Source organism: Nicotiana tabacum, chromosome 10 (genome assembly GCF_000715075.1).
Source record: "Nicotiana tabacum cultivar K326 chromosome 10, ASM71507v2, whole genome shotgun sequence".
In the NCBI taxonomy this organism is placed as follows: Eukaryota; Viridiplantae; Streptophyta; class Magnoliopsida; order Solanales; family Solanaceae; genus Nicotiana; species Nicotiana tabacum.
Window position 1 is genome coordinate 1,478,216 of NC_134089.1, and position 144,179 is coordinate 1,622,394.

Sequence of the window (144,179 nt, forward strand, 5' to 3'; positions counted from 1 at the left end):
CAGGGAGCGGGTTTCGGGTGCTACTTTTGATGAGGTTGTCGACATTGCTCGGCAGATTGAGATGGTTCGCGGTCAGGAGAGGGTTGAGAGGGAGGACAAGAGGCCTTGTGGTCAGGGTGGATTTAGTGGTGCTCCTGTTGGGGGTCAGTTCCAGCACGGTAGAGGTCATCATTTCAGGCAGGCTCAGTCAGCTCGGCCATTTCATCGGGATGCATCATCTGGCCATGGTTTTCACAGTTCTCATCAGGGACACTCATCATTTAGTGCCCTTCTAGTTCAGAGTTTGTCCCGTGCTCCACCTGTTCAGGGCTCTTCCATGCCAGGTTCTTCTACCAGTCATCCTGGTGCTAGGGGTTCCCTTCAGTTTTTGCCGCCAGCACCAGGGAGTTGTTTTGAGTGTGGGGAGCTTGGGCATATGTGGAGGAAGTGTCCTCGTCGTCATGGAAGTCTATCTCAGCAGAGGAGTCAGCCTCCGACTACATCACCAGTTACCTCACCACCCGCCTAGTCAGCTCGGGGTGGAGGTCAGTCAGCTAGGGGTCGCCCTAGAGAGGGAGGCAGATCAGGGGCTGGTCAGGCCCGTTTCTATGCTCTCCCTGCCAGACCAGACACTATTGCTTCAGATGTTGTGATTACAGGTATTGTATCGGTTTGTCACCGAGATGCCTCAGTTTATTTAACCCTGGTTCCACATATTCATATGTTTTCTCGTATTTCGCCCATTTTCTGGATATGCCCCGTGAGTCCTTAGTTTCATCTGTATATGTATCTACTCCTGTGGGCGATACTATTATTGTGGACCGCGTATATCGGTCATGCGTGGTGATTATTGGGGGTTTAGAAACCCGAGTGGATCTATTGTTGCTTAGTATGGTTGACTTTGATGTGATATTGGGTATGGATTGGTTATCTCCATGTCATGCTGTTCTAGATTGTCACGCTAAGACGGTGACATTGACTATTCTGAGAATTTCGAGGGTTGAGTGGAGCGGTTCTGTAGATTATGTACCAAGTAGGGTGATTTCATATTTGAAGGCTCCGCGCATGGTTGAGAAGGGTTGCCTATCTTATTTGGCTTTTGTGAGGGATGTTAGTGTAGAGACTCCTGTCATTGATTCTATTCTGGTGGTACATGATTTTCCGGATGTGTTTCCTGCAGACCTGCCGGGCATGCCGCCTGACAGGGATATTGACTTTGGTATTGATTTTGTGCCAGGCACTCAACCCATTTCTATTCTACCGTATCGTATGGCACCGGCAGAGTTGAAGGAATTGAAAGAACAATTTCAGGAACTCCTTGATAAAGGGTTTATTCGGCCTAGTGTGTCACCTTGGGGTGCACCGGTTCTATTTGTGAAAAAGAAGGATGGTTCAATAAGAATGTGTATTGATTACAGGCAGTTGAACAAGGTCACAGTCAAGAACAAGTATCCTTTGCCTCGTATTGATGATTTATTCGACCAGCTTCAGGGAGCGAGGGTGTTCTCTAAGATTGATTTGAGGTCCGGTTATCATCAGCTGAAGATTCGGGATTCAGATATTCTTAAGATAGCTTTCAGGACCCAATATGGCCATTATGAGTTCTTGGTGATGTCTTTTGGGCTGACCAATACCCCAACAACGTTCATGCATTTGATGAACAGTGTATTCCAGCCCTATTTGGACTCATTCATCGTTGTATTCATTGATGACATCCTGGTGTACTCTTGTAGCCAGGAGGAGCACGCTCAGCATTTGAGGATTGTATTACAGCGATTGAGGGAGGAGAATCTTTATGCAAAGTTCTCTAAGTGTGAGTTTTGGCTCAGTTCAGTAGCATTCTTGGGATATGTGATGCCCAGCGAGGGTATTCAGGTGGATCCGAAGAAGATAGAGGCGGTGCAGAGTTGGCCTAGACCGTCCTCAGCCACAGAGATCAGGAGCTTTCTTGGTTTGGCAGGTTACTACCGTCGTTTTGTGGAGGGATTTTCATCTATTGCATCCCATTGACCAAATTGACCCAAAAGGGTGCTCTATTCAAGTGGTCGGATGAGTGTGAGGAGAGCTTTTAGAAGCTCAAGACTTCTTTGACCACAGCTCCAGTGTTAGTTCTACCATCAGCTTTAGGTTCTTACACCATGTATTGTGATGCCTCGAGGATAGGCATTGGTTGTGTTTTGATGCAGGAGGGTAGGGTGATTGCCTATGCCTCGTGCCAGTTGAATACCCATGAGAAGAACTATCATGTCCATGATCTTGAGTTAGCAGCCATTGTTCACGCCTTGAAGATTTGGCGTCATTATTTGTATGGGGTTCATTGTGAGATCTATACAGATCACCGGAGTCTGCAGTATCTGTTAAAGCAGAAGGATCTTAATTTGTGTCAGCGGAGATGGTTGGAGCTTCTTAAGGACTATGATATCACTATTTTGTACCATTCGGGGAAGGCCAATGTGGTGGCCGATGCTTTGAGTTGCCGGGCAGAGAGTTTGGGGAGTTTAGCATATCTTCCAGCAGCAGAGAGACCTTTGGCATTAGATGTTCAGACCTTAGTGGGCCAACTTGTCAGATTGGATATTTCGGAGCCTAGTCGGGTATTGGCTCTTGTGGTCTTCAAGTCTTCTCTTTATGACCGTATCAGGGAGCATCAATATGATGACCCCCACTTGCTCGTTCTTTAAGACAGGGTTCGGAGAGGTGATGCTAGGGATGTGAATATTGGTGATGACGGCGTGCTGAGAATGCATGGCCGGATATGTGTGCCTAATGTAGATGGGCTTCGAGAGTTGATTCTTGAGGAGGCCCACAGCTCGCGGTATTCTATCCATCCGGGTGTCGCGAAGATGTACCAGGATTTGAGGCAGCGCTATTGGTGGAGGCGGATGAAGAAGGATATAGTTGGGTTTGTGGCTCGGTGTCTCAACTGTCAGCAGGTTAAGTATGAGCATCGGAGCTTGCTTCAGAGGTTAGAGATCCCAGAGTGAAAGTGGGAGTGGATCACCATGGACTTTGTAGTTGGGCTCCCACGAACTTCGAGGAAGTTCGACGCTATTTGGGTTATTGTGGATCGACTGACCAAGTCCGCGCACTTCATTCCAGTTGGTACTACTTACTCTTCAGAGCGGTTGGCTGAGATTTACATCTGAGAGATCGTTCGCCTGCATGGTGTCCCAGGTTCCATCATTTCAGATAGGGGTACTCAGTTCACATCGCAGTTTTGGAGGGCCGTGCAGCGAGAGTTGGGTACTCGGGTTGAGTTGAGCACAACTTTTCACCCTCAGACGGACGGGCAGTCCGAGCGCACTATTCAGATATTGGAGGACATGTTGCATGCTTGTGTCATTGACTTTGGGGGTTCATGGGACCAGTTTCTGCCACTCGTGGAGTTTGCATATAACAACAGTTATCAGTCGAGTATTCAGATGGCTTCGTACGAGGCTTTATATGGGAGGAGGTGTAGATCTACGGTTGGATGGTTTGAGCCGGGTGAGGCTAGGCTCTTAGGTATAGACTTGGTCTAGGACGCATTAGATAAGGAGAAATTGATTCAGGAGCGGCTTCGCACGGCGCAGTCTAGGCAGAAGAGCTATGCGGATAGGAAGGTCCGTGATGCGTCTTTTATGGTTGGGGAGAAGGTTTTGCTGAAGGTATCACCCATAAAGGGTGTTATGAGGTTTGGAAAGAGGGGCAAGTTGATCCCCCGGTTCATTGGGCCTTTTGAGGTGCTTCAGAGAATAGGGGAGGTGGCTTATAAGCTTGCCTTGCCACCCAGCTTGTCGAGTGTGCATCCAATGTTTCATGTTTCCATGCTCAGGAAGTATATTGGAAATCCGTCCCATGTTTTGGATTTCAGCACGGTTCAGTTGGAGGGTGATATGACTTATGATGTGGAGCCGGTGGTTATTTTGGATCGGCAGGTTCGAAGGTTGAGGTCAAAGGATATAACTTCAGTGAAGGTGAAATGGAGAGGTCAGCCTGTAAAGGAGGCCATCTGGGAGACCGAGCGGGAGATGCGGAGCAGATATCCACGCCTATTGGAGACTCCAGGTATGTTTCTAGACCCGTTCGAGGACGAACGGATGTTTAAGAGGGGGAGGATGTAACGACCCGACCGGTCGTTTCGAGAGTTATAGCCTCGTTTTCCCCATTTCTACTTCTTTTTGTGTTATTCAGCTATATTATGTTATGTCAGGTTAGTTGGTTAGGGACCGGAGTAGTTTCAGAGTGAATTGAGACACTTAGTCTCTTAAGTAGAAACTTAAGTTGGAAAAGTCAACCGGATATTGACCTATGTGTACACGATCTCGGATTTGAATTCTGATGGTTCTGTTAGCTCCGTTAGGTGATTTTGGACTTAAGAGTGCATCCGGAATGTGATTTGGAGGTCCGTGGTAGAATTAGGCTTGAATTAGCGAAATTGAAAATTTGGCAATTTCGGTCGGCAGTGGAAAATTTGATATCGGGGTCGGAATGGAATTCTGAAAGTTGGAGTAGGTTCGTAGTGTCATTTGTGATATGTGTGCAAAATTTGAGGTCATTTGGACATGGTTTGGTTGGTTTCGGCATCAGTTGCCGAATTTGAAAATTTAGAAGTTCTTAGACTTGAATCTAAGGGTAATTTGATGATTGGATGTTGTTTTGAGTGATTAGAAGGTTCGACTAAGTTTGTATGTTGATATATGACTTGTTGGTATTTTTGGTTGAGGTACCTAGGGCCTCGGGGTGATTCCAGATGGTTAACGGATTTGTCGAAGTTGGAATTTGCAGCTGGAGCTGCTGCTATTGCTATTTTCGCACATGCGGAAGAAAGCTTTGCAGGTGCGAGGCCGCTGGTGCGCGTGGGAAGTGCACAGGTGCGGGCAACGCTGGGCCAAGGCTGGGAACGCAGGTGCGAAGAATTGGCCGCATCTGCGAGCCCGCAGGTGCGAGGCCTTGAGCGCAGATGCGGAGATGAGAATTTTGGGCTGGTTTCGCAGATGCGCACCAGGGACCGCAGATGCGAGTCCGTAGGTGCGAGAAAGGTGTCTGAAGGTGCGGAAGCTGGGGGATTAAGTGATTTGCGCAGGTGCGGCTCCTTGGACCGCAGGTGTGAGAAAATGGCCGCAGGTGCGAAAAACCTGGGCAGGAACTATAAATAGAACCCTTCGCGATTTTGGTGCATTCTTCACCATTTCTATTCGGTTTTTGAAGCTTTTGAGAGAGATTTGAAGAGGGAATCAAGGGGGTTTCGTTGAGGCAAGTTACTTGAGCCCTAATACTTGTATATATGGTGAATTGTCGTTGTTTAATCATGGTAATTAGTGAAAATGAGGGGTTAGGGCTTGAAAGTTTTGGAAAGTAATTAAAGGATTTGAAGGACCAAACGATGTCGGATTTTGATGAATTTGGTATGGTTAGACTCATGAGTGAATGAGCTTTCTAGTTTTGTATATTTTGTCGGATTTCGAGACGTGGGCCCAGGGGCCGGGGTTGAGCCAATTTCGGATTTTGGTCTAATTTTGAAGCTTTTCTGGTAAAATTCATTTCATTAGTGTATATTGATGGTATTGTACTGATTGTGAATAGATTTGGAGCATTTGGAGCCGAGTCCAGAGGAAAGAGCATTGCGGGGTAGAGATTTGACCGGTTTGAGGTAAGTAACGATTGTAAATCTAGTCCTAAGGGTATGAACCCCCAGATTTTGTATCATTCTACTTTTTTTAGTGACGCACATGCTAGGTGACGGGTGTGTGGGCGTGCACTGTTGGGGATTTGTGACTTGGTCCATCCCGTAGCAACTTTAAAGTTGCATACTTTGTTGAAACCATATAATACTTATATGTTTTAGAAAGAATTTCTGTAAATTGGGCTGAATGCCATGTTTGGGCCTTGCGCCAATGCTGTTTGGACCCTTAGGGGCTGTTTCTTCCCATCCTCTCATTGTTTTCGATTGAAAATCTATACTCAGTCATGTTTATACTTGTTTACCGCATAACTCAGTTTTATGACTCTATTTTGATGCATATAAATATTTTAGGCCGAATGCTCTGTTTTACTGAAATGCCCGAGTGTCTTGAGAGGTTTATGACTGAGTGAGGCCGAGGGATTGATTTGTGAGGATGAGTGTGGATCGGGGCTGCCTGCCTGCAGCATACTTTATTATTATGGCACGTGAGTTGTACGTGCAGCACGTGAGTTGTCCGTGCAGTTTATAGCGCTTGGGCTGAAGGATCTCCTCCGGAGTCTGTACACACCCCCAGTGAGCGCATGTACCTGCTGAGTGCGAGTGCCGAGTGCTGAGTGACTGGGAGGCATGAGTGATTGTGAGGTATGCCCGAGTGGCAAGAGTGATTGTGAGGTATGCCCGAGTGGCACGAGTGACTGTGAGGTTTGCCCGATTGGCTGTTTATGAGTGATGTTTTGCCCGAGGGGCTGTTTATGATTTCATCATTTTTGCTCACCTTTGCACTTTTCCTCTGTTTGAAAACTGTTGAAAAATATCTTTAAATAATTTTTACTGGAACTGGGTTAAACGAGATGTTTTGATTCAAATCCTATTTTTTAAAAGCATATGGTATTTTACTGAGATTTCCCGATATGAATGTTATATGCTTTATTGCTCGTCACTACTGCTCAATCTTTATTTATTGTTGTTACTTACTGAGTTGACGTACTCACGTTACTCTCTGCACCTTGTGTGCATATTCAGGTGTAGCTGGTCACGGTAGCGGTTATTGAGTGTTCTGGTTGCAGATTTTCTTGGAGATAACAAGGTAGCTGTTTGGCGATCGTAGCCCCTGCTCTTCTCCCTCTTATCTTCCTCTAGTTGTATTTAGCTATTTTCCAGGCTGAGTTAGCCTTGATATTGTTAGACAGATTGTAGTAGATGCTCATGACTAGTGACACCCCGATATCGGGCTTTTCCTTCTGCACTTTTATTTTGATTAGAACTCCTTTACGAAGGTTTTTATGTTAAATAACCTTGAAATTATCTTTAAAATAAAAATATCGATTTGTTTTGGAAATGAGTCGGCTTGCCTAGTTCCACGATAGGCGCCATCACGAGAGAGGTTAGTTTTGGGTCGTGACATCTAGACATCAAATGCAATGCACAGAATAACACACAAAGCTCACACACACATGACACATAACTCACTCAGGATTGGACTCATCAAGACACTCTAGTCAAGGCAGTTAAGCAAAGTTAAGATCATATGATTTAAGATACTTATACAAGAGTCAACAACTGAGCCTAAGCGTCACAACCAAGTACTCACTATTCTCAAAGTATAACAAAGTTAAGAGATGTTTCTTCAATTCAATTCATAGCACAATGGCTCATACTCCTAAAAAAAAACTACCTACACTCGGTTCAAACAAAACTGTTGAAAAAGAACAGTGGTACAAAGAAAAACTAAGAGGGAATTACTACATTACCTACAAAAAAAATCTTTTTGTCCTTTTTCTTTAGACTCAAATCCCTCAAGAAAACTGTCTAGAAAATTCATCGTCGGGAGAAGTCCAATTTTTCAACTTTTGTTTTCCGATATGTTTTTCCCGATTTTTCTCAATTAAAATACTACACAACTACGAAATCAAAAATAAGAAGTTAATATTTTTTCTAACATCCTACTACTAATTATTTAGAGAATTCTTCCATCCCACACTTAAAAGAGTGCAGTGTCCCCAATGCACAAATAAAGCAAAACAATAATGAGGGTGGACAAGAAACTCCCTGAAAGGCCAAAGGACGAAGCAATAACGACTCACGGGGTACTCAGACTTCCCGCAGGCATGGTCCTTAGTGTGGGCACCTCACACTAGTTCCAACCATCTGACTCGCTTTTGCACTCTTCCAATGGCTTTGCTTCCTATGCTTATAATCCTACAAAACAAAAACAGATACTATAACAATAATAAGATAAAAATAAAAATTAAAGAAAGCAGTAAAGTTGGGTTGCCTCCCAACAAGCGCATGATTTAACGTCGCGACACGACTTGAACCATTTTTTCCTCCACCTAGAACTTATAAATTGTACCCCTAACATGGCATCCACTCTGCGGCTATGCTCCAGTAGTGGGACTATAAGTATAACCGGGCCAAGTAATAAATGTTTCATTCTACACTTCGTGGCCTTTAGATGAGGAATGTAATTTTTACTTTTTGGCACGATAAATTCCAGAATGTAAGCACTTTGTTCCTCGTCCTTTAACTCCTCCAAAGGCTCGAATGACTCAATTCCCATATCATCATCCAAACACAATGTTGAAAAATGGATGAAAAAGGACCAATGCGCCATAACTCTAGAATTGCTTCACTAGTTATATCCTCATATGTACACACATTAGAGTCTTCAAAAATAATACTATCTACTTCCTCACATGATTTTGGAGTGTTTTCCTCAACATGGACATCATCAATAAAAGTATGGTCTAATGCTTGGTATTCTCGTTTCCGCTCCTCAATTTGGTCCAGAAGATTTTTTTCAGTTTCACACAACTCATCATTAAATTGTTGGGCGTTGAACGCATTAACCTTTGCACTCAAATCTGCATCCAAGTTGTGCAAAGCCAAGCCAAACTTGTCAATTTCTTGTTCAAGATCAACTCTCTCTTTCGACCAATTATTCACCAATTTTGTTAGAAGATTACGTCGTTCCTCATATTCTCTTAATCGTGAATATTTGTCCCAATACCAACCCTTACTCCCATATTCAAATTCAGACCTCCCAGAGTTCAAGTCATGACAAGCCCAAAAAGACGGGCCATAAAAGTCTTCTGTCAACCAAGCGTTTTCATCAATAACCTTACCTCCGGATATTTCATCCCCAGATGTCATGTTGATAGAACTATGAACACATTAAGAGAAAAATTAAATTGTTAAAAATAAAAATATTTACAAAAAGAAAAAAATAAGCAAAACCTGTAAAGATAAAAGTAAAAGTCTAATAAGAAAAATAACTAAATAGGAAAATTAAAAACTTGAACAGAAATCAATTCAAAGCTAAACTTAGATAAACAATCAATAACTAAGTCCCCGAAAACGACGCCAAAAACTTGTTGGTTCCCCAAGTACACGCAAGTATACGTAGTCGTCAAGTAATAAAATGACTCGAAAGTCGGATGTCGAACCCATAAAGACTTAGATTGATCGTTAGCTAAGCAAACTAAAATCAATTAATTGTCCAAGCTATTTAAGAGTGATGTTTTTCTATTAATCTACTATTGCTGAAATTAAACAAGTAACAACTAATTTATCAAGAATGCAAATGCGTATGATGAGATTTTACTTCAGAGGAGATGAAAATTTCAGGGTTGTGGTCGGTTTATCAATCCTATTAAGTTCAATAATTACACTCGTTAATCCACATTATCTATGATTGCTAGTTGACCAGATCGTTTATATAAATAGCATGTTCCCACAATACTATCCGTCTATTCATAATATATCAACCCTATATTCCTATGATCTTGAATCTATTATGAACGAATATAATACGGTATTCAACTAAGCAAGACTGTTAGGTATATTCTTATCATAACCGCGAAATCTTCCTCCGAGCCACGGGTTCAGAAACAAGATTTCTCTAATTCTACTCTAATCTAAACACGGCTTTCCCAAGCATAGCATAGATAGTAGGGTGAATTAGTAGCTAGAATTAAAGAAACAACCACAAGATGATAATTCGAATTAACGAAGATGTAATTAATAAACGTTAATAATTATGTCAACCACAACCCTAGAACTTAGAGTGCTTAGCCACTCATATCCGTAGTAATAATTTTCCAAGTATTTTGCATAAATAAATTACAAAGAAAAGATAAAGGAATGAAGAACTTAGATGATTTTCTTCTCCAAAACTAATTCCACGTGATGTTCTTGCCTTCGGTCGCAAAACTGCTCTAAAAATGGTGTTTAATGACTATTTATAAGTGTAGGAAAAAGTCCCAAACGAAATAACCATGTCCAAAATCAAATAAGAGATGAAATAGGCTTTTAAAATCCAAAACCCCCTCACTACAAACTGTGCCTCGCGAACTTAATAGCGTGCTCCACTTTGCCCCAGGCCTTGCCTTGCAAGCTCAAATGCGCGCTATGAGTCTCGCGCCGCCTGTTCTATCACGAGCAGGGAACCTCGCGCCGCCTGGGATGCTGCTTCGCTTTTGAGTTGCTTCAGTTTTTGCATTGTTCTTTCTTCAGTTCTACATTCCAAATATCACTTTCCATTTCACGTTTTTTGTCTTCTTTTCCTTAGTTTTCAATTTTTTTGCATTGTTCTTTCTTTTTGTCGACAAGAGTGGGTTGCTCTAGCGATGAGCATCCTCCACTTTCAACCAAGAAGTTTTGAGTTCGAGTCACACCCCAAGAGCAAGGTGGGGAGTTCTTGAAGGGAGGGAGCCGAGGGTCTATCGGAAACAACCTCTCTACCCAGGGTAGGGGTAAGGTATGCGTATAAACTACCCTCCCTAGACCCCACTAGTGAGATTATACTGGGTTGTTGTTGTCTTTCTTTTTGTCTTCTTTTTGATTTGTCTCTTTTGTCTTCCTACACAAAGTTAAACCTTAATATATCCACTAATTAAATAATCATGACTCCATTCTTGTAGTGTATAAAATACACATATAATTTTTACTTTGCTCCCAATTTCGTCTTCAACGTACCTACACATAAAATAAACTCAATTAAGCACGAATATAGTATATTTTAGCATTAAAGCCCCAAAATGTAAGGTAAGTAATGTAATAAAAATATGGACTTATAACCAAACATCAAGCAGCATAAATAATTTCATCGACCCTGCTTTGGGCACAGACACTCTTAACTCCAGCTCTGGAAATGCAAGGTAGTGGTAATTGAAACACGGAATATTCCTGCAAAACAAACAAGCTAGCAGTTATCTAGCTTCATGGGATGTGCTCTTCCATTCCTAACATATTTTGCAATGTTGGAAAAAATCAATATAAAGTTCAATTTGCAGCTATTCGGTAAGAGACACATTCACAATGACATTAACCTGCAATGCTTGAGCATTGCAATCGTGAAAGTCGCTTCAAAATTTGCTCCTTCGATAAGGTTTTGTCTTATCTTCCTTGAAGTTTATAAAACCTGGGTTGGACACTATCAATAAGACAAGAAATCTGCTAGAAAATATATAAGACAATATAGCTCATAGGAAGTTCAGCCGAAATTCTTGTAGTGAAGGATCTAACTTTTAATTGACAGCAAAATCTCCTTAGCTTACAAAATGTTACAAGTATATCAAAGAAAACAACATTACTTGCGAATCTGTTAGACGCATACTTGTAATTATCGCGGGATGTAGTTGCACAAAGTTGATGGCTAGCAGCTGTAAGAGAAATAGGCAAGACCTTTAAATGTGTACAGTGAAGCTTTAATAACTGAAAAACAGAGCATAAGAGCACAAAATATTTGCAATGTTTTATTTATACATACATGTAAGACAACTAAGGTGTCAAACACATTCTACCAGTGAAAAATGAAAGACTACTTTATCAATATGTATGGTACAATGAGTACAACATTATAACCTTTTTCAAGAAGAGCATAAGATTCTCGTATGGTAAGAGCAGTTTGTTTTGGGAATCCTGCTTTGTATAAAGATGATGTTGCCTGCACTGGGACAACAACAATTGCATTTTCAGCAAGGTTAAGCCCTTCAGTGTCTTGTTTTCTCATACGCCGCGATTACAGTAACAAATCATATCTGTTGTTGATGAGAATGGCTAAAGACTCATTCAGCCAAAAAGGGAATTCGTAGACCAAAGCTGGGAATTATCTCATGGGTACAATTTTCAGAAATGGTTGTACCCAAAAAAATTGTCCCGGCCAAGAATCCTTGGTTATCCTATTTTTCCCTACCCAGTATTTGGTTGGAATATTCCATCTCTCGCGTGTTCAATTCAACACTAATTGCCAAATAAAAATAATGTTATTATCCAAAATAACTTTAGAGTTAGCAAATAGTTTCACCAACTACTTAGAGAAGTATTATTCGTGCTTAATCACTTGCTTATCCCCATCATTACCTCTGTATTCCGATCCGTAAATCCGCAAAATAAATAAAATATTTACCACCGCAGATCCCTTCAGGACGAAGTGGTTTTAAACAGAAGGGAAAAATGGAAATAACACAATATAAACTGAACTCACCCAAAAGTGGTCAGCTGGAAATTTGGCAACAACAAGAAAAACGAAGAGCGAAAGTATAAACAGAGAGGCGAAAGAAAGTGTAATCCGAACGAAGATTGTACATGAGAAATCTTGAAATCTTTTATTTGCCCAACGTTTACCCAAAAGCGAAAACATGACGTGCCCTTAGACTGGCAGACATGGGAAGCAGCACATAGAGCAATTTGGTAAAGTCGATGATAGTGTTGAATCCAGCGGTGGCTTTGACATGTTATTGTTAAAGAAAAATACAAAATAAAACTGAAAAGACGATTATACCCTCAAGTGCTTATTCCACTGTATCCAATACTAGTGGGGATAGCCCGTGAAGAGAACTACAATGTTGTAAGAAAAAAGTACAGTGACAATATCTCCGAGGGATGATCTTGTGTAGAGAAATGGCAGACTGCAGAGCTATTACTGAGTTGTACTCAAAAGAGAAATAAAAGACCACAAATATGTTACATAAATATCGTATGGGTTTGCAGTAACATATGCTGATACAAATATGTGTAAGATGGTAGAATTTAAAATTACTATCAAAGTATTGTTTACCCGAAAAATCGGATAACGTTGAATTTATGTATGGTTCTAAGGGTAAGTAGATTCCTTTGATCTGAAGATAACAATACACGTATTTATGATGTAAAATAGGAAATGATGAACAAAGATACTTAGTGAGCTTTAGAAAGATAAACACAATGAATTCTTAATCCCAGGGAAGATGTCTTCTATTACAATCTATCTTGCCTTTTTATAGCCAAGGATCACTACTTTATCTATAGCAACATAATAGAATAATATTACTAGTGGAGGACCCATGATGGTGTGTCTCCTCCTTAATTCCCGCCAAGATTCTCCCATTTGGTGCGGTTGTAACAGATTTTTGTCTGTGAGCTCGATACCGACTCGAGCTCGGTGTCGGATCGGAACCTCGGCCTTGGTTTCGAGCTTGGTGATCACTTTCGGGCATCGATGTTCGGGACCTGTATCGGTCGATGTTACCTCGGTCGATTCGGACGCCCCAAGCTCGACGCCCCCGTCTCGGAATTCGTTCGGGTTCTCCATGAAGATACCCCTTGACTGAGATGCCATTCTCGATCGATCTTCATGATCGAGGATCGGTTTTAACCGTATACAGATAGCCCCCTCGTTTCTTGGAAAGGAGATGACGAGAAACAATGTGATTTTCCTAAGGTTCGACCGAATCAACGATGACGTTTCTATCGACTTTGACTATGACGTGCGTGATAGCTGTCCCATCGATTTGGTTTTATCGAGGCATTTAATGTATGTCAGTCGGTGGTCGGCCACCGCTAGAAATGAATCGCCATGCCTTATAAATAGTTTTTCCATGTAATGTTTTCCACTTTTGTGCTTCCTCTTTTCCCAAATTCCCTTTGATTATTTTCTCTACTTCGTTGCTTTAGTGTCGCTTATACCAGAGTTTTGGTGTTGTCCCCTCTTTCACCTTCCTTTGCGACTTTTCTTCTCATATTGATGGCGAAAACTTCAAAAATCGTACCTCACAAGGAGAAAGCTTCCTCCTCACGGCCGTGTGACGATAAGGCACCGACGGAGCCGTCCGTTCAAGATTATATTCCCGGCCCGTGTATTTTAAAAACTGATTTTAGGGTGGAGAACCCTTCGTCCGTTCCGGGTCGTTGTGAGCACGTATTGATGTATACGTGCTCTATAGCGGAGGTTCACCTCGAGGCCGTCAGAAAAGACTGCGGCTGGGGTTCTGAGGTTGTGTTACAAATCCCATCCTCCGATGAGAGCGTCACTACCTACGTGGAGGGATTTTTAAGTGTTTACACATATCCCTTTACGTTGGGAGCTGTCGATCCCGTGATTTTTGATTTCTGCAGGAGATATCAGGTCACCCTCGGCCAAATTCATCCTTCCTTATGGCGTATAGTCATCTTATTGCGTTTCTTCTCTACCAAAGCCGGAGGGTTGGATTTTTCTCTGAACCACCTTATACGACTGTATCGGCCTCAGATTTATCGTGGACTAATTAGGCTACATCGTCGAGCATCGAAGGCTTTGATGTCGAGCATCGATGAAGATAAGGATCGAGGTTGGATGGGTCGATATATTCGAGTGAGGACTCGTGATCTTATCCCGGAGGAAAAAATGCCGTTTCCTGAAAAATGGAATTTCGACCGTAAATGATACTTGTTTGCTTTTTGTGTCTTTTTTCGTTTTTGTTAATATTATTTTATGATGTCCAGCTGCACCTTGGATGCCACAAGCTGTGCCTGATCTCGAGGATTGGGTTCGAAAGTTAGCCTCGACTTCATCCTATGCCGAGCGCGCTTGGCTTGATTTGGCTAAAGGTAGATGGGAGGCCAAGAATCATGGTGAGGTTTGGTTCTTGTTTCCCTCGAGGTTATTCTGCGTTCATTTCGTTATCGATTTTTCCTTTGTATATAGGTGTAACTAGGGATGCCGTTTTGAGGCCTTCGAGGGGTGATGAAGGAAACAAGTCCCCGATCCTGGAACAGGGAAATGAAAAGAAACGAAGGGCTTCCTCTCGGCCGGAGGACCCTAAGCCCAAAACTCGAAAGGTGAGGAGAAAAATCATTGCCCTTTCGATCGACTCGGTCCAATGACTGAGGGAGGAAGAAGAAAAGAAGATAGCTCCTCGACTTTGGTAGTTCGACCTACGGAGGCAGTTGAGGTTGCTAGAGCTGCTGAGCCGATGACGTCCATGCCCATCGAGGTTGGTTCCGAAGACCTAAGTCTCGATCGAAGTACTCCGAGTGATTTGCTTGGGGCAATGGCAATGGGTCATTCACCTTCTCTTCCGTCTTTTTCTGAGGAGGCGTTAAAGGAGGCTCGAGAGCTGAAGATTCCCGATATTGGTGCTGGCTCAGGTGCAGCGGATCCTTTTAAGGATTGTTTTACTGGTGTTGATGACAGTTCCGATATCGGTGATGCTTCTCTTTTGTTAGAGGAAGCTCAGCGTTTTATTACTCGGGTAATGATTCTTCCATACTTGGCTTCTTTGTTCTTTTCCATACTTGATGGTTCCGATATCGGTGATCCTTCTTTGTTTTATTGGTGTTGATGACAGTTTCTAACTATACAGGCCATTGGTAGGTTTCGAGTTGATCTTAGCCAGTGTGAGGCCGAACTCCAGAAGGTCCTAGGTGAAAGAGATGACCTTCGGCTTCTTTGTAGCAAAAAGGAGGAGGTTATAAAGGATCTTCAAGCGGATTTGGCTAAGGTTCGTGAAGAAAGGGTCGAGCTCGATCAGCAGGTGAGCCTCGTTTTGTTAAAGTATGGATTCGACTCGACTGTGGAAGTTAACCCTTCGTTGTCTCAGTTGCAGTAAAAGATCGAGAAGATCGGGCTACTTCGAGAGGAGGTCGATCAAATCCGGGCCGAATGCAACCAGTGGAAGGAGACTATTGACCGTCTGGCAGCGGAGAAAGAAACCATCTTAACAAAGTTATTATCATCCGACGTTCAGCTTCGAAACGTCAAGCAAAAGGTGTCGGTTCAGGCTAAGAAAATCGATGAGCTTGAGATACGACTTGCTGAGGCTAAGGTGGAGGTTGAGTCATCGAAAGTTTTGGCGGATAAGTCTATTGCTGTATATCGAACTGATGCTGAGGCCGCTCAGGTGGAGGCCCGGGAAGCAGCGAAGATTGCCGATGCTCGAGCTCATTGGGTTGCCGAACTTGTTAAGTGTAGATCTCGGAGGGAGACCCTCGAGGAGATACATGCTCGAGGTTTCGACCTTACCGAAGAGGTAAGAAAGGCAAAAGAGCTTGAAGCGGAAGCTGAAGCCTTGGCTTCTGATGATGATGACGATGATGGTAGCAAAAGCGGGTCCGAGGGTGGGGAAGACCCCGACCCAGAAGCTTAGAGTCTAACTCTCCATATCTGTAAATTAATTACGTAGGCAATTTTGTATATATATAACAAGGTCGATTTTGATCGATCAGATTTGGAGTGACGTTTTGCTTGTTGAGTTGATGATAATGTGGTGGTTAACGTAAACTCTGAGTAAACGTAGCTTTTTCAATGTTTCAAACTCGATTGGGTCCTCGTTCGAACTAGGCAGCCTGTAGGCTTTAACATTTGAGTGTTTATTTCGAACTCGATATAGAGCCCGTGGGCTTAATATTCGAGTGTTTATTTCGAACTCGAGATAATGTGGTAGCCCGTAGGCTTAATATTCAAGTGATTATTTCGAACTCGAGATAATGTGGAAGCCCGTAGGCTTAATATTCGAGTGATTATTTCGAACTCGATGTTGAAGTAGCCCGTAGGCTCAACGGTCGACTGAGTATTTCGAACTCGATATAGAAGTAGCCCGTAGGCTTAATATTCGAGTGTTTATTTCAAACTCGAGATAACTCGATATGCCCGCAGGCTGGTTGCATAATAAATCTCAAGTCATTGTACATATGTTTTGGGGCAATCTATATTAGCATGGTTCATTTTGACCATTTTGGCTTTTACAATTTTTCCTCTATTATTGTGAGAAGACTTTGTTGCATCTGAACTCGATGTATTTGAGGGCCTGGTGCCCCCCGGTATTCGAGGCCATTCGGGCTAAGGGTCGAAAACCTTGGATACTGTTTTAAAAGCGCAGCACGATCGATAGATGCCTCATTAAAAACCTTGCCGCAAAAACCCATTTGGAAAAAAACCGGTCTAAGGAAAAAAGAGTGCAACACGTGCTTTTGAGTAAAAGAATACTTCTGTTCTTTGTTCGAACTTCTGTGCTGGACAGTTGAATAAATATGGGAAAGGTCGGAATTTAGCAGTAGTACCATTTTAGATGTGATACATTCCAACTGCTTGATAGCTGTTTGTCGTTTATGATGCCGAGCCTGTACGATCCTTTCCCAAAGTTCTCGAGCACCTGGTACGGTCCTTCCCAATTTGGTCCTAGTTTTCCTTCGTTTGGATTCCGAGTATTGATGGTGACTTTCCTTAACACCAAGTCCCCTGGCTTGAAGTGGCGAAATTTAGTTCTTCGATTGTAATACCTTTCGATTCATTGCTTTTGTGCGGCCAACCGGATGAGGGAAGCTTCTCGTCCTTCGTCCGATAATTCAAGGCTGGTGTTCATAACCTCGTTATTTGATTCTTCCGTCGTGAATCGAAATCTGGGACTAGGCTCTCCGACTTCGACTGGTATCAATGCCTCGGAGCCATATACTAAGGAGAATGGGGTCGCCCCTGTACTGGATTTCGATGTTGTTCGGTATGCCCAAAGGACTTCGGGCAGGATTTCTCTCCATTTTCCCTTAGCGTCGTTCAATCTCTTCTTCAGGTTTTGAAGAATAGTTTTGTTTGTTGATTCGGCTTGTCCGTTTTTGCTTGGGTGGTACGGGGTTGCTAGTATCCTTCTTATTTTGTGGTCTTCGAAGAATTTTGTGATTTTGTTGCCAATGAATTGCTTCCCATTATCACATACTATTTCAGATGGTATCCCGAATCGGCATATGATATGATCCCACAAAAAGTCGATAACCTCTTTTTCTCTTACTTTCTCGAACGCCTGCGCTTCAACCCATTTAGAAAAATAGTCAGTCATAAACAAAATAAATCTGGCTTTACCTGGGGTCGATGGTAGGGGGCCGATGATGTCCATTCCCCATTTCATGAATGGCCATGGGGATAGGACCGAGTGAAGTTGTTCTCCGGGCTGATGGATCATTGGAGCAAACCTTTGACATTTATTGCATTTTCGAACAAATTCTTTTGCGTCTTTTCCCATATCGATCCAATAATACCCTGCTCTGATCACTTTTTGAACTAATATGTCGGCACCGGAGTGATAGCCACAAGTGCCCTCGTGTACTTCCCGGAGGATGTAATTGGTATCTCCCGGACCTATGCATACCGCCATCGGTCCATCGAATGTTCTTCGATATAACATTCCGTCCGCAGTCAAAGTAAATCGAGCAGCTTTAGTTCGAAGGGTCCTGGACTCTTTGTGGTCTGAAGGGAGCTTTTCGTTTTTTAAGTATTCAATATACTTGTTTCTCCAATCCCAGGTTAAGCTAGTAGAATTTATTTCGGCGTGCCCTTCTTCGATTACAGATCTTGAAAGTTGAACGACAGTTTCCGAGTTCAAATCATTCACCTCAACCGATGATCCCAAATTAGCAAGCGCATCGGCCTCGTTATTCTATTCTCGTGGAACATGTCGTAGACTCCATTGTTTGAAATGGTTTAAAGTGGTAAGCAGTTTGTCCAAATACCTTTGCATTCTGCCTTATCGGACTTCGAAGGTTTTGTTTACTTGACTCACCACCAGCAAAGAGTCGCAATTGGCCTCAACGACCTCCGCTCCCAAATTTCTAGCTAGCTCGAGACCTGCAATTATGGCTTCATACTCGGCCTCGTTGTTAGTTAACCTGATAGTTTTAATAGCTTGCCTAATAATGTTACCCGTGGGTGATTTTAAAACTATGCCTAGCCCAGACCCCTTTACGTTCGAAGCTCCGTCCGTAAAGAGGATCCATGCCCTTGTCGATAAATTTGATTTTAACAGTAGTTCTTTTTCGACTTCGGGTACGAGGGTCGGCGTGAAATCAGCCACGAAGTCTGCTAAAATTTGATACTTGATGGCCGTTCGAGGTCGATATTCGATATCATACCCGCTGAGTTCGATGGCCCATTTGGCCAATCGGCCCGATAGTTCAGGCCTATGTAAAATATTATGAAGTGGGCAGGTGGTTAATACGCTTATGGGGTGGCATTGGAAGTACGGTCGTAACTTCCTAGAGGCGCTAATCAGCGCAAGCGCCAATTTTTCCAAGTGCGGATATCTAGTTTTCGCTTCCCCTAAGGTCCGACTTACGTAGTAAACAGGAAATTGCGTACCTTCCTCTTCTCGAACCAGGACACTGCTTATGGCGACTTCTGATACTGCCAAGTACAGGTAAAGTTTTTCGTCGGTTTTTGGAGTGTGCAGCAGTGGTGGGTTCGATAGATATCATTTCAGTTCTTGTAACGCTAGTTGGCATTCCGGTGTCCAAGCGAAGTCGTTCTTCTTTTTGAGGAGAGAGAAAAATTTGTGGCTTCGATCTGATGATCTCGAAATGAATCGGCCTAAGACTGCTATTCTTCCTGTTAACCTTTGTACAGCTTTCACACTGTTCACGATGGTGATGTCTTCAATGGCCTTGATTTTGTCTGGGTTAATCTCGATTCCCCGATTTGACACCATGAAGCCGAGGAACTTACCCGAGCTGACTCCGAAAGCACATTTTTCGGGGTTGAGCCTCATGTTGTATTTCCTCAGAATATCGAATGTTTCCTGCAAATGGGTCAAATGGTCCTCTGCGCGCAGGGACTTGACTAGCATGTCATCAATATAGACTTCCATTGATTTACCTATTTGTTCTTCGAACATTCTATTTACTAGGCGTTGATAAGTAGCTCCTGCATTTTTTAGCCCGAAGGGCATTACGTTATAACAATATGTTCCATATCTGGTCACAAACGAAGTCTTTTCCTGGTCTTCCGGGTTCATCTGGATTTGATTATACCCGGAATTGGCATCGAGAAAAGTGAGGATCTCGTGGCCGGCCGTGGCATCGATCAAGTGATCGATGTTGGGCAGTGGATAAGAATCTTTGGGGCATGCTTTGTTCAAGTCCTTGTAGTTTATACATATTCTAAGTTTGTTTCCCTTTTTAGGCACTACGACCACATTGGACAACCATTCGGGGTATTTTACCTCTCTAATGGATCCTATTTTGAGCAGTTTAGTTACCTCATCTTTTATGAATGCGTGCTTCACCTCCGATTGGGGTCTTCTTTTTTGCTTCACCGGTCTGAATCCAGGGGACACACTTAGTCGATGTGTCGTTACGTCCGGCGGGATTCCTGTTATATCTAAATGGGACCAAGCAAAGCAATCGATGTTATCGATAAGAAATTGAATGATTTTCTTCCTGAGTTCGGGGCTCAAACCCCTTCCCAGGTATACCTTTTGTTCGGGCCAGTGTTCGATCAAAATGATTTGCTCCAATTCCTCAATAGTTGATTTAGTGGCATCGGAGTCATCGGGGGTCACGAAGGATCAAGGGATCCACTGATCATTATCTTCTTCGATGCCCTGCTTATCTGGCTGGGTCGAGGCCGATGTCTTTGGTTGCTATTTGGCATTCCTGTCTTCGACTGTGCCTCCTTTTGAACCCGATCCATTCACCGGCGAAGACGAAGATATTGGTTTTGCCTCCTCGACGGAGAACATTTCCTTTGCGGCTGGTTGTTCTCCGTACACTATTTTGACACCTGTCGGTGTTGGGAATTTGAGGACCTGGTGTAGGGTTGAAGGTACAGCTCTCATGTTATGGATCCACGGCCTTCCGAAAAGGGCGTTATATCTCATATCGCCTTCGATCACGTGAAACTTTGTTTCCTGAATTGTTCCGGCGACGTTTATCGGTAGGGTTATCTCACCTTTGGTGGTTTCGCATGCCATATTGAATCCGTTTAAAACCAAAGTTGCGGACACGACCCGGTTTTGTAGGCCGAGCTGTTTTACGACCTTCGATCTGATGATATTGGCCGAGCTACCTGGATCAATTAACACACGCTTAATTTTAATTTTATTCATGAGTACGGATATTACCAGTGCATCATTATGGGGTTGGATGATTCCCTCTGCATCTTCATCATTGAACGATAAAGTCCCTGAGGGAGTGTAATCTTGAATTCGAGATCGCTTTTCCCTCACAATCGACGTTTTAGTGCGTTTGAGCATAGGTCCCTGAGGGGTATCGACGCCGCCGATGATCATGTGAATAATGTGTTGTGGTTCTTCTTATTCGTTTTGCTTGCCGAAGTCCTTGTTTTTAAAATGGTTCTTCGCCCTATCACTCAAAAATTCCCTAAGGTGCCCTTTGTTGAACAAGCGGGCTACTTCCTCTCTTAATTGTCTGCATTCTTCCGTTTTGTGACCATGGGTTCCATGATACTCGCATATTTGATTAGTATTCCTTTGGGCCGGATCGGTGTGCATGGGTCGAGGCCATATGGTATCTTTGATGCGTCCGATAGCCGATACGATGATGGATGCATCCATGTTGAAGTTATATTCTGATAATCGAGGAACTTCTATAGGATCGGCATATTTATCAAAGCCTCTCTTGCTCATAAGTCCCCGAGAATTTTGCCCTCGATCATACCTGCGGTTATTCCTAACTGTCTCATGTGCCGAACCGTGATTCACCCGATCTGTGACGTACGGCTAGTATCGGTCTCTGTTTGACCTTTGTTCTCTGTTGGTTTCCTTCAGAATTTTAGTGGTTGCGCGGTTCTGACGCGTGGGTTCATACGGAAATCCCAATTGATCATCTTCGACCCTGATTTTTGATTGATACCGATTGTGTATATCCGCCCAAGTTATTGCAGGGTATTCGATCAAGCTTTGTTTCAGCCGACGTGACGCTGTCGAACTCAATCCGTTCAACCCTTGGGTGAAAGCTTGTACGGCCCAGTCGTCTGTGACTGGTAGCAAATCCATGCGTTCCATTTGAAACCGGGATACGAATCCCTCAGTATTTCGTCACCCCTTTGTTTTACTTTGAATAGATCCGATTTCCTCGTTGCGACCTTTATGGCACCAGCATGTGCTTTTACGAACGAATCTGCTAACATGGCAAAAGAATCGATAGAATTTGGTGGCAAGTTGTGATACCAGATCATTGCTCCTTTTGCGAGGGTCTCTCTGAACTTTTTCAATAATACGGACTCGATCTCATCGTCTTCCAAATCGTTGCCTTTGATGGCACATGTATAGGAGGTGAGATGTTCGTTAGGATTGGTCGTACCGTTATATTTGGGAATTACGGGCATACGAAACTTTTTTGGGATCGGTTTCGGGGGCGCGCTCGATGGAAAAGGCTTTTGTATGAACTTCTTCGAATCCAGCCCTTTCATCATGGGCGGAGCCCCCGGGATCTGATCGATCCTAGCATCATATGTTTCGAATTTTTTGTCGTTGGCTTCGACTCGTTTTGTGAGTTCCTCGAGCAGTTTAGCAATTTCAGGAGCGGTTCCTGATTCTCGCTCATTCGATTTCATTGTGTCGGGCTCCGTTCTGGGGGCTACTTCTCGAAGAAGTGGGTTAGAGTTTGGATTACTTTGCATATGAGTTTGGCTCTGCAACTGGGCTATCGCTACTTGTTGGGCTTGTAACATTTCGAAAATCATACGCAAGCTGACCCCGATTTCCCCCGTGCTGTGGGTGTCTCGGGCTGTGGGTCGAGCGCCACCCTAAACGCTTCTTTCCTGCTCGGAACGCTGATTCGCTTCTAGAGCCATTCGTGAATTGATATCTACTGGTACTTCGGCTTGAATTTCGGGTTCCTCGATTCGAGCCTCGTTGCCGTTGTTGGATAGCCTTTCGGCCACGGGCACCAAGTTGTTGGTTTCATCCTGAAGGCCGGCTTCGAGGTCGATTGGCAGAGCCATTGCTGGTATGAATTTGCAAGCTGAAGTGTACTGTATATTTGTATCAAATTATCACTTGTTATCCTTAGCCCCACGGTGGACGCCAAACTGTTTATCCGAAAAATTGGATAACGTTGAATTTATGTATGGTTCTAAGGGTAAGTAGATTCCTTTGATCTGAAGATAACAATACACGTATTTATGATGTAAAATAGGAAATGATGAACAAAGATACTTAGTGAGCTTTAGAAAGATAAACGTAATGAATTCTTAATCCCAGGGAAGATGTCTTCTATTACAATCTATCTTGCCTTTTATAGCCAAGGATCACTACTTTATCTATAGCAACATAATGGAATAATATTACTAGTGGAGGACCCATGATGGTGTGTCTCCTCCTTAATTCCCGCCAAGATTCTCTCCTTTGGTACGGTTGTAACAGCTTTTTATCTGTGAGCTCGATACCGACTCGAGTTCGGTGTCGGATCGAAACCTCGGCCTTGGTTTCGACCTTGGTGATCACTTTCGGGCATCAATGTTCGGGACCTGTATCGGTCGATGTTACCTCGGTCGATTCGGACGCCCCAAGCTCGACGCCCCCGTCTCGGAATTCGTTCGGGTTCTCCATGAAGATACCCCTTGACTGAGATGCCATCCTCGATCGATCTTCATGGTCGAGGATCGATTTTAACCGTATACAAGTATATAGTACTATCTTTCAACTGGTCCGAAAGAGTACCAGAAGAATCAACTTGTGCCTCACATAAGCATTTGAAGGAATTCGGGATATGTTCTCTTCTTCCACGTGTTGAACCCTTGGCTTTTTTCGGTAATTGAATACACTTGCAAAGGCAGTAGATTCTATAAGGAGCTCCTCAGGACTTTCTGGTCGGACTTTAGCCCCTTCATTTTCACTCGAATGTAGAGAGCATTTTGAATTACACTGAAAATGTTGTCCTGCGAGATGTCTTCATTTGGCAAATCAAATATTATGTGGTGCTTCAGCCATTCCTTATTCGTGACAGATTAGTCATATCCGTTTGAAAGTCCATCAGGAAGCTGCAAAATCAGGTATGCACAAATGATCAATGATAATGAAAGAGCTATGAAACAACAAAAAAGAGAAAACAAATTGGACATAAAGGGGAAGATTAAACTCAATGACTGCAAACTAAATCACAAAGGAAAGTGAATAAAGTAATGAAAGCACACTGAACATTCCATTTATACACTTAAACAAACACATGTAACCAGTATAAAATTTGAATATGCAGGAATATTTCAAACTGCCACTGGAATGTAAACTCCAAATGAGTAAGGGAAGAAGCTCCCAATCATCAACGGTGTGCCAAAATAGGATGGAATGAAATTCCTAACATCAATCGAGTAGGAGGAATACACCAATGACATGAATGTTCCTAGACAAATCATCAGCCAAGGCCTAAGGATCTTTAAGATCATGATTCGTACTCCATTATGAGTACGTGTTCTATGTGATTGTGAGTGTGCGCCTATATATTAATATTTATAGATCCATTTTTAAATGACATCATAAGTACAATTTAATGGGAGTGTTTTTAAGTAGCAACAATGTATGAATAAAAGCTTGCATGTAGGAAAATATGATAATTAGGTAAACTTATTTTGGTAAAATAGGTATAAAGTAATATCATTTATAAAATACTAGTTGTCCATTCAAAGATCCAATTCTCCTTCTTTGAATGATCAAGTCTTTAAGAGTCACGGTATTGAAAGAACTCTGCCAAGAAAAGGTAGATGATTAGTCACGAAGATGAACATCTCTTCAATAATTTTTCGCATTGTCCAACAGAATGGAAGATGTTACCTTTTGTCGAAGCTCGGATGACCGCAAAGCTGACTTTATTTTTATCTTTTCACTCAATCATTTTCAGGAGTTGATGTAGGTTCATGGCCCAGAGTGGATTCTAAAAAAAATTCAGCAAGGAAAGGATTAACTGCTGGTTCCTATTGTGAAAAAGACAGTGAGTGTAAACCATAAGAAATGCGGTTGGTAAAGCAGAAGATGCTATTCAGTTAAACAAATTGAATAAAGTGCAAGTCTCACAATCAGCTCTACATTATTTCCAATAAAGACATAACTGAACACTAAAATAATCATGCTGACAAAAGGTTATATAAAAGAATTCTACAGGGCTAGTATAATACCTCCAAATAGTCTTACCAAAATAACCTGTACGGCAGTTGTCATTCACTGAGTCAGTGGCATATGTATAGCAACAGACACATCTTGATACCGGCTGGTGTGCAAAATTGGAAACTCTATGATCAGTAAGAAGAATGATTGTTCCTTAAAGTTCTTCATAGTAAGAAAGAACATTTAAAAAAAATAATTTCTGTGCCAAATCTTTTTGTTAGTGAAAAATATAATTTTCCTTGGTGTCATTATCTCCCAGGCACAAGCTCGCGTGGAATTTCAAGAATAGTCCACCAAAGTGTAAAGTGCAAAATGCAAAGAAGAAAAGAAGAACTTTAAGAATGATAGAACTTTACAAAGTGTAGATTAGCAGGAGAATTATTTCCAATCTGTCAAAAGAATTCCACGTGTTCATTTCTTGATGCAACAACTTTATCATCGACAGTAAATAATACCAATGTAAACAGTCATTTTTTTTTTCCAGGAGGAGGAATCAATAAGAAAAGAAAAAAGGATTTAGTGGGTGCATGAGTCACTCAGTAAGATAATTTTTAACTAAAGAGAAGTAACATATTATCCATCTTTCTTGTGATAAAACAATAGCTTTTACTGCTTCCAAAAACTGTTCAGCAGACGGTGAAGGCATACACGTGCGTTCCGCACTCATCTTCAAGTGCATTGCATTTTCCTCAGGTAGAAACAACAATATATTTTCGTCATATTTTCGATATACCTTTAAACCTTCAAGCAATCCCTATTAATATTTCCAATAGCATTTTTGGTGACTCTGACGAATGAGCTGAATCAGTAACCATTCAAATGAATAATAAAGAAGAAATATATTTAAGAATAAGAAAGGTTTCATGAGATACAATCATAATACAAAAGTGTAAAAACTAACATGTCCATAATTTAATAATTTAGCAGATGGGCTCAACACAATGTTACTAAAACACTATAATTCACCCTTAGAAAAGTTTTCACCTTCAGAACATTTCATGACATACATACAATCAGTAGGCGTAAAGCCAAAGCCATGGTTGTCCCAATCAATGTCGGCTAATTCTATGTTGCTATTATAAAAATAAAATTCCTATCAGTTATGTGAAGAATAATAAACAAGTAATGCAAAGGATGTAGAGCTACTTCATAGATTGTGTGTAGATTAAATAATTGTATGACCTACAGGGAAACTGCATTTGACCAAGTCCGCAAGCTCTACCATGAAGTTATTTTTTTCTCTCTTTAATTGATGCATTCTGATGGTACTTGCATTGGAGGAAGTAATCACTTCCCTTTCGCACTGTAAATAGCATTCAAAAGGAATCATTGTCCTTCAGATAATTGATTAATATATTAAAACAAAAGTGCAGAAAGAGCAGAGCAAATTACCATATGATACTAACAACGATATACCTTCAGATCAGCTGATTGTTATCCTACCACATGTCTTGATTTTGCAAATCAAATGTTATGTGGTGCTTCAGCCATTCCTTTTTTGTGGCAGAAGTTTGATGTCCAAACATCTTCCTGAACACCTCGAGTAGTTTATCAGTTGAAATGTCATTAAATGGCATACAATTATGATTGTCTGATCGCAGAGCATCATAAACAGATTAGTTACTTGCATCAGACAACTTTAATATATTCACAATTTTTTCCATTTGAATCAGCAAGCTGGTTTTCCAATCAAATATTTTATCTAATGTCTGGAGTTCTGCTCCATTAAGATTTTTCATTTGCGTAATTCACATTTCATTTGCATTAACATATAGAAAGATGAAGCACATCCAAATAGACTAAAAAGAATCTCTATGTTGAACTTCTTTTTCTATATGCAGTTAAGGCTCTATACTAACTGCACTTGTTCTAACTTTTAGTAAATCAAAGAAATAACATTATTCTCCAAAACAACTTTCAATTTATCAAAACCACCATCCATGACGAATCGACCTGTGGCCACCCATAACTCTAACCCCCATCAACAACTATGACAAAAATTAATTTAGGCTGCACGTTGTAATCTCGAGAGTGACATTCATACTTTTTATAATCTCCTTCATAGTATTCCAGACTTTGTCACGGGCAGAAAGATGCAATGTAGTACAACACAACTTAAAATTGGGTGCTTTTGATTGCTTAGATGACGTTATTGATGCTCTATAAGTCCTACCAGTTACATTCTAGAGGCTTTCCCTATTTATTGTATAGTTAAAAATTGTCTAAGAAACTTATCGGGCGCGGATCTAATGTATCACTTATGGGTTAATTTAAACCCAGCAACTTTGGCTCGAACACTGTATTAGTATTTGTTTAAAAAGCCACTAAATAAATACAAATAATTAATCTTAAACATAGAAAATTAAATTATGAATCCCCAAATTGACCACTCAAGTAAGTCGGAATTATAAGCTATTTGGATGTCGGATAAGATTAATTTTCTATATTCAAATCCCATCTATCGAGGTGGACCCAATTTATTACAAACATTGGATTTAAAATGAAAATTAATCAATCATACTCTTCATTTTCTTTTTCAAAAAAATTAAAATGTATCCAACTGACATGGGATAATCATATATACCACAAAATTAGAGAAGGAACAAACGAAGATGTCTAAAGATTGAAAAGAGGGTAGAAGCCTTAGAAGGAGAACCTGACTTCAGGGTTGCTGCAGATATTACGAACCAATAGCATGCCATAAATCTAATCATAAATCAACAGTAAACCCAATAGCGAAAAACACCCCAAATGACCCATTAACAAAGTCGCCGATTTTCAAGGCAAATAGAAAAACAGAGAAGCAGAAGACACGCTAATTTTACAGAAGGCTATTTCGATGACGACCTACTATATACTAACTGGGTTTGTTCTAGTTTTTTAGTAAATTAAAGAAATAACTTTATTCTCCAAAATAATTTTCAATTTATCAAAACGACCGTCCATAGCGAATCAGGCCGTGGCCAGCCATAACTGTCACCTCCATCACAACTATGACAAAATCAGAAGAAGGAAACTCGAAATAATACAGTATGAACTGAACTCGCCAAGAGATAAAACGCAAATCAGCAACAGTGATAAATTCGAAGAACCACCATGAAAATAGAGAGAGATGAAAGAGAGCGTGAGTTGAATCAAGCTTTCAGTAGAAAAATCCTAAATCTTTTAATTTTCTACCGTTTACCCAAAATTCAAAGTAGCACGTGGTCGTCTCTCAGGCATCTCAGCCAAACGTAGGAAATCCTTTGATGTTAATCTTTTGCTCAAACACAATTAAACTCCTGGTAAGGCTAGACGTAATGACAATTATACCCTCAATAAGGTCACTTGGTGTGTGCTTATTCTCCCTTATTAATAGAGAGAACGAGAATTTGATCAAAGTCATAATGATGCATGTGCACCTGAGTTGGCGCATACTACCTTCGGAAACAACCTCTCTACCTTCACAAGGTAGGGTAAGACTGCGTACATACTACCTTCCCCATACTGCACTTGTAGGAATATACTGAGTATATTATTATTGTTGTTGTACTTGTTCTTGATCCGTGACCTATAAGTCACACGAAAATAACTTTACCTCAACTCCAAAATTCCTTAGACATCATGGAGCGACAATTAAAAACCTATCTCCTAATTGTAGAATACCAAATGCGCAATCTCCCGTTTAATTGATGCTAATTAGAATACAGGATTTGTAGTAAACTTAAAAATAATTGCATGCAGGGGCAGATCTAGCATTGAAATGTCGAGTTCATTTCAACGTAGTATTATTGACACGGAATATAAATTTGTATATAAAAATCCCGTAGAATTAGAACAAATAGTAAAGATGAAATTTTAACTTTAAGAAAATAATGGTTTAATGTAAAAAACTTAAAAAGTGAACTCATCAAATATAAATTCTGAATCCAGAAACCTCATTGTGCACTCAAGATCTCGTATTCACCGGCTCATCTTTCTCAAGAGAGAGAAGAAAAAATTAGTATTAATGTAGGGGAAAAAATAATCAAACAAATCACAAAAAGTAACTAAAAATACAGGTGAAATCTTAGATATAGTGTATCAGCTGCTTCAGAATCTTTCTATAAAATGGACAATATTTTTGCCCCTCTAATATACCCACAACCACTTATTCAAAATGTCAATGCTTTTCTCTAAAAATCTTTTTTCCCTTAACACTAGGGAACAAACTAAGTTGATTTCAAAAAATCCTCATTTTGCTAGCTTTGAATATAAATTTTCATCATTTGAGAGTGATAAAAAGTCAGTAAACAAAATTTGTTATCTAAATTGTCACTATGGCAAGTCTTCCTTTGTTTCTTCTCCTCAACAACACTCTTTACTCAAAACAGTTACTGAAACTACTGCCAAAGCAATGGAGGAACAACAAATTGTAGCTCCTAATAAAGCAAGTAATGGTATAGGAATTGTTGAGTTTTTTGAAGGGAAAACCCTTCTAGTCACCGGTGCCACAGGGTTTCTCGCAAAGGGTATTTCCTTATATGGTCTTACGCAATCATCAACTCTTAGCAAACTTTTGGGATGAGTTAGACTCAAAATCCAATTATTTATCATAGTATTAAAATCAGACCCATCTCTTTATTATTTCACCCGATGTTTGGCTCCCATCTTATATTATCAATGCTCTAGATTTTTGGGGTTGAGTTAGACCTAAAGTCTATTCTTTTGTCATGTTATCAGAAACAACCCATCCATTTATTATTTAACCGGATTTCTAGCTAGATGTCCAGTCCTAATAAAGGGTGTGGGGGGGGGGGGAGGGGGGAGGGGTTACTTGTATCCTTAAATGAACTTGGGCAATCCTCACCTCTTGAGTTTAGTCGGCCATGGTCCATTGGATGGTCGGTGCAAGGCCAGAAATTGGAACACAATGATTCCCCTCGTTCACGTCTTTCGCTTCAGGGCATGTCCCTCGGTGTGGTCAGTATTCCATACTGCCGGGCAGCGAAGCTTACACTTGTTCACTAATTATGTCAGTTTACCCGGGCCCTTTTCAAGTCGGGAATGCCACATCAGTCTGATATTCTAATACGTTGAATTTAGCTTTTGGGGTTGAGTTCGGCCAAAAGTCTATTTTTTGTCAATATTCACGACCCAAAAAAAAAAAGGAAGGAGGGGTAGCGTGATTTTTGCTGTTTAGTGCCTAAATTTGTTCGTCGCTAATTTTTTTTATTTAGTAATTTAATTAGCCTTTGATGAGAGACTACTTGCATTTATTTGCTTTCAAAAACATATACAAGTAAATTCTTTAGATTGAGTATACACATATCTTCAGTCCCTATAAATATTCAATTAGGATGTTTAGTTTCTAAAGCTTTTTAATATGATGAGTAAGAATGTTTGAAGATCTTATGAAAAATTAGCATCACTAATATCACCTATTTGACCTTGTACATGCCTTTCTAAAAAAAAAAAAAAAACCATATGCCTACTCACATCTTAGTTTTCATATGTTGTGGCCAAAGATCTCCAAATTATTTTTTCCATTTACAATATATAACTTAAAACATGTCTTCTTTGTTTCAGCTATTATATATTTCAAATAAAATAATAGTAATATATTTGCAGCTCTGATTGAAAAGTTGCTAAGAGCAACACCAAAAGTAAACAAGATCTACCTCCTCATCAGAGCAAAGGATAAGGGAGCTGCATTTGACAGATTAACAAGTGAAGTATGTTTATTAATGCTTTCTTTCTTCATACTTTCAAGGGAGTTTTACACAAATAGCTAGTTAAATTCACTGTTTACTTTTCGTATTCGACACACACAAATATATATATATATATATATATATATATATATCCACTTACTATATTTAGTTAAAGTGATGGGTAAGCGACTATTTAGGTTAATTCATCTACTTTTGTTTTTCTATTTTAAATTTACTGTTCGAACTAATTATACATTTTCTTTTTTTTCCATCAGATTATAGAGTCAAAATTGTTCAAATGCCTAGAAGAAATGCATGGTGAATCGTACAAGTCATTCATACTAGGCAAATTGATTCCTATTGCCGGAAATGTTCATGAAACAAACCTTGGTATGGGTATTGTTACTGCTCACCAAATTGCTGAAGAAATTGATTTGATCATCGACTCTGCAGCAAACACCACATTTGATGAGAGGTTTTTTATTTATTTATTAAATTTTTACAATAGTTATTCATTCTTGAGTCAAGAATCCATCGGAAACCGTCTCTTTATCTTTGTAGGGTAACGGTAAAGTCTGCGTATACACTACCCTCTACAGACCCCACTTTATCTGCGTATCTTTATCTTTCTTGAGTTTGTTGTTGTTGTTCAACTATAATTTAACAAATTACTCCCATTTATTAAGGACGTTTAACACATTTGACGGTTCGATAAAAATAATTTACAATCCCTAGCCAGTATATACATCTGCTGGCTATGTTTTTCGCGGGGCGGCTATTTAAGTCAATTTCTCATTTGTGCTAACTTACTGCCCATTTGATATGTCTAGGTATGACTTAGCTCTTGAAGCTAATGTGAATGGTCCTTGTCAACTCATGATGTTTGCCAAGAAATGCAAAAATCTTAAACTTCTTATGCATTATTCCACTGGTATAGGATATTCTTCAATATTAATATGCTTTAATTACAATAATTCATTCTACGTTTTCATTTTATTCTATTTTATTTAAAGCATATGCCAATGGAGAAAGAGAAGGCTTAGTCTATGAGAAGCCTTTTACTATGGGAGAAACCATAACAAGGGAAAAAAGCACTTCAATTTCTCCCTATACTAATTTTCCACCACTGCATGCTGCCAACGAGTTGGACTTGGTCTCCCAATTGAAGAACGCTATTCAAAACAATAATGGCTTGGAACAAATAATGAAGGATTTAGGTGTTGAGAGGTACGTTAATTATTTCTTCATTTGATATTGAAATGCGATACAGTCAAACTTTTCTATAATAGTATCATTTGTCTGGATATTTTTTGGCTGTTGTAGCAAAATATTGTTACAGAATATTGTTTGACCAAAAAGTATAAATCTTTGATTAAACTAATTAATTTTATATAAAAAGAGATTAGACCTAGTTAATAATAATATCCCCAGATTTATAACTAGTCAACTCAAATAAAACCGAACAGTATTGGTGGAGGATTAAATGTTGTGTACATTCAATGTTTCAAGATGATTAATGATGGAAGAATATCAAGCAATAAATAAGAATAAATGGCATTAACGTAAATAAGGAGAATGATTCACCAAATATTGAATGAGGTGGATGATGCCTCCTCCTGACAGTGATGAGTGATAGACAAATGTAATATTATTGGAACTATTCTCGGATCTGATAGAAAAATGTGAAATAATAGATAATCGAATCTTCTTAGAAATGTATTGCTTGTATCTTTTCTAGAGAGAAAGTCTTCTTCTCAAAAAGTGTTCTTATCAGGGAATCTTACATGCCCCTTTCCCTATCTCTTTTTTTATTTATATGGGACATACCCCAGTCAACCCTAAAAATACAAATACCAAGAATATTCAATGGAATATTCTCTTAAATATCCTATTACAAAAACTAGTTGTTTGCATTGCCCTTGATACTTGACCTAGGCCGATATTGACTGTTCGGCTACGAGCCTTGTTATCTACTAGTCGACCTCGACCACATCGCTTTCTATATTATCGTTCCATGCTAAATCCCACTGAGGCAGATTTTGACCTATATATTTAGTCCCTCCGCTTATTGATGTCGACCCTGGGTGACCTCGATAAGCGGACTCTGTTAGTTATGGTTGAGAATTTTTATGCGAGCAGGTCGAGTAGTAGAGCTTCGGACGAGATAGAAATGTGGCCTTCCGTGAACCGCAACCTAGGGTCGCATCATTTCAGAGTGACGTCATATCATCATGCGTCATTATTACACGTTTTTCCGATACCTTGTATCGTTTTTTGCGCCTCTCCTTTTTCGATTCTTGAGCTGGGTAATGACGGTTTGCTTTCTCGATATTGATGCCTAAACTCTTATAAATAGGGATACATATCCTTTGATTCACTCTTTGCATTCTAAAAATCGGACCTTCGTATCTTCTTCTTCCTTCCTCATTCAGAGTCCCTATTTTCTTGATCTTACTTCATATCCTTGCTTTCACTGATTTTGGTGGCTCCTGCTACTCTTGACCCTTCTGCGTTTATAACTCCTCTATTCACAAAAAAAAAATGATTAACGTGTCTTCCAGTTCTGGGGGGTACCTGACCCTGTTCCCTTGGCAGTGCGCATGCCTCCCCATGATGATGGGGCTGCCAATGTTGCAGAAGATGAAAGCTTTCCTACAGTGGAGGAAATAATTTCCCATAATGAGAAGGCTAGAACTGACTTCTCAAAGTTTCCCGACGACTACCCTGAGGCCGTAGAGTCTAAGATGGATGCGGCTGCCCTTGCTAATTTCAGGGCGAAGTTCAAAATTCCAGTCCACATCAATCTGGTCCTGGCTGGTCGTGATGTGGTGCAGATTCATCGCCCCAGATATTGCACATTCTATGCATATCCATTCTACGTAGGCTACTCTTTTCCCCTTCTCCCATAGGCGGAGGAATTCTGCCGCTACTACGGCGTCTGCCCGGCTCAACTTTCTCCTTATATATACAAGCTCATCTGCACGCCGACGAAGTACGTAGAATTAACTGGTCGCGGGGTCTCTCTTCGCCACTTGGTGTACCTTTTTGCACCCAATTTCTATAGGGGGACGATGTTGCACCTTCGTCACCGTGGAGGTAAGAGCTTGGTAGTGAAGATGGACGATAAAGCAAATCGTCGATTCTGGTATAATTACTTCTACGTCAAGACTGAGGACATGGTGGCAAATGCAAATGGATTTCCTGAGGCATGGAATTATGCCCGTAAGTATTTTACTAAGTGCTCATTTTGCTCGTTTTGATCGTAGCCTAATCGTTATGTCTTTTCCTCGTTCAGCCGAGACCGAGCCACCTCCTATGGTTACGGATATTCATGATTGGGTTAGCCAGGTCTTGCCTCACACAGTGGGGATTCGTGAGTGGCCGGCCTTTTTCAAGAAGTTCGGGACCAAGCTTTCAGCGACCGGTGAGTTTGTCTGTCCGTATTCATATATATAGTGACCTTTTACATATGCCGTGCTGACCTTGTGGTCGCATATTTGTTACGACTTTAAGACTTGAAGTTCTAATCTATTTTGCAGCCGAGGGTCTTCGAGGAGGCAAAAATCTCCTGCTCCGGCATTCCGTAAGAGGAAAGTCGTTTCTGTTCTTGCTGCTGCGGTGAGGCCTGCTCGTTTATCGACTACTGCAACAGGTGTTTCTACTTCCCATCTGCATCATCTAATTGACGAGGATGATGAGGATGAATCTTCACCGAATGATGATAATCTGCTTCACCGTAAGAGGCGATCTGTCGATATCGGTGAGGGAGCTGTCCGCGTGGGGAGTTCGGCTGTCACACCCCGAACTCGAGAGCGTGACCGACGGTCAACCGAGTAAACCCAGTAGAGCAAACCTAATTTATATTAACCTCTCATCATTAATCATGCATGATTTACCATAACATAATTAGATCTTACCTTTCATATTTAATACATTTGGATCAATGGCCTAAATTTCTCCTCACGATGGGTACATAGCTTTGTAAATACTGTAAATACTGTGAACATATATACATGAAAAAACTCAAAACTTTAAGTACATAACCCACAGTGTACATGGAGCTTTTATGACAATAGATACCTATATACATAAAATGAATTAGACCCAAACACCTACTTGAACTGTAGCGGGTTGACCATAAGCTGAGTAGTGAAGAAGATCCCTATCAAAGATCCATATCATCCTGTAGAAGTATACCTGTATCCATTCCACGTGAGTACATGTGGAATAGTACTCATATGTAAGGCAGTCAAAACAACATATGAAAATACGGTAACTCAAATAAGAGGCAAATAAAGTACATCAAGAAACTACGAAACATCCCATAGGATCACATTTCAAGTCTTATTATACTTGCATCATTCTAAACTTCTTTTAGGACCAACTAAGCCATATGAACTTTACGTGGAATACATAATATAGTGTAATTGTAACAACATGTAAAAACAAGGCCAATGAAAGTGGCACCTTCTTATCTTATTTTTCACATATACATTTCATAGACCGTCCTTAATGTTCACATATCATATTAAACACATATGCGTCTCATAGACCGTTCGCAGTATCATCTATACAGTATACCTATTCAAGGGCTTGGCAATACAACATGAATATGATGAATCATAGTAACAATAAAAGGGCTTAGATAGCCATCAACGGCGAGCCAATTTACTAAGAACTTCCATTAATCATTTATAGATATTAAGTCGGGGATCCTCTATAACCACATTCACACAAAGCGGCCCTGCCGCCTCACCCCAATATATGCGGGTGGAGGTGTATCACTGTCACGATTCAATTTCTCCTATAAGTCATGATGGCGCCTAATGCTACTGTCAGGCAAGCCAACGTCGATTATATCAATTATTTACTCATTTTTATTACTTTTAAAATCATAACTCCCATTCAATTAAATAATATAAAATAAAACCTACAGGGTGATAAAACATCTAGCAGAAATCCCTAGAACCCGGTGTCACCAATGCATGAGCATTAATTAGGAAATATGATAAAATACAACATCTCTCTCGAATACAAATTAGACAGAAAAATATAAATAACTCTGATGGAGACTCTGTGTATTGCAGACTCGTAACACGGGATGCAGCTCGTCTAAGACCCCGCGATAGCCGCGCCTCTGTGCCCACAAGATCACAAGACATATATGTACCTGTACAAAATGTGCAGCAAGTGTAACATGAGTACTTAAATCAACGCATACCCAGTAAATATCTAGTCTAACCTCGAAGAAGTAGTGACGAGAGGTCATTTTCGACACTTACTATGGCTAACAATAAAGTACCGAAATTTTAGTTAAGCATGGATCATATAAATACAGCCGAAAACTCAATAACAAGGAATAAATAAACAACTCTTCCACTAATAGTAAATCTAAAATTTAATTTTCATTATTTAACAAATTAATCTTTCAAGCCAATGAAACAATATCAATTATAATTGGACTTCAAGAATTTTTACGCACGAATTATGCTGAGGTCGTACGACCCGATCAAACATACAAATATATAAATTGTGCACTGCCGAGGGTCGAACGACATGAACCATAGATGCATCTATCTACTACCGAGGCGCTCGGCCCGCTCCACCAGAAGAGGAAATACTTTATAAACAACCGATTCAAGATTTATTAAGAGGCTAATATTCAATGAAACACTAATCCTCATTAACGGTAAAGTGACCCGTCCGAAACTCAAGTAAATGAAATTTAAGCTTTTACATTTCATTTATCAAGTTCCAATGTGATTTAAGCAATTAACTTAACAAGTAGGATACCACATCACAAGTATAACATGATTTAGTTCCTAGACTACCCGGACATAAGAATAATTAGTAGCTACGTACAGACTCTTGTCACCTCGTGTGTACGCAGCTACCCACCCTCAAATAGAAGCACACATAAATCAATTCACCTATGGGGTTAATTCCCTCTAACAAGGTTTGAAAAGAGACTTACCTCGCTCTGAAGTTCCATAACTAGCTCCCAAAGCTCTTCCAACACTCAAATCGATGCCTATCACTCCAAAACTAGTCAATCAATGAGCAATTCCATAAATATATATTCTAATATTCATTATAATCCAATTTATAACAGTTTTCAACTCCGCTTGAAAAGTCGATAAATTTATCCTCGGGCCCACGTGCCCGGATTCCGAAAATATTCGAAGGTAAACATTACCCGTAGAATCACAAACTCAAATATATAATTTATTCTCAATTCCATGCCCAAATTCGTAGTCAAAATCCAAAAATACCAGTTTCTAGGTTTTCTACCAAAATCCCAATTTCTATAAATTTTCATTCTTAAATCCTTATAGAGTCTATGTATTTAACATACAATAAGTGGTAATAACTTACCTATAGATGACAAAAACCTCCACTTGAAGCTCCTAAAAAATGCCCAACCAAGAAAGAATGAAAGAAAATGGGCTAAATCCCGTTCTTAAAGAAGCCTTCTGCCCAGCGACATCTCGCAACTGCGGTCACTTGACCTCTTCTGCGGTTCCGCAGGTGCGGCCCAAAATACCGCTTTTGCGGTCCTCCTTCAGGCCCCTCATTTCCCGCATCTGCGGCCCGACAACGCTTTTGCGGCTCTTCGTGCCCAGGTGCGGGCCCGCTTCTGCGGAACTTGACCGAATATGCAGTCCTAGCCTCCCCCAGCAAATTCTGCTTCTGCGCCCCTTCTTGGCCTCTTCTGCGGCTCCGCACCTGCAGCTCCGCACCTGCGACCAAAACCTCGCAGGTGCGGTTACACCAGATACCAGCTGCCTCAACATTTCCTTAGTCCAAAAATTGATCCGTTACCCATCCGGAATCTACCTGAGGCCCTCGGGACCTCAACCAAATATACCAACACGTCCCAAAATACAATACGAATTTAGTTGAAGCCTTAAACCACGTCAAACAACATTAAAATCATGAATCACATCCCAATTCGAGCTTAATGAACTTTAGAACTTCAAACTTCTACATTCGATGTCGAAACCTATCAAATCACGTCCGATTGACCTTAAATTTTGCACACAAGTCACACTTGACATTACAGACCTGCTCCAACTTCCAAAATCGGAATCCGAACCCAATATCAAAAAGTCCACCCACGGTCAAGCTTTCAAAAACCTCTAACTTCCAATTTTTGCCAAATGACCCCAAAATGACCTACGGACCTCCAAATCCACATCCGGACACGCTCCTAAGACCATAATAACCTTACGAAGCTATTCCCAGGTTCGAGATTTCCAAACGGACACCAATAGTATTAAAAATATACTTAAATCCAAATTTATGAAATCCTTCCGAAATGTCAACTTTCCACAATAGGCGTCGAAACGCTCCTGGGTCATCCAAAACCCGATCCGGACATACGTCCCAGTCCAACATCATCATAAAAACCTATTGGAACCTTCAAATCCTGATTCCGAGGTCGTTTACTCAAAATTCAAATCTTAGTCAATTCTCCTAATTTAAAGCTTCCGAAATGAGAATCTTCTTTCCAAATTAACTCTGAACTTTCCTCATGTCATGTGGCTATCCTACCGCCGAATCCATACGCTACTCTGTCACTCTTACATCAGCTAAACCATCTTCCTTAAGTAACTGCTTGACCTCTGCTCTTCATACTTGACCTGTTAGTAATTCAACCACCGCAAAACACTTCCCACATCTCCTTCCTCGTCCTTCGCTGCCCAATTGTTGCCTCAAAATCAAATCCATCTCTGTAACACTTTAGATAATAAATTTCCACCAACTCCAAGCCTCCTAGAAGATCATCCTTCTTGAGCCATCAATATTAGAAATTCCCATTTGATTCCGAAATCGCTACACCCCGCTATCTTTGACAACCGCTTCTCCGGCACTATTTCACTCTACCCTACCCCGAAGGCAAATTGATGAAGACCATAACACCGGCGAACCTTAACGTGTCCAGCAAGGACGATGACACCACATCACAATTGAAAATATCCCCCCCCCCCCACTCGAAAATACCAAGTCTCGTTACCCCATTATCCCAAACCTGAACATGCATAGTCCGATTGCCTTTCCTCCGCTGGAAATAAAATGATGAACCTCTGAATCATGCACTGAGAAAAACCTCCTTTCAAGCCATTCACTGCGACGGCACATAAACGAGCACCCCACTATTATATCAATACTGTGAGATAACAACTCATAAACATCATAGCAATCTGTGCGTAGCCTCGATCCCATCGAAAATACAGCTATTGAGCTGAAATGACAGAACATCCTTCCACAAAAAGACGATAATAACTTGCTCGAAAGATCAGGGAGAAACATCCTGCTCCACGTCTGTAGTACCACTGCAACTCCTCGATGTCCAATTGACACGAGTGCTCGACACCTTACAAGAATGAGTAGGAAGGAGATAAAGGCATAAGCCTCGAGGGAATCAAATCGCACGATGGGGAATCAAGAAGGGAAGTGCTCCTAACAGCCCTATAGCCTCTTGAAGATAAGTACAGAAGTATCCGTACAGATCCGCAAGACTCTACTAGACTTGCTCATGACTCGTGAGACCTAAATGAACCTAATGCTCTGATACCATGTTGTCACGACCCAATTTTTCCTATAATCCGTGATGGCTCCTAACGCTACCGTCATGCAAGCCAACGTCGATTATATCAATTATTTACTCATTTTTATTTCTTTTAAAATCATAAATCCCATTCAATTAAATAATATGAAATAAAACCTATAGGGTGATAAAAATAGTAAATATGTGAACCACCATACCAAACATCTAGCAGAAATCCCCAGAACCCGGTGTCACCAGTGCATGAGCATTAATTAGGAAATATGATAAAATACAATATATGTCTAGAATACAAATTAGACTGAAAAATATAAATAACTCTGATGGACACTCCGTGTGCTGCGTACTCATAACACGGGATGCATCTCGCCTAAATCCCCGCAATAGCCGTGCCTCTGTGCCCACAAGATCACAAGACATATATGTACATGTACAAAATATGCAGTAAGTATAGCATGGGTACGTAAATAAACGCGTACCCAGTAAGTATCTAGTCTAACCTCAAAGAAGTAGTGACGAGAGGTCGGATTCGACACTTACTATTTCTAACAATAAAGTACCAAAATTTTAGTTAAGCATGGATCATATAAATACGGCTGAAAACTCAATAACAAGGAATAAATAAACAACTCTTCCACTGATAGTAAATCCAAAATTTAGTTTTCCTTATTTAACAAATTAATCTTTCATGCCAACAAAACAATATCAATTATAATTAGACTTCAAGAATTTTTATGCACGAATTATGCCGAGGTCGTACGGCTCGATCCAACATACAAATATATAAATTGTGTACTGCCGAGGGTCGAACGACATGAAATATAGATGCATCTATCTGCTACTGAGGCGCTCGGCCCGTTCCACGAGAAGAGGAAATACTTCATAAACAACCGATTCAAGATTTATTAAGAGGCTAATATTCAAAGAAACACTAATCCTCATTAACGGTCAAGTGACCAGTCCGAAACTCAAGTAAATGAAATTTAACCTTTTACACTTCCTTTATCAAGTTCCAATGTGATTTAAGCAATTAAATTAACAAGTAGGGTACCACATCGCAAGTATAACATGATTTGGGTCTTAGACTACCCGGACATAAGCATAATTAGTAGCTGCGTACGTACTCTCATCACCTCGTGCATACGCAACCTCCCCCCCCCCACAAATAGAAGCACACATTAAATCAATTTACCTATGGGGTTAATTCCCTCTTACAAGGTTAAAAAAAGACTTACCTCTCTCTGAAGTTCCATAACCAGCTCCCAAAGCTCTTCCAACACTCAAATTGATGCCCATCGTTCAAAAACTAGTTAATTAATGTGCAATTCCATAAATATATACTCTAATATTCATTATAATCCAATTTATAATAATTTCCAACTCCATTCGAAAAGTCGATAAATTTACCCTCGGGCCCACGTGCCCGGATTTCGAAACCTTTTGAAGGTAAACATTACCCGTAGTATCACGAACTCAAATATATAATTTATTCTCAATTCCATGCCCAAATCCTTAGTCAAAATCCAAAAATACCAATTTATAGGTTTTGTACTAAAATCTCAATTTCTACAAATTCTCATGCTTAAATCCTTATAGAGTCTATGTATTTAACTTACAATAAGTGGGAATAACTTACCTTGCCATAAATGACGAAAACCTCCACTTGAAGCTCCTAAAAAATTGCCCAACCAAGAAAGAATGAAAGAAAATGGGCCAAATCCCGTTCTTAAAGAAGCCTTCTGCCCAACGACATCTCGCACCTGCAGTCACTTGAATGCTTCTCCGGTTCCACATGTGCGGTTCAAAATATCGCTTCTGCGGTCCTCCTTCAGGCCCCTCATTTCCTGCATATGTGGCCCGGTAGCGCTTCTGCGCCTTCGCTTCTGCGGCTCTTTGTGTGCAGTTGCGGTCCCGTATCTGCGGCCCGGTAGCGCTTCTGTGCCTTCGCTTCTGCGGCTCTTTGTGTGCAGCTGCGGTCCCGCTTCTGCTGAACTTGATCGCATCTGTGGTCCCAGTCTCCCCCAGAATATTCCTCTTCTGCGCCCCCTCTTAGCCGTTTTTGCGGCTCCGCACCTGCGGCCAAAACCTCACAGGTGCAGTTACACCAGATACCAGCTGCCTCAACATTTTTTTAGTCCGAAAATTAATCCGTTACCCATCCGGAATCCACCCGAGGACCTCGGGACCTCAACCAAATATACCAACACATCCCAAAATACAATACAAATTTAGTCGAATCCTTAAACCATGTCAACAACATCAAAATCATGAATCACACCCCAATTCGAGCTTAATGAACTTTAGAACTTCAAACTTCTACATTCGATGCCGAAACCTATCAAATCACGTACGATTGACCTCAAATTTTGCACACAAGCCACATTTGACATTACAGACCTAATCCAACTTCCGGAATCAGAATCCGAATCCGATATCAAAAAGTCCACTCCCGATCAAACTTTCAAAAACCTCTAACTTCCAATTTTCGCCGAATGACCCCAAAATGACCTACTGGCCTCCAAATCCACATCCGGATGCACTTCTATGACCAGAATCACCATACGGGGCTATTTCCAGGCTCGAGATTTCCAAACAGACACCGATTGTATTAAAAGTACACTTAAATCCAAATTTATGAAATCCTTCCAAAATGCCAACTTTCCACAATAGGCGCCGAAACGCTCCCGGGTCATCCAAAACCCGATCCGGACACACGTCCCACTCTAAAATCATCATACGAACTTGTTGGAACCTTCAAATCCCTGTTCCGATGTCGTTTACTCAAAATGCAAATCTTAGTTAATTCTCCCAATTTAAAGCTTCTGAAATGAGAATCTTCTTTCCAAATCAACTCCGAACTTTCCTCAAGTCATTTGGCTATCCTACCGCAGAATCCATACGCTACAGTGTCACTCCTACGTCAACTAAACCATCTTCCTTAAGTAACTCCTCGACCTCTACTCTTCATACTTGACCTGTTAGTAATTTAACCACCACAAAATACCTCCTACATCTCCTTCCTCGTCCTTCGCTGCCTAATTGTTGCCGCAAATTCGAATCCATCTCTGTAACACTTGAGATAATAAATTTCCACCAACTCCAAGCCTCCTAGAAGATCATCCTTCTGGGGCCATCAACATTAGAAATACCATTTTGATTCCAAAATAGCTACACCCTGTTATCTCTGACAACAGCTTCTTCGGCACCATTTCACTCTACCCTACCCCGAAGGCAAATTGATGAAGACCATAACACCAGCGAACCTTAACGTGTTCAGCAAGGATGATGATACCACATCACAATTGAAAATATCCCCCCACATTCGAAAATACCAAGTCTCGTTACCCCATTTTCCCAAACCCGAACATGCATAGTCCGATTGCCTTTCCTCCGCTGGAAATAAAATATTGAACCTCTGAATCATGCACTGAGAAAAACCTCCTTTCAAGTCATTCACTGCGTCGGCACATAAACAAGCACCCCACCATTATATCAATACTGTGAGATAACAACTCATGAACATCATAGCAATCTACACGTAGCCTCGATCCCATCAAAAATACAGCTACTGAGCTGAAATAACTGAACATCCTTCCGCAAGAAGACGATAATAACTTGCTCGAAAGCGTAGAGAGAAACATAATGCTCCACGTCTGTAGTACCACTGCAACTCCTCGATACCCAATTGACACGAGTGCTCAACACCATACAAGAATGAATAGGAATGAGATAAAGGCATAAGCCTCGAAGGATTCAAATCGCACGATGGGGCTCCTAACAAATCTTCTTGAAGATAAATACAGACATCTCCATACCGATCCGCAAGACTCTACTAGACTTTCTCATGCACTGGTGAAACCGGGTTTTGGGAATTTCTGCTAGATGTTTGGTATGGTGGTTCACATATTTACTATTTTTATCACCCTATAGGTTTTATTTCATATTATTTAATTGAATAGGTGTTATTATTTTAAAAGTAATAAAAATGAGTAAATAATTGATATAATCGACGTTGGCTTGCCTGATGGTAGCGTTAGGTGCCATCACGGCTTATAGGAGAAATTTGGTCGTGACAATCACAATATCACAATCCTTATACAAAGCGGCCCTGCCGCCTCACCCCAATATATGCGGGTGGAGGTGTATCACAATATCACAATCTCTACACAAAGCGGTCCTACCGCCTCACCCCAATATATGCTGGTGGAAGTGTATCGCAATACCATAATCCCTACACAAAGCGGTCCTGCCGCCTCACCCAATGTATACGGGTGGAGGTGTATCGCAATACCACAATCTCTACACAAAGTGGTCCTGCCGCCTCACCCCAATATATGCGGGTGGAGGTGTATCTCAATACCGTAATCTCTACACAAAGCGGCCCTGCCGCCTCACCCCAATATATGCGGGTGGAGGTGTATCACAATACCACAATCCCTATACAAAGCGGTCCTGCTGCCTCACCCCAATGTATGCGGGTGGAGGTGCAATCCCAATCACAATACCATATATAAACTCAAAATGGCATAGTTTGTCATTACATTTAAGGTCATAATTTCTCATATTATTAGAATACTTCATGTTCATGCTCATCATGGAGAAACACAATTCATTACATTAGCGCATGTATGGTAAATCAATAAGCCGATTTCAATGGCACATGAGCCCAATTTCTTTTCTTAAGGTTCACCATCATTTAGCATAGGACATCTCTATTTCATCTCGTTATTCACTCACTTGACATCTTGAGGCCATTATCTAAGTTGATAGATCTTGGGGACTTAACGTCGAAGTCATTTACATTAATTATTATAGTAGCATACATACTATGATTGAAACCATAGGGACATACAACACCTCATAATTCTCATTTTGGCAAACGGCCATATTTCATGTTCATACCATCACTTACTTGTACTTTCCATATGTGATCATAGGACATCAAGAACATTTAAAATATTTAGGAACACCATAGCCTCTCCTCATGAGGGCGTATGAGCTTATAACACATTGGAAACATAAGTACAAATACGTTCATCTCATAACCTTTCACACAATATATCACTTCATAATTACTTTCAACTACCTACAACATCATTATTTCATTGGCTCCCTTGGCCATACATTTTATTCTTCATTTATGGCACTGTGGCAGTATATCATATTCCGCACTTTCATTTCTTTACTTTAAAGGATTATAATCATAAACATCATCATATAGAATACTCTTTAAATGCCATTCCCCAAAAAGAGCAATACACAATTTCGACTTATGAATATGTGAGAACTCAAAACCTATTGGAAATACCTACCAAACATAGTATTAGTTAGAACAACCTCATTTGGACATGACTTGAGTACATAAACTTTTGGATAATTCTATTTTCGGAGTCAATTTGGAATAGTTGAATCAAGGCTCATTTCATAATATTTCACACATCATTTCATTTCATTGGTGCTATTGGCCACAAGTATAACTTTCATTCTTGGCACGGTGTCCACACTTTATATCCCCAACTCACTACTTTCACTTTCAAGCAACTTTATAGATTATCGACAACAATGAATCTCTAATCACAACTTTTAGTACACCTATGAGCAATTAAGAGTCTTAAGCACATTGAGACTTCTTACACAATTTTGCATAATAGCCTTCACTTGAAACACTACTTGGAGTCGTAATATTTTTATACCTAACTCATACTTTGAACACATTCCCGAAGGATAACATCATATGATAAGAGCATCCGGAACACATTTTGAACATATAGCCTTCAACACAAAGCTTATTCGGAATAGTTGATTTATAAAGAATAACTCGGGACTTACAAGAACATCATGGGATTCAATTCTAGGAAAGAAGTTTAGCCAACATACCTTGCTTTGAGCTTTTCTTAAATTACTACAATGTTCCAAAAATTTTAGCAATCCCAATCTATTTTGAGACATAACAAAATTGAACCATAATTAGGAAGATATTCATGGTATCATCTCATTTGAGCATTTATAAAATATTAGGTGTGCAAATTTAACTGCAAGGTTCTTCTACAAGATTTCTTTCACTGCTCAACCCAATCTTTACCCATTTGAGCTCAACAATCTTCCCACAAACCTTATTTGTACATGAATGTATAAATAATACTCTCATACCCAAGAATCATACTCCTAATCAACTATCTTCTACCCAAATTCGAAATTAAAAACTAGGGTATGGAACCTTACCTCTTAGATGAAGAACTTGCGAGATTTCCTTGTTGGATTTCAAAGCTTGGACAAGATCTTGAAGAACAAAGCACTTGAGCTTCTTCCTCTCTATAGAATACTCCCACTTCTCTCTAAAATCATCAAATAATAGCCCCAAAATAAGCCCCAAATGCTATTTATCAAAATGGGGTCAAGTTATAAAAATTGGAAAATGGACCCTCCGAACTCAGGTCTGCGGTCGCATAATGGGTATGCGGGTCGCACAATGGACCGCAAAACTAATGCCCAAAATTGGGCTGCACTGGTCAGGTCTGCGATCATTTTGTGGTCCGCAGACCACTTTTGCGGTTCGCATAATGATTTTGCGGTCGCACATCTGACTTCAGAATCACATTCTTCCAGCCTTTGGTAATTTGGTCATAACTTCTTGTAGTAGTGTCCACATGAAGAACGGTTTGAAGCGTTAGAAACTAGACTCGAAGACCTTTAATTTGATAGGTTGTTCACATAACTCTTTATATATATGTAGATATGCTCATCCAAAGTTTGGTTTTGTGCGTACTCATTTGGAACTTTAGTCTATCACGTAATTTCCAACTTGACATAGACTTAGGGCTCTCCTTAGACCCCACACCACTTATAATATTCCTCGTACACTTATTATCATATCCAATTGATATCCATCATATCAATAGTCCTTATCTGCACACAAAATAATATAATTAGCGCACATCAACTTTCTTAATAGCGCTTAAGTACTTCAAAACTTTTCGGGGTGTTACATTCTCCTCCACTTAAGAACATTCGTCCTCGAACGTTTTAAAAGTCACTTCTAATAATAGAGTTACCATCCTTTTAATTCTAACCATTTTGTATAGGCACTTATGACTCCATGGGTCTAATACTTCCATTCCAAAATCTCAACTTACTTATGGCCCTTAAAATTTGGCTATCTTTACAAATTCTTAAAAATTTTGGCAGAGTTTCCCTTGTAACTATACCTATCCACCTGTCAGAGAATCCCAAAAATCAATCCTAAACAACATATAGATAACACCACATTGAACCATATATATGAAAATAACAACTATGACTCCTGAGGCCAACTATATGACCTTGCTTACCTTGGTCGTATCCTTGACTTTTTATTCCTCTATTACGAGGACTATTGGGCACCTCACAAATTATGCCTGTTATGTGCGTCATTCCTTGAATCCTTAAGCCTTTCTCATTTCGTAGCACGATGTGCAACATTCCTTGGTATTAACAAGGTCAGTCCAAGACTAACTTGGAACCTTAACGTACGATCGAGGATAGAATAAGAGAAATATTTCCTAAATGTCGTTGTAGCCTCACTAATATAAGTGTGGCCGGCAACACACCGATAAGAGGGACTCTACTGACACAGCTCCATGACACCTTAGGACTCCTAAACCATGCTCTGATACCAAGTTTGTCACGCCCCAAACTCGAGGAGTGCGACCGGTGCTCAACCGAGTAAACCCAGTCGAGCAAGCCTAATTTATATTAACCTCTCATCATTAATCATGCATGATTTACCATAACATAATTAGATCTTAACTTTATATTGAATACATTTGGCTCAATGGCCTTAAATTCTCCTCACGATGGGTACATAGCTTTGTAAATACTGTAAATACTGTGAACATAGATACATGACAAAACTCAAAACTTTATGTACATAACCCATACTGTACATAGAGCTTCTATGACAATAGATACCTATATACATAAAATGAACTAGACCCAAATACCCACTAGAACTGTAGCGGGTTGACCATAAGCTGAGTAGTGAAGAAGATCCCTATCAAAGATCTATATCATCCTGTAGAAGTATACCTGCATCCATTAAAAAATGTAGCGCCCCCGGCAAAAGGGACGTGAGTACATGTGGAATAGTACTCGTATGTAAGGCAGTCAAAATAATATATGAAAATATTGTAACTTAAATAAGAGGCAAATAAAGTACATCAAGAAACTACGAAACATCCCATAGGATCACATTTAAAGTCTTATTATACTTGTATCATTCTAAACTTCTTTTAGGACCAACTAATCCGTATGAACTATACGTGGGATACATAATATAGTGTAATTGTAACAACATGTAAAAACAAGGTCAATGAAAGTGGCACCTTCCTCTCTTATTTTTCACATATACATTACATAGATCGTCCTTAGTGTTCACATATCATATTAAACACCTATGCGTCTCATAGACCGTTCACACTATAACCTATACAATACACCCATTAAAGGTCTTGGAAATACAATATGAATATGATGAATCATGATAACAATAAAAGGGCTTAGATAGCCATCAACGTCGAGCCAATTTGTCACGACCCAAAATCCGACTAGTCGTGATGGCATCTAACCCAATCCGCTAGGTAAGCCAATTAACCACTAATCAATTCCAATAACAATTAATAAAGCAGTTTAAGTAAAGAAATTTTTTGAATCTCATACATTCCCCAAGAATTGGTAGTACAAATCATGAGCTTCTAAGAATAGAGTTTACAAAGAAAAAATGAAATAAATACATAGTCTATTTGAATAGTACATAAACAGAGTTTTACAGATCTAAAGTTACCACGAACAAGAGTCAGCTATAGCCGGGACGCAGGTACATCTTCAATCCAGCTCGCATCGAACACAACAACATCAGTAGCCAACATCTGCACGCAAGGGGCAGAAGTGTAGTATGAGTACAACCGACCCCATGTACTCAATAATTAACAAACCTAACCTTAGGTTGAAAGTAATGACGAACTAACAGAAAGGTCAGATCCAACACCAATATTCCACAACAAATAATAACAGTATAGTACCAGAAAAATAGGCATTTCTTTTCATGTATCACAGTGAAAATCCAAATCTTTTACCGAAAGCCAATTTACGAGTAAGTTTTTAGAAACTGTGATTTTTCCCAAAACTCCTTTCAATAAATAGTAAGATGTTTCTGTCTTGACCCGGAATTTCCCACCGATGGGACCGTGATAGTGCCTAACATTTCACTTGCTAGGCAAGCCAACGTTAGAGAATCCTTAAATCAATTCCTTATTTCCATTCAGTAGATAATAATAATAATTAACTAGGATAAAATATAATAAGTGCGTAATATTATAAAACTGTATTAATTACTACCACCCAGATCTAGAATCACAATTCACGAGCATTCTAGAATTTACTACAAGTAATAGTCTGAAAGAAATACAACTGTCTGAATGAAAGAAACAATAGAACAGAAAAAATAGACGGGGACTTCAAGGTCTGTGAAAGCCGACAGATCTACCTTGAGTCTCCGGACAGCGGACCAATAGCAAAATCTCGATCAACCTGAGCCTGTACCAAAATCTGCACAGAAAGTGCAGAGTGCAGTATCAGTACAACTGACCCCATGTACTGGTAAGTGTTGAGCCTAACCTCGACGAAGTAGTGACGAGGCTAAGGAAAGGCACCTACAATCAACATGTATAATTTAACAGTGTATAGACAAATAACAGAAATGAAGAACTAAAAAGGAAATGTCGGGAGGGGAACATACTGAGGGGAATACAAGATAAAGAACTACAACAGAATGATCACCACAACAGTCAATATACCATGAATCAATAGGAATAGTGAATACAGTAAGGAAAAATGCACGGCATCACCCTTCGTATTTTTTACTCTCAATCTCACCATAAAATTAACAAAAATGGCACGGCATCACCCTTCGTGCATTAACTCTCATATCATGGCACGGCATCACCCTTCGTGCTTTTACACTCACAATATGGCACGGCATCACCCTTCGTGCATTAACACTCACAATATGGCACGGCATCACCCTTCGTGCATTAACACTCACAATATGGCACGGCATCACCCTTCGTGCATTAACATTCTCCCTTACCATAATGCAATGCATAAATAACAACAGGGAGATAGAATAACAAGTACAAACCTTACTCCAATATTTGCTTCCACAATATAAATCTCAACTTTTAAATAAATACTCGATTACCAACCGAAAATTCATAAACATGATAATGACGATCAATTTAACAACATTAGTGTAAACATGTAGCAATTAGGCATAGGAAAGAGACAATATAAGGAAAATAGAAGAAACATGGAAAACAGGTAAAATGGTGGCGCATAAGTACTCATCATCTCACCTATACGCTGCTCACATGACTTTCATCTAGCAAATAATCTAAGGTTCCTAATTTCCTCAAGTCAGGGTTGGACACAACATGTATCTCGCTCTGAAGGCCACTTAATTCTCAATCACAGCTTTTCCTTTGGAATTCACCTCCAAACCACTCGTATCTATTCGAAAATGACTCAATAATATCAAATATTCCTAAAGGAATCAATTATATTGCGTAAATTAAATTCCCCAAATTTTCCTCCAAAAAGTTGAAAACTCAACCCGGGGCCCGCTTGGTCAAAACCCGAGGTTCGGACCAAAATCCTTTTACCCATTCGCCCCCGAGTCCGGATATGTAATTAGTTTTGGAATCCGACCTCAAATTAAGGTCTAAATTCCCAAATTTTCGAAATCCCTAGTTTTTTACCCTAACCCCTAATTCTACCATGAAAACTCTAGATTTTAGGTTGATAATTCAAGAAATTTAATGGGTAATTGAAAGAAAATGGTTTAGAATCACTTACCAACACTTTGGGGAAGAAACGATTCTTGAAAAATCGCCTCACACTATTTGGTTTTTGAAAAAAATGAATTTTTTGGCTTAATCCCGTGTTTGGATTCTGTTAAGTGCTGGGCGACAGTGTTCAACGCGTTCGCGAAGAGTATAGGATGCCAAGCCTTCGGGAGACAGTGTTCGCGTTTGCGTAGGCTACCCCCCCTGGCCTTCACGTTTGCGAGACATTGCTCGCGTTCGCGATGAAGGAATGATCGACTCTCCCCCAAGTGTGCCTAACACTACGCGTTCGCGAGGAGCTGGTCGCGTTCGCGAAGGGTAACGCCCCCATCGCTTCGCGTTCGTGACCAAGCCTTAGCGTTCACGAAGAAGAAAACTTCAGTTGCCCAGTTTACTCTTCGCGTTCGCGAGAGTACCTTCGCGAACGCGAAGAAGGACATGCCAGAACACCTGCTGCAACAAAATACCAGATTTTCAAAGTCCAAAACATCCCGTGGCCTACCCGAAACTCACTCGAGCCCTCGGGGCTCCAAACCAAACATGCACACAAGTCTAAAAATATCATACGAACTTGTTCGCGTGATCAAATCACCAAAATAATACCTAGAACTACGAATTTAGCACCAAATGAAATGAAATTCTCAAGAACACTTTAAAATTTTTATTTTCTCAACTGAAAGTCCGAATCACGTCAAATCAATTTTGTTTCTCACCAAATTTCACAGACAACTGTTAAATAACATAGTGAACTTGTACCGGGCTCCGGAACCAAAATACGGACCCGGTACTCAAAATGCCAAACATCAATCAATTCTTAAAAACAATTAATTTTCAGACTTTTAATTTTCATCAAAAATTCATAATTCAAGTTAGGGACCTCCGAATTCGATTCCGGGCATACGCCCAGGTCCTATAATTTGATACGGACCCATTGGGACCGTCAAAATACGGATCCGGGCCTGTTTACCAAAAATATTGACCAAAGTCAACTAAGATCAACTTTTAAGGCTAAAATTCTTATTTTTATTAGTTTTCAATATAAAAGCTTTCCGGGAACATGCCTGGATTGCGCACATAAATCGAGGAGGGTAAAAATGAGATTTGTAAGGCTTAAGAGTGCAGATTCAAGGTCTAAAACATAAGATGACCCTTTTGGGTCATCACATTCTCCACCTCTAAAACAACCGTTCGTCCTCGAACGAACATAGAAAAGTACATGGGCTGGTGAAAAGGTGGGGATATTTACTCCGCATATCGGACTCGGACTCCCAAGTAGCTACCTCAATAGAATGACCTCTCCACTGCACTCAAACTGAAGGGTAACTCTTTGATATCAACTGGCGAACTTGCCGGGCTAGAATTGCCACCGGCTCCTCCTCGTAAGTCAAATCCTTGTCCAATTGGACAGAGCTGAATTCTAACACATGGGACGGATCACCTTGATACTTTCGAAGCATGGACACATGGAATACCGGATGAACAACTGCTAAACTAGGTGGTAACGCAAGCCTGTAAGCCACCTCTCCCACTCTCTCCAGAATCTCAAAAGGTTAGATATACCTAGGGCTCAATTTGCCCTTCTTTCCGAACCTCATTACACCCTTCATGGGTGATACCCAAAGTAACACTCTCTCTCCGACCATGAATGCAACATTACAAACTCTACGGTCGGCATAACTCTTCTACCTGGACTGAGCTGTACGACGTTGATCCTGAATAATCTTGACCTTATCCAAGGAATCCTATACTAAGTCTATGCCCAACAACTAAGCCTCTCCCGGCTCGAACCACCCAACTGGCGACCGACATCGCCTACTATATAATTCCTCATAGGGAGCCATCTGAATGCTTGACTGGTAACTATTATTGTAGGCGAACTCTGCAAGGGGTAAGAACTGATCCCAAGAACCTCCAAAGTCTATAACATAAGCACGGAGCATATCCTCCAAGATCTGAATAGTGCGCTCGGACTGCCCGTCCGTCTGAGGATGGAATGTTGTGCTCAACTCAACCCGCGTACCCAACTCACGATGTACTGCCCTCCAGAAGTGCGTGGTGAATTGCGTATCTCGGTCAGATATAATATAAACGGGCACAACACGAAGACGGACGATCTCCCGGATGTAAATCTCTACCAACCGCTCTGAGGAATAGGTAACTGCCACAGGAATGAAATGCCCTAACTTAGTCAGCATGTCCACAATGACCTAAACTGCATCAAACTTCCTCTGAGTCCGTGGAAGTCCAACAACAAAATCCATAGTGATACTCTCCCACTTCCACTTAGGAATCTCTAACCTCTGAAGTAAACCACCAAGTCTCTGATGCTCACACTTTACCTGCTGGCAATTTAGGCATCGAGCTACATATGCAACTATGTCTTTCTTCATTTGCCTCCATTAATAATGTTGCCTCAAGTCCTGATACATCTTGGCGACACCCGGATGAATAGAATATCGGGAACTGTGGGACTCCTCAAGAATCAACTCACGAAGTCCATCCACATTAGGCACACAAATATGACCATGCATCCTCAACACTCCGTCATCTCCAACAGTAACCTGCTTGGCACCTCCGTGCCACACTGTGTCTCTAAGGACAAGTAAATGAGGATCGCCATCCTGTCGATCTCTGATGCGCTCAAACAAAGAAGACCGAGCAACTGTACAAGCTAGAACATGGCTGAGCTCAGAAACATCTAACCTCACGAACTGGTTGGCCAGGGCCTGAACATCTAATGCTAGTGGTCTCTCACCAACTGGAATATAAGCATGGCTACCCATACTGGCTGACTTTCTACTCAAAGCATCAGCCACCACATTGGCCTTCCCGGGATGATACAATATGGTGATATCATAGTCTTTCAATAGCTCCAGCTACCTTCTCGTCCTCAAATTGAGTTCTTTCTGCTTGAACAAATATTGCAAGCTCCGATGATCAGTGAATACCTCACATGGCACGCCGTAAAAATAGTGCCTCCAAATCTTTAGCGCGTGAATAATGGCTGCCAGCTCTAGATCATGAACAGGGTAATGCTTCTCATGAACCTTCAGCTGCAGCGAAGCATATGCAATAACCTTGCCACCCTACATCAACACCGCACCCAGACCAATACGAGATGCGTCACAATATACTATATAAGATCCTGAACCTGTGGGTAACCCCAATACCGGTGTCGTAGTCAAAGTTGTCTTGAGCTTCTGAAAGCTCGCTTCACACTCGTCTGATCACCTGAACGGGGCACCCTTCTGGGTCAATTTGGTCAACAGTGCTGTTATGGATGAAAACCCCTCCATAAATTGACGATAAAAGCCCGCCAAGCCCAGAAAACTACGGATCTCTGTAGTTGATGTGGGTCTAGGCCAGTTCTGAACTGCCTCAATCTTCTTAGGATCCACTTGAATACCCTCTGCTGATACAACGTGACCCAAGAAAGCAACTGAACTCAACCAAAACTCGCATATAATTGGTTGTCTCTCAGAGTCTGAAGAACGATCCGGAGGTGCTGCTCATGCTCCTCTCGACTGTGGGAGTAGATCAAGATATCATCAATAAACACAACCACAAAGGAATCTAAGTAGGGATTGAACACCCAGTTCATAAAATCCATGAATGTTGTTGGGGCATTTGTCAGCCCAAATAACATCACTAGAAACTCGAAATGCCCGTACCGAGTCCGAAAAGCTGTCTTAGGGACATCGGATACCCTAATCCTCAATTTATGGTAGCCGGATCTCAGATCAATCTTCGAAAACACCTGGGCACCCTGAAGTTGATCAAATAAATCATCAATCCTCGGCAATTGATACTTGTTTTTGATAGTGACTTTGTTCAACTGCCGATAATCTATACACATCCTTATCGATCCATCTTTCTTCTTCACAAACAACACAAGTGTACCCCAGGGCGAGACACTAGGTCTAATAAAGCCCTCATCAAGCAAATCTTGCAACTGCTCCTTCAATTCTTTCAACTCTAGCGAGGCCATGCGGTATGGCGGAATAGAAATGGGCTGAGTGCCCAGAGCCAAATCAATGCAGAAATCAATATCCCTGTCGAGTAGCATCCCCGGCAGGTCTGCAAGAAACACCTCTGGAAACTCACGAACAATCGGCACTGAATCCATGGAAGGAACCTCCGCACTAGAATCACGGACATAAGCCAAATAAGCTAGACACCCCTTCTCGACCATATGCCGAGCCTTCATATAAGAGATAACCCTGCTGGCAGAATGTCCAAGATTCCCTCTCCACTCTAATTGAGGAAACCCCTACAAGGCTAAGGTCACCGTTTTGGTGTGACAATCTAATATTGCATGATAAGGTGACAGCCAATCCATACCCAGTATGACATCAAAATCAACCATGGACGAGTCTCAAGACTCCCAATGGTAACCACACACGAACGATAAACACGATCTACAATAATAGCATCTCCCACTGGTGTGGACACATACACAGGAGCACTCAAAGAATCACGGGGCACAACCAAATATGAAGCAAAATAGGATGACACATAGTAGTAAGTAGATCCGGAACAAATAGAACTGAAGCATCTCTACTGCAAACTGAAACAGTACTTGTGATAACAGTGTCAGATGACTCAGCCTCAGGCCTGGCTTGGAAAGCATAACACCGGGGCTGGGCTCCACCACCCTCAACTACGTCCCTGGGACGGCCTCTAACTGGCTGGTCTCCACCTCTAATGGCCTGACCTCCACCTCTAACAGTCTGGCCTCTACCTATGGCTGCCTGACCCCTGCCTCTGGCTAGCTGAGCAGGTGGTGCAACAACTGGTGCCGGAACCGTAGCATGAGAACTCTGATGTTGTGAGCTGCCTGTTGCCCGAGGGCAAAATCTAGCAATGTGCCTCGGATCACCACAAGTATAATATAACCTCGGCTGATATGACTGCTGACCCTGAAACTGACCCTGTTGACCTGAATAACCACCCTAATAACTCTGGAGTAGAGGTGCACTAATAGGAGCTGGTGGTGCACTGTAGCCTAGCTGGTCGGAATAATGCATCTGAGGGCCACGACCACCTCAGGCACCATGGGATGCCTGGAGCACTGAATGAAACGGCCTTGGAGGATGGCCTCTACCAAAAGTACTTATGCCTCTAGATGAGGCACTGCTGAACTCACCGTAATGACGAGGTCTCTTGTCAGACCCCTAACCTCCCTAAGTAAGAACCATTTCGACTCGTCTGGCGACATTAGCAGCCGCATGAAAAGAAATCTCACTCCCAGTCTTCTTAGCCATCTGCAATCTGATAGGCTGAGCAAGTCCATCAATAAACCTCCTCACCCTCTCTCTCTCTCTCTCTCTCTCTCTCTCTCTCTCTCTCTCTCTCTCTCTCTCTCTCTCAGTGGGAAGCAGAAGAATAGCATGACGGGCCAAATCCACAAAACAGGTCTCATACTGAGTAACAGTCATACTGCCCTGATGGAGACGTTCAAACTGACGGCGACGCTCCTCTATCAATGTGATAGGCAAAAACTTCTCTATGAAGAGCTGAGAGAACTGGTCCCAAGTAAGAGCAGGCGACCCAGCTGGTCTGGTCAACAAGTAATCTCTCCACCATTTCTTGACGGAACCAGTCATCTGAAATGTAGCAAAATTGATCCCATTGGTTTCCACTATACCCATGTTTCGTAGAGACAGCTGTCAAGATACTCCTGGGGATCATCTGAAGGAGCACCACTGAAGTGAATAGGAAAGAGCTTGGTAAACCTGTCCAACCTCTATAAAGCCTCAGAAGACATAGCCAGCACATTTCCGACCTGTGCCGTAATAACCAACTGAACTAATTCAACTGGATGAGCTGCTGGAGCCTGATACTGGGGAGCTATCTACTCCGGAGAGGGCGTAGTGGGAGTCTGGGCTCCTTCTCCAGCCTGAGACATTGCTGGTTCCATGGGAAATGCCCCAGTCTAGGCCACACTCTCCATAAGGTCCACAAAACGGACCAAAGCGTCCTAAAGTACTGAGGTGGCAATAAACCCCTCCGGAACCTGAGCTGGTCCGACATGAACAGTTTGGGCTGGAACCCCCTCGTCAAGCTCTATCAGAGGCTCCACTACTGGGGCTGCTGCTCGGGCCCTAGGTTGAGCCCTGCCCCTTCCTCGGCCTCTGCCCCGCGTAGGACCTTTCACTGGAAGCTCTGGCTGCTGCTCAGCTGAGGAAGAGGTACGTGTTCTTACCATCTGTGAGAGAATAAGAGTAGAAGAGTTCAATCAGTATTGAGAAAGCAAAATCGCACGATAGAGAAGAATTTAAGTGAAACTTGTTCCTAAACTTCATAGCCTCTGGAAGATAAGCACAGACGTCTCCGTAGCGATCCTCCAGACTCTACTAAGCTTGCTTGTGAATCATGAGACCTAGGCAACCTAGTGCTCTGATACCAACTGTAATGACCCAGAATTTCCCATCGACGGGACCGTGATGGCGCCTAATATTTCACTTGCTAGGCAAGTCAACGTTAGAGAATCATTAAACGAATTCCTTATTTCCATTCAGTAAATAACAATAATTAACTAGGATGAAATATAATAAGTGCGTAATATTATAAAACTGTATTAATTACTACTACCCGGATCTAGAGTCACAATTCACGAGTATTCTAGAATTTACTACAAGTAATAGTCTAAAAGAAATACAACTATCTGAATGAAAGAAACAGTAGAACAAAAAAGATAGACGGGGACTTCAAGGTCTGTGAACGCCGACAGATCTACCTTGAGTCTCCGGAAAGCGGATCAATAGCAAAATCTCAATCAACCCGAGACGGTACCAAAATCTGCACAGAAAGTGCAGAGTGTAGTATCAGTACAACCGACCCCATGTACTGGTAAGTGTCGAGCTTAACCTCAACGAAGCAGTGACGAGGCTAAGGCAAGGCACCTACAATCAACCTGTACAATTTAACAGTGTATAGACAAATAACAGAAATGAAGAACTAAACAGGAAATGTCGGGACGGGAACATACTGAGGGGAATACAAGATAAAGAACTACAACAGAATGATCATCGGAATATTTAATATACAATGAATTAACAGGAATAGTGAATATAGTAAGGAAAAATGCACGGCATCACCCTTCGTGTTTTTTACTCTCAAACTCACCATAAAATCAACAGAAACGGCACGGCATCACCCTTTGTGCATTAACTCTCATATCATGGCACGGCATCACCCTTCGTGCTTTTACACTCACAATATGGCACGGCATCACCCTTCGTGCATTAACACTCACAATATGGTACAACATCACTCTTCGTGCATTAACACTCACAATATGGCACGACATTACCCTTCGTGCATTAACATTCTCCCTTACCATAATGCAATGCATAAATAACAACAGGGAGATAGAATAACAAGTACAAACCTTACTCCAATATTTTCTTCTACAATATAAATATCAACTTTTAAATAAATACTCGATTACCAACCGAAAATCTGTAAACATGATAATGATGATCAATTTAACAACACTAGTGTAAACATGTAGCAATTAGGCATAGGAAAGAGACAATATAAGGAAAACGGAAGAAACATGGAAAATAGGTAAATTGGCGGCGCATAAGTACTCGTCACATCATATATACGCCGCTCACATGAATTTCACTTAGCAAATAATCTAAGGTTCCTAATTCCCTCAAGTCAGGGTTAGACACAACACTTACCTCGCTCCGAAGGCTACTTAATTCTCAATCACAGTTTTTCCTTTGGAATTCACCTCCAAACAAGTCGTATCTATTCAAAAATGACTAAATAATATCAAATAGTGCTAAAGGAATCAATTATATTGCATAAAGTAAATTTCCCAAATTTTCCTCCAAAAAGTCAAAAAATCGATCCCGGGCCCGCTTGGTCAAAACTCGAGGTTCAGACCAAAATCATTTTACCCATTCGCCCCCGAGCCTGAATATGTAATTAGTTTTGGAATCTGACCTCAAATTGAGGTCTAAATTCCCAAATTCCCGAAATCCCTAGTTTTCTACCCTAACCCCTAATTCTACCATGAAAACTCTAGATTTTAGGTTGATAATTCAAGAAATGTAATGGGTAATTGAAAGAAAATGGTTTAGAATCACTTACCAATACTTTGGGGAAGAAATAACTCTTGAAACATCTCCTCACACCGTTTAGTTTGAGAGAAAAATGAAATTTTTGGCTAAATCCCGTGTTTGGATTCTGTTAAGTGCCGGGCGACAGTGTTCATCGCGTTCGCGAGAGCACTGTCGCGTTTGCGAAGAGTATAGGCTGCCAAGCCTTCGCGCTCGCGAGACAGTGTTCGCGTAGGCTACCCCCCCCCTCCCCATGGCCTTCGCGTTCGCGAGACATTGCTCGCGTTCGCGATGAAGGAACGATTGACTCTCCCCCAGGTGTGCCTAACACTACGTGTTCGCGAGGAGCTGGTCGCATTCGCGAATGGTAACGCTCCCATCGCTTCGCGTTCGCAAAGAAGAAAACTTTCGCTGCCCAGTTTACTCTTCGCGTTCGCGAAGAAGGACATGCCAGAACAACTGCTGCAGCAAAATACCAGATTTTCAAAGTCCAAAACATCCTGTGGCCTACCCGAAACTCACCCGAGCCCTCGGGGCTCCAAACCAAACATGCACACAAGTCTAAAAACATCATACGAACTTGCTTGCGCGATCAAATTGCCAAAATAACACCTAGAACTATGAATTTAGCACCAAATCAAATGAAATTCTCAAGAACACTTTAAAATATCTATTTTGTCAACTGGACGTCCGAATCACGTCAAATCAATTCCGTTTCTCACTAAATTTCACAGACAATCAATTCCGGAACCAAAATACGGACCCGGTACTCAAAATGCCAAACATCAATCAATTCTTAAAAACAATTAATTTTTAGACTTTTAGTTTTCATCAAAAATTCATAACTCAAGTTAGGGACCTCCGAATTCAATTCCGGGCATACGCCCAGGTCCCATAATTCGATACGGACCCACCGGGGCCGTCCAAACACGGATCCGAGCTCGTTTACCAAATATGTTGACCAAAGTCAACTAAGATCAACTTTTAAGGCAAAACTTTTTATTTTCATTAGTTTTCAACATAAAAGCTTTCCGAAAATATGCCCGAACTACGCACATAAATCGAGGAGGGTAAAAATAAGTTTTTTAAGGCTTAAGAGCGCAGATTCAAGGTCTAAAACGTAAGATGACCCTTTTGGGTCATCACAGTTTCATTTTCAGATAGCATGAGGAAAGTACTTCTATATGCCTACGTGTCAAGATACAGGTAAAATCATAAATGTCCCCAAAACTGGGTAGCAGAAGGAAATGCACCTCTATGCATGTATCTCAAGTACGCATGTCAAATGCAATGCATCTCGATGATGAGCTCGTGTACTCACACTCTCAGAGTACTCAATCTCACTGTCTCGCATTCTCTTTCACTATGCTCAATACACTCAATCACTCAGCACTATACAATACCCGATGTGACGTGCAGCCCGATCCCTGTTTATAGTCGACTACGCTCACTAGGGTATGCAGACTCCTGGAGGGGATCCTTTCAGCCCAAGCACTATATCGCTGTGGCGTTCAGCCCGATCCCATAATATATAAATAGCCATAAGGCTCGTTGCGGCGTGCAACCCGCTTCATATACATATGCAACCCTAAGGCCCATTGCGGCATGCAACCCGATCCCATAAATGTAATCAATATATCAAGCTGCAGCATGCAGCCCGGTCCCAAAATATCACTCTCACTCAGGCCCTCGGCCTCACTCAGTCATCGATCTCTACAGTCTCACTCACGGGCTCACAATGTCATGAAACTAGCCCGACAACAATGATATGATGTATCAATAAATAATAACTGAGACTGAGATATGGCCTAAATGCATGGATATGACTAAGTATGAAATATCAATGAAATCAGTGAGATGATAGTAAGAAACGACCACTATTGGTCCAAACATTATCGGCATAATGCCTAAACATGATATCTAGCATGATTGACAACTTAACTACTTTATCACATGGTGAAAACACGGATATCAACAAAATAGGGCCACTATTCAGTGCCATGGAAATAACAGAGCCCCAATTCACATGGTGCACGCCAACACGCCCGTCACCTAGGATGTGCGTCACCTCAACACAAATCACATAACACGTATTTCGGGGTTTCATACCCTCAGCACTAAGATTAGAAGAGTTACTTACCTTGAACAAGATGTATCCAAAGTCGAGCAAGCCAAGTGATGCTCTAAAGATTCCATCACTCATGTAGCGACCTCCGAACGTCTTGAAACTAACCAAAAACAACTCAAATACATCAAACAATGCTAAAGGAGCTAATCCCGATCGAAAAAGGTCAAATCTTGAATCAAAAGCCCAAAATCGGCCAAAAGCCCAACCCGAGACCGCACCTCGGAACTCGACAAAATTTACAAAATTCAACAACCCATTTAATTAAGAGTCCAACAATACTAGTTTCACTCAAATCCGACCCCAATTCGATGTTCAAAACTTCATATTATGAAACTTTAGGCCAAAACCACCAATTTCCTCTTTAAAATTCACCAACCAAATGCTAAAATCGAAGATAGATTCATGGAATATAACCAAAACCGAGTAGAGAACACTTACCCCAATTTGTATGGTGAAAATTACCTCAAGAACTGCCTCAATCTGAGCTCCATAGCTCCCAAAATGAAGAAAGGACCAAAACCCTCGAACTTAAAACATTCTGCCCATCGACTCCGCATTTGCGGACAATTCGTCATATCTGCGACCACCGCTTCTGCGGTAAAAACTATACTTCTGCAAAATTAGCCTTCCCCAGCAACCCCCACACCTGCGGATATCAAATTCCGCTTCTGCAAAGACTCTCGCACCTGCGCTTCTACTCAACGCACCTGCGCATCCGCACATGCGCCCTTTTCTCCGCTTCTGCGGGCCTCTTCATCCAGCTCTCATCTCGCATATGCGATGCCTTTGTCGCTTCTGCGGCCATCGTACCTGCGCAAAACTAGCCGCATGTGCGATCACACCAGAACCAGCAGCCTTCAGCAATGCACTATGCAACGAAAATGATCTAAACCCCGTCCGAAACTCATCCGAGCCACTCGGGAGCCCGTTCGAATATACCAACAAGTCCAATAACATAACACGGACCTACTCGAGGCCTCAAATCACTCATAACAACATCAAAACGACAAATTGCACCTCAAATCAAAATCTATGAACTTTGAACTTCAACTTCCACAACCGATGCCGAAACCTAACAAATCTCGTCCGATTGACCTCAAATTTTGCACACAAGTCCCAAATGACATAACGAAGTCATTCCAATCCCCGGAATCACAATCCGAATCTGATATCAAAAAGTCCACTCCCGGTCAAACTTTCCAAAAATCCAACTTTTGCCATTTCAAGCCAAATTCCACTACGGACCTTCGAATCACAATCCGGACGCGCTCCTAAGTCCAAAATACCCAACGGAGCTAACGGAACCATCAAAACTCTATTTCGAGTTCAAATTCTCAAAAAGTCAAACTTGGTCAACTCTCCCAATTTAAAGCTTCAATCCTGAAATTCATTCTTCCAATTCGATTTTGAATAACCCGAAAAACCAAAAATCGACGACTCACATAAGTCATAATACATCATATGAAGGTACTCACACCTATAAACTATCGAGCGAAGTGCAAATGCTCAAAACGACCGATCGCGTCATTACATCTTCTCCCACTTAAACATACGTTCGTCCTCGAACATTCAAGGAGTTGTTTCCAAGCCACCACATCATTATTCCATCTAACCACGCACGTACTCGGGGGTGACCCCATGTCACCCTATCCCATATAGGTCTGATAACACCGCATAACTGAAATTTCTTAATTCAAACTAGCCCAAAAGCCTTAGAATCCAATTTCCAACATCCACAATTTCTATAAGATCAGAATCTCGCATCTACACACTGAATAAGTCTGAACAAGCTGTATCAAGTCATATCCATAACCCAAGATATAATCTCATGATGTACCATATAACTCAAATACTCATAGTGATAATTTTAAATCACAGTAGCTGCTCAAAACAACCCAATACCGATAATAGACCTCATATCAAACAAAGCCTCGTTCTAAAACCTTCATACACTACCGATGATGAAAGAAACACGCAGAAACTCGTAACCATTTATCAGATCAACCAGTCGTGGAGCTCCCTCTCTTACGACAAAAACCATAGCCATTCATTAGCCGACTTTCGATATTATCCTTCCAATTATACCACAATCAAATCTCATAGCACCCATCCTAGATCCGACGACTTCATCTTATCAAATACCGGCTACTCTACCGACATGCCACACCAATACTATCTAAAGTCACAACCCGTGCAATCCATGCACCAATAAGCAACATTCCAAATGTACTCAATAACGAAAAATGACTCAAACAAGAGAACTATCCCGCAAGCTCGATGGGTACCACCACAACGATATGCTAAGAACCCCATCACATACCGTAGAACCATAACACACGAATCTAACACAAAGGATCATATCTCAACATAACTCTGCCGCAATGCGCGACCCCATCTAAACATTGATCCATAGGAAATACCTCAGCCACCATGCTCCAAAATCAATAACCACGTGCAATTCGACATCAAGTACTCAAGGTGCATTACCGTAACCATGAAGAAGCAAATGACACAATGCCCCACAAAACCCGAAAGAACATAACCCATACGCCATCAACCATGTAATACCCAATTACGCATCTCGCTCATACTCCGCAATAAAGCCCAAATAGAACCGCACTAGGTGTGTTTATAACCAACGAATGACCACTCCTCGTAGCATAGAAGAGTAACTCACAGATCATTCCCGAACATGAATAAGCTCAACAACAACCGAATGGCACATCCCTCAATAATAGCAGTATGGAGCCAACCAATCCAGCTCGGTGTAGAATACACATCCTAATTAGGCCTACCAATAGACCCCCAAATCACCCTGGTCACCCACAAATAGATAAATAACCATTCGAAAGTCCACAATGACTGAGTCGTAACATATTTTATCATCTAGGTAGCTTCGGCCATGACTTCACAATCCATAACCATGAAACAATCTGCTCTTGAGAACTCCCAATCTCCAAATCCATAGAATACACGAATCACCATAACTGATCCCGACTCCACTGCCAGAATGTCTAACTCATCTCTCATACACGATCATCCCACGAGGAATACTTCTAAAATTCTTCCGTGCCACATAACAAAATTTGAATATCAGCAGTCGATCAACCAGGAGAGTGCCACAGTACCAATGAAGTATCCATAAATCAAAGCACATTGCCCCTTCTGAAGTGTATACCCTCATCAGGCCATGCCGATTAGTAATATCATTTACCTAGTCATCTGAAACCGTCCATGCTGCCTACGAATTTATGTCCTTTCCTTCAAAACTGAACAATGACCTTGCACATGCAAATCTCAATCCCACACAATACAACCGCGCCTACTATTCCATCATGTGAAGAGTACAAGAATCTCATAATCAACTTTGAGCCGCAAACAAAATACATATCCGATCAGTCGGAAACCTTCCATTTGATCTCATCCCGGAGAAAACTCAAATACGCAACATATTCCTCATGCCGGTAAGAAATATACTCCTCGAACCGTGGAAAAAACCGTTGAGAACTCTTCAAAACCTATTTGCACACAACCAAGCTATTAGAACCGAATCTCTCTAACTCAACCCAACCACGTAGGTTGCCAAAACCCAAGAGCATTGCCACGAAACACCTGTGGAGACTAGCCACATCGTAAGTACCCAAAGAATCGATCATACCTATTACTGTGCTAACCCAACCTACTACCAAGTTGTCTTATTTCTCTAAGTCATTTCCAAATTTCCTTCAAATTGATACTTCTCCTTGCTAGAACACCACGATCCCTAACCAAAATTCACCGCACAAGAGACCCTAGTATAAAACCACAACGCCCTAAGGCCCATAAGCCGCTGACTCCCTTCTTAAGCACCCCAAGGTACCACAACCGAGACACCTACTCTAAAGAGACTTTATGTGAACCTAAAATTATTTCCTTCACCTTCTTGATACTGAAATGCACAATCCACAATGATATAAAAATGCCACAAGTTTCAACACCATCCAATGCAAATATCAGATCCTAGCCATATACCAATCTGAAATTCTCAATTGCTACATATTATTCTTGAATCCATTAGAACCATTCTCAAGAGTCATCCACTCTACCCAAATCTCAATTGAACCGACCAAACGGTCTGAACGACCTGTGCCCCATTAGCACACCAACACCCAAGGGAGTAAAGAGTAACCCACACTACTAAGCAACCGAGCAAATTCCTACTCCGTGTATACTACATCCTTTGCGAATAACCACTCAATTATTTTATGATTCCCATATACCCATAAAGTGTAATACAATCCGTATCCAGAAATTCCCTTACTCGAGTCATCCTAAATCTCAACCCCTGCAGTCATAGTTGATTCACCAGTATACCTCGAACCGAAACCAATACAACATATAACCGTGCAATCAACTCGCCGATAGCAGACTCCCCCACTTGGCTCAAAGCCATAGAACAAAACAGTCGATAACATCACGATACCCACACTCTATTACTGCCAGAATCCCGCACTGAAATTCAACTAAATCCTTCGCAAGCCCATGTAACACAAATCATATAATACCTCAAATCGTCTGCAAATCTCGCATTCACCCTTGTAATAGTCAATCCAACTTCCGCAAGCAATCCAAACTCAAATTGCAACATATATCATTCACTAGTAAAAGGGAACTCTCTACAAAACATCATAAGGACCACACAATCTCAGGACACCTCGCAGGAGATAACCTACCTGCTCTGCCTTAAGCTGACATCTCTCTATACTCTTCCATAATCATAACTATTGCACAATCACTTAATCTTCCTGAGTCTGAACTCATCAACAAGACATGAGAATCTACTTCACTCCAAAACTAAACAACTTGAGAGATCTCTCAACACACCTATAACTCGAGACCATACGCCAAATCAAGACAGAAATCAAACACACAATAATTCTTGCTTCAACTCAAGTAAACTCTTCTCGTCACATTCAAACCATATGAACACATCTCACAGTCACATCATTATCATCACAAAGCCATTCTACCGCTCATCAAACCACAAGTTCTACTAATAGGGACACTACCGGACATATATATCCAAAAGCACATGCTCACACAATCAATATATCTGCGCTCAAGCCACAGTCAAAACCCAATATCTCGCACCCCCGTTCATAGAATCACAAGCCGGCAAATGCAAAACTGATACCGAGCACTCGTATGCGCATACGAATGCGTGGAAGGGATTCAAAGAGTTACGCTACAAGCTGATTCAATGCCGCATGATAAGGAAAGAAAGATGGGAAGTATATCCTAATTGTCCTATACCCTCTCGAAGATAGGTATGGACGTCATCATACCGATTCGCAAGACTCTACTAGACACTTGCTCATGACTTGTAGAACCTATGAACCTAGAGCTCTGATACCACCTTATCACGATCCAAAATCCGACTAGTCGCGATGGCACCTAACCCAACCCGCTAGGTAAGACAATTAACCACTAACCAATTCCAATAACAATTAAAAAAGCAGTTTAAGTAAAGAAATTTTCTAAATCTCATACATTCCCTAAGAATTGGTAGTACAAATCATGAGCTTCTAAGAATAAAGTTTACAAAGGGAAAATGAAATAAATACATAGTCGGTTTGAATAGTACATAAACAGAGTTTTACATATCTAAAGCTACCACGAATAAGAGGCAGCTATAGCAGGGACGCAGGTACATCTTCAATCCAGCTCCCATCGAACACATCAACATCAGCAGCCAACATCTGCATGCAAGGTGCAGAAGTGTAGTATGAGTACAACCGACCCCATATACTCAATAAGTAACAAATCTAACCTTAGGTTGAAAGTAATGACGAGCTAACAGAAAGGTCGGGTCCAACACCAATATTCCACAACAATTAATAACAGTATAGTACCATAACAAAAGAAGAATCTCAGAAATAAAAGGCTCAGTTCATTCACAGTTCCAGAAAAATAGGCATTTCTTTTCATGTATCTCAGTGAAAATCCAAATCTTTTACCGAAAAGCCAATATACGAGTAAGTTTTTAAAAACTGTGATTTTTCCCAAAACTCCTTTCAACAAATAGTAAGATGTTTCATTTTCAGATAGCATGAGGAAAGTACTTCTCTATGCTTACGTGTCAAGATACAGGTAAAATCATAAATGTCCCCAAAACTGGGTAGCAGAAGGAAATGTACCTCTATGCATGTATCTCAAGTACGCATGTCAAATGCAATGCATCTCGATGATGAGCTCGTGTACTCACACTCTTAGAGTACTCAATCTCACTGTCTTGCATTCTCTCTCACTATGCTCAATACACTCAATCATTCAGCACTGTACAATACCCGATACGGCGTGCAGCCTGATCCCTTAATTGAGTCGACTGCGCTCACTAGAGGTGTGCAGACTCCTGGAGGGGCTCCTTTCAGCCCAAGCGCTTTACCACCGCGGCGTGCATCCTGATCCCATAATATATAAATAGCCATAAGGCTTGTTGCGGCATGCAACCCGATCCATATACATATACAGCCCTAAGGCTCGTGGCGGCGTGCAACCCGATCACATAAATGTAATCAATATATCATATTGCGGCGTGAAGCCCGATCCCAAAATATCACTCTCACTCAAGACCTCGGCCTCACTCAGTCATCGATCTCTACAGTCTCACTCACGGGCTCACAATGTCATAAAACTAGCCCGGCAACAATGATATGATGTATCAATAAATAATATCTGAGACTGAGATATGGCATAAATGCATGGATATGATTGAGTATAAAATATCAATGAAATCAGTGAGATGGTAGTAAGAAACGACCACTATGGGTCCAAACAATATCGGCATAATGCCTAAACATGATATCTAGCATGATTGAGAGTTTACCTACTTTATCACATGGTGAAAACATGGATATCAACAAAATAGGGCCACTATCAGTGCCATGGAAACAAAAGAGTCCCAATTCACATGGTGCACGCCCACACGCCCGTCACCTAGCATGTGCGCCACCTCAACACAAATCACATAACACGTATTTCGGGGTTTCATACCCTAAGCACTAAGATTAGAAGAGTTACTTACCTCGAACAAGACGTATCTAAAGTGGAGCAAGCCAAGCAATGCTCCAAAGATGCCATCACATGCGTAACGACCTCCGAACGGCTCGAAACTAACCAAAAATAACTCAAATACATCAAACAATGCTAAAGGAGCCAATCCTGATCGAAAAAGATCAAATCTTGACTCAAAAGCCCAAAATCAGCCAAAATCCCAACCCGGGCCCACACCTCGGAACTTGACAAAATTTACAAAATTCAACAACTCATTCAATATCGAGTCCAAGCATACTAGTTTCACTCAAATCCGACCCCAATTCGATGTTCAAAACTAAAAAATTCATATTATGAAACTTTAGACCAAAACCCCCAATTTCCTCTTTAAAATTCACCAACCAAAAGCTAAAATCAAAGATAGATCCATGGAATGTAACCAAAACCGAGTATAAAACACTTACCCCAATTCGTATGGTGAAAATTGCCTCAAGAATTGCCTCAATCCGAATGTACATAGCTCCCAAAATGAATAAAGGACTAAAACCCTCGAACTTATAACATTCTGCCCAGCGATTCCGCATTTGCGGACAATTCGTCGCATCTGCGACCACCGATTCTACGGTAAAAACTATGCTTCTGCAAAAATAGCCTTGCCCAGCAACCCCCGCACCTGCGGATATCAAATTTCGCTTCTGCGAAGACTCTCGCACCTGCGCTTCCACTCGACGCTCTTGCGCATCCGCACCTGCGCCCTTTTCTACGCTTCTGCGGGCCTCCTCATCCAGCTCTCATCTCGCATCTGCGATGCCTTTGTCATTTCTGCGGCCATCGCACATGCACAAAACCAGCCGCATGTGCAATCACACCAGAACCAGCAGCCTTCAGCAATGCACTATGCAACAAAAATGATCTGAATCTCGTCCGAAACTCATCCGAGCCACTCGGGACCCCGTCCGAATATACCAACAAGTCCAATAACATAACACCGACCTACTCGAGGCCTCAAATCATTCATAACAACATCAAAACGAAAAATCGCACCTCTAATCGAAATCTATGAACTTTGAACTTCAACTTCCACAATCGATGCTGAAACCTATCAAATCTCGTCTGATTGACCTCAAATTTTGCACACAAGTCCTAAATGACATAACGAAGCTATTTCAATCCCCAGAATCACAATCCGAATCCGATATCAAAAAGTCCACTCCCGGTCAAAACTTTCTAAAAATCCAACTTTCGCCATTTCAATCCAAATTCTACTACGGACCTCCGAATCACAATCTGGATACGCTCTTAGTCCAAAATCACCCAACGGAGCTAACAGAACCATCAAAACTCTGTTCCAGGTTCAAATTCACAAAAAGTCAAACTTGGTCAACTCTCCCAATTTAAAGCTTCAACCCTGAAATCTATTCTTCCAATTCGATTACGAATAACCCGAAAAACCAAAAACCGATGACTCACATAAGTCATAATACAACATACGAAGGTACTCACGCCCGTAAACTACCGAGCGAAATGCAAATGCTCAAAACGACCGGTCGGGTCATTACACAATTTACTAAGAGCTTCCATTAATCATTTATAGATATTAAGTCGGGGATCCTATATAACCACCTTCACACAAAGCGGCCATGCCGCCTAGCCCCAACATATGCGGGTGGAGGTGTATCACGATACCACAATCTCTACACAAAGTCGCCCTGCCGCCTCACCCCAATATATACGGGTGGAGGTGTATCACAATACCACAATCCTTACACAAAGCGGCCCTGCCGCCTCACCCCCAATATATACGGGTGGAGGTGTATCACAATACCATAATCTCTACACAAAGCGGCCATGCCGCCTCACCCCAATATATATGGGTGGAGGTGTATCACAATACCACAATCCCTATACAAAGCAGTCATGCCGCCTCACCCCAATATATGCGAGTGAAGGTGTATCGCAATACCACAATCTCTACACAAAGCGGTCCTGCTACCTCACCCTAATATATGCGGGTGGAGGTGTACCAAAATACCATAATCTCTACACAAAGCGGTCCCGTCACCTCACCCCAATATATGCGGGTGGAGGTGTATCGCAATACCATAATCTCTACACAAAGCGGTCCTGCCGCCTCACCCCAATATATGTGGGTAGAGGTGTATCACAATACCGTAATCTATACACAAAGCGGCCCTTCAGCCTTACCACAATATATGCGGGTGGAGGTATATCACAATACCACAATCCCTACACAGAGCTGACCTGCCGTTTCACCTCAATGTATGCGGGTGGAGGTGTAATCCCAATCATAATACCATATATAAACTCAAAGCGACATAGTTTGTCATTACATTTAGGGTCATAATTTCTTATATCATTGGAATACTTCATGTTCATGCTCATCATGGAGAAACACAACTCATTACATTAGCACATGCATGGTAAATCAATAAGTCGATTTCAATGGCACATGGGCCCAATTTCTTTTCTTAAGGATCATCGCCATTTAGCATAGGACATCTCCCTTTCATCTCGTTATTCACCCACTTGACATCTTGAGGCCATTAGCTAAGTTTATTGCTCTTGGGGACTTTACATTAATTATTTTAGTAGCATACATACTATGATTGAAACCATAGGGACATACAGCACCTCATAATTCTTATTTTGGAAAATGACCACATTTTATATTCATACCATCACTTATTTGTACTTGCCATGGGTGATCATAGGATATCAAGAAAATTTAAAATATTTAGGAATACCATAGCCTCTCTTCATGAGGGTGTAGGAGCTTATAACACATTGGAAACATAAGTACAAATATGTTAATCTCATAATCTTTCATACCATATATCACTTCACAATTACTTTCAATTACTTACAACATCATTATTTCATTGGCTCCCTTGGCCATACATTTTATTCTTCATTTATGGCACTGTGGCAGTATATTATATTCCGCACTTTCATTTCTTTATATTCAAGGATTATCATCATAAACATCATCATATAGAATACTCTTTAAATGCCATTCCCCAAAAACAGCAATACACAATTTCGACTTATGAATATGTGAGAACTCAAAACCTATTGGAAATACCTACCAAACATAGTATTAGTTAGAACAACCTCATTTGGACATGACTTGAGTACATAAACTTTTGGATAATTCTATTTTCGGAGTCAATTTAGAATAGTTGAATCAAGGCTCATTTCATAATATTTCACACATCATTTCATATCATTGGAGCTATTGGCCACAAGTATAACTTTCATTTTTGGCACGGTGTCCACACTTTATATCCCCAACTCACTACTTACACTTTCAAGCAACTTTATAGATTATCGACAACAAAGAATCTCCAATCACAACTTTTAGTACACCTATGAGCAATTAAGAGTCTTAAGAACATTGAGACTTCTTACATAATTTGGCATAATAGCCTTCACTTGAAACACTACTTGGAGTCATAACATTTTTATACCCAATTCATACTTTGAACACAATCACGAAGGATAACATCATATGATAAGAGTATCTGAAACATATTTTGAATATATACCTTTCAACACAAAGCTTATTCGGAATAGTTGATTTATAAAGAATAACTCGGGTCTTACAAGAACATCATGGGATTCAATTTTAGGAAAGAAGTTTAACCAACATACCTCGCTTTAAGCTTTCATTAAATTACTACAACATTCCGGAAATTCTAGCAATCCCAATCTATTTTGAGACATTACAAAATTGAACCCTAATTAGGAAGATATTCATGGTCTCATCTCCTTTGAGCATTTTATCAAACACTAGGTGTGCAAATTTAACAACAAGGTTCTTCTACAAGATTTCCTTCACTCCTTAACCCAATCTTTATCCATTTGAGCTCAACAATCTTCCCACAAACCTTATTGGTACATGAATGTATAAATAATACTCTCATACCCAAGAATCATACTCTTAATCAACCATCTTCTATCCAAATTCAAAATTGAAAACTAGGGTACGGAACCTTACCTCTTAGATGAAGAACTTGCGAGATTTCCTTGTTGGATTTCAAAGCTTGGACAAGATATTGATAAACAAAGCACTTGAGTTTCTTCCTCTCTGTAGAACACTCTCACTTCTCTCTAAAATCATCAGATAATATCCTAAATTAATCCCCAAATGCTATTTATCAAAATGGGATCGGGTTATAAAAATAGGAAAATGGACCCTCCGAACTCAGGTCTGCGATCGCACAATGGACTGCACAATGGGTATGCGGGTCGCATAATGGACTACAAAACTGATGCCCAGAACTGGGCTGCACTGGTTAGGTCTACGACCATTTAGCGGTCCGCATACCACTTTTGCTGTTCGCATAATGATTATGCGGTCGCACATCTGACCGCAAAATCACATTCTTCTAGCCTTTGGTAATTTGGTCATAACTTCTTGTAGTAGTGTCCACATGACGAACGCTTTGAAGCGTTACAAACTAGACTCGAAGACCTTTCATTTGATAGGTTGTTCATCACATTACTTATTATATATATATGTAGATATGCTCATCCAATGTTTGGTCTTGTGCGTACGCATTTGGAACTTTAGTCTATCACGTAATTTCCAACTTCACATAGACGTAGGGCTCTCCTTAGACCCCACACCACTTATAATATGCCTCGTACACTTATTATCATATCTAATTGACATCCATCATATTAATAATCCTTGTCTGCATACAAAATAATATAATTAGCGCACATCAACTTTCTTAATAGCGTTTAAGTATTTCAAAATTTTCCGGGGTGTTACATTCTCCCCCACTTAAGAACATCCATCCTCGAAGGTTTTAAAAGTCACTTCTAATAATAGAATTACCATACTTTTACCTCCAACCATTATGCATAGGCACTTATGACTATATGGGTCTTATACTTCCTTTCCAAAATCTCAACTTACTTATGGCCCTTAAAATTTGGCTATCTTTACAAATTCTTAAAAAATTTGGTAGAGTTTCCCCTGTAACTGGGCCTATCACCTGTCATAGAATCCTAGAAATCAATCCTAAACAACATATAGATAACACCACATTGCACCATATACATGAAATCAACAACTATAACTCCCGAGGCCTACTGTATGACCTTGTTTACCTTGGTCGTATCCTTGACTTTTCCTTCCTCCATTATGAGGACAATTAGGCACCTCACACATTATGCTTGTCATGTGCGTCATTCCTTTAATCCTTAGGCCTTTATTATTGCACCATATTGCACTATATACATGAAATCAACAACTATAACTCCCGAGGCCTACTGTATGACCTTGTTTACCTTGGTCGTATCCTTGACTTTTCCTTCCTCCATTACGAGGACAATTAGGCACCTCACACATTATGCTTGTCATGTGCGTCATTCCTTTAATCCTTAGGCCTTTATTATTTCGTAGCATGGTGTGCAACATTCCTTGGTATTAACAAGGGACCTTTGAGACTAACTTGGAACCTTAGCGCACGATTGAGGATAGAATAAGAGAAACATTTCCTAAATGTCATTGTAGCCTCCCTATTATAAGTGTGGCCGGCAACACACCGATAAGAAGGACTTTACTGACACAGCTCCATGATACCTTAGGACTCCTAAGCCATGCTTTGATACCAAGTTTGTTATGCCCCGAACTCGAGGAGCACGACTGACGCTCAACCGAGTAAACCTAGTCGAGCAAGCCTAATTTATATTAACCTCTCATCATTACTCATGCATGATTTACCATAACATAATTGGATCTTGACTTTCATATTAAATACATTTGGCTCAATGTCCTAAAATTAGTGAATACATTTGGCTCAATGAGTTTCATATTGAATACATTTGGCTCAAGGGCTCTCCGAAATGAGCTAAAGGGGAAGGATGGTGAATTAGTGAAGGTCATCGGAAAATGTAATGAGCTCGAGGGGGCGTTGAAGGACAAAGAAGAGGAGCTCGAGGTGAGCAGGGGGGTCGAGGACCAATGCGCCGACCTTCAAGCCCAAGTGGTCTCATTGCGTGCCGAGCTGGAGGAGTGTCACCTTCGAGTGGCCGCTTTGAGTGGCGAGGTAGCTGAGAAGGTGGCGGGTTTGGAGAAGGAGGAGTCGGCCAGTTATCAGTTGCACGTAAAGCGAAAGCTTTAGAGGACATGATCCGCGTTCTCTGTTCTAAACGAGATTGCACCTTGGAGACGGCGAGGCTCAGAGAGGAGCTTGATGAACAGATAAGGGAGTTAGAAAAAGAGGTTGCGGGCCTTAGTGATCGAGTTATTGCCCTCGAGGCCGAAAAGGCACAGTTACTGGCTCAGCTGTCCTCATCCTGCACTTCTGCTTTTCCTGATATTCCTCGGGATCTGTATGAGGAATGGATACATGCCAACGCCCAGCTGGATATATTCAGGGATCTGATGGGGATGGGGGCTATTTCAGAAGACGACTTAGATAATGCACGTGCTAAGGCACGTGAAGCTCAGTTTGCTTGTGGCCATGACCCCGCTACACCACAAGCTGGTGATGATAAGGAAGACGTGGAAGGTATTGAGCACGATACCTAGTACGAGGATGAGTATCTCGACAGCAACGGCGATGGTGGAGAGACGGGTAGAGATGGTGTTGCTGGGTTAGGTAGCACGTAGTTGTTTTTCTTTCTTTTGCTTGTAACTTTTGTACATACTTTTGCTGGCATCTGCTTTAGCCTTTGTAAGAAATATATTTGAAGTATGAAATGTCATTTTCGTTATTTCGTATCTGATTCTTTTCTTTCTGTTCGGGCTTGCACGCTTCTTTCTTTTGTTTTGCCGTTTGGTCGCTTCAATCGTAAAAAAAATGGTTTTGGTCATGGTCGGGGACTAGTAGGTGTTAATTCGAACGAGGTCGAATGTAACCTGTATTGAGTTAGTTCGAGCGAGGTCGAGTTTCAGTTAGTTCGAGAGAGGATGAATGTGAGTTAATTCAAGCGAGATCGAATGTGAGTTAATTCGAACGAGGTCGAATGTGAGTTAATTCGAACAAGGTCGAATGTGAGTTAATTCGAACGAGGTCGAATGTGAGTTAATTCAAACGAGGTCGAATGTGAGTTAATTCGAACGAGGTCAAATGTTAGTTAATTCGAGCGAGGTCGAATGTGAGTTAATTTGAGCGAGGTCGAATGTGAGTTAATTCGAGCGAGGTCGAATATGAGTTAATTCGATCGAGGTCGAATGTGAGTTAATTCGAACAAGGTCTAATGTTAGTTAATTCGAGCGAGGTCGAATGTGAGTTAATTCAAACGAGGTTGAATGTTATTTACTTAATTGTGGTCGGGGGCCGAGTAGATATTGAGGCAATGTTGTTCTGGCAAAAACATGGGCAAACTTCATACATTTGTGTTTTGCTCATATACTTGGAGAAATTTACACGTTTTTGGGCTGGCATTCCAGTCCCAGTCTATCTAGTCCCTTTATTGGGCGACCTGGAGACGTGTTGAGAGGTTGGGCAATGAACTGACAGTCCAGTGCCTTTTTCCATTCGTATTTCGACTTGAAGTGTCCCCCTTGTCGCCTCGTTAAAAACCTCCTTGAGAAAACCCAATTGGGACAAAACTCAAGTGAGGGAAAAACAGTGCGACTTGGAGAACGCTTTTTCTTAAAGGTTGAAGTACTTGAGGTGGGAGACTTTCCAATTGTTTGGTAGTAGTTTTTCTTCCACTGTTTCTAGTTGAAATGACACTTTATTTGCTGCTACCATGATTTTGTATGGTCCGTCCCAATTTGTTTCTAGTTTTCCTTCCCGCGGGTCTTTACTTGCTTGTGTTTTGGCCTTGAGCACGTATTCCCCGGTTTTGAGTGGTTTGATCTTGGCATTTTTGTTATAATAGCTTATTTTTGGGCGATCATCCTTATGTAGGCCATATCTCTCTGTTCTTCGGCTTTGTCGAGCTCTTGCCTTCTACTTTCATCGTTCATCGGCCCGCTCTCATGGCAGTGTCGCAAACTGGGCTCTCTCACTGGTATTACCGCATCAGTCCCATAGAATAATGAGTAGGGCGTCTCTCTTGTGCTCGTCTTTGACATTGTGCGGTAGGCCTAAAGCACTTTTGGTAATAGCTCCGGCCATAATCCCTTGGCGTCCTCAAGCGTTTTCTTCATCATGTTCAGTATTGATTTATTGGAGTATTCCGCTTGCCCGTTGCCCGCGGGGTGGTATGGTGTGGAGAGTATTCTTTTGATATGCCACTTCTCAAAAAGTTCAGCGAACTTTTTTCCAATAAATTGGGGTCCGTTGTCGCAACTGATCTCTTTGGGGAGGCCGAAGCGGCACACAATGTTTTTTCATATGAAGGCGATCACTTCTTGTTCGCGTATCTAGGCGAATGCTCCTGCTTCTACCTATTTAGAAAAATTGTCAGTTAAAACCAAAAGAAATCGTATGTTACCTCGCCTCGCAAGAAGAGGGCCGACGATGTCCATCCCCCACTTGATGAAAGACCAAGGGGAAGTGACCGAGTGGAGGTGCTCGCCCGCTTGATGGAACATTGGGGCGTATTTTTAGCATTGCTCGCATTGTTTCACAAAGTCTGCGGCCTCATTTTTCATAGTAGGCCAGTAGTAACCTGTCCGTATAAGACATCTGACCAGAGCTTGATTGCCGGAATGAGCTCCGTAGTGGCCTTTGTGGACTTCTTCTAGGACGCGCCGCATTTGATTCGGGCCTAAGCATTTCGCTAGGGGGGCGCCATACGTCCTCTTTTATAGGTCGTTATAAATGATGTTGTACCTGGCCACTTGCATCTGGAGCTTTTTGTCTTCCTTTTTATCATATGGGAGTACGCCATCCTGCAAGTATGTAACAATACGGTTGTACCAATCCCAAGTTAGATTTATAGTCCTTACCTTGATTTGATCTATCAATAAGTGGAGGAGGGTGACCACATTTCCTTCTCCGGTTATGCTTTTAGTGGCTGCCGCTAATTTGGCGAGGTCTTCTGCTTCGATGTTTTGTGCTCGAGGGATCTGGTCGAGCTGGCATTCATCGAACTCGGGCAGTAGTTTGCAGATCTCGACATGGTATTTTTGTAACCTTTGCTCTTTGATCTGGAAAGTCCCTCTGACTTGGTTGACGATGAGTTGAGAGTCATAGCGTTGGATGACCTGTCTCGCCCCGTACTTGAGTGCTAGCCTTAGTCTTGAAATCACGGCCTATACTCGGCCTCGTTGTTAGTCATGTCCAAGCACCTTGTGGACTAGCGAATCACTTCGCCTGTCAGGGCTTCGAGCACAAGTCCCAGTACGGACCCTGACGCATTAGAAGCACCGTCAGTGTACAAAATCCATAGATCTTGTGTTTGTGGAGAAGCTTGGGTGGCTTCTTTTACGACTTCGGGCATTATTTTTGCGCTGAAGTCGGCAACTAAGTCAGCAAGGACTTGTGATTTTATCGTCTTTCGCGGTTGATATGTGATATCATGCTCACTTAATTCTATGGCCTACTTGGCTAACCTGCCCGATAGCTCGGGCTTATGTAAAATACTTCTCAAGGGGGAAGTTGTGACTACCGAGATGGGGTGGCACTGAAAGTAGGGTCTAAGCTTTCATGAAGCTACGACCAAGGCCAGGGCCAATTTTTCGAGGTGGGGGTACCTCGTCTCGACATCGATTAAGGTTTTGCTAATGTAATAGATGGGAGATTGCGTGCCTTTATCTTCTCGGACCAAGACTGCACTCACCGCTACTTTAGATACGGCGAGGTAGACGAGAAGGCATTCCCCTGGTTCTGCTTTGGAAAGCAACGACAGTGACGACAAATAAGCCTTCAACTCCTTCAGGGCTTGAACGCACTCGGAAGTCCACTGGAGGTTGTTGTCTTTCTTGAGTACGCCAAAAAACTTATGGCATTTGTCAGATGATCGTGAGATGAATCTTGATAGGGCGGCGATATGGCCGGTCAGTCTCTAAACTTGTTTTTTGCTGGTCAAGTGCTCTGGTATCCCCTATATGGCTTTGATTTGGTCGGAGTTGACCTCAATACCTCTTTGTGATACTAGGAAGCCCAAGAATTTTCCTGAGGTCACGTCGAATGCACACTTTTCAGGATTTAGCTTCATTCTGTACCGCCTGAGTATATCGAAGGCTCCTTTCAGGTATTCGATGTGATCTTCTTTCCGTTTGGACTTGACCAGCATATCGTCTATGTATACTTCTATGGTCTTGCTGAGTCGGTCTTTGAACATTTTGATCACCAACCTTTGGTATGTCGCCCCCGCACTTTTCAGTCCGAAAGGCATCACTCTGTAGCAGTACGTTCCTTGGTGGGTGATGAAGGTGGTCTTCTCTTGGTCCTCCTCTTCCATGAGGATCTAATTGTAGCTTGAGTAGGCATCTAAGAAGCTCAGTAGTTCATGCCCGATCATTGCGTCAATGAGCTAGTCGATATGAGGTAGTGGGAATGAATCTTTCGGGCATGCTTTGTTTAAATCTGTAAAGTCTACGCACATCCTCCACTTTCCGTTCTTCTTTTTCACAATGACCATATTGGAGACCCATTGGGGGTATTTTGATTCCCTGATGGAGCAATTTTCCAACAATTTTTTGACCTCCTCGCAAACTTCATTGTTTATTGCGGAATTGAACTTCCGCCTAACTTGCCTTACCGGGGGGTAGAACGGGTCGACGTTCAACTTATGTGCCGCGACCTCCTTCGGGATACCTGCCATATCTGCATCGGAAAAAGCAAACAAGTTTACGTTAGCAGTTAAGAATTGACGAAATTTACCTGGTTTTTGAAGCTTGCATCCGATGTAGGCTTTCTTGATGTGGTCGTTATCATCAAGTTGGACGGAGTCGAGGTCTTCTATGGTTGATCCCGCAACCTCTACTATTTCGGGATCTCTGATGACGTCTTCTCTTTCGTCACAGTTCGACCTCGACCATGTTAATTGTTATGCCTCTTTTGCTTTACCTTTCATTTGTTGGGTGGTCGTGCAATCCAGGGCAATGCGATAGCATTTTCGAGACGTGCGTTGTTCTCCTTGTATGTTGAATATTCCCCATGGGGTTGGAAGTTTGATAACTTGGTATAAGCTGGAGGGGATGGCCCCCATGGCGTGTATCCATGGCCGACCTATTATAGCGTTGTACGTCGTATCCTGGTGCATGATGTGCAACATGGTTTCCAAAGTGACGCCGCCGGACAGGACAGAGAGCATGATTTTTCCAGACGTTCATTCAGTTGCATTGTTAAAACCTGTTAGCGTGATGCAGTACAGCACTATCATATCCTCGAGTTTCACTTGTGCAAGTACTCGAGGATGGATAATGCACGCGCCACTCCCATCGTCAACCATAATGCATCATACATCTATATCTAATATTTGTAAAGTGATAACAAGGGCATCATAGTGAGGGAAAACCAAACTGTGGGTATTTGACTTATCAAAGATGATACTTTCTTCGAGTTCGTCACACCGTTCATGAGTGATCGACCGTTTGAGCTTGTGGGTAGTGGTGAACTTTACGTTATTGAACGAAGCGTCGCCGCTGCCCCTGATCATCATTTGAATGGTGCGAGTCGGTGAGGGTGGTTTCGGCGGTCCCTGGTGTTGTTTATGTCCTCGGGCAAAGTTGGTCCTCTCTCGGTTGCTCAATAATTCTTTGAGGTGTCCTTGATGAAGCATGTTCATGACCTCCTACCTTAGGGCGATGCAGTCCTCAGTTTTGTGACCTCGCTCTTGGTGGAACTCGCAGAGGGCGTTTGACTTTCTAGTGCTTGGATCTGACCTCATCTTTTGTGGCCACTTCACTTTTGGTCCGAGTTTCTCCAATGCGTAGACTATTTCTGAGGGCAACACACTAATATTGTGAGATGGTAGTAAATGGGGCATACCTCTCTCGTTCCGGTGAGTCCCTGTCCTTGGTCTAGATAGGCCCTCTTCGTGGCGGGAGGGGGGCATGATGGTGCTTCTGACATATAGATGATTCCTTTCTCGGTTGGGTCATGGAGCTGCAAGATCTCTCCTAGCATCATTTCTTCGATCCTTCTTGGTTTCGGCCTCTATCGAGGTCAACCAATGGGTTGGCCCATTCAGGTCGTCTTCGTCTGCGCGGACCTCGGCATAGTAGGCGTTGTGTATTTCATACCAAGTGGTTGGAGGATATTTCATAAGCCGACTTAATGATTTTTTGGTCGCCCTTGAGCCATTCCTATTCAGCCCATTTTGGAAAGTTGATACAACCACTCCTTCCAATACATTTGGTAAGGCCATCCTCACTCGGTTGAATCGAGCGAGGAAGACCCTCAATCCCTCTCCGGGTGATTGTTTGATGGCGAATATATCGTTCACTCTAGCCTCCGCTTTTTTAGCCAAAGCATGGGCCATTATGAACTTGTCGACCATCTCTTCAAATGTTTCAATGAAACGCGCGGGCAACTGTGAATACCAAGTTAATGCTCCTCCGGTGAGGGTTTCGCCAAACTTTTTCAACAAGATGGAGGATACTTGTTCTTTGGCGAGGTCATTGCCCTTTACCGCAGTGACATAGTGAGTCACATGATCTTCGAGGTTGGTTGTACCGTCATATATTTTTAGATAAGGTGGCATCTTGAAGGTCTTGGGTATGGCATGTGGGGCGGCTTCATCACTGCATGGTTGCTCAACGAACCGACCAGCATCTTTTTTTGGCAAGAGTTTTGGGGCACCCGGTATTTTATCGACTCTTTCTTGGTGCTCTCTCATTTGGTCCTGAAGTGTTTTGTTTTTATTTTCCATTTCTTCCATCTTTCTCAGAATGGCCGTGGGGGTGTCGTTACCTGCATTATTAACGTTGTGATTGATACCTGTTACTAGAGGGAGAGGGTTGTGCTACTCGGTCGTTGTCAGTGTAATGCAAGTCCTTACATTTTCTCTAACTGCCTCCTGAGCGGGCTTGTCGAGGATGCTGGTCAGCGTATTTGTCAGCCAAGCCTCAAGTAGTTTCTTCACTGCTGGTGGCGCCTCTTCCATTGTGGACGTGGAAGCTACTTTACCATGGGATGTTGTGATACTGCCGTGAGGGAGGAGCGACCCACTTCGCCTGGGAGAGGCGTTAGGCGTTATGTCTTCGCCTTTTGTTTCAAATACCTTATTGATGGTTTTTAAGAGGTTGGTAGTGAGATCGGCCACTGCCTTCATTCTTTCTTCTCCGTTACCTGCCATGTCAGATCCGTGTGTACAAAGAAGTAGGAGTTTTGCTTCTTTTTCTTTTGTGAACTGTGCCAGTTATAGATCTAGAAGAAACTAAAGACTTAACTAGGAAATCCCCACAGACGGCGCCAAATTGTTTGACCAAAAAGTATAAATCTTTGATTAAACTAATTAATTTTATATAAAAAGAGATTAGACCTAGTTAATAATAATGTCCCCAGATTTATAACTAGTCAACTCAAATAAAACCGGATAGTGTTGGTGGAGGATTAAATGTTGTGTACATTCAATGTTTCAAGATGATTAATGATGGAAGAATAATAAGCAATAAATAAGAATAAATGGCATTAACGTAAATAAGCAGAATGATTCACCAAATATTGAATGCGGTGCATGATTCCTCCTCCTGACAGTGATGAGTGATAGACAAATATAATATTATTGAAACTATTCTCGGATCTGATGGAAAAATGTGAAATAATAGATAATCGAATCTTCTTAGAAATGTATTGTTTGTATCTTTTCTAGAGAGAAAGTCTTCTTCTCAAAAAGTATTCTTATAAGAGAATCTTACATGCTCCTTCCCCCTATATCTTTTTATATTTATATGAGACATACTCCACTCAACTCTAAAAGTACAAACATCAAGAATATTTAATGGAATATTCTCTTAAATATCCTATTAAAAAAACTAGCAGTTTGTACTGTCCTTGATACTTGACCTCGGCCGTTATTGACTGCTCGGCTACGAGTCTTGTTATCTACTAGTCGACCTCGACCACATCGCTTTCCATAATATCGCTCCATACTAAATTCCACTAAGGCAGATTATGACCTATACAAACATAAAATATAACATAACATGAAAAATCGGTTTAAAAAGAACTCGATCAATATAGTGAAATATTGTTATAGATTATGACTATTATAGAGAGATGTGATTGTATTAAAGGTATAAATTAAGTCATCTTAATTAAAGTGGCATGAAGAAAGTATTAAACGCGTACTTTGCTTTATACATTGTATAGATGAAAGATATTAGCCTTAATACTTTAACAATTTGTATTGGAGTCTATTTGAAATGAGTAGCAAGAATTATGAATATTCACTACTAAACTCGAATTAGCTAAGAACTTCATTGCTAAATCGCTCGTAGCTAACATAATTTTTTAATAATATGTTAATACTCCGTCGCTAACTAGGATAAGGGTGAATTTTGTTGTATAGCGCTACAAAATTTACCTCTCGCTAATTCCTATTTTTTAGTAGTGATTTAGTTTCGATTAAAATAACTATTAATGTTTTGTAAATTAAATAGGGCAAAGTTACATGGATGGCAAGATACATATTCATTCACAAAGGCAATTGGTGAAATGATGATCGATAGCATGAGAGAAGAAATACCAATACGCATTCTTCGTCCTTCTGTAATATCGAGTTGCTATAAAGAGCCTTTCCCCGGATGGATACAAGGATTCAGGTGCAATATTCTTTTTTCAACTTATTTTTCTATTATCATTAATTAAAGGTTGGCGGGTTTGAGATTTGGGTATTTGTTAAAAGCGTTTTGCCCCCAATATGAGATTTTTTTTTACATGAATTCGAATTTAGTCGAGCCCTAATATGGATACCGAACACAAGGTGAAAAACAAAAAACAATATCTAATTAGGTGTGTACATGGACCGAACCAACTATATCGGTTTGGATTGGTTCGGTTTTGTCGGATTTTTTTTGTTACATGAATATTATTTTAATTTTACTTTATTAAAGTTATAGATAAAATTTTGATGAGTGAATATATGTCAAGTAAAAATTAAAATAATTAACAAACATATGATTTATTAAAATATTTTTATTGGAGATATGTTTTTTTAGTAACACGTGATAATAATTTCTTAGTCGCCTAATAATATTCATTGATGTACACTTTCAAGGTTAACCAAATTTAATAATTAAACATATAAATCAATATGATACTTAAATAGTGATATGCTCTTTAATTTTAAATTATTGAACTACCATTTCAAATTCGAAAAAGATATAAGAAATCTTGATATATGAATATAGAAGAACATAGAGGTGATTGACGCATTCAATAACACTTAATAAGAAAGTGATACAACCCATTATTTAAAGTAAATAAAAATGAATGCATTTCATACTTCTATTAAATATTACATCACATGAGAGAGGATCTAAAATATTTCTATATATTGTTTAGAGAAAATTCTACATAAAGTCTTAAAAGTATATATAAATATTATATATTTATATGTCGGTTTGGTTAGGTTTTTTTTTTTACTCAATACCAAACCAAATCAAACCCAACCTAGTAGGATTTTTTAATCGGTTTGGTTTGACTTTTCGATTTAGTGCGGTTTTCTGGTTCGATTTGAACATCCCTATATCTAATCTCCCCTCTCTCTTTCTCTCTCTACAAATTAGGGTGATCGATCCTTTAATTTTTTTCTACGGGAAAGGACAACTTCCAGGCGTTCTTGCTAATCCAGATTGTCTTGTTGATGTTGTAAGTATATATATATATATATATATATATATATATATATATATATATATATATATATATATATATCCAATATCTATCTACTCTGTTTGTCCCAATCTAAGTGATGCAGTTCGGATTTCAAGAGTCAAGTTTCTTAATTTTGACTGTGAATTCAGATAAAATTTTTAAGTTTTTTTTTAAATAAAAAATTTACATATTTGGAAACGACATAAAAATATTCTATAAGTCACAATAATTAGCAATTCAAAATATTTAAAAGAATCGCAGTAAAAAAAAAATACATTTGATTCTCGAAATAAGAACTGCATCACATAAATTTTCATCGTGTCAGAATTACAATATCTGACTACTTTTTCACTTTATTAATTAGGTACCAGTTGATATGGTTGTAAATGCTACAATGGCTGCCATTGCCAAGCATGGATATATGCAAAGTCCAGAATTAAATGTCTATCATTTAACATCAATGCCTATGAATCCTTTATCATTCTCTCAACTTTTTGACTATAGTTATGACTTTTTCAGTTCATTTCCTATTATTAACTCAAAAGGAAATGAAGTGGAGATTAGGAGGATGAGATACTTTGACAAAATCTCAGACTTCTCAAATTATATTTGGGAGGATTTATTCATACAACAAAATGGTATCCAAGATTTAACAGAAGAAGAGATTTCACAGTTTCAAAGGCATTTTAAAAGGAAGGTGGAATACCTCAAGCAGTTCAGCAAGTTATATGAACCATACTTATTCTACAAAGGGTGGTATGACATTTTTCTCCTCTTAAATACGTGAAAAGTTTTTGAATTTTATGATTTTAAATATATTATATTATTTCTATTAGGAAGTGTTATTAAGGTAAAATGTGATTGTTGGAATTAAATAGTAGTTGCTAAATATAAAAATACGATATTTTTCTTAAACAAACTCAAAAGAAAAGTAAGACATAAGTTTAACCGGTAATAGTATTAGTAGCAAAAATGGGGAATTTGATAAAAATTTAAGGATCTCTGAAGCCATAACTAAAACTAGCTAGCGATATATATTATGCATAATGAAGAGTTAATTCCTTGGAAAGTCCCCCAACTTTTGAGAATAAACCTACCAATTGTTTTTAGACAATAAAGTCATTCCACTATTATTTTTTGACTCAAAAAATAAAAAATACTTATTTTGCTTACCATATCATATTAAATATGCTTGAGAATTGAGATTGAATATTTATACAATAATAATTATCTGGCCCAATCTCAAGCAACTTTAAATCCGTTATATAAATCTTTATTAATCATGTCGTCATCTAAACTAATCTTAATCAAATGTTATACAACGTAAATTTAACTAGCAATTCTCGACTCTACTCCTAGAAAACATAAGACGTAAGAGTATATATAAACTAACATAACTAAAATTTAATCCCAACTAAATCACCAATATAATCTTTAATTGTGCCTTATTTAGATTCTAAGAGATTGTAGGTCCTTCGTGATAATTTCCTTCCATAAAATTTTACGTCTATCATCATATTCCCTTATAACATCTACTGTTACCATGACTTCACACTTATCCATCGAGTTTGAGTATTTATAAAGTGATTCTTTTTCCTTTTTTTTTTTTTCTCATTTTGTTTTTCAATTTTGCAAGGTTTCACAATGGCAACATGCAAAAACTAAAGGAAGATATGTCAGAAGAAGAGACAAATAGCTTTGAGATTGATATGGGAAAAATAAATTGGAGGGATTACTTCTTAAAAATCCACATTCCTGGTGTACAAGAAAATGTATTGAAAGGCAAAAGATAATCTATTGAAAGGCAAAAGAATACAATGGTTACTTCTTGAAAATCCACATTTCTTCCTTGATTATGAAGCGAAAAAACTGGAGAATTACTATTTTTGAGATTGCATTTATAAAGTTGTATTGGGGTTTTTACAACAAAAGGATATGTCATAAATTAATTTGACATAATTGTGAACGACATAATATGTGACTCCCAAATTCCTGCAAGTGATCATCTGTTGTTTATATTTTAGATCGAGTCAATTCATTTTGTTGTTTAAGTATTGAGCAGAACGCCACACTCCGCCATCTTCATAGTCCCGTCAAACCGTTGGTTTTGATACCAGTTATTGGACTAAAACGACCCAAAGATACTCTTAACATGGTGTGAAACTGTGAATTGTCTGCTTTGGGCCAAGCCCGCACAGTTTAACCCAAAATGCATCACATCATTAAGAGATCCCTACATCTTATATGTAGACTCTCAATCTTTTCAGCTACCAATGTGAGACTTTGTTTGCACACCCAACAATATCCCCCTTAAAATAAGTTTCACATAGCTCACTACCACGATTCACAGGTCTCATCCTCGAACTAAGTTCCATGTGGCCCATTGCCACGATCCAAGGGTCAATTTTCGAGATTCACAATGTGGCATCCACATTGTTAGAGAGTATTATGGCAACCGACGCCGGCAACTAGCTTCTTCTTGTGTGCGCGTTGCCTCGCAGCATCATCACTTTACTATCTCCATACCCGTCCCGCCAAACCTGGACTTTAATACCAGTTGTTAGGCTAAAATGGCCCAAAGATACTCTTAACATGGTGTGACATTGTCCGTTTTGAGCCAAACCCACACGGTTTTTTCCAAAAGGCCTCACAACATTAAGAATATCCAACTCCTTATAAGTAAAATTTTTTTCCTTTTTATTTTTCATGTGGGACTTTGTTCACACACACCCAACATATATGATATATTTTTAGCTTGACGAAGACATGACCTTTTGATAGGAGGGTGTGGAGATCGAGAATTACGATAGTAGATTGGACAGTTGTTAGGCGTAATTCTTTTTTGTATCTATATTGCTTTTCTATACCTGTAGCACTAGTGTATTCTTGTATTTCTATTTCGTAAACATCTGATACTATTGATGTTTCTTTCGCTAATTTTTTTTTTTTTTCTCAATGTGATTTACTATTTTTCTTTAAATGGATTTTCCTTTGTTATATTTCCTTATCATATTTACTATGATTAGGTGTTTCTTGAACTGAGAGTCTATCATAAATAACCTCAATACCTTCTCAAGGTGGAATAAACAATAAGTTAGATTTATTAATAAAAATTATAAAGATAATAATAGCAGTCATGCTTTATTTGTACGGGACCGGAACCAAAGTGTGGTTCTTTTGGACTCAAATGATAAAAATAGATGGCAAAAAAAGTGACTACCATTATATAGTGCGGTTATTTACCGTGCTATACCTTAAAGGCACGTTTGTCTGTTAAGGCATAGCGAGGTGAATAACTGCGCTATATTTGAACTTTTCTGCCTCATCAATAATTCAGCTGCACTTTACTGACCCACTAATAATTCATGTGGGTATAGCGCATGCAGGATATGCGCTACATATATAGCGCATATTATGCATGCGCTATACATGAAATAATTGTACACCCGAACTGGTTTTGTTCTTATTTAAGGAGTTTCAGAATTTGGTAAAAATCCATTCAGGATCCTTCAGATCTTCCAAAATATTTGTTCGTTAAGTTATTTTGCATTTTGTCATAATATCCGAAGAGCAAAAAATTAGGGTTTTATTTTATTGAGGGGGTGAGGTTGTGGTGGAGAACAACTCAGTACGCTATAATTGTTCTCCACAGTGTTATGTTATGTTGCCACTTACAATGGAGTACGATAGATTGGTATCGTTGTTATGTAAAAAATGAGTGTGAGCAAATGTTCATTTAATATTAAAAGTAACCGAAAGATATCTATAACACCACGTACATTCGGACTAGGTGTGGATATATTAAATGGGTATTAATTTGATATTTTAGACATGTAAAGTCCTATCGGGATGAGTATGGGTGGAAATAGTTATTTTGGAATCAAGACGGAGAGTGAGGAGCATAAAATCCGATAAGATCGACTAAGTTTATGAAAGGTCTATCTTCCATCAATATTTCATGACAATCCATAAGGAATTTGAGAGACAACAAAACATAAAAGTTGTAGCCCCTTGAAATATATTTCCAACGATATATTGTGGAGCCCGAACGAATTTCTGAGTAAAATGTTATGTGAGTTTTATTGGACAATGCATTCCCAGATGGCCCCGTGTGCGGCTGCACACTTGTGGAAGTGCTACTGCCCTGCTGCGCGCCAAGGTGCGTGGTTGGGCCTTCAGGTGTGCGGGAGAGCACCCGGGGGTCATTTTAAAGCCCTACTTCGTCCCCCACACCCCGAAACACAAAAATATACTTTAGAAAGGAAAGCTCTCAAGAATCTAACTCCTCAAAGGTCCCTCCACCATCCAAGGTGAGTTCTAATGGTGATTCTAAGTTAATTTCAATTACTCAATATCTTATTAACATGGGTAAACCCTCCAAATCATTAGATATTCGATTGGGACATCATGGTTGAGAAAAAAAAATCTAGAACTCGAATTTAAGAGGATTGAACTTCAAAAAGGTAATGTCTTCACCCTCTAATTGATTATAGCATTGGATTAATGATTATATACTCTAGTTCATGAGATATGAGTTGATAGGTTTGACAGAAAAGCAGGAACGATTATAAGTTTGGGTTATTGATTATTAATTATTGGTTAAGGGTGTTGTTAATCTTATGGGTGATGAAAAATGATATTGATTATAACAATTTGAGATTTTAAAATTAGATATGAACAAGAGAATGGGTTATTGGGTGTAGAAACACCATTAATAAGGGCTATGAAGTGTTATGCCCACCAAGTGTTTGATAAAATATCTAAGCACCTAAAACATGAGCATTAGTGCTAATATTGGTTCCTCTTGATATATGTTGCCATAGATTACTATTAAAAGAGGTGACGAACATTGTGATAAACTCAAAAAGGCCAACGCCAAGGTATGTGAGGCTAACTCTCTATGTTTAGGAATGTTAATGATTCTCCCTACACTACTATCTTTTACGACGTTACTAATTGCCTCAGAAATATAGTTAAGCTTAGTTCCTTGAATAGTTACAGAATTTCTATTCTTTAGCTCCGTAATCCGTTCATGACTTTCATTCCGAACGTTGTGAGCTTGGTGCGTAATCAATATAGACTTGGGTTTGATGCCCATGAATCTCAATCCAGATTACCCAGCATGTCATAAACAATTGAAGTTTCAGTTTTCATAATTAATTCAACAATACATGTCTCAGCCTAGTCCTATTCAGTATTCTAGTATCATGTAACTCAATATGATTCAGTATTTCAGCATCACATATTGCAGTATGATTCTCAGTTCCTGAATTTAAATTCCTGAATGTTGAACACCTGTCTTGGGCCTGAGGTGTAGTTTATATGCTTTATGCATGTCTGGGCCCGAGGCCGTAGTTTATGCTTTATGCATGTTTGGGCTTGAGGACGTAGTTTATGCTTTATGCATTTTTAGGCCTAAGGTCGTAGCTTGTGCACATATATATTGGGGCCGAGGCCGTAGTTTATTCAGATAAACAGGTTGTTCATCATTCAGAAGATGGAGTATTCATATCCTTACTTCCTTTGTTCAGTTATCCGTTATCAGTTATCAATGCAGTTTCAGTTTCAGCGATTATCATTTCAGTTATCAGTTATCAATTCTATATTATCAGCTCAGTTTTAGTTTCAACATTTGCAGTTCTTTATTTCAGTCGCTTTACATACCAGTGTAATTCAAATGTATTGACGTTCTTTTTTACCCGAGGCCTGCATCTCACGATGCAGGTAATGATTTACAGGTTGACGATTCAGAGCGCTAGAATTCTCGTACCAGCTATTTGGTGATCCCTAGTTCTTTCGGGGCATTATTATTACCTTAGAGTCTTCAATATTTTCAGACAGTCAGTATTTTTAGTACTTCATTAGAGGCTTCATAGACTAGAGTAACAGTTAGACAGAGTCGTAGGCTTTTCATGTTAAGCTATGTTGGCTACAAATATGTTTTAGAATTGTATTGGTATTTCCGTACTTTGATTTATATCATCCAAACTTTCAATATATCAGTATGTGTTAGTTTATCTTCCGCATTCAGTATGTTATGATATCACATGTTGATTCATCCTGCTAGTTAGTTCTCTCAGTCACATATAGTCAGGCACCAGGTGCCGTGTTAGATCCAGGCCTAGGTTCGGGGCGTGACAAAGCTTGGTATCATATTACTAGGTTTAAGAGTCCTAGGGAGTCTATGAAGTCGTGTCTAGTGGAGTTTCCTTTATATGTATGTGTCGGCCACTCGTATAAATGGTTAACTACCAAGACATCAAGGATTGTCTCATTTCTTTCTACTCTAGATCGTGCCATGAAGCTTAGAGTAATAGGTAACCTTTTCTTCCTATCGAATTCCAGATGTATCGAATGCCCAAGCGGCGGGAAAGAAAAGTCCAAGGTTCTAGAAAGAATGATTTGCCCATTGGGGTATAACTATGGAGTACATGTTAGTAACAAATGAGACTTGAGAGGATATTGAAAGTGGGATCCAATGAATAGTAGTACAAATTAGAGCATAACCTTTATCAGAAAGTACAAAAATAGTTATCATGTTTTATGGTTATCAGTTTACCTCATTTACCAGTTATGTCATCTTTCAGTTAGCAGTTTTATAGTTATTTAGTATGCCAGTATTCAGTTACCATATCACAAATTTTCAGTGTATCCAAATTCTGGTGACTTGTGAGTATACAGTGATGCCTACGGGTGCTAAAAGAAAATGTAAGTGACAGTGATAATAACGAAATCTTCGCATATTTTAGGTCTAGATTAAGACCCAAGACTCACCGGATGCTGCATTAAGTGATTTATGATATTATGGTATACTCTGAAGGACATGTTTGTGTATGGTAGTGTATCCATATGTGTTTTACCGCATGAAACAATTTCATTTTTAATTCTTAGAAATGGAGCCACATGTTGGATGATGATAGTTCAGATGTCAGACCCTAACATTGGTCACTATAGTTTTGGACAGAAAAGAGCCTACGAGCAAAATATCTAGGAGTCAGAAACGATTGTTATTGTTAGAGATGTATTTTTCGTACGACTCATGTATATGACTAAGAAGACATGATGTACGAAATGAGAACCAAGAGCAGCCGATATTGAATTTCAGGAAATAATTTTAAGTTATTTAGATTTATTCAAATCAGAATTAGAAAGCACCACATTAGTGAATTACCATAAAAAATAACTATTATTGTGAGATAAAAGATATAACAGTTCCCCCTTAGGTTATGTGACTAAGTATTTACCACAGATGTTTATAGTCCGGTATGATTTTGAAGTGTATAGGAAGTTTGGGGTTAGATATTCCGATTTCGTTTAAGACAGATGAAATTTCCTTAAATGTGATCCATGTACATAGTTCAAACAAAATATAGTATGCGATCGTAGAATAGGGTTGGATGGTAAGGGAAGTTAGAAATAACTTATGCTTCATTTTAATTATCCAAAGTAGAACAAGAAAACATGATTCTAGCAGGTGGCTAGTAAAAGAATAGTAATTAAGTTTTGAGTTGATACAATGAATTAGCAATTTCAGCAGAGCTAGTAGAGGTACAATTTGATTTACTTAGCCAGGTTAACTCTAGTGAGTGGATGACAGTTTGAAATACCGAACGTGTGTTAGAACTCAAAGAGTTTAAGTTAAACCCGAAGTACAGTGATAGTGGGAAAAAATTAGCTAGGCAGTAAGAGAGCCAACTACAGAAGAATAGCCTTTAAGAGATATCGAAAAAGGGTTTCCCCAAGATTGATATTGTGAGCAGAGTTAAATCATTAAGACTGTATTTAATAGTTGTAAATAAATTAGCTTGTGCACATATATACTGGGCCCGAGACTGTAGTTTATTCAGATAAACATGTTGTTCATCATTCAGAAGAGGGAGTATTCATATCATTACTTCATTTGTTCAGTTATCATTTAAGTTATCAGTTATCAATGCAGTTTCAGTTTTAGAAGTTATCATTTCAGTTATCAGTTATCCGTTCTCTATTATCAGCTCAGTTTCAGTTTCAACATTTACAGTTCTTTCTTTTAGTTGCTTTACATACCAGTGTAATTCAAAATGTACTGACGTCCCTCTTTGCCCGGGGCCTGCATCTCACGATGCAGGTAATGATTTACAGGTTGACGATTCAAAGCGCTAGGATTCTCGTACCAGCTATTTGGTGATCCCCAGTTCTTTCGGGGCATTATCATTACCTTACAGTCTTTAGTATTTTCAAACAGTCAGTGTTTTCAGTACTTCATTAAAGGCTTCATAGACTAGAGTAACAGTTAGATAGAGTCGCGGGCTTTTCATGTTAAGTTATGTTGGCTACAAATATATTTCAGAATTGCATTGGTATTTTCACACTTTGATTTATATCATCCAGAATTTCAGTATATCATCATGTGTTAGTTTATCTTTCATATTCGGTATGTTATGATATCACATGTTGATTCAGCCAGCCAGTTGGTTTGCTCGGTCGCATGTAGTCAAGCACTGGGTGCCTTGTTACGTCCAGTCCTAGATTCGGGGCGTGATAATATCCCTATTCTGTTACTCCGCAAGGGATTGCTTGTTATGTTGAGTTTAACATCGAGGATGATGAAACTGTGACAGATATTTAGAGGACTCCAGATGAACATCGAGAACTTCTTGTGATAAAAATGTTAGAAATGTACATTAAGGTTGAAGACGTTCGCAATAATGAGGTTCCGCAAAATAGGGATATCCCTCAATCATCGGGTGGTTTTTTCGGAGCAGTTTTATCCGAACAGGTTCCGGGTGAAAGAGTTTGGCCAGATCTAAACTTATCTCCACGGGCGAATGAGGAGCGAGAACATAATGTATCCCCAAGTTTACATAATCCACAAGCCGAGTGGTAAACTTCAATTATCCTTCATGTTACATAGTTTATTTTTATGTATTGAATTTGTATTAAAACTCCTATATTCTACAAGGGGTACCGGTCATATATGAATTTTACAACTTATGAACAAACGGACAGTTGGAATATGCCTACTTTTGGTGTGTTGGATCATGGTGGTCCATCCGGGAGTCATCAGCAACAGGATAATGTGCATCATGGGATATCAGCACATTTTGATTTGTAAGTTAAGTGATAAAGTTTTTATGTAAAGTTTGGATAAATTTGAGAAACTCATTATTTTATTGGTTGTGCAGTGAAAACGAGCAACTTGGAGGTCCTGTCCTTACTCAATTGCCCGAAGACGACATATTTAATCGGGATTTGGCAGATGCGCAGAGTCAGGATGATAATAGTGATTATGACAATAATGTTGATGAGTCTGAAGATGACACACCCTTCCCTGATGAAGGTGATGATGGTGAGGACGAGAATGATGAATCTGATTTGACGAGGGAGCATGCTCCACCTCCCGTTAGACCAAGAGTGTACGAGTCCAATGTGTCATTTCATTCAAGGGTGATTCTCTATCTTGATCAGTTGCCAAGTATGCCGGATGTGGATGCCCTCATAAGGAATCTTGATGAAATTCGGACAGTAATGTGGGATGAATCTAGAGCAACGGTGATGTCAAAGGGCATGCTTTTTACTGATAAAGCGCACCTAAGCAGGGCGGTGCGAATGTACAACATAAAAGAGTGTCGTGAGATCGTGGTTCATGAGTCATCTTCTAAAGTATACAAGGTTATTTGTCGTAGATGGTTTCAAGGTTGTAATTGGATGCTGCGTGCAAGAAAGTTAAAAATAAATATTTGGATTGTGGGGAAATACATTGACACCCATAATTATGAAATGGACACATTCAATGAGAATCATTTTAACTTGAATGTTGACTTGATTTCTCTTGTCTTGATTCCACATATTGAAGCGCCCATAAGGTACAAGATCAAAGAGTGCATAACATCTGTCCACCAGGTATATGGATGTACCATTACCAAAAGAAATGCATTTCTTAGGCGTAAATGTGCGTTTGAAATTTTTTATGGTAACTGGGATAAGTCTTTTGCGCTCTACCCAGGTACATGGTTGCATTTCAACACTTTAACCCCAGGATTGTTGTTGAATGGAAGCCTGAGCGGAGTCCAGGAATACCAAAATATATATTCAGATATGTGTTCTGGGCATTTAAACTAGCCATTAATGGTTTTGTGCGTTGTCGGACGGTAATATTCATAGACGACACTCATGTCTATGGAAAGTATGATATTAAGTTGTTGATTGTCGTTGCAGTAGATGCTAATAGAAGTATATTTCCCCTAGAATTTGCTATTTGTGCCAATGAAAGCCAAGAGACGTGGACATTATTTTTGAACCACTTGAAGGAGCACGTCGTCAAACAGCGTTCAGGTATTTGTCTAATATCTGATCGGCATGGCGGTATTTTAAGTTCTGTACAGAATTTGCGTGCATGGAAGGAACCGTATGCCTACCACCGTCACTGTGTTAGGCACTTGAAGGCCAACTTCCATAGGGCTTATCCGAACAAGGACTTACATGATTTAATATGGATGGCTGAAACATATCACCAAGAATGTAAATTTAGGAGGCGAATGGAATTGATTAGGCATGCAGATCCAGAAGCCTATCGTTGGTTGATGCGACATGAGCTTGACAAGTGGACTTTGCATAAGGATGGCTAGAAGATGGGGAATTCTGACTACAAATGTGTCAGAGTCTTTCAACGGGTTATTGAAGTCTGCACGTGGATTGCATGTCACTGCCATGGTGCGGGTATCTTTCAAGCAGATGGTAGAGAGGTTTGTTAAAAGATCTAGAGGTGCATTGTCATTGATGGAAAGAGGTGTTGAATTTATGCCCCAACCAATGAAACGATTTGAGAAATATAGGAAGCAGGCATAGTGGCATTCATTTTTGGAGTATTGCAACGAGTGAAATATTTTTGAAGTTCGCACTGGTCTGCATCACAACCGTGACGGGCGATGACAAAATATTTTAAAAATAAAAACACTTTAGATATTACTAACTAATCAATGACATAAAAACAAATTAAAATAATAGTAATACAAACAAACATGTGCCTTAGTAGCGCCACAATGCTCTGTCGGAACATCGAGGTACACTGAAGTAGATGAAGTATGTGAAAGATCCTCAGTATCCCTCGATGATGAGCCATAACTCAGTCATCTCCCACTATGCACCTCTCGTATCGGTCGATCAGCAACAACCGTCGATGGCTCTGGGGGATCAGGAAAATACTAATCCCACTCTTGTCGCGTAATGACCGTGCCTGCAATCAACAATGGAGCAGACAGGGTTATCTGCGAAATCCCGCGACAGCTGAAAGATGAATGATGACATATCATGCGGAGCATCGTGTGGCTCAGGGTGTTCACCCGACTGATCATCTCTAATATCCTCTATGGGTGCATCAACGCCCCCTTGCTGGGGACCCCGTCCTCTCCGACCACCACGACCGCGTAGGCCATCCCTTCCTCTTTGGACACGCTTTCCACGTCTACGACATTCAGGCTCCACTAGTGGCCCATGATGGTACACCTCGGGCGGTACATAAGCAACCTTATATCCTAAGCGCCCATCCTTTCGGGCACGTCTCAATGTGTCGGCAGCAAGATCAGTAACCTGACGGCCAAACACGGGCTTCCCGACGAGAAGTCAGGTAACGCAGCGATACCAACCCATGTACTCATGCTCGCCATCCATACGGTCAAGGGTGGCAAACGGGCGGGTCAGGTCGGATATTCTCGGGTCGAAAACGGATAAATTATTTGACCCGACCCATATTTAAGATGGATAAAAAATGGGTTATCCGGCGAATAATATGGATATTCATATTATCCATGGCTTCTTGAATATGATCACTTATGGGAGAATTCCTAGTCTCCCAAACTTGAGGAACCCCCAATTTGAGGATTTACAATGTAAAAGTTAAACACATTAGTTATCCATTTGGTTAACTATTTTCTAAGTGGATAATATGGTTCTTATCTATATTCAACCATTTTTTAAAAAGTTCATTATCCAACCCATTTTTTAGTGGATAATATGGATGGATAACTGTTTTCTTTTACCCATTTTGCCACATCTACATACAGTCAAGTAGAGGGTATGGCGGAATCAGGTCACACCTCTGGTCCCAAACCTCAATCTGGGACTCTAACCATGCCATGTATTTCTATGATCATCCCGCTGTTAATGTGTCCCGTACCAAGTGGGCGAAATAGGTACAAGCTGTGGGCGACCAAACTGACGAAGGACTCGCTATGTGGCATGATGCTCGACTATGTCGAACCATATCAGTGAGACAGACGAGCTCCACATAGCTCGGCCGCGAAAGCAATAATCTGGCAACCAGCTATGAGCACGTCGATGTATGGCCTCCATACGAACTATTTACTAAACACGAGAATCGTGAGTAAACGCAAAACATATCAAGCCAGGCCAAGTAAACTTAAGTATATATGTACCTGCACGACTTCAAGTAAATCCAACAAATCCCTATAATAATGGAGATGATGTTGAGCCTCGACCTCGTGTGCGTAGCCTCTCCTGTCAAACTACCTCCAAGCTAAAGGGAGAAACGGTGGAGGTGGTGCATCCGGAGCGATCAGTGGTTGAGGTGGCTGGAACTGCAGGAACCGCTCTCAGGCCCAAACCTAACATAGATTGTGGACGTAAAATTTAAGGTATTATTTTACTATGTATGTTATAATCATGAAAAGAATTGACTATGTTTTCACCTGCAACAGCGGTAAAAATCTGGCAACGTCTCTCTGGGTTCCCATGCACACCCGACACATCTTCCTATATAGGTAACCTAGAACAGCTGCACCCCAGTTGTAAGTAGTTAAATCATCTAGCCACTCTAGATGATGTAGAAATCTCAAGCTGACTAGGTTTTCCGAAGTGTTCGGGAACAATATACCACCAAAAATCAGCAACATCAACAGTCTCGTGTGTCAGTCGATATCCTATAGCGGTGAATCATCTGTAATCTCCGCATCTATTGCCACCAGATGCTGCCGAACGAGCGTCAGCTGCAATCGATTAGCCCCACTCAATGCAGTCGGCTCCGCTGGCTGGAAACCGGTGAGCCGCTACAACATATGAAGGTAATCCACTCCCCTATAGTCTCTAAGAGCATGCGGGTAAGCTACATGTATACCATCAACAGGCAAGCTGAAAAGAACCTCCGCGTCCTCGAGCGTGATGGTAGCCTCGCGATGGGTAGATGAAACGTGTGCGTCTTCGGTCGCCACCGCTCTATCATAGCCATGATCAACGCTCAGTCGAACTGCAGCCGGCCGATCTCTATGATCCTATAGAAACCCGTATCTTGAAGGCGTCTAACTATACGGGGATGCAATGAGTGGTCCCTAATGAACTCTCACATATCGTCTATACGTCTGGGGCGGAATGTTTGGGACAGACATTGCCCATCCTAGATGTGTGAAGACCTATGGTTGCCCTGTAGCAACAATACCTCTCGAGATGCAGGTCAGGGATGCACAAGAGGAACCTTCATGACGATGTCTGTAAATTGAACAATATTAATTAAAATATTTTTCTGTTTAATTGTTTAACATCTTTAAATATATTGCAATATCTTTTATATTAATATTTAATCGATATTTTTTCTATATTATTACGTAGGTTAATACATTTTCTATATTATTATTTTATATGTTAGTTTATTATTTTATATGTTTGTTTCTTACTCAGCTATTTTTGGGCTATAATAGAATTAAATAATTAATTTTATAACTATATGTGATATAATTAATAAGTATTTATTTAATTAATTTATTATTTTTATGTTATTTTCTTACATTTGATGACAAAAATTCGAGAGAGTTTGTGTTTGAACTAATATATTTTTTTTTCAGATTTTTTTGGGGTTAACAGATAATTAAATGATTAATTTCAATAACTACAAAGATAATTTCATATGTTAATACTTCATATGTTAGTATTTCATAATTTCAATGATATTAATTTCTATATTAATATTTCATATGTTAGTTTCCAACATTTTTCTACTAAAGTAACACTACTCTAAATGGACATGAACAAAGTTAGTTTTATAAAATTTATTTCAGTTTTGAAAATAGTAGTTGACTTCATATGTTAGTATTTCATAATTTCATTGATATTAATATTTCATATGTTAGTTTCTAACATTTTTCTACTAAAGTAACACTACTCTAAATGGCCATGAACAAAGTCAACTACCATAAGATAAAATTTATTATCTGTTTTACTACGCTAAAGGGCACTACATTACAATTTAGGGCACAACATAACACTAAAGGGTACTAAACAACAATAAAGTCACATATTACTAATTTATTAGCACATAAATAATCTAATCTGGATAAAAAATAACAAATTAATTAAATCACAAAATGATCAAAAAAAAGCATAGACCACAACAAAAAGTAACTACTAAGCATTTATATACATGAGTTTTACCAAAAAGTAAGTCGGAATACCTCGATTTAAAATTTTTTAGAATGTAAAAATTTGATGATTTGGGGGCTAAAACGAGCAATATACGAGATCCACTACACGATAATGCTTTGGATCAGAGTGTAAACTTACTACAAGGAGAAGATACACTCTTCTTAGGACAAGTGGGCTCCAATGAAGTTTTTTCGCTTAAAAATAGGGTGAGGGGGGACCGCTAGTTTGGGGGTTTTGGGGAAGCTGCTCGTTTTTGGTCGGGAATGGAGATGATCCGCTTTTTTAAAGTTGGTATAGCACATATATAGGAGACGCTATATATGTGCTATTATAGAATCTCCTATATATGCGCTATACCTCCCGCCAATTTTGAGTTCAAATATAGCGCGATTATTCACGACGCTATATATAAAATGGTAGTCAATTTTTTTTGTCACCTATTTTTGTGGTTTAAATCCAAAATAACCAAAATTTGGTTTTCGGGGCCTTATTTGTCCACTTTATAGTACTTTTCAGTTGTCACTCCATTTGTCCATTTCCAAGTGTACCTTTTAGCAATCACTCAATTCACCATACTCCCATCTTTTCATGGCTGAGCAAGAAAGCAGCACCACCGCAGCTCCACCGTGTGAGTTTCAAACCCGGCCGGCGGGTAACACCGAGCACAGCTGGTGCAAGGCGGTTCCCAGTGGCACAGGGATAACAGTTTTAGCTCTCCTCTTATCAAAATCACCTGACACTTCACTTCTCCAAAATGCCCTCCACAAACTCCAAAATTCCAATCCTATCCTCAAATCTAAGCTCCACTACGAACCCACAACTAACTCCTACTCTTACATCATTCCCTCCACTTCTCACCTTCAAATCCAGCCGTTTGATCTCTCATCGACGGCTCAGATTCTTCAACAGCTCCAAAACCCTAATCACACCTCAATCTCCGATTTTCACCTAATCCTCGAGCACGAAATCAACAAAAACTCCTGGGTAAATACCGCCACGTCGTCTGAAATCTCCGACACTAATGTCTTTTTCGCGAGCATCTATAGATTAAGCGATGAGAAATGGGCAGTTACTTTACGGATTCACACGTCAATGTGTGACAGGGCGGCGGCATTGGCGTTGCTGAGGAAATTGCTGGAGCTGATGAGTAGTGAGAAGATACAAGGAATGAATGAAAATGAAGGAGGAGGGGTAGAATTGGAATTAGGGGAAAAGATGGAGGTTGGTTTGGGAATAGAGGAGTATATTCCTACTGGAAAAGCTAATAAACCATTTTGGGCACGTGGGATAGATATGGTTGGGTATGGTTTGAATGCACTGAGATTTGCTAATTTGAAGTTCATAGATAGTGAATCAACAAGAGGATCACAAGTTGTGAAATTGCAGTTAAATAAAGAAGATACTGATCGTATTCTTGATGTAAGTTTCTATCACATTCTCATAATTTTCTTTTTTTTTTCTTTTCTTTTTAGTTTCGTTAATTTAATAGACTGATAATAATATTTCATCAAGAAGATAATACAATAATTGGGAAAATTATTCATATTAGGCAGCCTGGTAATCTAGCGTTCATGTAGGGTTAGGTAAAGGGTACACCAAGAGAAGTGTGATATAAGCCGTCTTCCCTTATGCTGATTTTGTCATTGCTCCAAGACGTTAACTATAGTTCACACAAAAATAATTTTGTCATTGCTCCAAGACTCCCCTTGAAATCTATTCATATTCGGTATTTATACTAAACTAATTGATTCGTGACATTTGTTTTTTCATGCATTTTTATAGCTTAATCATAGTTAATTACTTTATATTCTTACCTTAATCTATCAATTGATGAAATGTAATTTAATGTAAATATTAAATTCATGTAAACTTTTTTTTTTTCAATTTACATAAAATTATGTGATCCTAACTTTAGTTTTTTTTTCATAAATATTAGCACTCGTTGATCGGTCACCATACAAGATATATGTATTTCATACGGACATCATGGTTAAGTGATAGATATTCATCCTAATTTTTACTAACTGTTAACGTTAAATTATTTGATTTGGTGTAAATAATCGATGCGGTAAGCATTTACCTAGCTTAACTTGCATATGTCGCGACTTCTATTATATTTCTTTACAACAACAACAACAACATACCCAGTATTTTCCCACACCGTGGGGTTTGGGGAGGGTAGTGTGTACGCAGACCTTACCCCTACCTTTTACTATATTTCTTTCTTACAAGAAAATATTGTACTAATTGTTTTTATTGTCTTGAAAATGTAACAATTAAGATCTTCTAATGTCACTTTTAAATACCTTAGGTAGGTAACCTCTTGGTTTCATTTTCTAAATAGTTAGGCAAAGGTAAACTCAATATAAACCTCTTATGGTCCCATTATCTTGTTACGTTGGTTGGAAATTTGTGGCCGTTGTTGAGTTCAGAGTACTATTCTCTTCACGTGATGTACAACTTTACACATGCATGTACTATATGTCGAAAAATAAATATGCAGATCACATGTGAAACAGTGAATATGTCAATAAAACATATGTAGAATATAAGGGTTTAGTTGGCTTTAGTTTGACAAAGCCTTGAATTCTGGCCATAGATTCAATGTGTTAATTCAAATAATTCAGTTAGGCCCATGGGGTTTAAACCATTGCTCAATTGAGATCATAGATTGATGAATGCTTTAGCTTTTATATACTAACGATGTAAAAGCTATTTACACTGATCAGATTATTTAAAAGTTAGTTGCATGTAGGAGGACTCACTGGAATAGTTCTGGCTAATTCTGGGCTAAACATTAGTCTACATGATACTTATTATATGGTTGCACATTTTCATTATGTACTTTCTACGAGAGCCGTTTTTGCTTTATTTGCAGGATTTCACTATTGGGTAGGTAAAATCATTGGCCGGACATACCCTGAAACTTTAGGTCAAATTCATTTTTGGATCACTTTTTTCGGGGCTAATATGACCTTCTTAGGGCATATTAGGGCTTTCGGGTATGTCACGTCGCATTCCAGATTATCCAGATGCTTACGCTGGATTATAAGTTAGATATATGTAATTGTCTATGGCAAGTGTGACTTCATAACCTAGAAGAAATTACTACCTCCGGTCTACTTTAATTGATTTTTTGGCATTTTTTTGTGATCCACAATATTTGATATTTTCGCATATCAAGAAGGAATTAACTTCTTTTTTCCAAAGTAGTCCTTGGAGTAAAGGGTCTCGGAGTATCTATTATATTTCCAATGAATAAATTAAAGAGATAGTAAAGGTTAATTAGGTCAATTTCATTGTTAATTAATGTTAATAGGTGGATTCTTTAATATGTGTGAAAACAGTCAAATATGTGTGAAAAATCAATTGAATTTAGTCTTAAAAGGAATAGAGTTTAAGTTCTATGCACTAATATTGTAAAAGATGTTTACACTATTTGGTTATTTATTGGTAATTACATGTAAATCTAGTCTTAAAAAACATTAATTGGTAATCAAAATGGTAATCAACCTAGTATCATAGGTTAAAATTCATTGATGATGTAAAAAGATCTTAACATTGTTAGTGTATATAACTTAAATCCAAAGGAATATTAGGAGATACTAACAGGGTTTAAATTTTGGCAGGGGTGCAAAACAAGAGACATAAAACTCTGTGGGCTGTTGGCTGCTGCTGGATTAATGGCAGCTCATTCCTCAAAAGGCCTACCTGAGGATCAATGGGAGAAGTATGCAGTTGTAACACTAATTAACTGCCGCTCAATTCTCGATCCAGTACTTAGACCTGATTTTCCAGGTTTGTTAATGCATTCAACTTCCATAAACTGTTTACCTTTTCTTCTCCATAGTTTCAATTATAAAGTGATTATTTTTGCAAGTATTTAGTTACTTTCTCTGCCCCAAGAATTTGCCTTATTTCACTCTTGAAGGTCAAAAATGAATATTGGCCACTGACGGACTCAAGTAGTTCTTATGCTCCCGCTTGAGGACCAACGACCTCATCCGTCATGATTGTAACCACTTCTTGGCTGCAGACTATTGTTCTTGGCACCCATCTGGCCCTAGTTATAAGTCACGTCTGGTACCCCCTGTGACGTCCTACAAGTAAGTCACGGCTAGCACCCCTCCGTGGTCCAGGTCATTACTTCTGGCATCCTACCAATTGATCACGGCTAGCACCCCTCCCGAGGTCCAGGCCATCACTCCTGGCACCCTCCTCAAGCGTTGGTAATCTGCTCTGCTATATAGACTAAATAGAAGAGCTCGACCTCAACGACTAGCCTATTGGGAGCCCATCAATCTATAACTCTGACCTACATTCTTTGCAATCATTCCGGGGCTGAATTGGTCCAGGACTAATTTCTTTCAATTACATGCCAAAGTTGCTAACGTGACTTAACTAGTTAATTAATTGCACATCATCTATGTACTTAGGAAAAGCTCAAGCCAGGGGCGGAGCTAGAAGCCTAAGTACGGGTTCGACCGAACCCAATAGCTTTTGCTCAAATAGTATATTTGTATTAAGAAATTCTTTAAATATGTATAAAAAATTAAATTTAGAACCCAGTTATTAGAACTTGATCGTAATTCTGAAATCCAGAATCCATAAAGTTGAAATCCTGGATCCGCCTCTGGCTCAAGCTATCCCTAGTCTGTTTGAAACGTCCTATTTGCCCTTTAATTTGGTGCTTGGGCAAGTACACCATACTCCAATACCTTGTGATTGCTCTTATATTTGGTAAAACTTCACCACTCTTGAATTTCTTTTTCATTTCTATTCTTGTACCCTAAAGATGTTTACTGCAGAGAGTATAAAATGATGACCTAAGCCATGCAGGCTTTTATCATTCTGCTATCCTCAACACACATGACGTTAAGGGAGGTGAAGATATATGGGAGCTGGCAACGAGAAGTTACACATCTTTTATCAATGCCAAGAACAACAACAAGCATTTTTCAGACATGGGAGACCTGAATTTCCTCATGTGCAAGGCCATTGATAATCCTGGCTTAACGCCCGCCTCTTCACTAAGGACTTCTCTGATCTCTGTGTTTGAAGACCCCGTGATCGATACCTCCAGCACAGTGCATCAAGAAATCGGATTAGAAGACTTCATCGGCTGTGCTTCCGTGCATGGGGTAGGCCCTTCTATTGCCATATTCGACACGATTAGGAATGGACAGTTGGATTGTGCATGTGTTTATCCCTTCCCTTTGCATACTAGGGAACAAATACAGGAACTCATTGGTGAAATGAAAAGAATCCTTGTTGACTGGTAGCAAATTACAGGGATATTATTGATGACTGAACAAAAGTATTATGTTTCCCACTCATGTTTAATGAAATGCAATAAATTCCCTGAATAACAGTTTGATTTTGACATCAAGTTTCAAGTTCTTGTTCTTTTTTTGCTTATTGCAAAATGCTGAGTTTTTCATTTCCAAGTAGGAAATCCATAGGCCAAAGGATGACTCGTTAACAGAAAATTGGCTAGCTTGGTCATTTTCTTAGTCTTGGATCACTAATTTGATCCATTAAAATTCATAAGAGTTCAAATGATTAAAGAATTCAAGCAGTATGTTTCTAGCATTCCTACTATAATTAACACCCTTTCCTCCAATAAAAAAAATGAAATTATCAACCTTTAACAGTGTTTGGGGGGGGGGGGGGAGGGGTGTGGAGTTTAGGAAGAAGCTAACCGCCAAGCACATTTTGAAACTTCTCTTCAAGTTTCGTTCCGTAACACTAACCTGCCTTGTGTGCTTAGTTCCCTGATTTGTGGTGGTACGGATAGAATCCGTCTACCTTTAATCAAAGGTTCGGGTTCAAGTTTTGTAAATGGAAGAAATCCAGGTAGAAAGCGTTTTTCCCCAATAATGAGCCTTACACAGCACAAATATAGATTAATCGCGGACTTAAAGGAAGAAATCCAGGTAGAAAGCGTTTCCCCCCAATAATGAGCCTTACGTAGCACAAATACAGATTAATCACGGACTTAAAGCGGAGTATTAGACACCGAGTAAGAAACAATAAAAACATTCCCTAGATTCTAGTGGATGGGTAGATCGATATAGAAGTTACATTCTGTAGAACATTCTTTTTTTTGGGTGAGATATTAGTATATTCACTATTATCTTTTAAAAAATATATAGGATAAAGTTAAAAAAAACATTCCATGAGTCATTCATGTCTAGTTCCTTTCAATACACTACCTAACAAGTGAAATACTGCTGAGTCAAAGAACCATCGGCATATGGAATATTCAATCACTAAACTTACTCTTCTTCCAACTAACATGTAGCCAACTACTTTGTTTTCGGCTAATTTTGTCTAACACAGTGTTTAGTCTTTAATATTTGACCAAATCAAATATAAAAATATATAACATACATGCACCTCTTGATGATAATCAAACTAACAATTATCCCTTTTGAATATTTTTAAACCCTTTTGACTAGCTATATAATTATGCCTACTACATACTTTGGTAAAAACTTGTGAATTGACAAGAAAAAAAGGTGAAGATAAAAATTAAAATGATACAGATGAACATCCTTAAACTGGCCTTAATCTAAATTGAAAGGGTAAAAAGTAAATGACAAAGGATATTTCTTAATTCAATTCTTGTCACTACAAATTTACAATTTACAATTTAACTAGTTGACACTAATTTAAAGAGAAAACAAAATGATAAGATTACTTCTCAACTCCTTTCTCCTCTCCAAGTCTACCTCATGGGGAAAGCAAAAGGAAGCTTACCTAGGATATTGAGATTGTCTTAATTTACACTAGCTCTTAATTGGTAAACAAAAATTAAGACTTAAAATGTAATTACCTCCTCAAGGTATGAAATCCTTGAATCTATTTCTCCATATGCTATTCTTACACTAGAAAAGTAGCCGATCCCGACTTGTTTAGAACTGAAACGTTGTAATTGTTTTTGTATCCTCACTCTACTAGAAAAGTGATACAAACATAACAATATACATCGTAGTCGTAATTACTAACATAATCCTTCTAGATCAAGGTCAGACATGATAAATATCGTGCGACTTTAATTTATAGAAATTCCTCTACTAAGTCACCAAAATCAAACTTCCCATTGCAACATTCCACAGCATTGACCACTTCTTGAAATGCAGTAACACTGCATGGCACCACAAGTCCATTTGTTTGTTGAAAACCAAACTCATTATATGTCTTCTCCAACAAAATCTTGAACAATGGATGAGAAAGATAGCCCGTTGGCACCGCGAATCGTTCTCTTTCTTCCCCTACATACACAACAAAAGTTCCTTGTTTTTTTAAGGACTTAGCACTTGTAGGAGTAGACACTTGATCTTGATCATCTTGATCTTTTACAAGCAAGTTTTCAAGTTGCTCATGTTGTGATTGCTTAGCTTTCTTGGCTAGTTTCTTCATTGAACCAAACTTTTTGCCTAGCATTTTGTAGAAAGATTTTGGATTGTATGTAAGTAGAAGAATAGAAGGAATTAAGAGGAAGATGCAAAGAAAGAGAGAGAGAGACAAGTTTCTTGTTTATTGCATTTGAGAAAGAGTGGGTGGCAATGGTTTTTGTAGTGTGGAATATGAGGGGACGAATTTCTCAAAGAGGGCCAGCCTTTGACTTTAAAAATTGGAAAGAGGGTATGATTGTAGTGGTTTATTTGTCCTTAATCAAATGTTGTCTTATGCACTTTTGACTTAACAGCAGTTATAATTAATAGCATCATTTAGTGCATATCAAATTTGGCCTATATAAACCACGGAAACCTAGAGTTATTATAGAGGTAGCGCTAGCCAGCGGTAGAAGCATGATTTTTATCGAGAGAGTTCAAAAAATAAAAAAAGTAAATACATGAAAAAGTCAGGGTCATTACAATATCATATATATATATATATATATATATATATATATATATATATATATGAAAAAAATATGAAAATTTCGGCGAATGGGATTCGGTTAAATCCCTTCCGCCCACCTAGCTTTACATGTGGTAGTAGCATGTGTTTACACCATATCTACTAATTAACTTAAGGAGTTACGAATTAATGAAAGTGAAATTATATATCTCGTAATCATGATTAAGTGATAAAAGTCACACATGTATAGCATTCGGATGCTACTGCCTGAGCTATTTGAGATTCCACTAGGAAAATTATTTCAAAATAAAAACAATTAGTTTCGTTAATTAGGTAAATGGATGGTAGAATCTAGAGTTGGTTCTATCAAATTATTTACAAACATTTAAAGAGAAAAAAAGATCACTTTCTTTAAATAGAATTGTAACAGCATGCTATATTTTAGCCATTAATCAATTACTTAAAATGGAATAGTGGATTAGTTACAACCAATAGATTCCTTTCTAACCAACAAAAAGAATTTTAACCATTACATAATTGAATCAAGAATCAAGTTTTAGTTAAAAACATAACTTAATAAACTCCTCCTTATCAATCCAAAGAATAAAAAAAATTAAGGAATTATAGGTGCTTCAACTAGAAAAATTGACTTATCACCAACCCTTCAATATATTGGACGGCTGAAAATGGTGGGTACCCATGAAAGCAAAAAGTAAGGGATTTTAAAGTATATATTATAATAAAAAACTTCCAATATTTATCACTTTAGGTGATTAAAAATTAGTCAAACTACCAATTTTTCTTTGCAAAAAAAGAAAAGAAAAAAAAGAATGAAAAGTTGAAGAGTGGATACCCATAACATTTTGGAGAAGAAGAAGAAACAAAGAGAATTGGGCAAATAAGTAAACAAGGACGGCACTACTTGCCAAATGTAAAATAAATGGTTGAAATTATGAGAATATTTCCATCCACAACACGACATAACCTTCTACATGAACTAATCTTTTGCCCAACTAATTCGAAATCTCATATTCGAAATTTATCGACCCAACTAATTCAATTTTGCACCGTATATAGCATGTTCCCGTCGACCACAACGATTGAAACGACGCGAAAAATTTATACCCGTGAAGTGAAGGGCCGGCGGGGGCATTTGGGAAAGTCAGACCTATCGAGGATTTCCATTCAAGCGACGATACATAATAAGAACAAAACAAAGAGAGAGGTGGGAGGGGGAGTCTACTTAAAAAATTTCTGGTCTCAGACTCAAACTGAAACCTCAAGTTAAGAATTGAAGGATCTCATCTAAAATCCTACCACATCCCTTAGGATACCAAACTACTAAAAGAATAGAAATTAACGACTAATATTCTTTAACTGAATAGAAAAATCAGTTCCTACTTAGTAATGGATTAACGATAGATTATCAAAAACTCATTTTAGCTACAAGCGATTTAACGACAAATACGCGATGAATCTCGTAGTTAATTCCAATTTGTTTCAATAGAGCTATGCGATTGGAAATAGAGACAATCGAAATTAGGACTATTCTCCTTTAGTATTTATAGACAAGAGTGGGTTGCTCTAGTGGTAAGTACCTTCTATTTCCAACCAAGAGGTTGTGAGTTCGAGTCACCCCAAGAGCAAGGTGGGAGTTCTTGGAGGGAGGGAGCAGAGGGTCTATCGGAAACACACTACCCTCCCCAGACTCCACTAGTGGAATTATACTGAATTGTTGTTGTTGTTCTCCTTTAGTATTTATGTACTGACAGTACTAAAATGTGTACCTTATTCAAGGGAGAAAAGAGGGTCAGAAAATTAAAGCTTTATTAGAAGCATCCATAAGGCGTGTCTTCTTCATAAAGTTCAAACTGTAGAAGAATACCTTGTAATATAATATGAGTAGCATTTATTTTGGTCTTCCTTTTTTTCTTTTAAGGATATTGAAGAAAGGGACATCATTCCTATTTTTTTTAATTTTTTTCTTATATATTGGAAAATAATTATAAACAAATAAGAGCAATGGCTTTTAGAATATCTAAAGAAAATAGTACAATTGGAAGTACTTTTGCTTCGAGTAACATCTAATTAAAAACTCATTATGCAAAGAAACATTTACAAACATTCATTTTTGTATTAACAAATTAGCTATTGCAATTTTTAATTCCTTGTAGTATTATACATTAAAGTAAACAAGGCTCAACGTACACTATTGAAAAAAGTTTGTACTTACTAGATTAATTACTCCTATAATTTAAGTACATTAGATCTTATTTTAAGAAAAAAAAAGTTCTAATTTGATTTGCAGCTTGTTTGGAGGGTTGTTACATATCATTTCTTAATGTATCATACCGTATTTTATTGTATTGTATTATTTTAATATATATAATATTTGGATAGATTATATCGGTTTTCGTCGTTTCATAATGTTATACATAGTGGTGGCAAATGGGCGGGTTGAATTGGATTTGGGCGGGTTAAAAATGGGTTGAGCAAAAATAGATTGGGTCTCAACCCGTCCATATTTCATGCGGGTCAAATTTGAGTATCAAATGGGTAGGTTGAATATGGGTTAACCCATATTATATAAGTGTAATGTTTCAAGTGCAATTTATAATTTTGCTTTTGCTTAGATTATTTAGTGACATAAGCTTAACTGGAATAATATATACTCTTCTTCAATAAATTTGAGTACTTTCTTTTCATATTGTAGAAAGAGTACTTTCTATGGGTTGAATATGGGTAGAAACCCAAATTTTATCCAACTTAAATATCACTCATCCAACCCACTAAAATATGGTTGGATAGGGCGGGTTGACAAAATATGACCTCATTTTTCCAGCACTAGTTATACACCATCAATTTAAAGATAATCGTTGATCACGCCCAATTATGTCTTATAAATAGGACTAAGCGGTCGCTGCAAAAATAATCTGGTTCAAGAGTCTGGATTCGAATCACATAGGGAACTAACCTATTTGCTACAACTTTTCAGTATTACTAATGATAAGCTCAGACAACTTTCAGAGTTCAAGATTTGATTTGCGAATTAACAAAAACTACTTAACTAAGAAAAAATGACAATAAAACTATCAACTAACAAGAATGAGGTTGAACCAAGGATAAAAAGATCTAGGGTTTATGATTTTCTTAATTGCCGGATTAATTCCTAACACGTTAGCTATAATCTCGCCACAACACTCTCTAAAGATGATGAGTTATTGTTTATCGCAATTATCTCTCGATCAATTACGATAATTTACTAGAAGTATTCTCTCGAACTACTCTAGCAGGCAATTCGTACAACGCATAAAGATCGCGCCAAAGCTTTGTTATCTCTAATTTCGTTTTTAAATTCAAGTAATTAATCTCTTAACCTACTCAAAAGTAGTGTTGTTCAACAATAAACTAATCAAGTGTTCTCTCTCAAATAACACAAGATAACTAGACACGATTAATCAATGGCCCTTCAATTAACCACAAGAAACACATAGTTGAACAATTAAAGAGTAAATATAGCTCAATTATATCAATACGCAATCAAGACTTCATCTAACAATTAGTTTCATCAAACCTAGATGACGGGTTTAGCTACTCATAATTGTGTAAATAATCATAGTAATATCCAAAAGTATTAAACTATAAATTAAAGGAAAGCGGAGAGAAAATGTCTTGTGATCCGTGCTTTCAAAGTGTTCTGTAGCCTCTTGCCTCTCTAATAATGTCTAACCCTTCAAAAATTAACTTTAAGAGGTATTTATATGGTGGGGCCGAGGTCTATATGTCCAAACATAATGAGGAAATAAAAGTGGCTCGAATAAGTATCGTCGGCGTGGGGTATTGTCAGAGGCACCAACATTACTCCGCGAGGCACCATCAGAGGCGCCAACATTTTCCCGCGAGGTGCTAACAGAGGCGCCAATGACAATGCACTGGACAAAGCCTTGCACTATCTATGGCCGTGACTTTTCATTGCCTTGCACGTCTTCTTTTATTGCTCCATGTTATAGCTTTGAGGTATCATTTCGTGCAACCTTTCTCCACTTCATGTCCAAGCATTCCTACACGTAAAATAAAACTCTATTAAGCTCAATTATCGTACAAATTAGCATCTAAACAACAAGCAAGTAGAGTAAATAACGTCAAAATATATGGAATTATATCACGACATTAACACCCCACACTTAAATGTTGCTCGCCCTCGAGTCAACCAACCAAACACTTCCTCTTCAAGGATCCAACAAGCCACACATTCACAACATACTACACCTATGATCATGGTTGATAGCAACAATTAAGCTCTAGCATATGCGGTCAAATTACACTTCCCAATTAAGGCGTCACACATATGAATAAAAATCACTATCTCTCTCAAAGAATTCACATGCACGCAAAAGGTACCATAAGCTTGCCCATTATGTAAATCTCTACTAATGTAGGCTCACTCAGTCCGAAATCAACTAGAACTTTATTATATTTGTAATGTGAGCTAACAGACAGGTAGGATATATTTAGGATATAATGGCTAACCCTCCTAAGCACTTTAACACATCACGTATTCAACTTTAAGCGCAAAATTCCTTCAATCTACTTCAATCATCACAAGATAGCTCACCCCAGAATATTTTTCCTTCTTCTTTACGCACTGCTTCATATCACATCTACTAGCAAAAATAAGAAACCTTTATCTATTTATTCTTTTTTTTTCTCCTTTTTTTTCTTTTGTATTTTTGCCTTGCCGCTAGTAGATTTTTATTTAAAGCACAAGTGCACATTTCTTCCTTATATTGGTTTCACTCAAAATCTACCCCAAGTTTTCTCATTACTTCTTTCTAGCGCTCTATTTATAATTCAAGTGTTTTAAGAGGTATAAGGATCAAAATGATTCAGTTAAGAATAAACGGGGATAGACTTGTAATGCGGGTGCCAAAAGAAAGGCTTATAGGTTCAAAAGGGCAGCTAGGGATAATTTTATTTCTGATAGACAATAAAACTCAAAAACATCAAAGAAAGCCTAACATCATTTTTCAAACCGAGAAACACCTAGGATTTCGATTCAATTCATATTCCAGGCAAGTTCTAGACTCAAATGCAATAACATGGACTACACAAAGAACTCACTTCACAAATGACACATGACTCCCTAAGGACGATCCCATTCGGACTCTCAATCAGACAAGTATTCACAAAACCAAGAGATATATTAAGCATAAAGCACAAAGTGAACACAAGTAAAACAACCAAGACATAGGAGTCATTACACATGCTATTCATTTTTATCAAGGCATCATCATATATTTAAAGCTAAGGGAAGGTGAAACACATGCCAGAACTTAAGCATGCAACTATCAAACAAGTCAAAAGGTGCGAATCACATCATTTCTTCTTCTTTATTTCCTACATACTAATCTAAAAATAAAAAAATTAAAACTACTACCCGGTTCAAGTTACATCCCGTGGAAAAGAATCGAGACACGAATAAAAATCACGGGGGATTATTACTACCTAAGGAAAATAAAAGACATATTTTTGTATTTTCTATTTTCTAATTTTTTTTAATTTTTGTTTATACTTAAATCCATCAAGAAATTGTCTAGGAGATCCATCGTCGGAAAAAGTCTCTTTTTTTCCTTCTATTTTTCTATTTTTCTGTTTTTCTTTCATAAAAAAAATAAAAATAAAAACTACTACACTACTCAATACTTTTCTAATGGTTATACTACTCTATATAAGCATCCTAAATTAATAAAACAAGAAGCTAACAATAAAGAAAATAAGAAGCTAATAATAAAGAAAATAAGAAGCTAGAAGTTAAAAATATAAGAAGCTAATATTGTTACTAATCTATTTCAACTATGCATCACGAGAGTTATCCACCCCACACTTAAAACATGCAGTTTCCCCAATGCATAATTAAAGTAGTAAGGGTGAATAAGAAACCCCCTAATCAATCCTCGAGATGATGGCCCTCATCGAAGAAGGCACTGTCAGCCTTATCCTAATCATTAACATCATCACCCAGATCCTCACCAGTGGCATCAACCGCTATAGCAACGTGCTCCTCGTCGCCTTGTATCAAATGCTCTGGAGTGTTGATATCTTCATCTGGTGGCTCCCCTGGCCCACAGCTAAACCAACCAATCATTATGCATGTATGGTGAGCGGGAACCGCTCAGTCAACTGAGTCATCTTATCTGAAGTAGAAGGCCTACCCTCAATCCGCAACAGCAAGTCAATCATCCCATACAAATGAGACATGACGCTCTCATCGCGAGCCTGACACTGCGTAGTAGTCAATGTCGTACCATCTTCCTCATTGGGCCCACAGATAACAGCAGTGTTAGTAGCTCGAGGTGTGGATGGAATCAATAGGTCAAACTTGGGCTCCTCATCCACTTGCTCCCTACGCAAATATTGGGTAAGCAGATTCACAAAGAATATCCTAGTAAGCGTGCCTTTTCTAGACTGTGTGAGGCTGGGTAATTAATTAAGAGGGGTGGAGGGTGTTAGGTGAAAGGGAAAAAATACAAGAAAAAGCAAAAGAGGGACTTACCTAGGCAGCTATGCACTGGGTTGCGCGAGGCAAAGTGTGGAGCAGGTGATGGACATCGCGAGGCAACGTGAGTGGCAGGACTTGGATGCTACGAGGCGGTGTGAGGAGCGTTGACTTTGGTGCGCTAGACACAGTAAGGCCGTGTGAGGGGAAGCATCTAAACAGTGCACCGCTCTATCAGGAGCGCTAATAGTTGCGCGCTAGACCATACGAGGCAGCTCTCGGAGGTAGTGGTATTTCAATGATAAGCTGTATGAGGTGAGCTAAGGTAGCGCCTTGAACTTTGCCCCGCGATGGCTTGATGTTTCCTTGTCCGATTTTGCAATCTTGAGCTTATTTTGGACCCCCGAGCACATCGTTCTTCCAAGTAGCTCCACTACGTATAAAAACACAACAAATCAACACTAAACTCACTTGTTAGTCCGCCTCAATATCAAACAAAAACTAAAACTAAACTAAATCTACGATATGAATTGCGTTGCCTCCCAATAAGCGCCTTATTTAATGTCATGGCATGATGAATACAACACGACCCTGGGTTTCCTCCTAGGAAGCGTCTAATTTAGTGTCGCAGCATGACACGGGCTTTCAGGATTACACTTCGATCACATATTGGGGCTCTTCCAAGTACATCACATCTTTCTCCCATTTTTCTTCAATCATTCCAAGGTAGTGTTTCAACCTTTGCCCATTTACTTTAAACCTGTTTGTCCCATTTTCGGACTCAATTTCTACAGGTCCACTTGGGAACACTTGCACCAGCTCTAAATGGTCCCGACCATCTAGATTTCGGCTTACCTGGAAATAATCTCAATCTCGAGTTGTATAACAACACTAGATCTCCGGGTTTGAAGTTCCTATCTAGAATGTGCTTATCATGCATCATCTTCATCCTTTCCTTGTACAATCTTGTACTCTTGAATGCCTGGAACCGGAACTCCTCGAGTTCATGTAACTCTGTAACTCTACTTGAGCATGCAGTTTCCATATCCAAATTCAACTGCCGCAGTGCCCATAAGCATGCCATCTTTCGGTGGAGCTTGAGCATAAAGGACTAAGTCCAACTATGCCTTATAAAAAGGACTAAGCGGTCGCTACAAAAATAATCTGGTTCAAGAGTCAGGAGTCGAATCCCACAGGAGACTAACCTATTTGCTTCAACTTTTCAGTATCACTAACGATAAGCTCAGACAACTTTCAGAGTTCAAGATTTGATTTGTGAATTAATAAAAATTACTCAACTAAGAATATAAATGACAATAAAAACTATCAACTAGCAAGAATGAGGTTGAATCAAGGATAAAAAGATCTAGGGTTTATGATTTCCCCAATTGCCAGATTAATTCCTAACATGTTAGCTATAATCTCGCCGCAACACTCTCTAAAGATGATGAGTTCTTATTTATCGCAATTATCTCTCGATCAATTATGATAATTTACTAGAAGTATTCTTTTGAACTACTCTAGCAGACAATTCGTACAACGCATAAAGATCACGCCAAAACTTTATTATCTCTAATTCCACTTTTAAATCCAAGTAATTAATCTCTTAACTTACTCGAAAGTGGCATTGTTCAACAATAATCTAATCAAGTGTTCGCTCTCAAGCAACACAAGATAACTAGACACGATTAATCAAGGGCCCTTCAATTAACCACAAGAAACACATAGTTGAACAATTAGAGAGTAAAAACGGCTCAATTTTATCAATACGCAATCAAGCCCTCATTCAACAATTGATTCCATCAACCCTAGATAATGGATTTACCTACTCATAATTGTGTAAATAATCATAGTAATATCCAAAAGCATTAAACTACAAATTAAAGGAAAGTGAAAAGAAAAACTCTGGTGATTCGTGCTTCCAAAGTGTTCAGTAGCCTCTTATGATGTTTTAAACTTCAATACCACACAAGGGGGGGGGGAGGCAGGTGATTTGTGTGGTACCCAATTTTTCGCCTAAACTGATTATAGAATGACCGAGTTCTTCTATGTGTTCCTTAACCTACTATTGCTGAAACAGTAAATGCGGAAAGTAAAGAACACAAGTATTTTACGTGAAAAATACCTTGCACAAAAGGTGAAAAAACCATGATCTACTTCTCAGTATGATTTTCCCAAACTCTCCACTAAATCACTAAGCCAAAAAACTGCATTTACAAAATACTTTTGTAAACCTAGGATTAACTCTAATCCGTTGTGGAAACCAGCCTCTAACTATTGCGACAACTTCAAGTTAACTCTAACTTGAATACTCTGAGTACCTATTACAATTGTCTCTAGATAAAGCTGAAAGGTACAATATGAAAACACCTACTACAATTGAACTAGAATAAAAGACAGACACTTGGAGCTGGTTCTTCTATCTCGTTCATGTAGCTTCAGGTTTTCACACTTGAATCACACACGAATTGCTTGCAAAATGCCTTGCTATTTTGCTCTCAATTCACGTTTAACTTCTGCTTTTGTGCGTTACTTGTAGAATGAGAACATCCTACGATTTATAGAGTTAGTAGAGTAGAAAATAACTAGAGTTCTAATGCTACTCTTCCTTGGTGGAAGAGTTCTAGTTGATCTCAACTTCTAACTCCTCCCTTATCTTGGATAGTGTTCTCTTTGAGTAAGAGTCCTTCTCCTTCTCAATTATGCAACCTTTTCAATCAGGAGATATCAATTATACCAAGTTAAGCTTATCTCATTCACGTGCATCCCACATACTCGATTCTGCCCGTGTGTATGCGCACAAGGGATGGACTTGGTTCATGCCTGAGCTTCCTTTGTCAATCTTCAAAACTAACCTTCACTTGGGCCAACAAATTCCCCATTTTTGATGATGACAAACTCTGTGCTTTACATAAGCTTAGGCCATGTTTCAACTTAGCCCAACATCAACACAATGTTAGAACAATTTTTACTTATCATCAAGGACTAGGTTCATTAGGTTATAAACATCACTGTTCAAAGTGTAAAGCACAACATTTTCCCCCTTGTGGCATCATTGAAAAGTTGCATAAATAAGTAAGATAACTAGATTTTAAAACTTACTCATGGCCACTGGGGCTACTTCAAATGCAATCATGGGTTAATCATCATAGATCAAACTAAGAATTTTAACCATCAAAGAAATATAAACAAGCAGTTAGAGCAAAAGAAAGTGAATTTCTTTGATGATTGATAAGATCCTACCACAAAGCATAAGAAAAAATAAAAATACTGGAAACATGAGCAAAACAAATCCCGAACTAGGTCATTGGTTGATGTACACTAGGCTAGGAGGCTTAAGGCTGGGAAGGAATAAGTGCTTGGTTTTTGGCTTGGAGGAGTTTCAGCATATTCTGAAGAATGCCATCATTCTTCTCCTTTTCTCTTGCCAGCTCAGTTCTGAGAGCATCTCTCACAGTCTCCACCTATGCCAACCTCTTCTTCAGCCTCTCAATCTCAGCATCATTAACCCCACTTTCTTGCACCAAGGCTCGCACCTTGCTATTCAGTGGTACCTTCTTGGAAGAAAGGAAGGATTCCTGAGGTCTGCGAGGGATTCCTGTTCAGATGAAACATATTCATCTCTATTTTTCCAAGTTGATCCAGCCCTTCAGCAGCTTCGCCAGACCCACTTCCCCCTGTTTTCCTTACACTCTACTCTACTTCAGCACATTTTTCTCTCCAAACAACCATTGCACCTGTGTCTTTGGTTAAACTAACCGGAGTGGGTGAAGAATCAGCCACTCTTTTACACTTTCCCCTCACAGCACTCATAACACCCTTGCTCTCTTTTTCTTTTCCCTTTTCATTTTTACCACCAACTTCTCCAGATTCAGTACTTTCAACGCCTGCCATAGACCCTACTAGTACAAACCTATTCTCCAAATTTGTACCTGTTCAATTTTAGAAGAAACAATTTCTTCCCCCTCAGTAGTAGATTTGAATGGTTCATTAGATTTCTGGGGTTCTTCTTCCTTACCCAGATTCAATTTTTTCATTTATTTTCTTGATTTGTTCTCTCCCCGCAATACCCTTGCGAGCAAGCATCTTTACTCTTTTCTTAGAGGTTCGGGTGGTGGAAGGGATGATAGTGGGTGTGAAAGTCTAATCAAACTGAATTTCAGTTTTGAAAAGACTTTGGAGTGTATCCCTAGAATCTAGGTACTTCAATTTGGTTGGGACTCTTTTGAACGGAACTGGTTCACTTGTAACGGATAAGTCTAAAAGGAGTTTGGAATTAAGTAGGACTCTGCTCATGATCCAAATATTATTATTTCAAATTATGCAGAGTGTAGAAAACATACCATGTTATCTTGATGAACCAGGTTCTTCACTGATAATTCTCTTGTGTAAGTCTAAATTTGCCAAAATAGAGAAAATATCATTAGAGATTAATGAGTCATTTTAACACATGGCACAAGAGTATACTATTGAAAGTATGAGTCTGAGCAAAAATTAATCTAATTATATACACATTTTCATGTTTTCTAACCAAAAATAAATTTTTTTTTCAACTTTTTTTTTCGTTGTGAATTCTGAACTGGTCCTTTTAGGTGATCTTAATCATCCCTAATTCTAACTTGTTCCTTTCAAAGTGGTATCTACTTAGGGATTTTGTGAAGATGTCAGCTATTTGCTTGTCAGTAGTACAAAATTCCACAGTGATCAACCCTTTTTCATAGTTATCCCTAAAAAAGTGATGCCTAACATCTATGTGCTTGGTTCTCTTATGGTGAACCGAGTTCTTGGTCATACTAATAGCACTAGTGTTATCACAAAAAATGAGGATACAACCAACATCAATTCCAAAGTCCATTAATTATTGTTTGATCCATAACCATTGAGCATAACATGAAGCAGCAGCAACATACTCAGCTTCAGCAGTAGATAAGGCCACTGAATTTTGCTTTTCGGTAGCCCAAGACACAAGACATGAGCCAAGAAAGTGTGCCATACCTGAGGTACTCTTTCTATCCACTAGAAAGCCTGCATAATCAGCATCGGCATATCCAACTAGATTGAAATTACTACCTTTTAGATACCATAGACAGAGATCAGTGGTGCCTTTTAGATATCTCAAAATTCTCTTGACAGCAGTCAAGTGAGACTCCTTTGGATTTGCCTGAAATCTTGCACAAATGCCTATACTAAAAACAATGTCAGGTCTATTAGCAGTGAGATACAACAATGAGCTAATCATTCCCCTATACAACTTCTGATCAACAGATGAACCAGGTTCGTCTATATCCAACTTTATAACTGTTGCAATAGGAGTGTCAATTTCTTTGGAATCTTCCATTTTAAACCTTTTAAGTAATTCTTTTACATACTTCTGCTGATGGATCATAGTTCCATTTGAATTTTGTTTAATTTGTAAGCCTAAAAAGAAATTAAGCTCACCCATCATGCTCATTTCAAATTCACTCCCCAATAGTTTAGCAAATTCTTTAATTAACTTATCAGTAGTTGCTCCAAAGATTATATCATCAACATATATCTGAACTACTAAGAGATCTTTACCTTTTTCTTTCAAGAACAATGTATTGTCAATTTTACCTCTCTTGTAGTCATGCTCAAGCAAAAACTTTGATAATCTTTCATACCATGCTCTTGGAGCCTGCTTGAGCCCATAAAGTGCTTTGTCAAGTTTGTACACATGATCAGGACTCTCCTTGCTTTCAAACCCCGTAGGTTGCTCGACAAACACTTCTTCCTTTAGATAGCCATTGAGGAAGGCACTCTTGACATCCATCTGGTGGAGGGTGAATTCCATATAAGCAGCAAAGGCTATAAGGAGTCTTATTGCTTCCAATCTTGCAACTGGAGCAAAGGTTTCATCATAGTCTATGCCCTCCTCCTAGCTATATCCTTGAACCACCAATCTTGCCTTGTTCCTTGTAACAGTTCCATCTTCATCAAGTTTGTTTCTGAAGACCCATTTTATGCCAATTACTGATCTGTCCAAGGGTCTTGGTACCAGATGCCAAACTTGACTCCTTTCAAATTGGTTGAGTTCATCCTGCATTGCATTTACCCAGTCTGCATCCTGCAAAGTTTCAGCAATATTTTTAGGTTCAATAAGAGATAAGAAAGCATCAAAAGCACAAAGATTCTTTAATGAAGATCTGGTTTTGATTCCAGATGTTGGATCAGTAATTATGTTCTCAATGGGATGAGAATTTTGATACTTGTAGGATTTCACAACCAGTTGGTTTCCCTTTGATGTTCCTTCAGTGTTTTGTTGTTGTGGAACAGGTTCATGGACAGGTTCCATTGAGGTTTGAGGATCATTTCCTCTTTGTTCTATTCCCCCTGTCAAGTTGCCCTGGGTAGAAGGACCTGTTCCATCAGTTGTTCCTTCTTCCAGTGCAGCTTCAGTCTGGGCTGTGGTTTCATTTAAGTTTCTCACCAGCCCAATTGCTTCATCATCATGTTCATGTCTATCAGAAAGAATGTTAGTTTCATCAAAAACCACATGGACACTTTCTTCAACACATATAGTTCTTTTGCTATAGACCTTATAAGCTTTACTATGTGAAGAATATCCTAAGAATACTCCCTCATCACTTCTGGGATCAAACTTACCTAGGGAGTCTTTACCATTATTGTGCACAAAGCACTTGCATCCAAATGCCCTAAGATGGGATATGTTTGATTTTATCCCTTTAAGTAACTCATAGGGAGTCTTCTCTACAAGAGGTCTAGTCATGCATCTATTTATGATGTAGCATGCAGTATTTACAGCTTCTGCCTAGAAGCTATGGGGCAGTTTACTAGAAAAAAGCATAGTCCTAGCCATATCTTCAAGTGTCCTATTATTTCTTTCAATTACTCCATTTTGTTGTGGAGTCCTAGGAGCAGAAAAGTTATGATCTATGCCATGCTCATCTTAAAATTCAGCAAATTTAGTATTTTCAAATTCAGTGCCATGATCGGACCTAATTGATGCAAGTTGATTACCTAGTTATTTCTGAATTTTTCTAACAAAAGAAGTGAACATGTCAAATACTTCATCTTTAGATGTTAAAAATAATGTCCAAGTAAACCTAGAGTAATCATCAACAAGCACTATCACATATCTTTTACCACCTCTGCTTAATGTTCTCATTGGACCACAGAGATCCATATGGACCAGTTCCATCGTCCTGGTGGTGCTTACCACTTTCTTGCATTTAAAAGAGGATCTTTTACCTGATTCCCCTTGCACAAGCCTCACAAACTTTGTCTTCCTTGAACTTGATGTTAGGCAACCCTATCATCAGGTCCTTGGAAACTAATTTGTTGAGTTGACTCGGACTTGCATGTCCAAGTCTCTTGTGCCAAATGAGGGGATCATTGTCCAACACACTTAAGCAAGTGAGTTTATTTTCTGAAAGTGTGGACAAATCTACAGTATATATATTGTTCATTATTTTTCCCTGCAAAATAATCTTGTCAGTGGTAAGATTAATCACAAAACATTTGGTAGAGGTGAATGCTACCAAGTTACCTCTATCACACAGTTGTGATACACTGATTAGACTATATTTTAAGCCATCTATCAAGTAGACATTCTCAATAGAGTGAGAATCAGTCTTACCTACCTTTCCAACCCCAATGATCTCACCTTTCTTCCCATTTCCAAAGGGACATTACCTCATTTGAGGTCCTCAAGTGAAAGGAACTGGTTGTTGCTTCATGTCATGTGCTTTGAGTAGCCACTATCCATGTACTATATTTGGTTGCTCCTCTTTACTTGGACCTGCAAAAGGAAATTAAGGGTTAGTCTTAGGAACCCAAACTAGTTTGGATCCCTTTCTATAGGCAAAAGGATGAATCAGATTCTTTTTAGCCCAACTTGGTAGCCTATTCTTCCCTTAAATAAATTCTTTGTTCTTTTGCATTGCATTCACTTTTATAGTGACCTGTTTTACCACAGTGAGTACAAATCTTGTTCTCAGGAAGTGTAAGGTACTTGCTTTTGGGATCCCATTTAGGTGGCATATTCCCAAAGCCAAGTCCTCTTCTATTGCTACTATGATGTTCCTGTAGCCATGAAAGTGCATCAGAGGACCTGTTCCATTTACAGGTTCTGTCTAGTTCATGCTTGACTTTGCCTAGATCCTCTCTCAAAATTCTAACATGCTCATCCTTCTTATACAACTCATCTTTTAGTTTACCTACATTTTCTTCTAGAGTGAGTTGTGTACAATCAGTTGTCTTCTTACTTGTTCCTAATTTTAGTTTTAGGTTTTCAGATCTAAGTTCTAGGACATTTGATTCAAATGTATGAACCTAGTTCTTTAATGCAGTATTTTTACTTATAGTCTCACTAACCCTAAGTTCCGGGTTCTTACACTTTGCTTTCAAAATCACACATTCCTTAGACAGTTGTTCGTTTTCATTGTTTACATCCTTAGATTCATCAATGAAATCTAGAAGTAATTAAGATAGCCTTTCTTTAGACAAAAATTTAATCTTGTCCTTGAGATGAATTACACTTACCTCAGATTTCTCATCAGATTCTACAATGGTCATAAGTGCTTGTTCATCTCCATCTTCATCGTCTGAGCTTTTATCTGAGCTTTCTTCCCAAGCAGCAATCATAGCCTTTGTTGATCTTTTGTTCTTCTTGGGTTGAACCTGTTCCTTCTTCCTGTTTCTTCATTCAGCTCTTTCCTTCTTCCATTCAATTTTCCATTGAGGGCAGTTCTTGATGTGGTGATCAGGCTTACCACACTTGTAGCATCCCTCATTGGTTTGCCTTTCAGGAGCCTTTGGTTTGCTGTAGCTTCCACTTCTTGAAGGATCATTTCCTCTCTTTAGGTACTTCTTGAAGTCCTTTGTGATCATAGCCATTTCATCATCTTCTAGATCAGAACCTTCAGTGATTCTGAGTGCCAGGTTCCTTTCCTTCTTGGGTACATCCATCTTCATGGTTTGCCTTCTAAGTTCATAAGCAGTGAGATTTCCAATTAGCTCATCCAACTTAAGAGTGGCAATGTTCTCTGATTCCTGAATGACGGTGATTTTTCTCTCCCAAGTAACTCGCAGAACCTTTGTCAAAATCTTCTCAACACTGTCTTCTTCAGAAATAATCCTTTCAAGAATTAAGTTCATTAGTGAGTGTGGTGAACCTTGTATATATCTCTTGGATGGTTTTCCCTTCCTTCATGGTAAAATTCTCATATTGAGAATATAGTAGTGTTCCTCTGGACCTCTTCACTTGAGGGGTTCCTTCATGGACCACTTGCAAAGTGTCCCAGATTTCCTTAGCAGTGGTACGACTTTGAATTCTACTGTTCTCATCTGGACCGAGTCCACAAACAAGCCATTTCTTGGCTTTAGCATTCTTCTCCCATTTCCTCAAGTCATCAGCAGTACAGTCAGCTTTTGTCTTTGGCACCTCTACTCCTTCGGTATTTATCTTCATGGTAGCCAGTGGGCCATCTGTGATAATATTCCATAGCTCATAGTCTTCTCCTATGATGTGATCTCTCATCCTGGTTTTCCACCAAGAGTAATACTGGTCATTGAAAAGTGGTGGCCTAGTAGTGGATTTCCCTTCCCAATTTTCAGGTGGTGCACTCATCTTGATCTTCTCCTAAGGTGTTAGCCTCTTTAAAAATAACCTGCTCTGATACCAATTGATGTTTTTAACTTCAATACCACACAAGTGGGGGGGATGATTTGTGTGGTACCCAATTTTTTGCCTAAATTGATTATAGAAGGACCGGGTTCTTCTATGTGTTCCTTAACCTACTATTGCTGAAACAGTAAATGCGGAAAGTAAAGAATAAAAATATTTTACGTGGAAAACACCTGGCTCAAAAGGTGAAAAAACCACGACCTACTTCTCAGTAGGATTTTCCCAAACTCTTCACTAAATCACTGAGCCAAAAAACTGCATTTACAAAATACTTTTGTAAACCTAGGATTAACTCTAATCCCGTTGTGGCAACCCGCCTCTAACTGTTGTGACAACTTTAAGTTAACTCTAACTTGAATACTCTGAGTACCTATTATAATTGCCTCTAGATAAAGCTGAAAGGTACAATATGAAAACACCTACTACAATTAAACTAGAATAAAAGACAGACACTTGGAGCTGGTTCTTCTATCTGGTTCATGTAACTTCAGGTTTGCATGCTTGAATCACACACGAATTGCTTGCAAAATGCCTTGCTATTTTGCTCTCAATTCACGTTTAACTTCTGCTTTTGTGTGTTACCTGTAGAATGAGAACATCCTGCGATTTATAGAGTTAGTAGAGTAGAAAATTACTAGAGTTCTAATGCTACTCTTCCTTGGTAAAAGAGTTTTAGTTGATCTCAACTTCTAACTCCTCCCTTATCTTGGATAGTGTTATCTTTGAGTAAGGAGTCCTTCTCCTTCTAAATTATGCAATCTTTTCGATCAGGAGATATTAATTATACCAAGTTAAGCTTATCTCTTTCACGTATATCCACATACTCAATTATGCCCGTGTCTATGCATATAAGGGATGGACTTGGTTCATGTCTGAGCTTCCTTTGTCAATCTTCAAAACTAGCCTTCACTTGGGCCAACATCTTGCCTCTATAATAATGTTTAACCCTTCAAAAACTAAGGTATTTATATGTAGGGCCGAGGTCTACACGTCTAAACATAATGAGGAAATAAAATTGGCTCGGTTAAGCATCGTCGGCGCGGGGCATAGTAAAAGGCACCAACATTACTCCGCGAGGTACCATCAGAGATGCCAACATTTTCCCGCGAAGCGCTATCAAAGGCGCCAATGACAATGCCCTGGATAATGCCTTGCAGTGTCTACGGTTGTGACTTTTCATTGCCTTGTACGTCTTCTTTTATTTGTCCATTTTGTAGCTTTGAGGTAACATTTTGTGAAATTTTTCTCCATTTAATGTCCAACCATTCTTACACGTAAAATAAACTTTATTAAGCTCAATTGCCGCATAAATTAACAGCCAAACAACAAGCAAGTAGGGTAAATAACGTCAAAATATATGAAATTATAGAACGACATCAATCGTCCAATATTACAATGCCAGAATATATTAATTGCTCTTTAATTAATAAGTAATGCAAAACTTTGTTTGAATTCAAAATGTAAAGCGATTGAGGTATGTAATGTCTACTAGATTGACTCATTGGTACTGTTTTCTCTTACTTTTTGGTGAAAGTGTTGAGAGTGTTCTCGAGTCAACCTTTTATATAGAGGAGCACAATTTTTCTTGATCAAGAGATTAGTCAACCGCAAAAATTACGAAGAAACTTCTAATTTCCTTGACCAAATAACAGACTCTTATTTCTTCTTTTTATTTGTGGTTGAGTGATTTGACTTTCTTGGCAATGTTTAGAGATTTCAGTAACATTGATAATCATATTTACAAAGAAGCCAAGAGATGTCAATATATATATATATAAAAATTAAAATCTATTTATATAGAGTAATTTTTCAACAAAGGCTCATCGGTTGATATGCCTTGGATGCTCCCACCCCTAACTCACCCCTCCCCACCACTGCCCAAACAAAAGTAAAAAAATAAAATGACTCATGGAAATAAGTTTCAAGTTGGTACATGTGTTAGGACTAAAAGATCACATTTAGCCCGCGGCCGAAACTATTTCCATCTGGTAGCTGAACAAGTGTATAAAATTAGTATATCTTGTATATAACATTTAGAAATAGATATATAACATACATAAATATATATACACACATACAAAAATATTATTTCGGTTATTATTTTAAGAGCGGGTATACATTATTATTTTTCCTAAGAATAATTACCTTTGGGGATATTATTCTGAGGATTAGGGGACCCCTGGGTTTCGGTCCAGTTGAAGACTTGGACCTAATTTGGGATTACAGCCCTTTGTCTCAAGATTTGGGCCCGAAATCAAAATTGGGCTGTTCGGTCTCAGACCATGAGATTTCATCATAGTCTGTGCAGTTTCGAGAATAGGTGCACAATAGTCATTCTTAGGGGTAAGAATGTTATTTAGAGATTAGCCAGTTCTTATTAAGTTAAAATTTAAAATAAAAATCTTAACTTTAGGACATATTTGTCCCGTAAATTAAATTAAAAAATTAAAATTCAGAATGAAATGACTAATTCCTAAATACCAGCACTTTAGAGTGGCTACTTAATGTCATTTCTACGTAGTTTCGGTGGACTGGATCTATATCTATTGCTTGTCTGCTAATAACCAATCTAAAGTCTGTTTGATTTTATTCACAATAAATACTGTTTGATTTTATTCACAATAAATACTTATAGTGGTTTTTAAAACTATCATGAGAACAAAAAACAATGACTAAACTATGTAACATGATATACAACAAACCAGAACTGTAAATACATAAAAGATTGATCCTTGAAAAGGATAAACAAATGATAAAAAGCAATTTCTTGTGTTTACAAGGTTTGGTCAAAAATAACATTCCGGTCCTTCTTGTTCTTTATTTCTTCTCTTCGTATCGATTTTGATCAATTCTTGATGTATTTTTGGTAAAGGGACTCTTTTATGATCAACAAAGGTTGTGATGGAGTCGGAGGCGGAGCTAAGATTTGAAGGTTATGGTTTCGGAGTTCTAATCCTTTGAAGTTACTGGGTTTTAAATTAAAAATTAGTACATATTTAATGAATTTCATAAGACAAATACATGGTTTGGACCAAAATTACTGGGTTCAGTCGAACCCGTAGTGATAGGCTAGCTCTGCCCCTGGATGGAGTGGTAATAAGTACTCCTTCATTTAGGTCTCGAGTTCGAGCCCTGAGTATGGAGTCGCCTTTGTTAGTGAGCGTTTTACCCATATGAAATTTTCCAGCGGAAATCCGAATTTAGCTGGACCCAATGGGAATACCGGATGTTGGGCGGAAAACTTAAAAAAAGGGAGTACTCTTTTATGGAACTTATTGAATGCTGTGTGGCTTTACAATTTACAGTTCGTTGCAAAACAAAAGTAGACTAAAGAATTTAAGGCATTTATTCTATTCTAAAGAGGTTTTTTGGACCAAAAATTGTTTTGTATGGAATTGTTAGTTCAATTAGTCATTGGACAAGAGACCGTTAATCGTCTTTTTGGTATATTTTTCTGTTTCTATTTTTCCATTATCACTAGTAAAGATTTCCATTCTTGAACACTAAATTCAACATTTATCACTGAAATGAAATTATAAAGTGAGAAAGAAGAAGAAGAAGAAGAAAAAAGGTACGTAGTAAAAAAAGGAGTAATTAAGCTAGTGACACATTTACTATATAAATACATAAGAAGTGAAATAATAAGCTGGTACAATTATTTACACTAATTATTTTTAACTTAAACACTAAGCTAAAATTCTTATAGAGATTTTCTATAATTTATTTAATGTAGTACTAAAAAATACAGTCATATAGACTTATGGGGGTCCCCAACCCCCCCCCCCCCCAAACCAATCCCCCACCCCAATGATGAATTTGAATTTCGAACCCTAAAAAGTGCAATTTCTTCTTCAATTTCTAAGGCCAAAAAGTATTCTTCCGTTGTGCCATCTTTTGATGTATCTTTCCTTGTCTTCCTCTCTCTTTGTCCCTCTGTATTAGCCAATATAGTAACTAGGTATAGATAGAGCGTAAAAAAAATTACTTTACTTTAAGTTGTCTTAAGTCAGTAGATTCTATTAGGGTGTTCGTCGGTCGATACGGTACATTATTTAGATATTTTGGTTCGATATTTTCGGTATTCGGTTTCATAAAATGTTATACCAATATTGTACCTAATTAAATTCGTATGGTTCGATTTTTCTCCTTTCGATTCGGTAACTTCGATTTATTTGGTTTGAATATTAACTGGTACATAGAGTCATAGACGGTAATATTCTTAATTAAAGTATTCAAAAGTACATAACTAAAAACGTTTGTTGACAAAAGTTTTGTCCAAAACCAACAAATACCAACCTAGAGAGAAAATTTAGAGAAATATCGTGTTGCTTGTTTAGAGTTAATTGATAAACTTAGAGAATAAAGGGAAATAAAATTTTAGATTTCTTATATTTATGTTATAATTAATAAAATGTGTATTGTGTAATATAATATATATTTCGGTACAGTGTCAGTATTTCGATATTTCATTTTAAAATACCAAATATCATACCTAATACTATTTTTTTTAAACTTAAACCAAATACCATACCGAATACCAAAATATCGAATATCGAATACCAAAATTTTCAGTACGGTAATTCAATATTTACCAAATTATGCACAGCCCTAGATTCTATGACTGTTGTACTACAAATTTGATGATATCCAAAAAATACAAGAAGGGTGTAAACTGTTGCTTAATTTAGAACATAAGGACTAACTAATACTCACTCCAATCCATATTAGTTGTAGTAGTTATTATATATAAACACATCAAAAATAATAAATCCAGTATAATTTCGTACGTGGGTCCGGAGAGAATAATATATACGCAAATTTTACCCCTATCTTATGAAAGTAAAGAAGTTATTTTCGATACACCCTCAGCTTAGATAAAGCATTGTCACAATATTGTTAAAAAGAAATACAATAATGGAAAAACCATAAAAAAAAAAAACAGTAACAAAAAGAAGTAATAATATCAGCAAGATAATAAGATAACCAAGGTAGTTAATAAATATATCTGATCTAAAATAGTTGTAATTTATTATTTTTTTCTCTATTTTGCTTTTAGTATCAATTTTCCTTGAAAGTAGAAAATATTGACTAATTAGAGAAAACATTTATTGAAGAGAAAATAATATGTTAACTGATTAAAGATATAAATAAGGGTATTGCAATCAAAACTCCTTATCGTATAAAAAAAAAAATAAGACACATAAAAAGAAGTCTATAATTAAGAAGTTATGGCTTGATGGAACCAGCCAAAATGAGTTTAGGACAAATCATCTTTGGATGCTACGCAAAAGTAACTCTCTTCGTTGCACAAATTATTAAATAATCCATATAAACTTTGTGTTAATTATGTGCAAGCTTTCTTGGAAAAGATAAACATTTTATGTGCAAGCTTTCACTTTCCTTTTTCAAAGTTAATTCTGAGGAGTGATTCACAAGTGTGATGTTTGACGCGATGAAATGACTAAAAATTTATCCACATTAAATGTTTACGATTAAATGCTAACATAATAAATGTTCATTTGATAGTAACCAATCTCCTATATTAAACAAACCCTTTAACGGGATAAGAATAATTTTTTTATACAATATATAGAAATTTAGATATGACATTTTTGGATTTTATCGAATTCTTGTTAGAATTCCAGACTTCGTGACAATCATAGTTAAAGAGAAAAAATGGGGAGAATAATAATGGTGGGATGATCATAAGGTTAACTCTCCGCGGATTAAGGCCACTATGTTTACCACGAGTGCACTAAGCTTTATAGACATAATTAGACAAACTCACCTAATTTTTTGTGTCCTGAAAAAAGTAGTATTAAAAAGTAAAAACTAGTGGTCCCTTTACTACTTTCAGCTATTTTATTCTTGTTGTTTGGGCCAAAATTTGCCCTTTTGTCTAATACTACATTAACGAAAGAGCCGGTCGAGGTCGATCATAAGGCAGCAAAACTCGTTGCCGAGGTGTTGACCATGGTCGAGGTCAAGCTTGCGTAAAGGACTATAACGACTAGTTTTCAGAATAAGATATTAGAGTTAATATTCTTATGAATATTCCTTATATTTGTACAATTAAGGTGTACTAGAGATATGTGTTGAATATATAAGGGAAAAGAAAAAGAAAGAAAGACAGGTAATATCCGTTTAATAAGAACACTCTAGAGAAGGAGATTCTTTCTCTGATAAAAATACAAATATTATTTTTTGATAAAGATTTTTGCTCATATTATTCCCAACTTTTTCCATCAGATCCAAGGGTCGTTCACACGAACCTTGAACCTTTCTGTCACTCACCGTTGCCATGAGAAATATTCGTCTAATCCATCCATTATTGGGTGAATCATGCTCCTTATTTACTTAAATATTATTTATTATCATTTATATCTCCATTAATGTTTATACTTTAGAAGTATTTTTTGCACTTATTGTTATTACTCATTTACGGGATCTGTCCTCATCTCCTGTATGTTTTCGAAATTAATATCTAGAGTTATTATCTTTAACTAGATTTAACTCATTACAACATAAATTTAATAGTTGAACCGGAAATCACACTTTTTGGTCAAACACTTGTGTCATCGATCATCTCCTTTCGATCGGATCAATTTTCAACCGGAATACGTTCTCACACATAAAACACAAAGTAATGAATATTATCCAATAACCATACAATCTTTATTAAATCACATGATCCATAGAACGCAAACATACTAAAAAAAGTATGTACTTTTGCCAATTATCACTTTTTAGTTATCTATAGTAGTGAAATAAAGCTTATGTTTCTTCTCAAAAGAACATTTTCTTGTGCTTTGTGATAGGGTACCGTACTATTAAAATCTGAGTTCTGATCTTGTTTTCTTTTTTATTTTACGAGCCAGTAATGTTATCATCAAGTTAGGTCCTCATCAAATTATAGCTTCAAGTGAACCATTAATTCAAAAAGACCATTAAAATTCAGCATAAATCCAAGTCTTATCATGAAGATTTATTTGGGACTTGTATCTTCAAGATAGCCGAACTTAAATTGTTACAAAATGCACAAAAGGAGTGTTGGTATAGTTGGATTTTTTTTGTTGTTGTTATAAAAAATAATATAATGATTTTAATGTAATAAAGTAAAAGTAGAATGAGCATCCTCAAAATTACCTCATGCCTTACATTTTCTTTGATTGGTGTGAAAAGCTAGAAAGAGTGGGAAAAACATAAACGAAAGAAGAATAACAAGGGTTACTTTCCATAATTTGTAAAATGAGATAGTAGAGTTAGTTTATATTTTATAATTTTAAAAATAAAACACTGACTACAATAGATAGAGTGTTAGTTAAACTAAAATGTTATGAAATGTAATGGATTGTCCTTTCCCTTTTTCATTTTAACTCGTTTGATATGCGAGAAAGGTGAAATAAGGTGAGATAAAGTGTGAGATTAACTTCATATTGTATTTGGTTGATACTATAAATTTATCGCCAATCATAGTTTAAATTTAATTTCAGACTTAATCTTGGATATCTCACCTTAGAAATATGACTACCATTAAATCATAGTTAATATATACATATTCTTACCTTAATTTATCTCTTTTAACCATGTTAAATTAGTATAATTTACATAAATATTCGGCGCAGATAAATTGTTACGGGCTCCATGCTTCATGTCTAGGACAGTAATTAAAATAGGAAAAAGGCCCAAAAATGACCTTTGTGGTATTCGAAATGGATCAATTATAACCCTCGTTTAAACTTGAGTCTAAAAATGACCCTATCGTTATAAAATGAGTCTAATAACGCCCATGTGTTATTCGAAATGGATCAATTATAATCCTCGTTTAAATTTGAGCTCACTAATGACCCTGTCGTTAAAGAATGAGTCTAATACTACTATTTTCCTCAGTTAGTAATGATTAGGAATGTAAATGGATATTTAAAAACGACTAAACCGACAGAATTGTACTGCGTCGAACCAATTTTTAGGTTTCTTTTAATAAAACCGTAGGTTTTTATATAAATCTATAACCGTACCGATAATTAGGATAGGTTTTTTATTTTATAAAAATAAATCGAAAAAATATCGAACCGTACCGAATAAATTTACATGTGAATATATGTTTCACATGTAAATATATTCGAACCGTACAAAATAAATTTACACGTGAATATATGTTTCACATGTAAATATATCGGACCTATTATTAGACCTAGTATAAATATATGTTTCACATGTAAATTTATTCGGTACTGTTCGATATTTATATATTAAGTTTAAAAATGATAATGGGTCTAATATTTATATTTGTAAATAATAATGTATTAATATAAATAATGTACAAATTTTAATACATTATTATTTTTAAACTTAATATATAAATATATGTTTCACATGTAAATTTATTCGGTATGGTTCGATATTTTTTCGATTTATTTTTATAAAATAAAAAACCTACCCTAATTATCGGTACGATTATAGATTTATATAAAAACCTACGGTTTTATTAAAAGAAACCTAAAAATTGGTTCGGCATAGTACAATTTAGTCGGTTTTTAAATATTCATTTACACTCCTAATCATTACTAACGGAGGAAAATAACAGTATTAGACCCATTTTTTAACGGAAGGGTCATTAGTGAGCTCAAATTTAAACGAGGGTTATAAGTGATCTATTTCGAATAACACAAGGGCATTATTAGACCCATTCTATAACGATAAGGTCATTTTTGGACTCAAGTTTAAACGGGAGTTATAATTGATCTATTTCGAATACCACAAGGTCATTTTTGGGCCTTTTCCCATTAAAATATTTATAAATATCTATTATTTTCCTTCCTTGGATCTGCAACTACCTTAACAGAACCAGGTACCTTCTTATTACACAATACAAGTTGTCATTATGCTACTATTAAAATAAAGCCTTCATTTATTCCAAAATACTAAAGAAACCATTAATAATTCAACCGCTGATATCAAATGACCTGTGTAAAGAGTAGATAAGATCTATTCGTGATTAGGTCATGTAAATATTAGATTAGCCATATTAATTGTTCATGATTATACACTGGGTCCCTTTAATTAATTAAACATAGCGAGTCATGTGATAATGAAATCAGATTGACCTTTCTTCTTCTTCTTTTTCCTTCAAAATTGGAAATATGATAAAACTAGAAAGGTGACCTTCAACTATTGAGATATAGTAATTCTAAACATTTGCATTAGGTATTGTTAAATATTCATTAAAATAAGTTCGAAATATTTTAGGGCATTTTATTAAATTATAAATACAAATATGAAAAAGGACAGAATTCTTTTAAAAGATATTTGAAACTTTTCTTATCAACAGATTCTTGAAACCAACAATAAATAAGAAAAAATTAAAATTTATTAAATAAACTTAAAACTTTTGACAACTCATAATTTAAAAGTTATGCAAGAATTAGTTTTTCTAATCCCTTAGACATAGTATTATTTTATGGAAAATATATTCTGCTATAATTACTTTCAATGTCCCCAAAAGATTATATATTTCGAATATCGAGCGTTAAACGAGTTGTTATTTGATTTTTACTTTTTCATGTACTTCCTCCTATTCATAATAAGTAATCTTTTGACCTTTTTATTTTAGTCCAAGATAAGTGTCCTTTTACATAATCAAGAAGGAATTAATTTTATTTTTTCAAATTTACCCTTACTTAAGTGTCCTTCTATCAGATCTCAATGTATCAAGTTAAAAATAAATAAATTTTAATTAAGGATAATTTAGTCAAAATATTTTTTTTTAGGAATTACAGTTTTTCCTTAAGCAATGTACTAAATGCCAAAAGATGAGGACCGAAGGGAGTATCTTTTAAATATAATTTTTTTTATGTAGTTTACAAATGTATAAAAAACTTATATATTAAAAAATTAAGATATTTAACCAATAGAAATTTATAAAGAGAAAACACATAGAAATAGAAAGTGCCATGGTAGAGGAGCCAAGTCCAGCTAAAGCTGGCCTTCTTATTCCCTTTTTGCTGCTCCAAAACATTAGAAAAATAATAAAGAGAGGCTCTATAAACTCATTTGTCTTCTTCCTGAAGTAGCCCCTCTTCTCTCTTTTTTTTTCCCTTCAAACTGTACTAAATTCTCCCTACTTTCTACAGAGCTTTCATAAACCATACCATTACTCTCAACATAGATACAATAAATACTCCATAAAAATAGGTAAAGAAAAAGGTGTAACAAATGAGAATGTATTGAAAAGTGATGATGTGATATTAATATCTCACCTTCCAAAACCAAACCTTTACTTCAATCCAACTCCTCTTCTTCTCTTTATCTATAATCTACTAATCTACCAAACTTTTCTTGCTTCTTTTTCTCCCATTAAATCCCACCAAAAAAATCCAATTTTTTTTGGGTTTCTTGAAAATGACTGAAATTATACAAACCCCATCTCAGTTTACTTCATGTTCAAGCTCCATTACTAGTATACCATGTTTGGATAATGATGGGTCTTACCAAGAGAGTGTTATTAGTGGACCCAATGTAGATGTATACAATACAGAGGTACAAGAAGGAGGTATTTTTGGTAGGAAAATTAGAGAGAGGAAAAGGAGAGAAAGAGAAGAGGGAGATCAGCTGTCTCTTTTAACATTATTGGTTACTGGTTTTAGGAAATCTTTGGTTGCTTGTAGTAGCAATTTTGATATTCTTAGTGTTGAAGAACATCAGCTTTCTTCTTCTTCTTCTTCTTCTTCTACTTCTTCAATGGAGATTAGTTGGCCTAGTAATGTAAGACATGTAGCTCATGTTACTTTTGATCGTTTTAATGGCTTTCTTGGACTTCCTGTTGAGTTTGAACCCGATGTCCCCAGAAGACCTCCTAGTGCCAGGTTTGTTTGTTATTTTTTTTCCTCAAAAAAAAGAATTTTTTCTCTTAACTTGCAGATTATTATTTATTTATTGGTTTCCCGGCAGGAAGTAGCTTCCATGTGACTAGTAAGTCACTCGTTCAAGCCGTAGAAATAGACTCTAAAAGAAATGTAGCGTACAATAGACCCTTGTGGTCCGACCCTTCTTCAGACCTCGCACATAGTGATAGCTTCCTATTTTTTTCCTCCACTCGGTGTTCGGTGTAATTTTTATACTGGGGATGTTTTCACAACTATAAGAAATTTTTGAAAGACTAGCCTAGCGTCAGAATTTTGAAGCAATTCTGGTAGCGTGCTTTAAAATTCTGCCTGCTTGCTTTAAAATTATGGCGCAGAGGCTATTTTCCCAAAACTTTTCTTAAAGGGGTTAAAAATTTAAACGGTGGCACCTGTTTGTGCAAATTTCTTGTGTGTGATACCAGTATTGGAGCCCGACTAAATATGAATTTGTGCCAGTAAGTCGCATATTGGGTGTAAAACGCTATGTAACAAAGGCAATTTTATACCTAGGACTCGAACCAGAGACCTGTGGTTAAAGATGAACCTAGGACTCGAACCAGAGGCCTGTGGTTAAAGATAAAAGTACTTAGCACTCCACTACAATCCTGATTGGTTCTTAACCTTCAGATTAATATGTTTTAAAAAAAAAAAAACAATTCCTTGTTTTATTTATAGTGGGGTTTTGTTCTAAAAATCATTCCTTGCCTAAGATATGTGTTTTGTGTTACTTTATTATTATTATTATTATTATTACGGAAAAGGGCAAAAATATCCTTGAACTATTTGAAATAGCTCAAAATTACCATCCGTTTGTTTTTTGTACCAAAATATCCATGCCGTCTATATTTTGAACCACAAATGCCTTTAAACTGTTAGTCTCACCATTGAAGGTGAAATGGCAGTCCAACTAGGTTAGAGTTGCTTAGGTGGCCATCCATCTAAGCAATCCAACATCGCAAAATTAATTTTTCAGAAATTTTTTAAAAATACAAAATCAACACTTATTCCGAAAAAAGTAAAAAATTTACGAAAAAATTATTTTTTCGAAAATTTTTATTAAAATACAAAATTAACACTTATTCCGAAAAAAGTAAATTTTTTATTAAAATACAAAATCAAATCGCTATCAGAATCCAGGGGAGAGATACTTCTTTTAGTCTATAATACCACTTGTTAGGATCAAATCCTTGTTATCAGAATCTCTATCAGTTTAAGACAAAATTCTTAGTTTAAGAAAAAAAACTCCCAAATATTTATTTTTCCGATTTTTTTTTTACTTTTTTCGGAATAATTGTTGATTTTGTATTTTAATATAAATTTTCGAAAAAAATAATTTTTTGGGTATTTTTTTACTTTTTCGGAATAAGTGTTGATTTTGTATTTTAAAAAAAATTTCGAAAAAATAATTTTGCTATGTTGGATTGCTTGGGTGGATGGCCATATAAGCAAATCTAACCCAGTTGGACTGCCATGTCACCTTCAATGACAAGACTAACAGTTTAAGGGCATTTGTGGTCCAAAATATAGACGCCAGAGATATTTTTAGTATCAAAAACAAACGGAAGGCATTTTTGAGCTATTTCAAATAGTTGAAGGACAATTTTGGCCCTTTTCCGTTATTATTATTACTATTGTGGTTTTCCCTTGTATCTGTTTTAAATATTTTGGGTTCTAATGACATTTAATATTATAGTTTTTATATGTCACATTCATTTTTCAAATAGTAGAATGGGATTTTGAGAGGGGTTTTAGGCTTCTTTTAGATATATTATTAGTTGTGTAGGTTCCATTAGAAAAGAAAAACAATTAGAATTGTTTAAGATATTGACAGCCTTGTCCAGCACATGCTCTTGTTTCAAGGAGAAGTACTTGTGGCTTAAATTATTATGGGAAAGCTAATAATTTATGTTGTAGAATTGACAAGTATTTGATTACGTATATTCATGAATTGATGATTGGTGCATCCTTGTAATCTTTAACAGCCTATAGTTAGATTTGAAGCAAACAACATGTTCTTTTGCTTCATCTTGGAATTTCCTTTCTTCAAGATGACTATCCTTAGCTGAAAATTGACTACATGTTAATATGTAATGAGCACATATTAGGTTGGCATGAAAAACTAGCTATCTTTAAGTATAATTTTCATTAAGTAAATGGAGATATTGTTATGTATTGGCAAGAAAGTTTTTGTTCTGTAAAAATGGTTCAGAAAAGTGTACGGAGAAACAGAGTGGAAGCTTAGCAGAGAACGATATAATTTGCATTTTAAATTTACACCTGAGCAGTTTTAGCCTTTTATGTTTATAAAAATGAGCACTTTTAGTCTCCTTTATTTTTTAAACACATGAAGGTAGTTATCATTGACGGAATTGGTTCGTGAGAAGCATGTGAGCCATTTAATAGACTTTTCACGATTTATTTCTCATGATTGGTAAGGGTTTCGATAGCAAATGGTTATATTGAGAGGTCGAAGGAGACATAAACGTTATTCGTTCGTTGTGTTTCATTTTGTGGAGAGTAGAAGGAAGCGGATGATGGGTTCAATTCGCTTGATTATGGTTTTTTTAAGGTACCAATTGGGGAAATGAATTAGGAGAAGTCCGTTCGATTGTTTCTTCAATCTAAACGGCTTAGGTGCTTCCCACGAGCCAATTCCCTTTGGAGATATATCGAGGACTTCTGGACTTGCATCCTTCAACATAGAAGTCTCCTTTTTCGCCTAACAAGCTGTCGTTTCATTATTGCAGCAATAATAATTAGTATGTTTTAATCCCAAACTAGTTGAGGTCGGCAATATGAATCTTCTATTTCTATTCGACTTCATGAGACACTACTTGCGTGTAACTTCTTTTGTATTCCAGAACTTTTGATCATATCCTTGTTTTGAGCTTTTATATGGTGAAGAACAAGATGTTCATATTGTTGTCTTAGTCAAGAAGTGTCAGGCTCTTCTAATTGATGGTTGTGTTATTTTCTGCAGTACAAGAGTCTTTGGCGTTTCGACAGACTGCATGCAGCTTTCATTTGACTCCCGAGGAAATAGCGTCCCTACAATCCTTCTGATGATGCAAAGGCGCTTGTATGCTCAACGTGGCTTGCAGGTTTGTGGAAAACCAACTCCTTAATCTCCGTCATGTTGATCAATTAAATATTTGACTAGGCATAAATCCCGTATGTGTGTTGTCCTAAAGGTTTCATAAGTTATACTTCTTTAGTCCCAATTTATATCACAGTGTTTGACTAGGCACAAAGTTTAAGAAATAAAGAAAGACTTCTGAAACTTTTAGTCTAAAACGAACTATAGATATTTGTTTGGCTATATATCATCTCGTTAAGAGTGAAAAGAAAAAATTGAAGTTGAATTGTTACAAAATATAGAAAGATGTCGTTCTTTTTGGGACTGACTAAAAAGAAAGCGTGTCATATAAATTGGGGCAGAGGGAGTATAACTTTTCAATGATGAAATTTGGCTGTCAACTTGCAGGCTGAAGGGATATTCAGGATCAATGCTGAAAATGGCCAAGAAGAATTTGTCAGGGAGCAACTAAATAGGGGTATAATTCCAGATAACATTGATGTCCATTGCTTAGCAGGTCTTATTAAGGTAATATTCTGCATCTTGCTCTGAGAATATATTCGTCGACGTTGTCTGCAATTCTTGAGAGAGGAAATTATTAAAGTGTTCTATGGTAATTGACATAAAATGATGATGCTTCCAATAGGCTTGGTTCAGAGAGTTGCCGAGGGGAGTTCTGGACCCTCTCTCACCGGAGGAGATTATGCGCGCACAATCAGAAGAAGAGTGTGTTCGGCTTGTGAGACTTCTTCCACCAACTGAAGCTGCTCTATTAGATTGGGCTATTAACTTGATGGCTGATGTTGCTCAACTGGAAAGTTTTAACAAAATGAACGCACGTAATATAGCTATGGTGTTCGCTCCAAATATGACACAGGTAGTTCAAAACTTTCATCCAGTTTAAAAGAAACACGATCAAAATCATATCGTTGCTCCTATTGTGTTTCTTAGATTAATCTTTTCTGCCTGCAGATGGCGGATCCCTTGACTGCTTTGATGTATGCGGTTCAAGTTATGAACTTTCTCAAGACTCTAATACTTCGTACCTTGAAAGACCGAGAAGAATCTGTTATAGAAGCTGGTCCTGCACCAGAACTGGAGCCATTCGATGAAAACGGGCATCATAGTTCGTTCCAAACAATCGGTCAGAAATCTAATGAAATTGTGGAGGAGGAGGAGGAAGAGGATATCGTTATATCCAAAGGGCGACCCACAACTGGCACTGCTAACTCTACCTTGGGAAAGATTAAAGTTGAGAATGAATCCCATGCGCTTGGTGATTGTCTCAGTGAAATCTCAAACCTGTCTGACAGCAAAAAGGATGAGGTTGGAGTTGGTAATGTCAATTTAGCAAGTGGAAGAATTCAACCAAAAATCCGGAGGACTAAAAGTGTTCATTCAAGTAGTTCTAGTGTGAGAGGATCGAAGAAAGTTAACGAATGGCCTATAGTTCATGTAGCTGCGAATGTAGAGAAAGGGAAGGGAGTCAGAATCATCGATAGGTTGAATTCACAAACAGAAAGGGTGGAAGCCTGGCGATGAATGACTCGCCACAACGGGCATTGCTTCCTCATCAAGAAGTCAAATGGTTGTGATTTATATTTGAAAAAAAATACTATGTATTATCCAGTTTCTGTTGTAATGGGGTCATTTTACAGTCTGTGCTTGCATATTGGTTACTTCCTTAGTACAGTTCAAACAGGAATTCTGTCATCTTTCCCTATGGGCATGTTTGGCTGGGGAAACTAGCAGGATGAATGTTAATTTATGTGTTTTCTACTAAACTGAATACTGCTGTGGTTTTCAACTTTTGAATGTGATCTTCCTTTTGACATAAAGAAGTGACCATTCTATAGGGGAAAATTGCTTATGTGATTGCAATAGTGATGGCAGAGGCGGATCTACGATTTGAACTTTATGGGTTCGAGCTGGGAATTCTACTATAATTTATTTGATTTACTGGGTTCAAAATTAATTATTTATACTTTGTTAGTGAATTTTCTTAACACATATTATATCCGCGTCAAAATTCAACTCATACCACGCATACTTTAGATACCTATTAACTCTACATCCACCATTGCAAGTGGATATGGATGGTCCGAATGCACTACTCATTTCTAGTTTGATTTTGCAATTCAGTTGAAGTTAATTATAAAGTATAAAATTCATCCTTGTTGCTCAAGCGGTGAAGTTTTTTGCAATTTTTCTTTTTGGAAAATGTAACTTTTTCCAATATGTTTAAAAAAGAATATTTAAAAAAACAAAGTTTGAAAAACTAAAAGAGAAAATTTGCAAGGAAAAAAGAAGAAAAAGAAAAATTCAACCAACTTTCCAACCAAAACGCCAATAACAATTCTTCATGGGAGTAAGGTATCACATCTTATACACTTTAGGGGCTGAAATACAATTCATTTTAAAAAATATAATATTTATCCTCCGGTTCACCTTATTGAAGAAAAACCGGATTTTCTTCTAATCCTTCAAACTCGTGAAACTTTTTGATTCATTGAATTGGTAATTTGGTATGCATATGGGTTTTAATTTTTAGCTCTTTTGAAATTACTACATCAGTATATCTGTAGATGTTCATCTAAAAGAGACTCAATTTTTGCACTTTTTTCTTTGCAGAAAATTTAAATGCTTAGTGGCTTTTCAAGAATGAGGATCCAATGTTGTATTCGTGGGAAAATTTTCAGTTCTTTACCCCCTTTTAACTCCTATTGCACCCCCATCTCCAAAGTAAGGTTCAATTCTTTATTTTCTCTACAGTTTTTGGTTTGAGATAATGATTGTTAAATTGGTCACGGTGTTGACTTTGACAACGTAACACTAGAATCATTGTAGTGGTGAGCTCATGCTTCAGAGTATCAATTCAGCAAGTCTTCTTTGGAAAGGGCAGTTCAGCAACTTTCTGCTAGCATAGTTTCTGGCGGGCATTGGCTATTTTAACAGACAAATCAAAACCATGTGTTGGACTGAGTTAGTTTATTGGATCCAATAATTTATGCTGGAAAAACAGATTGTAAAAGTGCAAGAATTCTCATTATTCACCATTCTTGTTTGTAAAATGGCCAGTTCAGTTTTCTTTTGTGGATAGCAGTCTTCTGTAATATCATATGCTGGGAGTTGCACTACTATTCTTTCAGTGAGGCACTAGAATTGCACAAAAGAGAACAGAACAAGAACATAAATCAAAGATTCTCTAGTCATATTACATTAGAGAGAAATTAGAAGACTCTTCAAACTCATGGCACCAATTGCAACTTGCAAGTCTTGTTTCATTTCAAGGTCAACTTGAAATGTGCACTGGTCGAACGACCACGATCCGTCAGTCTCCACTAGACTTAGCTTTCCAGTAAAACACATGAATTTCATGATCAATGAACACTTTGTAGAATGATGTAACTAATACAGTTCTGTTGTCAATGCTCATCCGAGACACTCCTTTTCAATAGGAGGTGAAATAGGGACTAGGAAGGAGAGATCTTGAATGTGACTAAGCATTAAGTTCCAAAGGCGACTAAGTTGATTTAGCTGTAATGATATTACACCTTTTAGAATTCTGAATTTAACCAAATTCCTGTCCCTCCTTGAAAGGTAGACAATCATAGTAAAAGTCAACATGCTTGCCCCTGATGTCAAACTTGTGCTCAAGGAAGCAAGAGAGTCAAACTTGTGCTCAAGGAAGCAAGAGATGCCTCCATCAAACATCCAAATGCATCTGTTCTCAAAAGCTGGTCCCTTGTTTGCACTTATTTTATTGTGATGAAAATTTTTGAAACAGGATATAGTCAAGCAACTGAGAGACTTGTATTAATGATGGCAGTAGCTCTAAGGCCCAGCAGCAAGGAACCAACCTATATCCTCTTTCATCTGTAATGACAATTCGTATCTCATGGTCACTCAACTTTTCAACTACTTTGATCTAAGCATGCACTTTCTTATATATGGACAAAATACGTCAAGTCGGAAGATTAAACCTTTGACACATATTATGATCCCTTGCAAAGTTGCAGCGAACTGCCTCTGGCTTCTAGATTTGGAGAGCATACTTCATCCTGTTCCATCTCTGTCTTCACTGCTCAGTCCTTGTTATCATTTGTCCAGTCTCAAAAGTCACCAGTAATCATTACAAGAACATGTACCATTTCTGAAATGGTGGAAACGGGTGGCATCTCTGACCACAAATAAACGATCCACAGTTTTGCTAACCCGCTTCACAAATGAGTGACAATCACCGCATATTCTCAAGTTCTTTATAACAAGAATGTCAGTCCCTATTTCAGTGTTCAAGAGAGCAAATGCTATTGCCAAACGTTCACTATGCACACTCATAATATTAGGAGGTTCTTGATTTATTACCTCTTGACCATTTTTGTCTGCTCTTCCATGCTCATTTACAGTATCCTCCAATCTATTTAACATTTTGTATATATCTTTTGTTTGAGGATGACCTATATCACCAGCCACAAAGAGGTGGGTTTTCCCTTTACACTCAAAATAGCTATAACCTGGATCTTTTTTAAGCTTTCGTTCTCTCATCATCAATCGGACTCTTAATATACCTTCTGAATCATTTGCCTCTGTGTAGATGTTGGAAAGTAGCACGTAATACCCTATGTTTGTGGGCTCAAGCTCAACAACCTTGTTAAACGCTAATTCTGCAAGTTCAACTTTTTTGTGGATCTTGCAAGCACCCAAAAGGGCACCCCACACGGCACCATCGGGTTCAACTTCCATCGATTCAATAAGTTTGCGAGCTTCCTCAAGTCGACCAGCACGACCTAATAGATCCACAACACAAGAGTAGTGCTCTGTACCTGGCTTCAATCCATACTCCCTCTTCATTAGATCTAAATAATTTAAGCCCTTTTTAGTCAACCCTGCATGACTACATGCAGACAGAACACTAACAAAAACTGTACCATCAGGTTGAATGCCAGTCTTGATCATCTTATCAAAAAGCTCCACAGCCGTGTTTCCAAGACCATGCATTCCGTAGCCGCCTATTATTGCTGTCCAGGACACCAAGGTTTTTTCTGGCATCTCGTCAAATATAATCCGAGCTTTCGCCAAATTACCACATCTAGCATACATATTTATTAGAGCATTCTTCAAGAATATATTAAACCACATACAATTAGACCTTATTTTCTGTTCCACCTCAAAACCAATCTTTTGAGCACCAAGATTAGCACAAGCTGAGAGAACCCCAACAAATGTAACCGCATCAGGATCCACTTGCAACAATTCCATCTCACGATAAAGCTCCAAAACTTCAGCAGCCAACCCATTTTGCGCATAACCAGAAATCATTGCATTCCAAGTGATCAACCCCTTTTCTGGAATGTGATCAAACAACCTCCTCGCTAGCTCCATTAAACCACAACGCACGTACATTGTAATCAAGCAGTTTGCAATAGCTAAATCATTCTCCAATCCACACTTAACGTTCAAACAATGCAAGCACATTCCCAACCACAGATGCTCCGGAACAGTACAGCCTGGAACCAATCCTAAAATTGTAACCGCGTTGAATTCCACTCCTCGCAGCCTCATTTCACTAAACAAACAAAACCCATTTAAGAACTTATCATTCTGAACATACCCAGATATCAAAGCATTGTAACAAACAGTAAGATTTCTATGAGGAATTTCATCAAACACTTTCTGTGCATGTTCAGTTAACTTGCATTTACAGTACATACACATCAAAGCAGTTAAAACAAAAGGCTCAGATTTGCATCCGAGCTTTATGACATGGCAATGGAGTTGTTTTCCAGTGGTGGGAAGGGAAAGAGAAGCTGAAGATTTGAGAATAAAAGGGAAAGTGAAAGCATTTGGGGTAGCTCCAAATTGGAGCATTTGACGGTAAAGAATAAGTGCGTTGTAGTATTGACCATGTTTTGAGAGATCTCTCAACTGCGTATTCCATGGGGTAGTAGTAGTAGTAATAGTAGTGAAGCTCGCGGATTTGGTGATAATGGTGGTTATGTTAGTATTGAAACGTGACAAGAATCTGGTATTTTTGTGGAGGTGTCTGGTCATTATTCAGACAAAGGGTGATTACTTGGTTTTATGCATTTTATAGTAGCTTGATCATTTTGCTATGTCGCATTATTACTCTATATTTAAAGGTAATATAGTTCTACATACAGTCCAAATATAATACATTTCCTATATAAAGGAACTAAAGAGACACATTTTAATTAATTAAATGAAAGTTAAATGTGGTGAGCTATTATCTAAAAAGAAAAGATAGCAAAATAAGTGGATGGTAACTTTTCACCATTAACCAAAGTCTCGGATTCAAACTTATTATATTTTTTAATTGAACTCATTATATTTTTTTAAAGTTATGAGTTCATATCTGATATTTATGTAATTTTGATGAATTTTCAAACATAAATTTATATTCTATGCCAAAATTATTGAATTAAGATATCGGATATCATAATCCTGGATTCTCCCCTGCTGAAAACGAAATTGTTTACTACAGTATTAAAGTGTTTTCCCCTTATTAACCTCACAACAAGCAATTGGTGGAGTAGGATACTAGGGTAGTCCGCGATGCACACAACACTGCAACTTGAATAGTAGTACAATAGTAGCTACTAATCGATAGACCAATAGATAACACTTGTTCTAATGGATAAACCAACCGTGTAAAGAATAACAAAAAGAAGAGAAGAAATCTTCAATCTTCAATCCTCAATTTCTCAATGGAAGCCACTGCTTCTTTCTCCTCAACTATGTCTTCCCACCATTTCTTTCCACTTTCCAAAGCCACCCTCTCAACTTCTAAACTTCCATTTTCTGGGACTGGTTCAACTCATTCTCTTTCATTTTCTTCAAGAAACTCATTCACTGTAACACCCTTTTCAGTTTTTGTTACTTTCGTTTTTTTTTTCTTCCTTTTTGCTTTTTTTAAAAAAAAGATTCAATTTTTTTGTGTAGAGGGATACATGGAGGGTGATCAATTCAAGGAATGTGGTTATTTCAAGAAGAGAAATGCGTGGAGTTATTAGAGCTGAGATGTTTGGACAGCTCACTAGTGGACTTGAATCAGCTTGGAATAAGCTCAAAGGAGAAGGTAAAGGAACAAAAAACAGAAAAAAATTTAATTGCATCTACGTTATGAAATGATTGGATTTTCCCTTTTTTATTTTCAAAGAAACCATTTTTATGATAAGAAATACTCGCTCCGTGTTTCAAATTAGACGATATACTTTACTTTTTAATCTGTTCTAAAATAAATGGACATATTTCTAAATTTGTAAATAATTCAACTTTAAACCTTCATTTTATCCATTTTACCCTTAAATTAGAATTTTTTATAATCACACAAATGTGATGACCCTACAAATCTTTTACACCTTAAGCTTTTAAGATCACAAGTTAACTCCGTGCCGAGTCAAACTAACTCGTCTAAATTGAAACGTAGGGAGTATACTGTAATGTATTTACTCAATATATTCTGTAATGTATACTATGCTTTAGTGAGACATATTAAATAAACTTCTTGTACTGCAGTGTATAAGATATATCTGAAAAAGTGTGTCAATTTGTGAATGATTGTACTAAATTCTACAAAAATTAAAATGCATTGCAATTTATGAGCTCATCGTGATGGCTGAAGTACAAACAACCCTTACATATCACTGTACAAGAATTTCACGTTCTGTTGTGGCCTCTCTCCCTGCGCGCGCGTGTACTTCCAAGATAACTTGAAATAAGCAGAATCATTAGCTTAAGAAATGATTGATCTTGAGTTTGCTGAAATGGCATAGCTCTTAGTGAAAGAGTAATCTATGGATTGCTTATGTGTTTGAGATTTGTTGAACAGATGTGGATCATTCGGTATCTATTTAACAGGGATGCACTTCTCCTTTTTTGTTCTACATGTTATTGATTGACACCATAAATTTTTATGAATAAATTTATTGGAAAGTGTTTAATTGTTAAAAACGTAAGTTCTTATCCAAAGATAAATGGAGTGAGTACTTATATTACAAACATTTAATCATAATCTCTATATCCCTAATCGTTATATCTTTTAACATGTATATCCCTAATCGTTATAACATGGATGCTCTGAGCAAAATGATGAATCGTGCGGCTGACGGAGGCTTCTTGAGAGGATTCTCAGCTCCGATTGGGGTGCTCAGTGCCCGAAGAGTCTCACATTTGCTTTTTGCGGATGACACACTGGTTTTCTATGATGCCGATATGGATCAGTTGACCTACCTGAAGCAGGTCCTGCAGTGGTTTCAGTTAGTATCAGGACTCAAAATCAACATCGGCAAGTGTGAGATTTTTCCGGTAGGTGAGTTTACTAATTTTGATGCCTTGTCTGGTGTTCTCGGATGCAAGGTGGGCTCCCTTCCCACTACTTACCTGGGCCTCCCTTTGGGCGCTTCATATAAGGATACTACGGTTTGGAATCCAGTGATCGAGCGGGTTGAAAAAAGATTAGCAGGGTGGCAGAAACGGTATTTGTCAAAAGGAGGTAAGGAAGTGCTTATCAAAAGCACTTTATCGAGTATGCCAACCTATTACTTATCCCTGTTGCAAGCACCGGTGAGCATCACAGAAAAACTGGAGCGACTCCAAAGGAACTTTCTATGGGATGCGGCGGATGGAACTAGAAAGTTTCATCTAGTGAATTGGCAAACAGTCACTTCCCCAAAGAAGTGGGGTGGACTTGGAGTGAAAGATCTTAGGGTATTTAACAGAGCTTTAATGGGAAAGTGACTGTGGAGATTCGGGGTAGAAGAGCATGCTCTATGGAGGGAGGTCATAGTAGAAAAGTATGATTCAACGGGAGGGGGTTGGAGGACCAAGGCGATCACAACACCTTTCGGGTGTGGCATGTAGAGGAGTATCATGAAGAATTAGGAAGCATTCAGTGGCAACATCACTTACAGGGTGGGGGA

At 38.7% G+C, this 144,179-nt stretch overlaps 7 protein-coding genes and 1 long non-coding RNA gene across 20 annotated transcripts in view; 4 read left to right on the forward strand and 4 right to left on the reverse strand.

The window, feature by feature from the left end:
* Window positions 1–9,668: 9,668 nt before the first annotated feature.
* Window positions 9,669–12,592, reverse strand: LOC142164570 (uncharacterized). Of its 9 annotated transcripts, none has more exons than XR_012695317.1 (5): window positions 12,132–12,574; window positions 11,510–11,591; window positions 11,239–11,307; window positions 10,724–10,831; window positions 9,673–10,621 (listed from the first exon to the last, which is right to left on the reverse strand). XR_012695317.1 is itself a non-coding variant. In XM_075222461.1 (5 exons), the coding sequence occupies exons 1-5, from the start codon at window positions 12,285–12,287 to the stop codon at window positions 10,516–10,518; spliced, it is 498 nt and encodes a 165-aa protein (XP_075078562.1). In that variant the 5' UTR covers window positions 12,288–12,577; the 3' UTR covers window positions 9,673–10,515. The 9 variants fall into 9 exon arrangements, 4 of the variants coding, with proteins under 4 accessions (XP_075078562.1, XP_075078563.1, XP_075078565.1 ...); XM_075222461.1 differs by having other exon boundaries at window positions 11,262–11,307; window positions 12,132–12,577; XM_075222462.1 differs by having other exon boundaries at window positions 10,757–10,831; window positions 11,262–11,307; window positions 12,132–12,576.
* Window positions 12,593–22,809: 10,217 nt separating this feature from the next.
* LOC142164572 (uncharacterized) lies at window positions 22,810–28,113 on the reverse strand. Of its 3 annotated transcripts, none has more exons than XR_012695323.1 (5): window positions 26,182–28,113; window positions 25,952–26,068; window positions 24,777–24,868; window positions 24,436–24,535; window positions 22,810–23,648 (listed from the first exon to the last, which is right to left on the reverse strand). It is a non-coding gene; the product is annotated as an uncharacterized LOC142164572 (long non-coding RNA). The 3 variants fall into 3 exon arrangements; XR_012695322.1 differs by having other exon boundaries at window positions 26,158–28,113; XR_012695324.1 differs by having other exon boundaries at window positions 25,499–26,068; window positions 26,158–28,113.
* A 653-nt stretch (window positions 28,114–28,766) lies between these two features.
* LOC107773344 (fatty acyl-CoA reductase 2, chloroplastic-like) lies at window positions 28,767–84,612 on the forward strand. Its single transcript, XM_075222458.1, has 9 exons — window positions 28,767–29,255; window positions 30,355–30,458; window positions 30,713–30,912; window positions 31,268–31,368; window positions 31,451–31,664; window positions 81,604–81,765; window positions 82,732–82,813; window positions 83,184–83,575; window positions 84,456–84,612. Exons 1-9 carry the CDS (start codon window positions 28,904–28,906, stop codon window positions 84,610–84,612), a joined length of 1,764 nt encoding a protein of 587 aa, XP_075078559.1. The 5' UTR covers window positions 28,767–28,903.
* Window positions 84,613–97,703: 13,091 nt separating this feature from the next.
* On the forward strand, window positions 97,704–102,617 carry LOC107773869 (uncharacterized). The gene is made up of 3 exons (XM_016593294.2): window positions 97,704–98,647; window positions 100,858–101,026; window positions 102,068–102,617. The coding sequence occupies exons 1-3, from the start codon at window positions 97,817–97,819 to the stop codon at window positions 102,508–102,510; spliced, it is 1,443 nt and encodes a 480-aa protein (XP_016448780.1). The 5' UTR covers window positions 97,704–97,816; the 3' UTR covers window positions 102,511–102,617.
* Window positions 102,618–104,290: 1,673 nt separating this feature from the next.
* Window positions 104,291–104,677, reverse strand: LOC107773586 (auxin-responsive protein SAUR19). Its single transcript, XM_016592985.2, has one exon. The coding sequence runs from the start codon at window positions 104,675–104,677 to the stop codon at window positions 104,291–104,293; it is 387 nt and encodes a 128-aa protein (XP_016448471.1).
* Window positions 104,678–131,215: 26,538 nt separating this feature from the next.
* LOC107773814 (rho GTPase-activating protein 1) lies at window positions 131,216–137,093 on the forward strand. The gene is made up of 5 exons (XM_075222459.1): window positions 131,216–132,125; window positions 135,145–135,265; window positions 135,649–135,768; window positions 135,887–136,117; window positions 136,213–137,093. The coding sequence occupies exons 1-5, from the start codon at window positions 131,662–131,664 to the stop codon at window positions 136,780–136,782; spliced, it is 1,506 nt and encodes a 501-aa protein (XP_075078560.1). The 5' UTR covers window positions 131,216–131,661; the 3' UTR covers window positions 136,783–137,093.
* Window positions 137,094–138,263: 1,170 nt separating this feature from the next.
* Window positions 138,264–141,389, reverse strand: LOC107773700 (putative pentatricopeptide repeat-containing protein At3g11460, mitochondrial). Its single transcript, XM_016593117.2, has one exon. The coding sequence runs from the start codon at window positions 141,289–141,291 to the stop codon at window positions 139,360–139,362; it is 1,932 nt and encodes a 643-aa protein (XP_016448603.1). The 5' UTR covers window positions 141,292–141,389; the 3' UTR covers window positions 138,264–139,359.
* A 403-nt stretch (window positions 141,390–141,792) lies between these two features.
* Window positions 141,793–144,179, forward strand: part of LOC107773874 (signal recognition particle subunit SRP54, chloroplastic) — an 8,273-nt gene continuing 5,886 nt past the window's right edge. The window contains exons 1-2 of one of the 3 annotated variants that reach the window (XM_075222466.1): window positions 141,793–142,112; window positions 142,201–142,336. In XM_075222466.1, the coding sequence (XP_075078567.1) occupies window positions 141,966–142,112; window positions 142,201–142,336 (283 nt within the window). In that variant the 5' untranslated portion in view covers window positions 141,793–141,965. Of the gene's footprint in view, window positions 142,113–142,200; window positions 143,570–144,179 lie in introns of all 3 variants that reach the window. The other 2 variants (XM_075222468.1, XM_075222467.1) reach the window with 2 other exon arrangements.

Bases quoted from the DNA above. Each gene is read 5' to 3' on its own strand.
- LOC142164570 (XM_075222461.1), bottom strand. From the start codon at position 12,287: ATGTTTTCGCTTTTGGGTAAACGTTGGGCAAATAAAAGATTTCAAGAT. The intron at 11,592-12,131 runs GTGAGTTCAGTT...GTCCCAGTGCAG, and splicing joins TTCCAGCTGACCACTTTTGG to GCAACATCATCTTTATACAA. The intron at 11,308-11,509 runs GTTATAATGTTG...TTTCTCTTACAG, and splicing joins TTATGCTCTTCTTGAAAAAG to CTGCTAGCCATCAACTTTGT.
- LOC107773700 (XM_016593117.2), bottom strand. From the start codon at position 141,291: ATGACCAGACACCTCCACAAAAATACCAGATTCTTGTCACGTTTCAAT.
- LOC107773814 (XM_075222459.1), top strand. From the start codon at position 131,662: ATGACTGAAATTATACAAACCCCATCTCAGTTTACTTCATGTTCAAGC. The intron at 132,126-135,144 runs GTTTGTTTGTTA...TATTTTCTGCAG, and splicing joins AGAAGACCTCCTAGTGCCAG to TACAAGAGTCTTTGGCGTTT. The intron at 135,266-135,648 runs GTTTGTGGAAAA...GTCAACTTGCAG, and splicing joins ATGCTCAACGTGGCTTGCAG to GCTGAAGGGATATTCAGGAT.
- LOC107773586 (XM_016592985.2), bottom strand. From the start codon at position 104,677: ATGCTAGGCAAAAAGTTTGGTTCAATGAAGAAACTAGCCAAGAAAGCT.
- LOC107773869 (XM_016593294.2), top strand. From the start codon at position 97,817: ATGGCTGAGCAAGAAAGCAGCACCACCGCAGCTCCACCGTGTGAGTTT. The intron at 98,648-100,857 runs GTAAGTTTCTAT...AAATTTTGGCAG, and splicing joins ATACTGATCGTATTCTTGAT to GGGTGCAAAACAAGAGACAT. The intron at 101,027-102,067 runs GTTTGTTAATGC...TAAGCCATGCAG, and splicing joins ACTTAGACCTGATTTTCCAG to GCTTTTATCATTCTGCTATC.
- LOC107773344 (XM_075222458.1), top strand. From the start codon at position 28,904: ATGTCAATGCTTTTCTCTAAAAATCTTTTTTCCCTTAACACTAGGGAA. The intron at 29,256-30,354 runs GTATTTCCTTAT...ATATATTTGCAG, and splicing joins CACAGGGTTTCTCGCAAAGG to CTCTGATTGAAAAGTTGCTA. The intron at 30,913-31,267 runs GTTTTTTATTTA...TGATATGTCTAG, and splicing joins AACACCACATTTGATGAGAG to GTATGACTTAGCTCTTGAAG.